At 38.1% G+C, this 132,846-nt stretch overlaps 3 protein-coding genes and 1 pseudogene across 7 annotated transcripts; 2 read left to right on the top strand and 2 right to left on the bottom strand.

Moving 5' to 3' along the window:
* Window positions 1-17,025: 17,025 nt before the first annotated feature.
* On the bottom strand, window positions 17,026-17,538 carry LOC110775219 (dolichyl-diphosphooligosaccharide--protein glycosyltransferase subunit 4C). Its single transcript, XM_021979816.2, has 2 exons — window positions 17,484-17,538; window positions 17,026-17,314 (listed from the first exon to the last, which is right to left on the bottom strand). The coding sequence occupies exon 2, from the start codon at window positions 17,312-17,314 to the stop codon at window positions 17,201-17,203; it is 114 nt and encodes a 37-aa protein (XP_021835508.1). The 5' UTR covers window positions 17,484-17,538; the 3' UTR covers window positions 17,026-17,200.
* Window positions 17,539-55,168: 37,630 nt separating this feature from the next.
* LOC110804592 (ARF guanine-nucleotide exchange factor GNOM-like) lies at window positions 55,169-62,877 on the top strand. Of its 2 annotated transcripts, none has more exons than XM_022010195.2 (3): window positions 55,169-55,571; window positions 56,559-57,346; window positions 59,021-62,877. In XM_022010195.2, the coding sequence occupies exons 2-3, from the start codon at window positions 56,615-56,617 to the stop codon at window positions 62,603-62,605; spliced, it is 4,317 nt and encodes a 1,438-aa protein (XP_021865887.1). In that variant the 5' UTR covers window positions 55,169-55,571; window positions 56,559-56,614; the 3' UTR covers window positions 62,606-62,877. The 2 variants fall into 2 exon arrangements, with proteins under 2 accessions (XP_021865887.1, XP_021865886.1); XM_022010194.2 differs by having other exon boundaries at window positions 55,169-55,576.
* Window positions 62,878-65,731: 2,854 nt separating this feature from the next.
* On the top strand, window positions 65,732-97,722 carry LOC110804599 (uncharacterized; annotated as a pseudogene).
* LOC110804602 (probable inactive heme oxygenase 2, chloroplastic) lies at window positions 97,644-104,343 on the bottom strand. 4 transcript variants are annotated; one of them, XR_002537774.2, is made up of 6 exons: window positions 103,714-104,343; window positions 100,330-100,553; window positions 99,123-99,230; window positions 98,918-99,014; window positions 98,528-98,642; window positions 97,941-98,450 (listed from the first exon to the last, which is right to left on the bottom strand). XR_002537774.2 is itself a non-coding variant. In XM_056830438.1 (5 exons), the coding sequence occupies exons 1-4, from the start codon at window positions 104,276-104,278 to the stop codon at window positions 98,919-98,921; spliced, it is 993 nt and encodes a 330-aa protein (XP_056686416.1). In that variant the 5' UTR covers window positions 104,279-104,343; the 3' UTR covers window positions 97,644-97,932; window position 98,918. The 4 variants fall into 4 exon arrangements, 3 of the variants coding, with proteins under 3 accessions (XP_056686416.1, XP_021865901.1, XP_056686415.1); XM_056830438.1 differs by lacking the exons at window positions 97,941-98,450; window positions 98,528-98,642 and adding an exon at window positions 97,644-97,932; XM_022010209.2 differs by lacking the exon at window positions 98,528-98,642.
* Window positions 104,344-132,846: the final 28,503 nt, after the last annotated feature.

Raw genomic sequence — 132,846 nt, 5'->3', positions numbered from 1 at the left:
CACTATTGGATGTTGGCGAGGACCATGATTTGACGGAGCGTAATATTAAGCAATGCAAGAGAAAGATTTCTGACGGTCACTACACTGCTGCAGTTAGAGTTCTTTCGTCCTCAGGTCTTGCCCCTTACAATGATGCTACTCTTGCAGATTTGCAAGCGAAGCACCCTTCAGCTCCGGTCCCTTCCTTACCGGATATCCCTGTTGATCATCACCTTACTGCTTCCTCCGCTGTTGTGTTGGAGCAGATTAGGGGCTTTCCGCGTGGTACTTCGTGCGGTAGAGATGGTTTGCGTGCTCAACACCTTTTGGATTGCTTGGGTGGCGCTGCTGTAGCTGTTCTGATGAGTTGGTGGACTCTATTACTCAGGTAGTCAATCTGTTTCTTGCTGGAAAGTGTCCTGCTGAGCTTGGGGGATATATTGCTAGTGCTCATCTTACGCCACTTGTTAAGCCTGGTGGTGATATTCGGCCTATTGCTGTGGGCACTATTTGGAGGCGCCTTGTTTCTAAGGTCGGGGCTGCTATGATTGGTCCGCGTTTAGGAACCTACTTAGGCGGGCTTCAGTTTGGAGTTGGGGTTCCGGCAGGTGGTGAGGTCATTCTCCATGCTGTCAATCGTTTGGTTGAGGCTCGTGGGGCCGATGTTGGCCTCTCTATGTTATTGGTGGATTTTCAGAATGCATTCAATTTAGTTGATCGATCGGCTTTGTTGCGTGAGGTTCGGCTACATTGTCCTGCTCTTTCGTGTTGGGTTGAATTCTGCTACTCTTCTCCAGCGCGGCTGTATTATGGGGAGCATACCTTGTGGTCTTGTCAAGGTGTGCAGCAAGGGGATCCTCTCGGCCCTTTGCTTTTTTCTTTGGTTCTACATCCATTGGTGTGTCGAATCAGAGACTCTTTTGATCTATCTCTTCAGGCTTGGTACTTGGACGATGGCACTATCGTTGGTGACACTGTGGTGGTTGGAAAGGTCTTGGAGTTGATTTTGGAGGAGGGTCCTCATTTAGGTCTCCATGTTAATGTTGAGAAGACAGAGGTTTTCTGGCCTTCGGAGGACCCACGCAGTCGTCTAGAGGGTGTCTTTCCTGCGGATATTGCTCGTCCTGTGCTTGGTGTTAAGTTGCTTGGTGGTCCAGTCAGTTCGGATTTCTCTTTTTGTAAGGAGTTGGTTTCGCGACGTGTGTCGAAGACTGTTGTGTTGATGGATGCTGTAGCTGAGCTTAATGATCCCCAGTGTGAGTTGTTGCTTCTTCGTGCGTGCACTGGAGTTTCTAAACTCTACTTTGCTATGCGCACTTGTCCGCCTCATCTTTTTGAAGCGGCTCAATTATCTTTTGATGTGGCTCTTCGGGCTTCTTTAGAGCGTATCGTGACTGCTTCGGGACCTGGGTTCGGTGACTGGCAATGGCGTCTTGCTACCTTGCCTTATTCTTATGGAGGATTGGGTGTTTATTCAGCTGGTGATGTTCGGCATTATGCTTTTCTTGCATCCCGTTTGCAGTCTTCTGGTTTGCAGGATTCGCTTCTTCGGCGTTCAGGTGTTGATGGTCCAGGGTCGTCTTTTGATGATGCTCTTGGTCTTTTCAATAGGACCGTGGAGACCGACCTTATGAGTAGCCCTAGTGAGATCGCTGCCCCCACTCTCATGAAGAAATTGGCAGACATATATTTCACGAAGGTTACTGCTGATGCGGAATCCGCCCACTCCTTATCTTCCCGTCATGTTGCCCTATGAAAATCACAGCAGGGGGATTCCTCCTCAGCTTGGTTGCGGGCAGTCCCCATCTCGGGTTTGGGCCAGACTATGAACGGTAAGACTTATCGTTCGGTTCTTTGCTATCGGTTGGGTATTCCGTTGTTCTCTGATTCGGCGCCTTGTTCTGCTTGCTCTCGGGTTTTCGATGGGGACATTTATGGGGATCATGCCGTGTCTTGTGCTGGAATTGTGGGTATTAAACATCGGCATAATGTTGTTCGTGATACCCTTTTGGATATTTGCTATCGGTCGGGGATTTCTGCTCGCAAGGAGGTTGATGTTGGGCTGACTAGTGAGAGTAATGGAGCTCTTCGTCCTGCAGATATATTGCTTTATTCTTGGGATGGCGGTGTCGATGTGTGTGTTGACTTGACTGGGTCTTCCCCCATGACGCAATCTGGGTTGTCAGACTTCGTTCCGGGTCGGGTTGTGGCGGTTGCAGCGCAGCGGAAGCAGGATAAGTATGCGGCACGTTGTAGGGCTTTGGGTTACGGTTTCTTTCCTTTTTCCTTCTCTTCTTTTGGGGAATTAGAGAAAGGTGCTGTTTCGTTACTGAAGCGGGTCCAGGCGTACTTTAGGGCTCAAGACATTGGGGCACGGGCAGCTGCCCACATTTTCAGCAGGATCGGGTTCGCCATAGCTAGAGGAGTGGGGGCCCAGATTGTATCTCGGCTCCCCTCCAACTTCTTGTAATTTACTTGATCTTTGTAGCTTGTTAAGCTTGTAACGTTTTGGTGGTTTCCCATAATCATGATAATAATAATAATAATAAAAAAAAATTATTATTATTATTATTATTATTATTATTATTTATATTATATTATTATATAAATGATTATTTATATTTATTATTACTTATTACTTATTATTTATATTCATATTATTATTATTATTATTATTATTATTATTATTATTTATAAGTAACTCTTTATTAAAAATTAATATAATTTATTATTATTTTTATTAATTAGTTACGGATTTTTAGTTATTAAATATTTAGTTATTAGTTATTAATTATGAATTATTATTTTATTATTAATATTTATCATTTATTGTAATTATTTAGTAATCAATTATAGATTATTATTACTTATTATATACTACCTCCGTTCCTAAAAGTTCTTTACGCTTTCCGTTTTAGTCCGTTCCCGAAAGTTCTTTACACTCTACTTTATTCTATTTTTGTTCTTATTTAGCCCACCCTAACTTAACCACTCACAATACTTTAATATTGATTTTCATCCACTCACATTGTTGGACAATTTGTAGCCTCTCATTTTCCCATTTGTTACCCCACCATCACATATTCACCAAATTCCTTAATTACCGTGCAAATAGTAAGCGTAAAGACCATTTAGGAACGGAGGTAGTAGTTGTTTAGTTATTAATTATTAATTATTCTTTAGTTATTAGTTAACATTTTTTATTATTAATTTTTTTATTATTATTTACTACTCCCTCTGTTCCATAATGTTTCTCATGTTTACTATTCATATGGTCAAAGTTTAAAAACTTTGACCGTAATTAATAGTATGATTAAGAGTGTAGATATTAACTTGTGGGATATCATTGGATTCTTTTCAATATAAATTTTCTAAATATCAATTTTTTATAATTTTTATTAATGCGAAATTAAAACTATTAACGGTCAAAGTAGTGCATTGGAGACCGCACATTATGGAAAAGTGAGAAACATTATGGAACGGAGGGAGTATTTATTAATTATTAATTATTAATTATTAATTATTAATTATTAATTATTAATTATTAATTATTAATTATTAATTATTAATTATTAATTATTAATTATTAATTATTAATTATTAATTATTAATTATTAATTATTAATTATTAATTATTAATTATTAATTATTAATTATTAATTATTAATTATTAATTATTAATTATTAATTATTAATTATTAATTATTAATTATTAATTATTAATTATTAATTATTAATTATTAATTATTAATTATTAATTATTAATTATTAATTATTAATTATTAATTATTAATTATTAATTATTAATTATTAATTATTAATTATTAATTATTAATTATTAATTATCAATTATCAATTATTAATTACTAATTATTAATTATTAATTATTAATTATTAATTATTAATTATTAATTATTAATTATTAATTATTAATTATTAATTATTAATTATTAATTATTAATTATTAATTATTACGGAGTATTTATTATTTATTATTTATTATTTATTATTTATTATTTATTATTTATTATTTATTATTTATTATTTATTATTTATTATTTATTATTTATTATTTATTATTTATTATTTATTATTTATTATTTATTATTTATTATTTATTATTTATTATTTATTATTTATTATTTATTATTTATTATTTATTATTTATTATTTATTATTTATTATTTATTATTTATTATTTATTATTTATTATTTATTATTTATTATTTATTATTTATTATTTATTATTTATTATTTATTATTTATTATTTATTATTTATTATTTATTATTTATTATTTATTATTTATTATTTATTATTTATTATTTATTATTTATTAAATATTTAATTTTTTTATTATTTACTACTCCCTCCATTCCTTTTTGTTGTACCCATAAGGAATGTTGGGGGTATTTTAAGAAAACTGAATCTTGGGTTGTTATTGGGATATGGGTAATGATTGGGTGTAAGAATAATGATTGTGTGTAAGAAAAAGAATAAAGTAAAGAGAGAGAAAGTATTAAATTAATTGGGGAAAAAGTAGATATTTATTAAAGTAAACAATAAAAGGAGTTACAATTTCTGTCACATGGGCTGGGGGACCCAAATGAAAATTTTTGGACCAATCACATTACAATGAGTCACGTATTTTTGGGTGGGAATTTTGCCCAAAATTCTGACTCCCATTTTTCCCTCCAAAAATCCCACCAAATTTTCAGAAACAATAACATATTGACTTTGTTTTTCCCTCCAAAATTTTGAGGGGTAGAAAAAGTGATATGCCTTTATAAATAGGCTGACTTTCCCCACAAAACACCAAAATTCTGATCCAACTCAAGTTCAATAAATACAAACACACACCAAAATTTATTCCTCAACTCAGCATTAAATAGCTAAAAAACAGGGGACTTAATGGCTTCAGATCAAGAGGATGACGATTTCCTCGGTTTTTCTGATGATGAAGGCGACGGCATTAACTCCGATTCTGACTCGGAGGAAGGTGATGATGCTGCTGATTTGGTACAAGCTTCTCAAAATACTGCTGCTGAATTTGGGGACATTGGGTTTAATGAAGATGTACCAAACAGCACTGAATATGTACAGCAAGTACCAGAAGTAGAAGGGGAAGGGCAGCAGCAAACTACCAACTTTCAAGAGGTACCCTTTCTTTTTGATTTGAACTTTCCACCACCATCAGAAAATGCATCACCTCATCATCATCAAACAGCAACACACACAACAGATCATCACAAGCCAAGGACTCCAAGAATAAATAATGAATTGAGGCTAGAAATATTGGTGTTCCTGCTCAATAGAAAGATTCCAGATTCAGAAACTTTGTTGTATGGGGCAATAAGGGATGCAGTCATAGAATATGATTACACCAGAAAAACCATAGGCAAAATATGGGACAAAGCAAAGAAACAGAAGGCAGCAATGAATTCATATATTGTGCAAAGCCAATATCACAGATGTGGAAGGAAAAAGGTTCAAGTCTCCTATGACTCAATTGCAAAAATAGGCATGGGGGACAGAACATGCATCGTAGATCTTGCAAGAATGCTGAATTTGGGACCAACAACAGTATGGAGGCTCATCAAGAGGAAAATTATAAAGCCACACTCAAGTCCCTTGCATCCAGGCATTTCAGAAGCATGCAAAATGGCAAGGATAAGGTGGGCAATCAGACTGATAATGGACTACACTATACCACAAGAACCAACATATTACAACATGTATGACTTCATTCATATTGATGAGAAGTGGTTTTATTTGACTCAAAAAAACCAGAGAGTTTATCTTGCAAACAATGAACCCTATCCACACAGAAGTGCAAGTTCAAGAACCAAGATACCAAAATTCATGTTCATGGCAGCAGTAGCCAGACCAAGGTGGGGTGAAAATGGGGAATGTGAATTTGATGGTAAAATAGGCATATTTCCATTCACAAATGCAATTGCAGCCAAGAGGACATCAAAAAACAGACTCAAGGGGACCATTGAAACAAAGCCAGTGAAGTCTGTAAATCAAATAGAGACAAGGGCAATGATGATCAACAACCTACTTCCAGCAATCAAGGCCAAGTGGCCACCACATGAAGGGGAAAAGGTCATCTATATCATTCAAGATAATGCAAAGGCACATATATTGCAAAGTGATCCTGAATGGCAACTACACTACAAACAAGATGGGTTCACTTTTGTGTTGACTCAACAGCCAGCAAACAGTCCAGATTGCAACATCTTGGACTTGGGATTTTTCAGGTCAATACAATCACTTATGCACAAGAAAATGCCTAAAACTGTGGAGGACTTAAGTGGAGCAGTGTATGATTCTTTTAATGAGTTGCATCCTAAGACATTGTCTAATGTGTGGATGACATTACAGTTTGTTTCTAATGAGATTCTAAAACACAAAGGCAACAATGATTACCAACTTCCACACAACAAGAAGAAGATTTTAGAAGATGAAGGCAGACTGCCAGAGCAAGTCAAAGCACCTATATGGGCAGTTAATGAATGCATGCAACTCTATGATGAATGGAAAGCAAACCAGTGAAGCAAAGTGAAAACAATTAGATAACTTTTTGTGTTTTGGGGACATGTTTTTAAATTGACAAGTAAAACCAATGTGTCACTTTTGTAAGCTTAAATGCAAGCATAACATGTAGGCAAAACATTTTGTAAGCATATCTTTTGGAAGCATCAATGAATGAATCTCATGTTTAAGTTTAGTAAAGTTTTTTTTCTTCATTCTTATTCACATCAATATAGAGTAATCAAGGCAAGGCAATAAACAAGGCAGCATTGGCAGAAAAAGTACAAGGCACAAGAGGTAAGGCAGCATTGGCAACACTATAAACAAGGCAGCATTGGGTTCTTAAGAACAAGGCAGCATTTGCAATATCACAACTCTAAACACATCGGCTTCAAAATGGAAATAAATAATAATATCACATCATTTTCAGATGGAAATTATTCCCATTCTGAAACCGATGCGTCAAAAGATGTAATTTTGACAAAAACAATCAATTCATCATTGATAACACATGGAATATGCCTCACATAAACAAAGAATCATAAATATCTCAGAATGTCCCCAAAAATCATTGAATCAAACCCTTTCCAATTAAACTTAGCTCCTGAAAAACATCATGGATGCTAATGGTGCATGAGTTTGATTGAAAAACAAAGGGTTTGACACTCATAAAATGAAGACTCATCACAGATCACAAGGCATAAGTACAAAAACTTTATCACATCACATCTCTAAACACATCGGCATCCAAATGGAAAGAATGCATATCACATCATTTTCAGATGGAAATTCTTCCCAATTGGATGCCGATGTGCCAAAAGATGTAATGGACAAGGAAACAAGAACAAAGCAGCAAAAACAAGGAAGCAATGAACAAGGCAACATCATTGACTCTCAGTTAAATTGTTTTACATCATTGACAGATTTGTTTCTAAATGATTTACAACCTCACCACCAATTCACCAAAGGGGATACTAGATCAATCAATGATGTGACATGATCTGTATTCCCTTTGGTGATTGGTGGTGAGGGACATGTTTAGAATCAAATATCTCAGGTTATCAACACATACATCACAGAATATCAACACTAACATCATTGAATATCAGAAACACATTATACATGTTTTGCAATACATGAATTGCCTCTCCTGTCTAACCTGACATAAGATCTCAGAATGTCCCCAAGCATCATTGACACAAACCCTATCCCCTAACACTTAGCTCCGGAAGAACATCAATGATGCTAATGGTGCACAAGTGTTATTGGAACATTGGGTTTGAGTCTCAGCAAATGAAAGACTCATCACAGATCAAGCATAACAATAACAATCAACAATGCATCAGATCACCATGAACTGATCAAAACATAGGGTTTGAACCTCATCAAATGAAAGACTCATCACAGACCTCCACTGATTCATGGGACATGAAGCATTAAACAGATCATTAACATGTAGGGTTTCATTTCTCAGACATATTGACACACATCATTGATCAAGTAGTTTCAATACTATCATATCTTTAACATTCTTCTGCCGAACGGAATGATTGATATTCACATTCCATTGTGTGAAATGACATTCACTCCGTTCGACAAAAGAAGTTAAAGGACAATTATCAAAACAAAGATCTCAGAATATCAACAATCACATCATTGAAGATCACAAACCTCCTAATATTGATCTCAGAATGTCCCCAAGCATCATTAAAACAACTCCAAACCACAAACACTTAGCGCCCGAGAAATATCATTACTGATACTAATGGCAGCACGAGCATTTGTGGTTAGTTGGACTTGTTCCTCAGCAAAAAAAAGACTCATCATCGATCACAACAAATAAAGGGACATTATTGTATCCTAAAGGGACATGCTTGGACATTAAGCATTCAACACCAGGCCACACTGAGAGGACTGAAATAACCCAAACCCTATCCCCAAATTATGATCATTTCATGCCCTTACTAATCCAAAACATAGTTATACTGATCAAATCTCATACTCACCAAAGCATCATATTTATCATACACAAAACATACCATAAAACAGGGGACATTAAGCCATCAAATCATGTTCATCACACAGACAACATTCCACAAAATTTCATAACCATATGGAAACACCATCATCCAATCATCATTATCAATATCAATTTCATAACATCATTATCTAACATCAACATCCATACAACTAATCACAACATCATCATCCAAACAACAACACCCCTGGCCAACAACAGATCACAGTTGTTGGCATCCACCTTATGACTCCACAGCTAGCCAGCATTCAATAAAATGAAAAAAGGGAGAAAGGAGACAGACTTATCTAAGCATCATCAGACGCTGAAGCCGATTTTTTTCCCTTCCCTCCTTTCTTTGAGGAGGGATAACCAGATGAAAGTTGTCCTGGAGACTCAACAGCATCACCATTCTCATTTTCACACTCTCCAACATACACCAGATCAAATGAATCAGACCCACTTGGTTCCTTGCAATCAACAGGGGACAAACAACATGATTAGTGCCCTCATAAAATAACAGGGGACCATGAATTAAAATCAGATTTAATCAAACAACTCAAAATAAAGTTCCAAATAATTTCAGATCACCATGGTTACCACATGCAATGAGATAAATGAGAGCAAATACATCCAGATCCCATTTTTAACCACATGCAATGGGAAATCAGATCAACAAAACACAGGAATATTCCGATTTTCTTCAAATAATTTCCAAATACCTCCAAATAAAATCAGAACTCAATTTTAACAACATGCAATGAAAAAACAGAGCACAAAATACCCATAGAACTCAATTTTAACAACATGCAATGAGAAAACAGAGCAAAGAATAACATAAAAAGCCCGAATGAATCCAACAGATCTCCAAAAAATTCTTTTAAATTTCGAAATAATACCAGATCTGCATTTTTAACACATGCAATGGGAAATCAGACCAACTTATCCAAAAAATAATCCGAGTTTAATGAACAATACTCCAAATAAATCCAACATTTATCAAATCCCACTTTTTTACACATGCAAACAATTATCAAACCATTTTTTTAAAACCGACATCAATAACCCTTAAAAAATCGCAAAAAATCAAAAGTAATACCTCATCGGAATCTCCTTCACCGAAAAAAACGCAGATCTGAGGGAGTGGGTTTCCGATCGTCATATTTTGACTCAACCTCCTCTCCTGGCTCCACTTCCCTCTTCCGAAACCATTCTTCCAAATAGTTTCGAGTACTCGTATTTTCTTTTTGGGCCAAATACAGATTGTTTTTATATTCGGCGGAGTAGGAATGCTCGTTATTGGGACAGTTGCACTTGGATCCCCAATCACAGTTGGAATCGGGGATTCTTTGACCAGTAGTTCCCACCCCAGAATCACCTCGAGTTCTAGAAAAAGAAGAACCCATAACGTACCAGAAAAACAAAGTTCAGCGACGATTAGGGACCAAAAAGGGGACAAATATAGAGGGGATCTGATCGGAAAATCAATCCGAGTAATTTGTATGAAAGTTTTTCGGCAAAAACGTTTCAGATTTGTGAGATTTGGAGAGGAAAACCCAGATCAGAGGCGGAAAACCTAGGGTTTTCTCAAGAACAGGGGAGGGATTTTAAGAGAGAGAGAGAGTGAAATAAGAGAGAGAGAGAGATCCGAAGAGGTGAGAGAGAGAAATCAGAATGAGAGAGAGAGAGATCAGAATGAGAGAGTGAAATCAGAGGGATGAAAGGGATGGGTAATAAAGGGAGGGGGGGTAGGGTTAGGTTAAATAATTAAATAAGGTGGGTGGGGTAAAAGTGGGTGGGAAAGGGTAGAATCTTAGGGTATTTTTTGTAAATATTGGGGAATCTTAGGGTAAATTGGTAAAAAAACTATGGCCAAAAATAGTAAAGATTCAGTAGGGGAACAACAAAAAGAAACGCCAAAAAAGGAAATGGGAACAACAAAAAGGAATGGAGGGAGTATTTATTAATTATTAAATTATTTATTATTAATTATTAATTATTAATTATTAATTATTAATTAGCTTTGGAATTTTCCACTATTCATATAATCTACTTTGACTATTCGTAGTGTTTTTTATATAAGATAAAATATAGTCATGTGGGATCTTGTTAGATTCGTTTAAATGTGTATTTTCAAAATATCAATTTTTTATAATTTTTGCATAAAGAGAATTTAAGATATAAATGGTCAAAGTTGTGCATTGACATGCGTGAAACTAACAAACGTTGCGAGTATTAAAAAACGGAGGTAGTAATAGGTAGCAGATTCAAAACTCCTCTAATACATTTATAATTTGTAGTTTGTAATATTTTCGTGGCTTAGTAGAAGAAAAATAAATTATAGTAGTACTTGGTAATATATTGGTGACTAATTCTTGCAATATTGCTCTATAAAAATAAAAATAAAAAAAATAAACAAAATCAATACTCCGTAGAAAGACAAAAAAAATACTCCCGTATTTGATAAGTTAGCCGTTTGGAGATGGGATGGTAGATTGATGAATAGAGAGAAGGAAAGTGACAGAAAATGGTGAGTTATTTTAAGGATTTCATGTCATGAGTTAAGTCCTTCACGTGCTAATGTGGTGATGATGCATGGCAGATATAAGATATTTATACCTGCAGCTTTGATTAGATTTATTCCACGGAGTAGATCTTTCGATTTCTAAAAATAATAATATTACGGCACCCTTCCCTCCTTTTTGTGCGCAAATAAAACCCTAATTTTCAGTAGCCACCCTTCTTTATTTTCGACCCCTTCTATTTTTGTTACCTTATTATTCTACTCCTTTTACTTAGGACTTTGCCGTTACTGAAGGATTTACTGCTCCTTTCTTTTATTATTTGTTTTCTTTGTCCTTTCTCTATCTCTTTCTTTTTCTTGGATTATTCATATGTGTGGGACTAATTCACAATAATATTAGTATGGATTCAAAATTAATATTTTTCTCCAGTATATGTTTTGCACTTACTATCTTTACCGTTTATATAGTAACTATAATAAATTAAACACCAAAATTCTTAAACATAGTAACCGTTTATTGAAGCATAGAAACCCTATGTTTTTAAAGGCGAATTGTGACTTAAAATCACATTATTCAATCACAAATTCACAATATGTATCAACAACACTAATTTGATATTTGTTTTCATAATAATCCTAATAAAATGCAAAAAATAAATTAGGAACAAGTTGTTGACTTTATTTCAAAGCATAGTCCACAATAAATTTAGTGTGGACCAAGTCCATTTAAGAATTAATGGATGTACTTCGTATTTTTTTTTTCCTTTAAAGTTTTTGATTGATTGTTCAATTTGTAAGAAGAAGCTTTTTGTGCAAAACTTATTTCTAAATATCGCCTTAGTTTTGAATTTAGGGTTGCCCTTATTTCCCAAATTACCCCCCTTTATTGACACAACCTAATGTCGTTATCCTTAGGGTTATTTACTTCCTCTGCTCTTACAATGTGTTTGAGAACTCTAATAAAATTAGAAAAAATGTGTAAAATTGTGGGAATATGAGAAATTGAGATTTCCTTAAGTTTATTTTGATTGACAATTTAAATGGAAAAGAGGAAAAATAAAATGTGTGAAAATCAATTAGCTAGTTATATTTTACATATTTTTTATTTTCCACCTTTTCCCCCCTCAAAAAGTGAAGGAAAAACGGTGGAAAACTTAAACAAATGACAATGTGTAGTGTTCCATATCAATTAACCAAACCAAATAAAATTTAGAGATTTCTACATATTCTCCAGATTTACTTTTCTATAAATTTCAATAATTTACTTTCCTCACATTTCCGCATTAATTTGTTTCCAAACACAGTGTTAGTGTGTGCTAGGTAATTTTTTTAAATGCTTTTAGATTTGTACAGGTAATTAATTATAGGGTAGTGATATAAGAAACCCTTTGGTATAAATAAGAATTTAATGCATTTGTCTAAATTGAAATAATTTACGAATGCTTAACAAAATCACGAGTCGGTCAGTGTAAGTAATGTTTCATACGGAGTATAAGTTTATGTTTCAATTTTTGTTACTAGGTTGTTGACTGGTTGGGTGCATTTAAAGCGAATGAGATACTTCCTCCGTTTCGGAAACATCGCACCATTTATTTTTTACCCTATTCACACCATGACTTTGACCAATTTTTGTGATTTGTACATAATGAAATTTTAGTCGTGTAGGGTTATCTTAGATTCGAATCGATATATATTTTCTAAATATTAAATTTTTATAATTTTTACTTGCACACGATTTGAGATAGTATGAGTCAAAGTAACGGTTAGAGGAGTAAAAGTAAACCTTGGTGCGATATTTCCAGAACGGAGGAAGTATAAAGGTTGGTTTGTTAAATACTCCCTCCGTATTTTAGAAAGAGATACATTTCGACCGGCACATAGTTTTAGGAGAGTGAGTTGAATTTATTAAAATAAGATGAAAGTAAGGTAGTTGGTGAATTATTTATTATAGTAAAAAGATGATGTGAGTTAGTGCTGGGACCACAAAAAAGAGAGAAATATTAGTAATATGATTGAAAATAGGGACCAAAACATGTCAAAAAAGGAAAGTGTATCTCTTTTATTAAAATACGATCGTTTAAAGAAATTAATAATATCCTTTTAAAATACGGAGGGAGTAATAATCGAAAGGTTAAATTATTAAAATAAATGACCCAAAGGTTGAATCATTAAAATAAAAGTATTCTATTTTATATAGTTTTCATCTTTTAAGGGAAGTAGAATGAATATAATGAAAACAGCCAATGACATGGCAATTAGTGCCATGGAAAAGTTGCATTCGGTAATTGATAAAAAAGTATTACTGTGACTACAACAAAGCCTTAGTCCCAAAATGATTTGGGGTCGAACTAACATGAATCATCGTAGGAAATCGTCATTAAAAAAGTATTACTGTGAGTGATGGAAAAAATTAGAGCTAGCGGCAATGTGGTTGAAGAAACAAGTTAAAGCAAGACATTAAGGCTCAGATTCAAAATTTACCCATTGGCTTCCAGAAACAAGTTAAGGAAGCGAAAAGATGAAACATCCAAAAACGGAAAGGCTTGTAAAGTTATAGTGAATAAAAAAGGTGAGGAATATGAATTACCAATTTGTGAGAAACAGAGCATCAGCAACACGTTAAAAGGCTCAGATTGAAAATATTAGCAACACGTTAAAACTTGAAATTTTAGAGGAATCAGCAGGCTGTATAATGTATTCATGCGCATAGGATGCAGAAGAAATAAACACTAGAGGAACATATATACAAGGTCTGAAAACAACTCATTCATAACTGTTTTTCAATCTCTATGTTCCCGTTAATTATGATGGTCACATTCAATCAACTTATTTCTTATTCTCACATAAATATGTCACAGTTTTTTAACTGGCGATGCTTATCAAGGATCGGTTTTGGTTGGGGTGTCCTAATGTTGTGGCTGAAACTGTTGCTAAAGGAGTAACATTAATTAGTAACCACACCCTCACTCTCTTTTAGAGTGTTGCACAAAGATATGGCATCAGAGTGAAAAGTGTGACAAAGAAAAATGTAGCCTGAATTCTACAGGAAAGAAATAGAGGGAACTAAAAACTGAATACGGGACATCCCAGAGAGGTATATGTAACTTACCACCAGACAAAGGATTAGCCGGTTCCATTCCCCCACCGCCCACTCGCCCAGCCTACACCCAAGACAAAAACCACCCACTAGACCCACCAAAATTACTCACCAATAAGGATGCAACTAAGACCTCATAAAACAATCATCTTTCATGTAACCCTTAATCCCACACCTTTTTCGTCTCTCTTAGACATGACAGAACCATTCTCCATCAATAGCGTTAAAAGCCTATATTTGCAGGAAGTCAAAGAAAAACATCCTTACAGTACAAGTTCCACTACCACAATACCTAGATGCAATTTAGGATAATTTCTCCAAAATAAATTGCTATGCTAATACTCAACTCAAGAAAATATTATGGTCCCTAAACATTACAGAGAGAACAGGATACCAGTCTGGAAACTCTCATCAGTCACGAAAATTCTCTGAATATTCAAGGCTGAGACCAAAACTTATATAGGAAATTTCCAGCAAGACAGAAAGTTCAATACCACTTCTTTTGCACAACAAAAACCCAAAACAAAGGCAATCAAAGATCCACATTTCTTCAGATGATAGAGACAAAAACACACCATCCAACTTAGAGAAAAGATTACCAGCTAAACATTTGAGATATAGAAGTCATCAGACACCAGTCTCCTTGAACTAGAACAAAACACTGACGGACACTTTTGTGTTTTGCAGTACTTGATTTTAGTTTCAGAACACCTAAATCTAAAAGAATTTTTCAATAAAAATAACCACCCACTATGACCGGTCTTTTCCCACCAAATAAGTAGTTAAAATGTACCATTCATTGCAAAGGGCACCCTAGAATATGGGCCACATACGGCAATTAGGAGGATTCCTTGCCAATGCTCATCAGTTTAGTCCAATGCATTAATTACTATGCACTAGAAAATACAGCCAGCTTTTCAGCTAGAATTTACAAAGGATGGACTTCAAAAAGTGCAAACAACATATACATCCATAACCTAGCAGAGATGAATAAAGCAGCCCCTAATTTTTCTTCCTTTCCACAATACCACATATGCCTAATTTGTTTGAACTTCCATGAAAACATTTGCCTAAACCACCATATAAGTCTTTAATTCAAATAACCATCTCTTAAGTGGAGTCTTTATTCACACTTACCACTCTTAAGTGGGTACTGGTGGTTTTCTGAAAAGAAAATAACAATCAAGGCTGGTCCTGATCAAATTTTTACTTACAGCATGCCTGGATCATAGGGATTGTGATGGGGGAAAGTGAAGGAGTACAAAGTCTAGTAATTTTGACCCTGAATTGGAAGGAGTGGAAGGAATTACAGGGATACTCTATTCCCCTAAATTTGGGGTTATTTATTTGTTACCCACCCACCCTCAGATAATGTATTCCCTCCTCAATCTCTCTATCCTTCTTCTTGCTCTAAGCCTCCATTTGGTTTAGGCTCCGTTTGGTTATGTGTAAAATATTTTCAGTGTAAAATAATTTTCATGGAAACAATTTACAACGAAAAACATAATTCCACAATTGGCTTTCTGTTGTTTGGTTCCATGTAAGAAAAATGATGAAATGAAAGGAAAAGTAAGCAGGTAGTGAGAGGAGTGTACAAAAGAGGTAAGGAAAAGGAAGGAAAATAATTTTCCTTCAATTTGAAGGGAAAATAAATGAAGGGAAAATGGTTTTCCATCACTGGGAGAGCAATTTTACTTCTAGGGTAAATGGTTTTACACTCCTTTGCAAACCAAACCATGTAAAATTGAAAATAGAGGAAAACTGTTTTCCATGAAAATGTTTCACACCCTACCAAACGGAGCCTTAGTGTAAAACGTTTTCAGTGAAAAATGATTTTCCAGGGATAACATTTTCCAAGGGAAAACACAATTTCAACCTAGTTTCATTTGTTTGGTTACTTAAAAGAAAATTAACAGAAAAAGAAAATGGGTGAACATTGAGGGAAAGAAGAAAGAAGAGGTATAGAGGAAATGTGGAAAAGTGATTTCCCTTCCTTTTAAATGGAAAAGATTTTTCCACCTTTGAAGGAGTCATGAAAATTGTTTTTCATCTTTTGTCAAACCAAATAACGAAAATGATTAAAAAGGAAAAAATCGTTTTCCTTGAAAACGTTTTACACCAAATCAAACGGAGCCTAAAGCCACAGTCTCCACTTTCCCAACCATTTCGCATAAGAACATCCAAATTAGAGGAATCAAAAGATCTAGATATAAATATTGGTGGTTCAACATTTAGTTTGAAGGAGGTATATTCGCTTGGAAATGAAGAAACTCAAGAAAGGATGTGCCCATGTGGATAATTTTCAGTTACTCTAGTAATGATACCAAACATAAGAGAAAGGAAAAACACCCTATACAGGAATCAGTACCCCTTGAAATAATACGTCCGTATTCCTATCCAATTCCAGGCGAGCCCTTATAGAGTTATAGTGGTTTTGGGATTTGGGAGAAGTCTGAATAAATTGTTCATTTTAAAAGTAGTTATGACTAATTTTAACAGTAGTTTATGATTAATTTTCCAAACTAGAAACTAATAATCTATAGCTAACTAACTCTAAAATTAGATATTGACAACATAAAGAATCGTTAGTAGCGTTAAAAATCTAAAGATTTCCCTGACTCTGCCTCACAAGCTTAATTAAATCAAAAAACTTAGTTCAACTCACAACCACAAGCTTGAATCAACCCATATCACTAAAACCCACAATTTATATTCTACATCAGAAATTTCTCTGTTACACAAGCCTGATTCTACCAACAATTGTAACATTTCGCTCCCCAGAAAAATCTCACGAGTCAATCAATTCCATATTAGACAAAATAAAACACAAACACACACAGATTACTTGAAATTTAAAACACAAATAGCAATCTCTTAAACAGTTGAAAAACATCTCTAAATCATTACTTAAATTAGTTCAAAGTACATGGATTAAGATGATGCATTGTCAAAATCAAAACAAAACTGTTGGCATCTTCAGAAACTATAAGAAACTAGTACTAGCTAGATGATAAACCACTGACATTGTAAATTGGGAAGAAATTTCCTTAATTTTCTCCGTATTTGGGATCAGCCATCACAAAATGGTACGCAATTACCAGTATAAAGATGAAGACGCCGAGAAAATTGGCAAAAAATCCCAGATCTTGATCGTCAATCATCTGCGATTCAAAATTGAAGTTGGGATCAGCAATTAAAATTCACAATATCATTCAAATTCAAATTCAAATTCAAATTCAAATTCATCACAATAATTCAACGAATTGGAAGATTTTCTAAAATTATATCACTTTGTTCCGGGGATAGAAAATAAGGGGAAGAAAGAATTACCTCGAGAGCGAAGAGAAATGAGTAGAGAGCCTCTAGAGAGTGCAATGAGAAAAGAAGGTTGTTTTAGAAAGGTGGGTAAGACTCCCGTATATCACGCGCAAATTGTTACTCCGTCCGTCCCCGGATCCACCGTATAATCCACAAACTTTTATTAATATTATATTTATTAATGGACTCACCTATATGTTAGCTAAATAAATAATTGGAACAAATTATCTGGATATTACGTATACACGAATTGAACAAATTGTCGCGTTGTGGCCGAACCACTGTTCTAAAAGACAATTCCGCGCTACTTCCGATGCAGTAGAACACTTGTGATATTTGCCTAGAAAGAACGGAAAGGTGTTAATTTAAGAGAGAATGTAGATAGTCGTTTTCTGTGAATGTGTTTTTGTGAAAAACGGAAGGGAGGTATTTATAGGAGAGCTGCAACAGCCATAAACGGCTAGTAGTGGAGTAGTGGGTGGTTACCACATTTATTGGGTAATTAAGGGGCAGTTAAAACAACATTTAGTGGGGTTAATGGGATAGTTACGGGATTAGTGGTTGATTAATTCTTTTTGCTCGTTAGAATTAATTAAACCCACTTCTGACCAAAACGAATAACCCGGCCCACAAAACCCATCCCACGCCCGCGAACCGCATTCGCCAAGGCCCAAGGCCCGGCCCGCTCGCGCGCGCGTGTGTTGTGTGTCCACCCATGCCACTCTCATGCTTTCTTAAACAAATGTTTCCCTCAAGCCCCCAAATATAAACATTGATGTGGTTTGTGTTTTTCCCATGTGGGACTTTTCATATTCCCACATTTTCCCATTTCCCACTCATTTTCTTTTGTATTCTCACTAGGATTTCCAACAATCCCCACAAGTTCGAAGATGAGAAGAAAAAAGAAAGAAATTAAAGAATTGAATTTCTGGGCAAAACAAACAATTGAATAAGTGTCAATGTCTTGCGACTTGAATTAACACTTAGTGACATTCAAGCTAGGATCTCTTTCCTACCAAGTGACTTACGTTTTGAACTTAATAGGAGGTTAGAAACTCGTTACTCAAAGCATACAATTGAACATGTATAATATTTTGAATCTCCGCCAATAAAAGTGACGCATTATATTGGCCATACGTCCATAACCTGGATGCTCATAGGTGCTCTAGAGAATAGCCCATGCAATTCTCATAGAAACGACCTCACTTCCACACCTAAGTAGGTGAATCCCATCAAATGTGAGCTACATCACACCACCAAAAATATGGATATGGGTTCATTAATAGCCGTATGCTCAACCTCGTTCAATAATAGCAAGCACATCATAAACATCTAAGGGATGGACACAAACAAAAAAATTGTGCTTCTGAATTATTACATAATGTTCCCCTTTGAACTCATAGTGAGTAGGTGACAGGCTAAATCGCACTACTATCAAAGATAAACCTAACGTTCACCAACTAAAAATATAGTAAGGGAAGCAGGGATCGTATCCACAGGGAAACAGTGTTCTTCTACTATTAATAGGCTAATCTAGACTACTGGTAACAAGAATTGGATTGGTTTGCATATTAAACTAAAGTAAATAATCAAATCGGAAAATAACAATATTAAAGGAATCTAGGGCAACGGTTCACCATAAATGCAGACCGGGATTGGACAACGGACAATAACAATCAATTAACAATCATAACTAGGAAAACATGCATCTCTCGAATCTTACGAATTCCTTAGGATAGAACAACTAGCGGGCTCTCGCTACGTACAAGAAATAATTCCTATCTAATAGCCATAGACCAAAAACATCAGATTTATACCTCTCGGCGCATAATCTAAGGTTAATCAAACTCAAATCAAAATAGTCCGGGCGAACAGAATTGACGAGCAATAATAATAAGCTATAGAAATTATAATCAATCAATTAATTAATCAAGTCCACATATAATCCCAATCATGCATTCATGGATCCCCTAAACCCTAGAAATTAAACTACTCACTCATGATAATAAATAACAAAGCAATTAACATAATAGAAAACATGATCAAAGCAATAAGATAAATTAAAGCAAGAAACAATACCGACTTGAAGAACGATGAAATAATAAAGCTTGAATCTTTGATTAAAATTAAAACTAAGTGTTTGGAGAAAATAGAGAGAACTAAAATAAACTAAGTAATTAGAAACTAGAATAAAAGATGTTTTCTCAAATAAAAGAGCTAAGCTTATAGAGTTTTCCTAAATTAATCCTAAAAAACGGAAATAAAACTCGCGAAGATTAGCTGCAGGTTTGCGTCGCCCGATCGGGCGATTTGCTCGACAGTCGGCCCGATCGGGCCAAATTCCGCCCGATCTGCTTCTCATGGGCGCCCGATCCGGACCGGGCGAACTGCGCCCGATCGGGCGCGTGTAGATGGCTCCAATTCCCTTTTAATTCCGCCCGATGGTCGCATTTCGCCATCAGCTCACAGGGCGATTTGCAATCCTCAATATCCTTCGCCCATATCACCGAGTCTAACTTTCGGGGCTCAACCATAAGCATCTAAGGCTTCCGAAAGTCGACGATAAAGGTCCCGAACTTCCTCGGGCTCGTGTAGTGGCCTAAATCATCACGAAACGGGTCTAAAAAGACCAATTTCTCATTATCAAACCTGAAACTCAAGGCACACTAAATAACACATATTAGTACTAAAAATGGCTCCTAAGAGCTCATTTGACACAAAAAAGTACTAAGGGACGGGGGTGAAACACTATATAAAACACACATATCAAACTCCCCCAAGCTAGATCCTTGCTTGTCCCTAAGAAAGGAAATCATCGATGAATACAAGACCAACTTCACCCCCAACATATTTCAAAATGAAAAACATAATTCAAGGCAAAATCCAACAAGCATGCATCAATGTCAACCAATCAAATCCATTCAACCACTAAACCACCCTAACAATCGTCACGCAAAGCGAACCACAAATGCACAATGGAATTCAAGACTAGTGCTCACACACTCGTCACTCATTTATGTGGCGGATAAAATGTGTACCCGTTCGCTTTCCTCCCAACATATAAGTGAACAATGCCCTCCCAAACTCACAACACTCGTGTGTCTAGAAAAACATACACTCAACCTAGTAGTCGACTCGAAATGCGTCATGTCATAACTTGCATTGATAAACAACTATTTTCACATAAGTACGACTCTATGCACAAAGGTCGGAAGGTCTTCAAAGCTTGTAATGTAGGCTTAGGTAAGGGTGCGGTAAATTTGGGTATAATGTGAGCTTTAAAGCCTTGGCTTTGGGGAGCATAAATCCTAAAAACAACCATGATCAACCAATATAATGACCATAATCTCCCACTCAACACATGACAAAGCAACAAATAGCCAACACCATACTTTCTTGCCTTTTTTCACAATTGCAACCAATCACTCATAAGGATATGAATTTGCAGAACTTGATTGAAACAATACTTTGAACTTTTTATGAGAGTAACAGATTTTTCTCTTTTTTTCTTTCTTTTTCAATCTCTCTTTTTTTTCTTTCTTTTTAGCAACCGTCACATTTGTTTTGTTCTTTCATCTCTTTTCATTTTCAACTCATTTTCAACAACAAACATGATAAGACCTCCATTTTCAATACCCACTTTGTGCTCAAAATGTAGCACACTACAACTCCCTCACCTCACTACTATTAGCTCCCCCAAGCTAGGCTTGGGACTAGTAACCAATGGGGTTTTTACAGGCTTGTAATATGGCTAGTCATCGAATAAAGGGCACAAGCAACAACATGGGTAGAAAAGGAGGGAACAAATGTATCTAGATTCATCTGAAGGCTACCTAATCAGAAAAATGCCTTCGTCCTCCATAATGTGCATGTATATGAGTCATAAAACACTACTAATAGTTGCAAATCAATACTCAAAATCAATGACACACCAGGAAGCTATCACACATCCTAACCAAATCAACTAGTCAAGCACCAAGTCCACAAATAGTTAGTCGGAGTTGACTCATGTTAAGGCATCAAAGCAATCGAAAATCAAATCATGGCTAACACATCCACATTGCCCATCATCAAATACCAAAAATCAAAACAATTTTCGTTCAAGGGGCACAGGGAAGCATGATATTGTATTCATCGGAACGTATTTTTTTTGTATTTTTTTTCTCAAAGCAATAAACTACTCTAGAAAACAGTAAACACACCAAAATAAACACACAAAAATAAGTAAATGCAAAAATAAAAGGAAAAACATACCTAATATGTACAAGTGAGTGTGTGAGGGGGTCGAAAAAGCACGAGGCTAATGCATGACCTCGTCCCTCGTGGGTGTGACGCTTCTTTTTGTCAAATCAAGTGTAATTGGATTTCCTGTGAGTTTACACCCAATTGACTAGTAATATAGGAGTCGCCATTCAGTTTTTAACGACAATGAGAAAAACTGATAAAACCCGGTTATCGTGACATAAAGGGAGTGCAATTATGTTTGACCACGACGGCCATAGGTTCCCTTGTGATCCCTGGTGGTGGGGATCGCTCAACGTACACCCGCAGGGTAGAGATTGAGGGTTCGGGGGACTGTAACTACCGAGAGGAGTACTCGCTCTTCGATAACTCCAGAGGCAGGATATCCTTACTAGCTCAGCATAAATAATTGAAGGGACATGCGTTAACTATTAAACTAATCTGGGTCGATTTTAACAATATGCAACATATAAGACTAGATTGAGCGCGATTATCTGATTTAGATGGTTTTAAGGGACCTAGCATGATAATCCAATTTCCCAAAAATATCATATTTATTAAGCGTGATCGAACAATCGGATTTAGTTAGTTTAACAGTTCATAAAAGGGCGAGGAAAGCAATTAAACCATGGAAAAGGGACACATTACGACACACCCTTGAGAGGTGCGTCACGGTTCTCAGAAAACTAACCACTTTGACTTTGCCATTTCTCCTTTTATTTAATGAATCTCAAATTATGGGACAGGATACGTTATGTTCGATTTATGGATCGATTGCGACAGAACGCGTGATCAGTTTTGTAGCGTGTGGCTTAGGCTTAGGGGTTTAGAGTCAATACTCAGAATAATAATTGTGTGTTGTGTCTTTCACGTCGAACTTAGGGCCCCATTTATAGAAAATAGTTCGTGGAAAGATAGAATTGTAGAACTCTAATCCACGAGGAATTAGGAAAGAACACGTCCCAAGTATTTTCAGCACCCAGGCCTGGGCGTCAAAGATATCGACGCCCAGCTGTGGGCGTTGAAAATAGGATCCAGGCAATTTCAGCGCCCAGGGCTGGGCGTTGAAATTGATGTTTGGGCCGTTTCTTTGTCAGATTCGGACTCTTAGAATCCGGAGTGTATGAGACTTAATCGAGTCTTTTAGTGCGTATCAATTTTATGACGGGATGCGTCTGGGCCCGTTACGAACTCTAGGCTCGTTAGGATTTTAATTAATACGTAACTCCTATTTTCGAATCGTATTAGGAACAGGATTCTTCTCGCAATTTCTATCTCATTTAGGATTTATGTTGGAGTGCAACACCTAATTCTGACAGGTTTCTATCTTTTATGACTTGCCAGTTTTAACAACTACCCATTACGGCAGTTACTATTTTTAGCAGGTTTCCATAAATGACAGGTTTCTATAAATAGCAGGTTTCGGGTGAAATGAAAACGGGAATTGAGATTCGCTATTTTATAGGAGATGCGTTGTCAAGTGGAGATTTACGTTCTCATCATCGAACCTTCCCTTCCGGGAATGGGGACAAAAGTAGGTGTCTACAGTTAGCCCCCACTTTGACTGAGTCTCGGGATGAGACGATGGTCAAAGTACTGGACGGAGTGCGTCACACAAGCCATGGTGTATGTGACCTGTTTTGCGAGGGTCTCACGAGCCCCCGAGTGATAACATTTGACTTAAGGGTCATCACTTGAAGTGTCGACATATCCCTCACGTGTCATTGGGATTTGTCAACTGATAGTATAAAAACTCCCTCACTTTGTCATTGGAAGTATCTAAAGATGCGTAGAAACTCCCTCACTTTGTCATTGGGAGTAGCTACGGATGTTTTCGAAATCAAAGCTATAAAGTGTAATTGGGCCTGGCCAAGCCCAATCACGGGGTAAAAATGTTTTTAAAGATTCTCATTTTCAGGGCTAGCAAAACGAGAAAACCCCCTTGTTTTTACAGGATATAAAACGAAGGAAAATCCAGCACATCGCTCTTTTTTGGAAAAAACGGAAAACCAATCCTTTTAATTTTTGGAAAAGGGAAAACCAGAAAAAGTTATCGCTGCAGCGACTAAGGACCTGCGCGCCTTGTGACGTAGACCCCGCCGACTAAAGATGGCGAGCCTGTCCGCTAAGGGTGGACGCCCCGTCCGAAAAAGTGGACGAATCTTGTTTTTGAAATTTGAAAATAAGGACCTACGCGGCTTGTGACGTAGACCCCGCCGGCTAAAGATGGCGAGCCTGTTTCATTTTGTTTTTTTTGAAGATTCTATTTTTCGAAAACTGAGGATCTGCGCGGCTAGTGACGCAGACCCCGCCTGCTGAGGGTGGGCGAACCCTGTCCGCTAAGGGTGGACATCCCTGAATTCGTTTTTTCTTGATTTGGAACTCGCGTGGTTCGTGGCGCGATCTTGCCTGATCGAGGTGGGCAAGTCTCTATTTTTGTTCATTGTGATTTCTTTTGAGATTTCCTCTTTATCCATTCTTCGTAGGAGCGAATTCTTCCGAGGGATGCTCGGATTTAGTTGTAACCTGAACGTGGGTTGACAACGGGTTTAGACGGACCTTTGTCTTGCGACCGTCTGCTTTCGTGGTTTTGAGCTAGTCTTTACGGCTCGATTTTTGCCACTACTTGGTCTTTGATCAGAGGACCATGTACAAGTGTCCGTGACGACCCTTTTCTGCGGTCGAACCTGTTCTTTTGAGATCATCCAAACATGGGACGGCGTATAGCGCAGTCCGGGAATGTGATTTCGATTGCGCGCTTTTGTTGGAGTATACTTTCCGCGAGCCCCCAAGCACTTGGGCTTTGTTAGTCATTTTTCGCATACTTCATAACGTCTTTTAATCATGTTTGGGGTCGTTCTCGTATGTGCGAGCGACCTTTCATAGTGGTGTGCTATTTTGGCGAAGTCGTGGGGTGCAACTTCAGTCTTTGGGCGACAAGGTTTAACATCATCTGGTTTATCTTGGCCCGGATTAATCTTTTGACAGACAAACATTTTTTATTTGAGAAACCAACGACTTAACAACATTTTTTTGGTGTTTCGAAGAATGACCTTGATATTTCACATTTGTTTTGAAAAGTGTACATGTATGTTTCTTGAGATAAGTCTAAGTTTCGACCAAGTTTTACCATTCATTTTTGCTATTTGGGAGCTTAAAGGTGCTTTTGGGCTTGATCTTAATTGCAATAGGGCCTCGTGTCTAGCAACGCGGTTTTAAGTCTTTTCCTGTTCCGCGTTATGTGAAATCTGGGCCTTGGGCTGCATTTTCTGCGCCCAAGGCTGGGCGTTAATTATTTCGGCGCCCAGATTCGGGCGCTGAAAGTCCTTTCCTGGCGAATTTTGACTTTCGGATTTCTTAACGCGTTTCCGAATGGGATCAGGATGTCACTTGATGCGTTCAGCTATATATAGGGGCTAGATACGTCCCTATTTTCCATCACTCTCAATTTCCTTCTTTCTTTGCTGTATTTTAGTTACTCCTTGCTTTCGTCATGTCGATTCCTACTTTCTCACTCCAACGGGCTGTTAGGCGTTGGCTACGGGCCCTTAATCCTACAGAAAAGGCTTTGTTGAAAGAATACCACTTAGAGGCACTTTTAGGCTTACAACAAATTAACATTGACTATAATTTTCTGCACGCAGCCCTAAGCTTTTGGGATTCCGATCATCATGTTTTTGTCTTTCGAGGCAACGAAATATGTCCTTTGCCAGATGAATTTGCTGCGATCCTTGGTTATCCTACTAATGCTACCCCTGCCACTCCTGGCACTATTGAAGAGAGTAAAACAACCATAGGGGCTTTCCTAGGACTAGATGCTAACATGCTTGCTGAAGTTGTTGTAGGTGATGAGGTTAATTTGGCAAAACTTGTAAAACATCACTTTAGGCCTAGTAAGAATATGACCGAACAGAAATTGAATATTCGAGCCCTTGTATTTTGCTTGTTGAATCATTATTTGCTGTCGAATAACAATGGTGAGTTCGGTGACATAAGGTTGATCCCCTTGATTAGCCAGATGGAAAGTTGCTATTCTATTATGCCGTTGGTGGTTGCCGAGACTTTGCTGAGTGCGGATGAGTTGAAGAAGGACGCCAAATCTGAATATTTTAAGGGAAGCCCCCTATTACTGCAGGTAATCGATTTTTTTTTGCACACGTATACGTTTTTTTTTGCATATATATTTTCCATTCGTCCTGCCTTGGGGCTGAGTTTCAGCGCCCAGGGCTGGGCGCTAGAATTAACAGCGCCTGGTCCTGGGCGTTGAAACTGCGCCCCAGGAACCGTTTTATTTTTGTTATTATTTTTTTGATCGTACCCGTTTTTTGCAGATTTGGCTCGTGGAACGGCTTAGGCTCTTGGAAGATCCTGCCGATCCTAAACATTATCGTCCTATAGCCTTGGGTAACCGAAAATATTTGCACCGAGGCCAGGACGAGGCCGAATGGGCCTCCTTTTTTACTCATGGCATCTGTTCTATTAAGTGGGTGGTACCATGGTGGGGTTTGACTACTATGACGGGGGGTTCTGATGTATCGGTTTATGTTTCTTTGTTGGGGCTATCTCGACCCACTTATATTTTCCCTTACCGAGTCATGCGTCAATACGGTTTAAGGCAGACTATCCCCTTTTCTGATACGGCACCACCTAAAGTAGCGACCTTTTCACAAGCACGGGTTCTAGCGTGGGCTAAGTATTATGATGGTCTCCCGCGTTGGGCCATAGCTACAAATGGCTTTGTGGGTCTTTCTGAAAACTACAAGTTGTGGATGAGCTCCGATGATAAAGCTGTGAGGACCGAGGCTCGAAATGGGGAGCCGGTTGAGCTTTTGATACCTCGTATTCGTGTTAAGTATGAGGGTCCTGATTCTGCCAGACCTCGTACCCATGGTATTAAGACTGTGAAAGCTCGTCCTGACCGAAAGCGAAAGGAAGTTCCTCCCCGTTCCAGTTTCAGGCCTAAAAAGATGCCTAACATGAAGGGGCCTGTTGTTGTTAAAAGAAATGCAAGCTCTCGCGGAGATCGTCGCCGGAACAATGTATGGGTTAGGAAGGCTCAGCCGCCTGTAGAAACCGTGGCTAGTCTAGTTGATGATAATAATTCTTCTCCCACCATTGTCTGTGCCCTTGAGGCTGAGCGGGCTATAACCGAGAATGTTTCTGAAGCCTTGGCATCTTTGGAAGTTAGTGTCCAGGAGCCGGTTCTTATGGAGATTGATATAGGGGCAGCGCAGAAGACTGTGGGGGTGGATCCTGCGAACATTGCCCTCTACAAGACTTTATTTGATGATCCTGAAGAACTAGAGTAGTGTAGTTCTTACTAGGGTGTAGGTGCCCTTTATTTATTTCAGTTGTGTTTGTTTTTTCATTTCTTAGCACTTTGTTTTCCTTCTTATTATCTTTCAATAAAGGCGTATTTTATTTTTCATTTTCATTTTTTGTTTCTCCTCTTTTTTATATTTTTATATGTCTAACACTTTTTGCACAGTTTATATATGTTTTTTTTATTGGACCGAATCCTTGGTATGGATTGCCTACGTATCTTGTCACAATCAGGTCGCGCGTAGTTCTAGATAGAATAAGTTCTAGGATGCCGGATTTTAATGGATATGCCCTGGGGTGGTAGCATATTACTTAATCGGTCAAATGAGTGAAGTATTATCATTATTTTCGCCTCGTCTACCGTTTTTTGCCATAAGTATTATGTAAAAACGAAATTTGACTTTTTTGTATGGCTATATTTTTTGGTAAGCCTGTTTGGATACGTGCTGTACCCCCCAAGTGTTCGTTATTTTTCCGTTATGTGCGGTAAAATGACGAGCACTTCTAAAAATTAGGCAGGCAGAGAGTGGCGTCAAAGATTTCGGCGCCCAGCCCTGGGCGCTGAAAATGATTTGGGCGGTCAATTTTGACGCTTTGCTTCACGTGTTCTTGCATTTCTTTCTTTTTTTTGTTTTTTTTTGTTTTAGTGCTTTGATTTTTTCTCGTATTTAAAATCAATTTTGAGGCTACTTCGGAGACTTTTTTGACTGTTAGCGTGAGATGCATTTTTGTCCGGATTATTTTTTTCTATTCGTGACTCGAAACAGTTTTGAGAATGGGGTTAGTGTGTGGAAGATATGAAGATTCTTGTATAGGCTTTTGGATGGGCTGAGGTGCGTGTTGATGCGGGGGGCGGTGTCTATTTTTTATGAGTTTTTTTCTTGAGCAAAATTTGTATTGTTTGAATTTGATTTCCTTTTGATTTCTTTGGGCTGCGTGGGTTAGACCCTCATGTTTTGGTAATATGATAATGTGGTTCTCTTTTGGGGTTTGATGAATTTCGATGTCACGATTCAAGACCGAGTGGGCCTTGTTTTATTGGGCCTAGAGTGGGCCGCCTCTTTGCAAGTACGTTTGGTGCTCTTTTAGTGTTAGAAATAAAGTTTTTTAGGAGGAATATTACGCCTTTATTAATTTGGAAAGTAAGGAAAACACACTGAAATAAACTTGACCTATATTCTAAGGGGTCTTAGGACCATCTAAAGTCTTTATTATTTTTCTACCAATCTAAAGAACTACTAGGCGCTTTTTATCAAGGTGCTCTATGTGGCTCAAGTCTTGGGTTTAGTCTTGTAAAACTTTGGTCCTTCACCGGTACTCATCTTGAATTCTATTCCTTTTACATTGACCCACTGATATGTCTTCACCCATCCGTTCTCGATCTCTCCTAGTGTTGATGCAGGAGCGATTAACCGGGTTGGATCAAAACCTTCATCTTGTAAAGCTAGGGTAGTCATCACAGTCTCGTCCTCCATAGGCCTCGATTCGTTAAACAATGTCCATAAAGCCTGGTTGTCCAATATTTCAGCTGTTTTGGTCTTGGTGAGGTGAGGTGCCTCATCCAAAGTATGACAATCATGGGAAATTTCAGATCTGGGCCAAGTTTCAGTAAAGAGGTCCTGGCCCGTTATTTGAGACAGGTAGACATCTTCAGCATCATCATCCCACACACTTCACACTTCTCTCTCGATTTGATCCATAGGGACCATGGCGAGTGGTGCACCTTGGGGCGTAATATACGCCGTAGGGTCAAAGTTCATATTTTCTGGTTGGTCAAGAGAGATGTGACAAGAATCGAGTGGGCTCTTGTTGTTGTTGGGTTTGCCAACGTTGGGGAGAGGTGTTATTTCATCCTCTATCATATCCTGGATTGTGTTTTTTAGATTCCAACAGTTTTCAGTATCATGCCCATTCCCTTGATGGAACTTGCAGCGAGCGCCCTCGACCCAGTACTTATTTTTGACTGGAGGGTCGAGTGTGGGGCCTATGGGCCTTAGTTTTCCCTGATTGGTTAGTCTTTGGAAAGCTTGTACTAGAGTCGACCCGAGTGGGGCAAACTTTCGACCTCGGGTCCACCTTCCCGGGCTCCTTCGGGTTGGGGTTTCTTCCACAGCATGGACCTCTTGGGCTTGGGATGTGTTGCCCCTGTTGTAGGCGTTGCTTTTGTATGCGGGTTTACTTTGTATTGTTTGTGTGGGATCATCCTCGATCTTTATTCCTACATCATAAACCCTCTTGAAGGTATCAAGGCCCAAGTATCTAAGATGTGGTTTGTAAATTGGGTCCAGGTTGTCAATGAATTTTTGGACTAATTCGGTTTCAGGAGACCAAATGACCAGTAATACGAAATGTTTGGCTTGCGCAGCCGCTAAGGATTCGTTTTCCATTTTCAGTTGGTTCATGAGTAGGGTCATTTGGGCCATTTGGTTCTGTAGCTCTTCTATAGACATGTTTGAGGGTGCGAATCGAGGTTGGGGAAGCGGAGATCCTTGAAATGAGGGATGATGGACGGAACCTGGAGTTACTAAACCTTGCGTCGGTGATGTAGCTTCGAGACGCACTAACGTTTGATTTTCAGATCGGCACCAAGTGGCAGGACCAGCCCTATGCATAAGATAAGCTAAAGTTTTAGGTCCCAAAGTTTCAAGTATTACTTAGTCTAGACTTCGACTCTCTCTATTGGTTTTTCACTCTTTCTTTTGTTGGTACACTTTTAGTTCTTTCTTTTGGTCATTCTTTGGATTTTCGAAACACTTGCCCGTGTGACATTCATAATTATTAGCATGTTCGGTTTTGGTGCCGAGCATTGTCGTCGTAGGAGGCCTAACAACGACGCAAAGAGTTATTAATTTTTTTATGAGTCGCTTTTCTTTGTGCTACGCCCTCGTAGCAATTCTTTTTACGAACGTTTTTCTTTGTGCTACGTATTTTCCTTTTGCGCGGGCACCGAGGCTGCTGCGCCTGATGATATATGTGTTTTGTATAGAGTTTTTACCCCCGTCCCTTAGTACTTTTTGATCTCAAATGAGCTCTTCGGAGCGATTTTTAGTACTAATGTGCTCCTTGTAGTGTGTTTGTAGTTTCAGGTTCATCATTGTAGGAATTAACATATTTTTGTGCATTTCCTACTTATTTGAATCAATAAAAGAGATTATATACTTTCGAGAGCACAAACATTGAGTTGGAAGAATTTTCATGCAAAGCGAATAGTGAAAGAAGTAGAAAACTGAATGTCGTCCACTCTTTTGATCATAAATCGAGTTATACAACTCCAAATGCAGCGATTCAAATTGGGTTGGATTCTAGACTTCAAGAGCTTTCCAACGAGTGGCACTCGCCTAATTCCGACTTATAACGAAGGAGATATGGTGTTTTTAAGATACGGGATCGTGCAGTTTGGCGAGCAGATCGCCCGATCGGGCGACCCATTGCCCGATCGGGCGACGACAACCCCTGGGCGCGGATTTTTGCTTTGTTTCCGGTTTTTTTCTTCTACTTTTGGGAAAGACTATAAATATAGCCCTTAGACATATTATTTGGGATCTTATTTTTCTAGGACCTTAGTTTATTGCTTAGTTTTTATTCTTTCTCTAAACTTTTGTTAATTACTTTTATTATTGCTTTCAAGTTTCAAACTTTAAATTTCATCCTTTGTTCTTCAATTTGGTATTTATTATTTCTTTCCTTCTTTATTCAATTTTAATTATGTTTTCATTAATCATGTTTGCTTTGTTTAAATAAAATATCTGTGAGTAGTTTATATTCTAGGGTTTTGGGAATCCATGAATTAATATGAAGGGATGATTAAATGTTGTTGATTGTTGGTATTGTGGTTAATTCCTATTGATGGATTTCATTTACTATGCGATTAGATTTGCGCAGGTCTAATTGTATTAGTCTAGCAATATCAAGTTAAGATTCGAGAGATGCAATTTGATGTTTAGGCTTGTGTCAATAGGTAGAACCTATACTATATATTAAAAGGCGCCTATAAAAAAGCATACGTGACACGTGGCACTCTTCTTATGGGTCGTTCGTTCCATGTAATCTTCATATACATTAAAAAAATGTCAAACATGGTTGGCATAAGGTTTGAACCCTTGACCTTGAGTATAAACAATAAAGCTTTTACCACCAAGCTATTAAATGTTTCATGTTATCATTGCAAAAAAAATTATATATAAGTAAATGTGAATCTTGTTAACGTAGTAACCCGGGGCATCGCCCGGGCCCAAAAACTAGTTAGGATTAATACGTAGCGAGAGCCCGTTAATTCTAAGTCTATGATTAGTATCGATTCGAGAGAGCATGCTAGTCTAATTAATTACTTTATTGATTATTGTCGATTGTCTATCATCCTGGATTGTTATTTGTTGGTGAACCTATGCCCTAGATTCTTTAATATCTGAATTCTTAATTGTTTAATTTATCGTCGTAGTTTTAGCATACAAACCAACTAACTCTTGTTTTCCAATAGTCTAGATTAGTTGATTAATAGTAGAAAGAACACTATTTCCCTGTGGATTCGATCCTGACTTCCTTTGCTACCTAGCTAGTGGACTTAGGTTTATTTTTTATAAGGTGATACGACTTTAGCATGTCAAATTTTGGCGTCGTTGCCGGGAAAACGGTTGAATTTTCTGCTATTAATTTTATGATCTAGATTATGTTTTTGAGTCTCATAGAACTTCCAGTTCCTTGAGACCATGTATAAATTTCATTTTCTTTAGTTTAATTTTTTTAATTTTTTTTTTAATTTTTTTTATTTTTTATTTTTTTCCCCTGAAAAAATGGATTATTATTCTTTCCCTCAATTCGTAAATGAGCCTTTTTGGGTGTATTTCGATAGGCTAAATGATTTTATTGGTTACCACAATCTAAATCTTTGGGATTCTTGTGGTTTTGCTTATGGTGGTTTAAACGAGTATACAAAGAATGTGATAGAAAGTAGATTTAATGGTGATTTTCGAGCCTTGTCTTTGGATGATATGTGGCCATTACTATATGTGGTTTGCAATGGATTCGTATGAGCATGAAATGGCCATTCATGTTCCATATATGTGCTAATCCAAATTATGAGAATAATCTACATGTTTCTACCCCCTCTCCCTTGAATGCTTGTTATAATGGGGTGCATTCTAATGTTTATGATAATCATGCCTATTCTAATGACTTATCTAACCCTTGCATGGATATCAATTTTTTGCCTCGTGATTCCACTGTTACTTTCTCCCGTGTATTATTGTAAACCCTTGCCCAATCCTGTTCAACCCGAATCAGAAAGCAGAGATTGCTTCTTAGAGGAATTAAGAAGATTAAACTCTAAGATTGAGATTCAGTGTACTAGATCTCAAGAGGCTACTAATAAGATTATTAAAGCTAGTAAGGATACTCTTGAGAGATTTAGAAAAGTTCAAGAAATTATTGAAAATAATGATTCGAGTTGTGTTGGAGATGGGGGTCAACTGAGTGAACCCATAGGCAACCAAGTATGGGAGGAACTTATAACAGAGGTTGAGGATGAGTTGGAGGATGATGACGTGACTGTTGGATCAATGGATGAAGGATTTGTTGAAACTGAAAAGCCATATGTTATAGAGCAAGTCCATGAGGAAGTTGAAGTTGATAAAACCCTTGTTATTGTGTCAACCCCTACCCCCTCATATTCCAAGTCCAAGAAGGGTTATTCTTAGCCCCGTTTACACCGTCTCACTCCCCTTCTCTTTCCCCATAAAACCTTTGCTTGAGGATCTTCCTCCTCCCCACGAAAATCAAAAGTCCAATGACCCAATAGAGTATGTTCCTCTTTGTGAATCTTTTGCATGTACTTACAGTACTTACAAAGAAGAGGTGGATGCTTTGCAGAGAGCTCTATATGTTGAAGAGCTTGTCCACCATGAATTCCAAAAAACATAGAGAGAGCTATTTCTTTGATCATTGAGGTTGAAGAATCAATAGTCTGCAAAAACAACTTCCATAAGGAGAGTATGCCTACTTTCTCTTTTCCTTCCTTTTCTTATTCTTCTTTTCTTATTGTTTTTTCTTTTTGTTCTTCTTCCTTTAGGCATCCTACTCCTTACTGGCATAGAGATCATTCGGACTTTATGCAAATGTTGTTGTTGATTATCGTGCATGCCTTGTTGCACGAAAGTTGTGCGAGTGCGCATGACAAGCTTCTGCGCTCGTTGGTTGGTTATTTATTAACCAATCTCTTTGCTGGAGGCACATAAGAGTTGGAGCCGGAGGGGCTTAATGAAGATTGAGACCCTCGATCTCCACTCCTTCAAGCACTGAGGACATTGCTGAGTTTGTCTTGGGGGAGGTATGTGTTATTTCTTTCTAGAGTAGTTTATCGCTTTTGGAAAAAAAAAAGAACAAAAATACGTTCCGATGAATACAAAATCATGCTTCCCTGTGCCCCTTGATTGAAAATTATTTTGATTCTTGGTTTTTGATGACGAGCATTGTTGATTTGTTGGCCATGATTTAATATCCGACTATTTTGGTGCCTTTGCATGAGTCAACTTTGACCAACTATTTGTGAACTTGGTGCTTGGCTAGTTGATTTGGTTAGGAATGTGTGATAGCTTCCTGGTGTGTCATTGATTTTGAGTATTGATTTGCAACTGTTAGTAATGTTTTATGACTCGTATACATGCACATTGAGGAGGACGAAGGCGTTTTTCTATTTAGGTAGCCTTCAGATGAAATTAGACACATTTGTTCCCTCTTTTCTGCCCATGTTGTTGCTTGTGCCCCTTTATTCGGTGACTAGCCATATTACAAGCCCATGAAATCCCCATTGGTTACTAGTATCAAGCCTAAAATGGGGGAGCTAATAGTAAGTGAGGCGAGGGAGTTATAGTGTGCTACATTTTGAGCACAAAGTGATTGTTGAAAAGGAAATAAGGGAGTTCTTCTTATCCTGTTTGTTGTTTGAAAAAGGAGAAAAAAAATAATGAAGAGTGAAAGAGATAAGAAGAGTAGAAAATGTGAAGGTTTCCAAAAGAAAAAAAATAAAAATTGAGCAAAAAGAAAAAAATCATTACTTTCAGAAATATTCAAAGCATTGTGTCATTCAACTATTGCAATTCCTTATTATTGTGAGTGATTAGTCTTATAGATGAAAAAAGGTGAAAAAGTGTAGTGTGGTTCATTTGTTGCTTCCTCATGTGTTGAGTATGAGTATTGTGGTCATCATTTATGTTTGATCATGGGTCTTATTAGAATTTATGCTCCCCAAAGCCAAGGCTTTAAGCTCACATTTTACCCAAATTTAGCGCACCCTTACCTAAGCCTAACATTACAAGCTTTGAAGACCTTCCAACATTTGTGCATAGAGTCATATTAATGTGAAATTAGTTGTTTATCAATGCAAGTTATGACATGACATATTCCGAGTCGACTATTAGGTTGAGTGCATGTTCTTTTAAACACACGAGTGTTGTGAGTTTGGGAGGGCATTGTTCACATACATTGTTGGGAGGGGAGCGAACGGGTACATCTTTTACCCGCCACATAAATGAGTGAAGAGTGTGTGAGCACTAGTCTTGAATTCCATTGTGCACTTGTGGTTCGCTCTGCGTAACGATTGTTAGGGAGGATTTGTGGTCGAATGGATTTGATTGGTTGGCATTGATGCATGCTTGTTGAATTTTACCTTGAATCGTATCCATTGTTTTGAGATGTGTTTGGGGTGAAGTTGATTTATGTATTCATCGATGATTTCTTTGCTTAGGGACAAGCAAAGATCTAGCTTGGGGGAGTTTGATATGTTCATATTTTATAGTGTTTTTACCCCCGTCCCTTAGTACTTTTTGATCTCAAATTAGCTCTTCGGAGCGATTTTTAGTACTAATGTGCTGCTTGTAGTGTGTTTGTTGTTTCAGGTTCATCATTGTAGGAATTAGCATATTTTTGTGCATTTCCTACTCATTTGAATCAATACAAGAGATTATGTACTTTCGAGAGCACAAACATTAAGTTGGAAGAGTTTTGAAGCAAAGCGAATAGCGAAAGAAGTAGAAAAATGACTGTAGTCCATTATTTTAATCATAACCCAAGTTCTACAACTCCAAATGAAGTCATTCTAATTGGGATGGATTCTAGACTTCAATATATTTCCAACGAGTGGTCACTCGCCTAATTCCGACGAATAACGAAGGAGATATGACGTTTTGAAGATAGAGAATCGTGCAGTTTCAACGCGCGCCCGATCGGGCTGCCATCTTGGAAGTTATATGGAGCTTTTCTCATCCGCCCGATCGGGCCGAATTCCGCCCGATCGGACGGAATTTCGCCCGATCGACCTGTTTGTCGAGCAGAATGCCCGATCGGGCGGCCTTTTGCCCGATCGGGCGACGTCAACCTGATGCGGTTTTTCGCGAGATTATTTTCGGTTTTTGAGTGTTATTTTGGGCAAACTATAAATACTAACGGCCCGTTTGGTAGCCGGTATTAAATGGTGGGAATGGGAATAAATTTAAGTGTTATTTGATAAGAAAAGAACATGATGATGTCCATGGTAATGAAATTTTGTCTCAAACTTGGTGTTTTTCTTTATAATTTTGTATTCCCACCTAATACCACTCCTCAAATAGTAATGGATGGTAATGGAAATTTATAAAGAAAAAGAGATTATTTTGAGTGAACTAGCATTACCATGGGAATGCAAGTTGATTTTCTTTACAAATTTACATACAAATTCATTCCCATGGACACCATTTATGGCCGGCTACCAAACGGGCCGTAAGCCCTATTATTTTAGTTGAGATCTTATTATTCTAGTATTAGGCCCTTAGTTTATTTCTCGTAGTCTAGTTTTTTCTCTCTTAATTAGTTCAAAACACTTAGTTTCAATTTCTATAAAAATTCAAGCTTTCAATTTCCATTGCTCTTCATTTAGGTATTATTTTCTCACTTTGATTTATTACTTTGTTTTAATTATGTTTTCAATTAATATGTTTGCTTTGTTTATTGGTAACATGTGTGAGTAGTCTAATTTCTAGGGTTTGGGGATCCATGAATAATTATGAAGGGATGATTTGATGTGGTTGATTGTTGGTATTGTAATTGATTCCTATTGATTGGTTTATTCTACTATGCGATTAGATTTGCGCAGGTTTGATTGTGATAGTCTAGCAATATCAAGTTAAGATTTGAGAGATGCAATTTGATGTTTAGGCTTGTGTCAATAGGTGGAATTAGGATTAATACGTAGCGAGAGCCCGTTAATTCTAAGTCTATGATTAGTATCGATTCGAGAGAGCATGCTAGTTTAATTAATTACTTTATTGATTATTGTTGATTGTCTATCATCCTGGATTGTTATTTGTTGGTGAACCTATGCCCTAGATTCTTTAATATCTGAATTCTTAATTGTTTAATTTATCTTCGTAGTCTTAGCATACAAACCAACTAACTCTTGTTTCCCAATAGTCTAGATTAATTGATTAATAGTAGAAAGAACACTGTTTCCCTGTGGATTCGATCCTGACTTCCCTTGCTACCTAGCTAGTGGACTTAGGTTTATTTTTGATAAGGTGATACGACTTTAGCATGTCACATTACCAGTCATTGTCTTGTCAAACTTGTCATGCCACTATTTAGGGGCTTGCTTAAGCCCATACAATGACTTGACCAGTTTACAAACTTTGTTTTCTTGACTTGGAACAACAAAACCTTCAGGTTGAACCATATAAATTTCTTCATCTAAATCACCATTCAAAAATGCAGTTTTCACATCCATTCACTAGTGGAAAAACAATCATTTGCATCACCACATTTGCCTCGCACATTTAAACATGTGACGCAATTGACAGTTCTAAGCATTAAAATTAGTCATTTGCGTCGCAGAATTATTAATCTGCGACGCAAATGACTCTAAAATGTTCTCAGAGTCATTTGCGTCGCAGATTAGTAATAATGCGACGCAAAATATTACCTCCTTTGCGTCGCAGAATTACTAATCTGCGACGCAGATGACTCTTTAAGTCACCTGCGTCGCAGATTAGTAATTCTGCGACGCAGAGGAGGTAAAAAAAATTCGGAAGTTTTTAATTATTCCTCACCCACGCGAATAAATTAAACAGACACGCGTACTGCACCCTAATTTGTCGAAGAACAAAACAAACAGGCGCAGCTACCTTCACGACTTCACCCTCATCCTCCATCGATCTTCGATCTTCGATCTTCTTCACCCTCATCCTCCATCGATCTTCTTCACCCTACACCAGGCGCAGCTACATTTAGAGAGAGTTTCGCTGGACCCGTAGGCCACCGCCGCCGCCGCCGCCTCCATTGGAGAATGCCCACTGAATAGGAATCGATCCCTGTCTCCATCAGGTACACTTACTTACCCTCAATTTCCATCTTCTTCACCCTAATTCTTCAATTGATTCCCTTATTTACTCAATCAGGTACAATTTCATTGAATTTTGTGGTTACTTTTTTGTTTAATTTGAAAGATTTAGGGTTTCTTTTTTTGGGTTTTGGATTTGGTGAGAAATTACGTGAATTAGGTCACTAATTTCCAATAAATTAGAACAATTAGGGGGTGAGTGTGCGTAATATTTTGTTAGGGATTATGAATTTGTTTTTGTTAATTTTGCGCAGATTTTTTTTGTTCTGACATTGTGTTCATTTGAATGTTCTGTTGCAGTGGTTTGGCTGAATTGAGTCTCGTGTGGGAGTAAGAAGATTTACTCCGATGGTAAGTTTCATTCCTCATGTTTCCAAAATGTATGAGACTATAGTAAGACTTTGAATTATTGTTGTTTGTTCTTGATTAAGCTATACATTTTGGCTTGCAAATGCTAATCAGCTTGAAGTTGTATGAATTCTGATAGAAGTTTGTATCTTTCTTCTTTACTTACTGACTTTGAATAACTCTCTTTGTTTCCTTTTTTTCTTCTTCTTAATTTTAGTTTTCATCCGAAATTTGCATTGTTTGTTTTAGAATGATTGATTGTTGTGATATATTGTGATTTCTTTGCTAGATTTTTTACTCTTTCCCCCCTTAATTTCCTGGTATATTTCTTGTTGATTTCATAGATGTTTTTATTGATTTGAATTGGTTAGTTAGTGTTATAGTTGAGAATAATGGTTGGTTATTGATCTGGTTAGCGCTTTTAGAGTTATGTTGGAAAGTTGAGAATTTTTGGTTTAATTTCTGAAGTAGACTAGAAATGTGTCATGAGGAAGGGGAATAAGGTGCAGTGATATACAATGTCCTCTTAATAGTATCAGTTAATGGCGACCAATTTGACCATAGACTTGTCGGTCCAGACTCCAGAACGAACTTGCTTAAAGTTATAGTAAAAAGGCTAGAACATCAGTTAGTACTGAGTAGAGTCCAGAACGAACTTGGTTAAGTCATAGCAATTGTTGGAAAGCTTGTTAAAGCCTTGAGAAAATCAGATGCAATATAGCTTCTAACAAAGGTTATCTAACATGGAAATTTAGAAAGCTATTACCTTATCACATTAAAAACAGACACATCTACGAAACTTCAACCCGAATCTTCTGAGGAATCCAAATACAAATAATCTCAAGTTTATAATTTTAATTTAATATAATTAAAGTGAAACAAATTGAGAGAAATTGTTGGCTAAATTTTAGCCATGATTGACTGCTCACTATATCTTCCTGTCAATCAAGGAGTTTATTCCCATATATGTATAGCAAACCTATGGCAAGCTGTTTTTTGTATTGTTGACCCCATAAGTGTTGATTTTGTCTTTTGGCCTTATTAGGTGGAGAACTTACTGAACGTGAAGCTGCTACAATTTGTCAATATTGACCTGTATGATGTCAAGGTAACTTACTCTACTATCATAGGGATAGCTAACTTGCTCCCAGGAGCACGCACATGTGTCACGACCCTGTTGCTCTTCTCTTTCTGCTCTGGGGTAAATATTTCAAATGCTTCAACAAGTTGGGTCACTCTTCTTTGCTGATCAGGATCCTGCCTAGAAATCACTTGTCTAAGCGCATTGTCGAGCATCCATTCTTCCGTATTTTTCCTTTCTTTCATTCTTAGATTCCTTATATATATGCTCTCGTTCTCTGAGGTTGGTACAGCAGATAAGTATTGTGGTTTGCGTGGGTTTATTTTCTTCAGTTTTTCCATCGCCTTGATGAATTTTGCAGGCACAAACAATTTTTTGAGCTTGCTGAAACTCTTGGACATTTGTTTTCATGAACTCTTCTGTTCATCTGGTTCTTTTTGTAGGATCTTTTACCTGTTTGCTGTTTCTTTTCTGCTGATCTACCAGTCACTTTTCCATCTATTTCACCACCTTAGCTGCAATTTTCTTCGATGGAGGTTGTAGGAGTTGAAATTCTCTCTTTGACAGAACTATTAGCCATTTCTTGGACTGGATTTGGCTGTTGATGAAATGACTCTGCATCATATTGTAGGATTGCATTAAGTGCTTCTTGTACTAACTTTATGGCTGCAGTCTGTTGCAGTCCAAGTTTCTCTGTCTTTGCAACTTGGTCATCAACTTCCTAGAGATTGTTGCTGTTTTTACTCAGCTCCAGATTCAAGTTACTCATCTCATGGCTAGTGTTTCCATCTCCACTTTCTTTTTCATCTGCTTGAATGATATCTTGGGCCTCATTCGTTTATGCTTCACTTAAACTTTTATGTTAAAAGTGTAGTTAGGTTATCAACATGTTGGTTGATCTATGGTGAATTTGCCTTTTATTGGGTTGTAAACTGTTTTGACTGGTATCTATTAATGTATTATAACATTCCCGGTATTGGGGAGGGTCAAATTACAAAGGAAATATTGCCGAAATTTTAACCTAGTTTACTTTTATTTTTATACTAGTACTGTAAGCTGCTTATTTTATTTAATCTATGGATTAAATAAAATCAGCAGCTCATTTTTATTAGAATATCCAAAAATCATTTGCGTCGCAGATTAGCAAAAACTGCGACGTAAATGACCTTTTTTTTAACATGATGAACAGTCATTTGTGTCGCACTTTAGCTAATCTGCGACGCAAATGACTTTTTTTTAACATATTGAAAAGTCATTTGTGTCGCTGTTTAGCTAATCTGCGACGCAAATGACTTTATTTTTTAACATATTGAAAAGTCATTTGCGTCGCTGTTTAGCTAAACCGCGACGCAAATGACTCTTATTTGCGTCGCCCGAATGTGCGACGCAAATGACTTTTTTCATTTGCGTCGCAGCCAGTTGCGTCGCACCAACGTGCGACGCAAATGAGCTTAAATGACCGACGCAAATGACTGTTTTTCCACTAGTGATTTGATGCACAACAAGATCATGAATGCATGCAAGAGCAATTAAGGTTCTTATGGTTGTAATTTTAGTTACAGGAGAGTATGTATCAAAGTAATCAATGCCATATTTTTGAGTAAAACCCCTTACCACAATCCTCCTTATATATATTTGTCAACGGATCCACATGATTTTATCTTTTTCCTAAAGATCCACTTACAAGTAATGGGCTTGCATCCTCTAGGCAGATCAACCAATTTCCAAGAATTATTACTTAGGATTGACCGAAGCTCGCTATCAATAGGCTCTTCAACTGACCTCATTGCCTCTCATAGGTTATAGGGTCGTCTTCTAAAATAAATACATACAAAAAATCATCAGTAATCAAGAAAGGTCCACTTAGAAAAGCAGTAACGAAATCATCACCATAACTTGTTTCCTTTCTTGCCCTTTTGCTTCTCCTTGGCTCTGAATCAGACTCATAATTAGTAGTGGAAGAAGGAGCAATGGGTAAAACATTAGAAGTGCTAGAAGATGGCACATCATTACTAATGCAAGAGATTTTTAAAGGAAAAGTGTTTTAAAAAAACTCAACATCTCTTGCTTCAATAATGTTACCACTTGCATAAGAGTTGTTAGCACCCTTAACCAGAAAATGATAAGTGTGAGGGGGTCGAAAAAGCACGAGGCTAATGCATGACCTCGTCCCTCGTGGGCGTGACATTGTCAGATCAAGTGTAGTTAGATTTCCTGTGAGTTTACACCCAATCGACTAGTAATATAGGAGTCGCCATTCAGTTTTTAACGACAATGAGAAAAACTGACAAAACCCGGTTATCGTGAAATAAAGGGAGTGCAATTATGTTCGACCACGACGGCCATAGGTTCCCTTGTGATCCCTGGTGTGGGGATCGCTCAACGTACACCTGCAGGGCAGAGATTGAGAGTTCGGGGGACTGTAACTACCGAGAGGAGTGCTCATCGATAACTCCAGAGGCAGGTTATCCTTACTAGCTCAGCATAAATAATTGAAGGGACATGCGTTAAACTATTAAACTATTCTGAATTGATTTTAGCAATATGCAACATATAACACTAAATCGATCGTGATTATCTTATTTAGATTGATTTAAGGTACCTAGCATGATAATTCAATTGTCCAAGGTATTATCTTATTAGGCGTGATAGATCAATCAAGTTAATAGTTTGACAATTTTATAAAAGGGTGATGAAAGCGATTAAATCATATGAGGGACACATTACGACGCACCCTTGAGAGGTGCGTCAAGGTTCTCAGAAAACTAACCACTTGGCTTTGCTATTTCTCATTTTATTTAACGAATCTCGGGTTTCTGAGCAGTGTTCCAGTATTTAGGCTTAATTCATCAGCTACAAGGGACAGGATACGTTCTGTTCGACTTTTGGGTCGATTGCGACAGAACGCGGGATCAATTTTGCAGCGTGAGGCTTAGGCTTAGAGTTGGAGTCAATACTCAGATTATAGAATTGTGTGTCCTGTTCTCGTCGGTTTTGAGGCTGTATTTATAGGGAAAGAGTTTGTGGAAAGATAGATCTTTAGAACACGAATCCAAAAAGACTTCGGAGACGACACGGCCCCAGGTATTTTCAGCGCCCAGGGCTGGGCGCCGAAGATTTCGGCGCCCAGATCCAGGCGTTGAAAATAGGATCTGAGCCGAGCCTTTTGTCAGATTTGGACTCTTAATCACGGAGCTTTTGAGACTTATCCGAGTTTCTTAGTGCGTATCAACTTATGACGGAATGCGTCTGGGCCCATTACGAACTCGAGGTTCGTTAGGAATTTAATCAATACGTAACTCTTATTTTCAAATTATAACAGGAATAGAATTCCTTTTGCCAATTCTATCTCTTTTAGGACTTATGTTGGAGTGCAACACCTAATTCTGACAGATTTCTATCTTTTATGACTTTTCCACTCTTAACAATTACTTCTTACGGCAGTTACTATTCTTAGCAGGTTTCTATAAATAGCAGTTTTGGCTGAAATGAAAGGGGGATTGAGATTCGTTATTTTACAGGAGATGCGTTGTCAAATGGAGATTTATGTTCTAATCATCGAACCTTCCCTTTCGGGAATGGGGACAAAAGTAGGTGTCTACAATAAGCAGCACTTTGATAAGCATAACCAATAAAGATAGAATCAACCGTTTTTGGATCAATCTTGTCCCTTTTGAAACTGGGTATGGAAACCTTTGCTAGGCACCCCCACACTTTCAGGTATTTCGATCAGGCTTGGTGCTCGACCTTTCCATTGCTCATATGGGGTCTTGTCCAGCTTCTTGTGAGGCACCCTGTTCAAAACATGACAAGCAGAAAGAATAGCTTTCCCCCACATATTATCAGGAAGCCCATAACTAATAAGCATTGAATTCATCATATTTTTTAAAAGTTCTATTTTTCCTTTCAACAATCCCGTTTTGTTCGGGTGTGTAAGGAGCCGTAGTTTCGTGAACTATATCATTCTGTTCACAAAACTCCTTAAGAGTGTTAGGGTCATACTCACTACCCCTATCACTCCTAAGTCTCTTGATTTTCCCGTCTAGCTGATTTTCAACTTCAGCCTTGTACTTGAGGAACATCTTGAAGGAAATAATGCCCTTGGTCCAAGTATGCATTCAATGTTAAGTCTAATAAATGCGGTTCAGTATTAATTAACAAGTTAATAATTCAGTGAGATCAAGTGAGCTGAATGCCTAGCTAGAGGCCGCTTCAGTTCAAGTGGAATTAATGATATTAATCCACAGCTTACTCTTGACTGAACCCGTAGGGTCACACAAATAGTACGTAAACGGATCAAGTATTTAATGGCATTAAATACTCCATCTATGGATATTCGGAACCGGCGGATCTTGGTTTCAGTGGGAGCTGAGATCGTCACAGGCAAGAAATGAATACTCCGGAAACGATGATATTGCCGGAAACGGAAATATGGATCGTATCGGAAATATAAATATTATCCAAGTCGTAGATGTTGCCGGAAACGGAAACATGGTACGTATCGGGAAATATTATCGGAAATAGAAATATTGCCGGAATCGGAAATATTGCCGGAAACGGAAATATTGTCTGAATCGGAAATATTATCGGAATCGGAAAATAATTCCGGAAACGGAAATATTAAATATTTGTTCGAAACGGAAATTAATTCCGGAATCGGAAATGTTAAATATTGTTCGTATCGGAAATGAATTCCGGAATCGGAAAATTAATCGGAAGCGCGTCGTACGAATTAGCATCGGACGAGCTTGCTAGACGAAGGCCCAGCACGAAGCCAGGCCCACGTCCAGCAAGGGAAACGCGCGCCACAACACGCCAGCCCAAGGCTGCGCCAGGCCCACCGCAAGGCAGGCCCAGCGCGCGCCCAAGGCTGCGGCAGCCGTGGGCTGCGATGCTCGGGCTGTGCGCGCGCGCACATGGCGCCCCTCGTGGGCTGCTGTGCGTGCGTGGGTGTTTGTGTTCACATACGAAACCTAAAACGTACAGGATTCGTTTAATGATTAAATTCCTAATTCTATTTGATAAATTAATTAAATAAGAGTTTCATTAGGATTCTAATTTAATTAATTCGTATCCTAATAGGATTCCAATTCTCTTTCCATACCCCTATAAATATGTGGCCTGGGTTCACAATTTATAACAAGTTTTCAAGTATTCAAAGTGAGTTTTTGAGAGAAAAATTCAGACACATTCCTTGCTCAAAAGTGCCGAAAATTTTAGTACCTTAAGGGCGATTCTAGTTGGTCAATCTTAAGGCGGATCCGGACGTGCTGTGGACTATCTACGGAGGGACGACACTTGGAGTCCTAAAGACTTGTTCTTGTTCGGTTCGGGCGCAGCTAGGGAAGGCACGCAACAAAGAGTATGCATCTAAACTATGCTATATGATTATGTGTAAATAATATGTATTCCTGGCTAAATGGTTTTTCCGCATGATTTATGAATTGTCATATGTATCATAACCTAACACATCTCCTCGGCCTTATCTTTTGACCTGAGAAGATAAACCATGGTAAATCTAGAACAGTCATCAACAAAAATAATGTAATATATTTTACCACCCCTACTCTCATAGTTTTTAAAGACCCCCAAGTCACTATGAACAAGTTCTAGTACTTCTGTCTGTCTATATATTCATTTAAAGGGTGGAGAGCTAATGCTTGTTGGGTATTTTGGTTTGACACTGGTCTCTTTGCAAATTTTGCTTCAACACATACTTCACATTTTGCAAAACCAGTTTTAGTATCTGCTTATTTGGGTGTTGGCTTTTAACGTGTATTCGAAACTAAAATTAAAGGAATCACGTCGCATGCAAATTGTTAACTTAAAATCATTAATTTTCTATCAATGTATAATTATAGTTATTCAGCCACATAACTTATTTTTTATGTGATATAGATATTTACATAACATAATTTTGTATTTTTATATATTTTCGCACGTATCGCGTGCATATAAGACTAGTTAAATAATATTTCAAGTCACTATTCCATACAAATAAAAACTGACCAATAAGATTTCTTTATTCCTCAACAACTTCCAATAGAATTACAGCTTTAAAAATACACAATTTACTCCTTAAATCAATATTCCTAAACGTGTGAACTAGGGTGGAATAAAAATCCGAACACATGGGTTGAATAAAAATCAAAAGGAACAATTTTCAAAGTAAATATTCTGACTTTTTAAGGACCATATTGACATTAAAATTTGTTTATGAGGGTATTATGAAAAAAAATAACGACTTAAAAATAAAAATAAACACTTCATAAGACTCTTCTAAAATTTTGACAAGAATAGGTTTTTTCTGCCGAACCCAGAATTCTCAAATTCGAAGCCTAACTAGGACTTTTCGAAGGTTTTAGTTTTTCGAATGCAAAATTTCGTAAATTTAAGATGTTAAATTAAATATTTGCGATTCTTGTTGATAAATCTTGAATTTTTGATTGACCTACTGTATATGTTTAACAAGTTTGAATGCCTAGCCTTGTTAATTATGCAATCTAATTTGTAATTATGATTAATTTGTTGAAAATTAGAATAATTTAGAATTAATTTGATTTTCATAATTAATTATAATTTAATTAGATACCTATGATTAAAAACCACCATAAAAATTGTAAATTTATGATAAATTTTGAATTTTTATGACCTAGACTTGAATCCATGTTAATCGGAAATCAATTGAATAATAAATTTTCGATTTTTCGCCATAAATTTATGAAATTAATATTAATTTATTAATTTGTCATTAATTTTAAATATAAATTTTTTAAATTTTATGCGATTCGTTCATATAACTTGCACGCACAAAGCAATGGACGCTACGTGTTACCCTTAAGGGGTGTTGTATAGTGCGGGCATGCGACGACGAGCAAGGGAGCTCGTCGCCCGTGCGGCACGAATGCAATGAGCAAGGGCATGGTGCACGAGCACAAGGCAGCAGCCCTGCCTTGTGTCGTGGGCTATGAGCAATGGACGAATGGGCATGGGCGAAGGCAAGGCACGGAAGTCGCGTGTGGGCAGCAAGCGAGCTGCGCCACAACGCGCACTGCCTCGCGCAAGCGCGCGCAGCCTCGCGCGCAGCGAGCGCAAGCTCGCGTGCCACCGGTTCTGCGCCCAGCGTTGATGCCTCGCGCAGCGAGCGCTGGCTCGCACAAGCGAGCGCTGGCGAGCGCGCGCAGCGAGCACTGGCTCGCATCAAGCGAGCGCTGGCGAGCGCGCACAGCGAGTGATGGCTCGCGTGCATCGAGCACTGGCGCGCGCGCATCGAGCACTGGCGCGCGCGCATCGAGCACTGGCGCGCGCGCAGCGAGCACCAACTCGTGCGATGGCTTGCGAAGGGTAGAAGCAGCAGCTATGCGACGCAGCGCATGGGCTGCGCGCACATGGCCAGCGATGGCTGTGTGCGTGTGGCCCATGGGCGTGCGATGCGTAGAGTGTTTGCGATGCGATTAGATCGTTTTGAATGTTTAATTTGAAATTTTCAGTTTGCGTAATTTTAATTAATTTTAAAATTAATAATTTAAATTATTTTCTTGGATTTTGATTTTGAATATTGTAATTATAATAAATTTTTATTTATTCTAATTATTTTACTAAAATTAAAATCATGAATTAATTTAAATACGACTAAAATTAAATTAAACTTTTTGGATTCAATTATAAATTTATATGAGCTTTAAATTTTAATTAAATTTGTATGTTTCCGGTTAGACTAGAAATACATTTTTATGTTTAAAATTAGTAAAGCATATGAATTTATTGGTTTGAGTGGGAACCCTTTTTAGTCATAAACTCTTGATTAGGTCTACAAATCCTTAAGGTTAAAACAACTTGATTAGAATTAATAAGGACTGAATAATTGGTAGATTATTGGTGCCCTTGATTAATTGCTGCAAATGTTTACGTGATGCATAATGTGTTTTACTAACCAGCTATGTGGGCCATTCATGATAATGAATGGGTGAATGGTATATATTGTATATGTACTGTTTTGCAGGTTATGAAGTGACTAGTATGGCCCAAATAGGATAGAAAATATGGTTTGTGTACCATTAATTTGAATGTAATTGGTCTAAAGTACCAAAGTAGTTTTTCAATTCAAATATGGTCTGCGTACCATCAAATAGTTGTAATTAGTTTTAATTATAGCTTATCCTATTTGAAGAAAATGGTGCCTCCCACGGAGATTTTCAAGACGGACTTTGAAGTCAAAGCTTCAAGATGAAGTCGGGCCATACTAGATCACATTTATCTTATGCATGTTTTAAGTTATTTATTGCTTTTAAATATGTCTTAAAATGCATGAGATCAAAAGCTTGATTATGTTGCATGCTTAAGGATTTTAGTTCACTTAAAATCTAACCAACATAGTAAGAGCCTTAAGTTCCAAACTTAAAAATTGAGTTAAAAGGTGCCATGCCAAAATATACACTTGCTTGGATATCCTTTACATCAATCTAGTAATAGTTTTCGCTCAGCGAGGTGTTACTTATTGGTCCTAAAGGGGCAAGGTACACAAATAATTGTGAGTACATGTTAGTTTTGGTGAAGCTCAACGATATAAGTAAGGAGTCCTTTTATGTCGTGGCAAAATCGATAGGTTTACCTAATAAGTTATTAGACGTACCTATCAACCAAGAATAGTTTCTAGACTATTAGCAAAAGGCTTTTGCTTACCTAAGATGTTTTAGGATTAAGTCGACAAACTGTGCTTAGTTCTTCAATGATTTTAGGGTCTTGGAATCATTTTATTCACACCTGCCGGAACAATAAAATCGAATAAAATGCGAATAACTTGTTTGAATTGCATGGTTGCTTTAATTTCAAGTTATTATTCATGATAAATGTTTAGACTTTGCATACTTCAATGTATGTTTTAATTATTGTTTATAATTAAATATCTTGCATTGCAATAAATCCTTTTAGAAAGGTAACAGTAAATTTCCTCGATTGGTAGTGAATCCAAGAACGATTCACGGAAAAGAGAGAAAGTGAGCAATTTAAAATGTACGTTTCTTATATCGACTTTTATGGTTGTTTTCGAATATCAAAATCGAATGGCAAACCAATTGGTGCTTGTGAATTCAAAATACAATGTAGTTTTGAGATCATAAAGCATTGAGTTTAAACGCTCAGCCTTACCAATGGTTAACAACCTAATATCTTTGTCCATTTATTTCTCGAATGAGTCTAGTCCCTAGACATTCGAATAGATCGATACTTAGAGAACTTTAGAAGCTTCTGGTAAGATCATCTAGTTGAAACAAAATATTCAACATAAATTAAAATGGTAAAAAACCTTGTTGGTGACATTGGACATGTCTAACAAAGTATAAAAGTCAACACTAAAGATTCAATTCTTAAGACTATAAGAAAGGGTACAAGAAATAGGAAAACAAAGGAACATATGAAAGGAATTTACGATTCCGTTTCTACCTATAAGTTTATGTTTAAAGAGAAGTGAGCTAGCAATCAAACTTCCTTGGTATCATATACCGCTTGAGGTTCTTACTTCGGTAATAACTCAAACAATGGAAGCTAGGATACACTAATGACCTACAAGTGGGAAATGAAGCATGGCAATGCTACATTAGTTGTAGGGTCATCTAGTTTGTTTTAAGTCCTTTCAAAGGCTGGAACTTAATGGCTATTTTGTTCCATAATCAACATACCTAAATTTCTGTTTTCAAACACAGAAAGACTCACATTCAGAAGAACAAAAACAATGTTTGTTTGTTTATTTGAAAGAAATGGTCATTTAAGGGTTGAGTCAATATGCTTGATTAAAACAAACAACTCTTTAAAGAACTTTACTAGGTTCAAATCAACCCCTTGATTTGAGTTCCACTAATCTTTGGCACTGTTGCTTAGACCATATCAACAAGTTAACATTCAAAAGCTCTATTTTGATAGACTTTTGAAAGTTGATTGATTTCTAGATCAATTTAAGACAACTAGTCTTACTTGTTGAAAGTAACAAAAGATATGAACTATTGTTAGAACGCCTAGACAATAGAGTTCAAAGCTAAAGAAAGATTTTATGACTTTATTATTTCACATGGATTTGAGTGAATATAGGTTTATTTACTCAAATATGATATAAGTTGAATCTGTTTGGCTAGTTCAAAGATTCAGAAGTGTAAAATCCACTTGGCAAGAAATCATAAAGATCTAGGTTAGATCATGTTGATGATTACTTGAGACCAAATATGATCATCAATGATTGTGTGTTGTAATTTCACAATCTAGGTCCATAAGATATGGCATATCTTAGTTGGAATAATCGAAGTCAATTAGTACTTGATTCGATCAATGATGAATCATAAAGACTTTTCCTATAATTTCTAAAACAAAATGCTCAACTACCACCAAACTAAACCAAATTCGTCAAAGCTATTGAAAAGTAATTTCAAAATATCTTTTCATAATATATCTAAAGAGTTCCTAAACTCAGTGGGAGCTTAGTGTTTGTTATTCAACAAACTAAGGCCCCAAGTATAGATATATGTTTCATTGTGATTTATTCAAATGAGACACAAGGGTATTGTTTCTACCACGAATTTTTGAGAACATAATGTTTGTTTGCTCGAAATGATGTCCTTTTGGAGATTCGTTTCCAAAATGACAAGTGGGAGAAAATAGACCTCGAAAGTCTTCGAGGCGAACAACAAACATAAACGGACATTCCGGAGGCTTTTCGAAGTGCTTCAGAAAATCCGAACTTATCCTTTAAAGACTTTAGAAGTGGCTTTAAAGAATAGACATCTCTTAGAAGACTTTACAAGTGCTTCAAGGAGAACAGAATATTCAAAGGACTTTCAAGTGGCTATTGATATTCTATTGTTTGATGTTCTATACCCAAGTAGGCATAGAGTTCAAGTCACTAAAACTATGAGATTCTTCTATTAAATAGTGAAGAATCATGGAGTTCAGGTCACTGAAGCTATGCGATTCTTCTATTAGATAGTGAAGAAACCTACAACTTGCAGTCAAACTATTATCATGTAGATTAATGAGTTTGTGACTTGTAAGAAAGCTATGACGAAACCCAGATTCCCTAAAATGGTTAGAGGCCATATATAGACTCAAATGTTTTAAATGGTTAGAGGCCATAAAACGTACTCAATGTTTTGATGACAAAATTGAAATTTTGTTGATTTGCAAGAATAGTTTCACACCTATTGGTTGCAAGTTTGTTTTAAGGATAAAAACCATCAAACATGAAATTGTGTTCACACACAAAGCGAGATTAGTTGCTAAAGGTTACAAGAAAATTCATGGTGTGAATCGTGTTGAAACCTCATGCATAATCGTAATGCTCAAGTCTATAATTCAAGCAATGATTGCATATTGGTACATATAGCAATTGGATGACAAAAACGTATTCCTCAATCAAATGTTGGAATAAATTATGTACATGGTATGTCATAGGATTTGTGGATCCAAATAAATGCTTGAAAGAGAAAGCTAGCTTATAAAATCTAAGTACAGATTTAAGCAAGCAATTGGGGATTGGAATTATATTTTAATGAAGCTAATAAGTATTTTAGTTTCATAAAATATACATGATTCTTATAGATGTATAAGAAGTTTAGTGGGAGTACATAAAAACTTAATTGGTCCTATGTGTATCACACACATATCTCTCCATTGTAAAATAACATTCAAATGCTAATGACTTAGATTTGAAATTATTCATCAATGACGGACCATGGCGAAACTTAGTACATACTGGGTATTAAGATCTATTTACAAAGATCTTATGATATTGTTTTGGATTAAGTAATGTCATTTACTAAATCAAACACGAAAGTCTCCATTGGAGATATTCGACCCATGTGAATAAATCTAAGTAAAGGATGTTTGAACTATGTATAAGCATTTACTAAGTTAAACATCAAAGAGTCTAAATGAGATTCTTAACCTATATTATATGTCAAAGAATTTAGCTGAATTTAGTATCTACTGAAACTAGATAAGCTAAAATTACATGAGTAGAATTCAATTGGGAATTATTCTGCAAAAGAATTTATCATGTATGATATAATATGAGGATCGCCAAAAACGTATCGTATGACTTTAGGCATGACGAACATATACCAATCTCTATTGATCTAAGTGAAGATCAACTAGATTGAGATCAAGAATACTTATGGTACTTGAAAAGGTACATAGGAATAGTTCTTGATTCAAGGAAATAAAGATATGCTAAATATTGATGCTACACGCATAAACACTGGCAAAGGATCAAGCAAGACCCTTTGGAGTTAACCATTGATAAGGACGAGCTATAGAGCATCGTGTTTTGAAATGGCAACATGGATTGGAGACCATGAGTTGTTGCGTGGGATATTAAAATATTAATTTCTATGTTCTAAGATACAGCTGGAAAGTCTTCCACATATCTGTGAACTGCTTGGATAAGCAAATCCAAACAAAGCATCACTAGCAACCTAAACAGTTGAAGTAAAAGTACTTATTGCCTAAGAAGCAATAAAACAGGGTTGTTTATGTTAAAAAGTTCTTCACTGAACTTGGGAAGATCACCTATCTGCTATCTTGATGGTTCTTCATTGAAAAATGCGTAGAACCACTCTTGAAGCAAGAAAAAGGTCTGCTAACTTGATGGTTCTTCATTGAGAAATGCGTAGAACCACCATTGTAGCGAGAAAGACTAGATCACAAAATAAACATACTCAAAAGATCTTATTATCTATCTCGAAGAACATTCGATGAAAAGGATATTAAGATTGGCAAAGCATGATAACTAAACCTATGCAACAAGTGAGTAGCAACACTTACATTGTAGCACTGGAAATCAAGCATAGCTTTGAATTCCGTGAAATGTTTTAAAGATGGGTTCGAGGCCCATGGTTGTAAAACATTGGGGTTGAACATTTATCATATATGAAATGAATTTTCATATTCCATTTAATCTTGGTTTAGTATTAAATGATGAGTCCCTTCAATTTGACGATATATTCAAGATAGACTGTCAGGACCAGTCCTGTGACTAAGAAATGTCTATCAAGAGAACTTGAATGTCAAAAGTTGAAAATGGTCCCTAGTCGGAGTTTTCTATAAAATTGGACGCATAGAAAACGTTAGACGACTAGAATGCAAGATGACTAGTAGTTCTGTTTCTTGAACTATGTGGACATGGCAATGTCATAATCATTTGCATAGATACTTACTTTGGGAAGACTAGTATCGGACAAGACCTATGAAACTTTACTGTAAGAGATGAAAATCTGTCATAAGTAAATTTCATTAAAATTATTAGACACTAAATCCTCAATACCTGAGTGATTTGAGATTACTTGTTTGAGAACTGGTTGCTTTGACGTTGACCAACCGTCGCACCGTAAAAGGAGGCTATAAAGGCAACGCTCAGGTAATCACCTATCAAACGAAGTCTAAACTCAAGATCGCAAGATTGGGATTGTCCTCCCATAAATCGGGATGAGATGCTTAAAAGTTGTACAAGGCCACTCGGAGAGCTAGAAACTGTGAAATGCATGGCCGTGCTCGGATGAATCATAGGCTATGATTATCTGTTTATTTGATCAGTTGAACTCTGAAACCGAGGAACACCTCTGGACATAATAAGGATGACAACTCTTACCTTATGTTCAAGAGCAAGCATCGAGCGACAAAGGAATTAGGAAATGCACACTTGTCCCTAAGGACAAGTGGGAGACTGAAGGAAATAATGCCCTTGGTCCAAGTATGCATTCAATGTTAAGTCTAATAAATGCGGTTCAGTATTAATTAACAAGTTAATAATTCAGTGAGATCAAGTGAGTTGAATGCCTAGCTAGAGGCCGCTTCAGTTCAAGTGGAATTAATGATATTAATCCACAGCTTACTCTTGACTGAACCCGTAGGGTCACACAAATAGTACGTAAACGGATCAAGTATTTAATGGCATTAAATACTCCATCTATGGATATTCGGAATCGGCGGATCTTGGTTTCAGTGGGAGCTGAGATCGTCACAGGCAAGAAATGAATACTCCGGAAACGATGATATTGCCGGAAACGGAAATATGGATCGTATCGGAAATATAAATATTATCCAAGTCGTAGATGTTGCCGGAAACGGAAACATGGTACGTATCGGGAAATATTATCGGAAATAGAAATATTGCCGGAATCGGAAATATTGCCGGAAACGGAAATATTGTCTGAATCGGAAATATTATCGGAATCGGAAAATAATTCCGGAAACGGAAATATTAAATATTTGTTCGAAACGGAAATTAATTCCGGAATCGGAAATGTTAAATATTGTTCGTATCGGAAATGAATTCCGGAATCGGAAAATTAATCGGAAGCGCGTCGTACGAATTAGCATCGGACGAGCTTGCTAGACGAAGGCCCAGCACGAAGCCAGGCCCACGTCCAGCAAGGGAAACGCGCGCCACAACACGCCAGCCCAAGGCTGCGCCAGGCCCACCGCAAGGCAGGCCCAGCGCGCGCCCAAGGCTGCGGCAGTCGTGGGCTGCGATGCTCGGGCTGTGCGCGCGCGCGCATGGCGCCCCTCGTGGGCTGCTGTGCGTGCGTGGGTGTTTGTGTTCACATACGAAACCTAAAACGTACAGGATTCGTTTAATGATTAAATTCCTAATTCTATTTGATAAATTAATTAAATAAGAGTTTCATTAGGATTCTAATTTAATTAATTCGTATCCTAATAGGATTCCAATTCTCTTTCCATACCCCTATAAATATGTGGCCTGGGTTCACAATTTATAACAAGTTTTCAAGTATTCAAAGTGAGTTTTTGAGAGAAAAATTCAGACACATTCCTTGCTCAAAAGTGCCGAAAATTTTAGTACCTTAAGGGCGATTCTAGTTGGTCAATCTTAAGGCGGATCCGGACGTGCTGTGGACTATCTACGGAGGGACGACACTTGGAGTCCTAAAGACTTGTTCTTGTTCGGTTCGGGCGCAGCTAGGGAAGGCACGCAACAAAGAGTATGCATCTAAACTATGCTATATGATTATGTGTAAATAATATGTATTCCTGGCTAAATGGTTTTTCCGCATGATTTATGAATTGTCATATGTATCATAACCTAACACATCTCCTCGGCCTTATCTTTTGACCTGAGAAGATAAACCATGGTAAATCTAGAACAGTCATCAACAAAAATAATGTAATATATTTTACCACCCCTACTCTCATAGTTTTTAAAGTCCCCCAAGTCACTATGAACAAGTTCTAGTACTTCTGTCTGTCTATATATTCATTTAAAGGGTGGAGAGCTAATGCTTGTTGGGTATTTTGGTTTGACACTGGTCTCTTTGCAAATTTTGCTTCAACACATACTTCACATTTTGCAAAACCAGTTTTAGTATCTGCTTATTTGGGTGTTGGCTTTTAACGTGTATTCGAAACTAAAATTAAAGGAATCACGTCGCATGCAAATTGTTAACTTAAAATCATTAATTTTCTATCAATGTATAATTATAGTTATTCAGCCACATAACTTATTTTTTATGTGATATAGATATTTACATAACATAATTTTGTATTTTTATATATTTTCGCACGTATCGCGTGCATATAAGACTAGTTAAATAATATTTCAAGTCACTATTCCATACAAATAAAAACTGACCAATAAGATTTCTTTATTCCTCAACAACTTCCAATAGAATTACAGCTTTAAAAATACACAATTTACTCCTTAAATCAATATTCCTAAACGTGTGAACTAGGGTGGAATAAAAATCCGAACACATGGGTTGAATAAAAATCAAAAGGAACAATTTTCAAAGTAAATATTCTGACTTTTTAAGGACCATATTGACATTAAAATTTGTTTATGAGGGTATTATGAAAAAAAATAACGACTTAAAAATAAAAATAAACACTTCATAAGACTCTAGATTAAGAAAACACAAATTCTTATTTACAATGGGTGTACAATAAATATTGTACACCGGAGTAAAAGTTAACTCAAAATGCTTAAAAGTTAAGCATATATATGTAAAAGTTATCTATTTTTAAGTGATAAATTTTTTCATTTTAGTAAAACTTATTTCTTCCAAATCACTAATAATGTATAAAATTAATAATTTAACCCTTTAAAATATTTATCTATCAATTTTTTTTTACTAATATAAAAGTTAATCAAAACTAAGTTAAAGTTACAAAAAAAGTTATCTTGGTGTACAATAAATTTATTGTGCACCTTGTGCGCGCAAGACCTTTTGTTAAGAAAATATGCACTATATTTTGAGACGGAGAAATATGTTATACTTTTCCGTAATTCCCGTGATTTTAGTCTGATGGACACTATATTTTGGGAAGTTGGGAGCAGTCGAAAAAAAGTTTCTTTCGGAAATAGTGCTTCACACTGCTTGTCGGAGTCTTGTTTCTGAAAATACTCAGCAACAAAATAAAAGAATGTCCTCTTGTGTCATTTCATAGTCACACTCAGTACACACTCCCAGGTCTCCAATATACTCACCTGAATCTCGCCGGTATTCTTCTCTAAGGTTGCCGGAGACTCGGCCAGGAACATTTCGCGCGCTTAGGATGCATCTCGCATTCCATACTGTGTCGGGTTCTTTCAAGAGGTGGTTAATTATTAACCCTTCGCTACTAGTGCTCACCACCGCTACCGGATGAACTGCTAAAGTACGGCTGCTTGTTGTGACCGCCGCCGCTTCCACCACCCGAGTTGACCGGTTTTTTCGCTCCTACTTTACTTTTCGACGCTAGCATCCAGGTGATGTAAGTGGTCAATTTAACCCAAATCCATTTTCTTTCATTTAAATCCATGTTTCATTCATTTTTGGAATAATGCACTAAGAAGGATGATAACGACTAACATATAAGTTTGGTGGCATACTCCGTCTATTACCAATTAGATTAACGATGTAACTCCGAGGCTTGTATGTTTTTTGGGACAATAATGTTCTTTTGGAAATGTTTTGATTGATTTATGGATTTAATCAGTTTTCCGCTTGGTATTTAAGTTGTTAAGTTAGGGTTAGAAATCTTAGAATCTGAATTCGAGTAATGGAGAAGGAGAGGAGAGGAAAGGGATTCCGAAAAAGAAATTCCAGTAATGGAGAATTGGCTTTGTTTAGTGTGAGCTAAAATGGAAATACTATCATCCTCATTGAATAGAGGGAGAGTACTGAATACATGTATTGTAAGTTTTTTGTTTTTGTATTTTTACCTAGAATCAAAAGCCATCGTACATGAATACACGTCAATTCTACCTTATAATGTTAATGTATGATTAGCTATGCTATAGTCATTCTCATGTTGCAATACGAATGCAGTTTAACTGAATTTAGCAGGATCCTTAGTACATTATTAAAGTTACTAAAAACAACTTATTTATGTTTGGATTAGGAGAATTTCGTTGGTTGGTGTAGACGTTTTTCTTCATACTAATTCCTCAATCTTTACAATTAAATTGCTTAAGGGACTTAAGCTTGTTGGATATCACTGCGAAATTTCAGTTGGTGGTTTGTGATTTCAAAAATTTATATTCTGAAACCACAATACTTGTATTTGAATCTAGCTGTGTTAATTTTGGAAACTGACTACCAATTTACTGAACTTTAGAAACTAACTTAAATTTCCAAAAAATAGTTCACAGTAAAAGTAAAACTGAAATTCAAAACTCGTTACAATAACGAACAAGTTCTTACCAGTCAGCTCCTAGTGATGTGACTTTTCTACCTTGTGGTGCTTATTTCAGATATTAGCTGTTTATTGCTGAGAGACTCTGGGTTTGCAAATAGTTTTTGTGTGAATATGGGTCGTCTTAAGCTGCAATCTTTTGTAAACACCATTGAAGAAGAACCTGAAGAATCTGAAGTTACTTCACCAAACAAAGCTGCTTTATCATGTATGATTAACTCAGAAATTGGTGCTGTATTGGCAATCATGAGAAGGAATGTGAGATGGGGTGGTCGATACATGTCAGGAGATGACCAATTAGAACATTCACTTATCCAGTCTATGAAAGCATTGCGTAAGCAAATCTTTATGTGGCAGCAGCAGTGGCATAATATTAATCCTGTTTTGTACCTTCAGCCATTTTTAGATGTTATTCGGTCTGATGAAACTGGTGCCCCCATAACTAGTGTTGCTTTGTCATCTGTTTATAAGATCTTTACACTTGATGTGCTTGATATAAACACCACAAATATTGAAGATGCGATGCATTTGGTTGTTGATGCTGTCACCAGTTGTCGGTTTGAGGTGACTGATCCGGCATCAGAAGAGGTGGTACTGACAAAGATTCTTCAAGTTCTACTGGCTTGTATGGAAAGTAAAGCATCTGTTGTATTGAGTAATCAGCATGTTTGCACTATAGTTAATACTTGCTTCCGGATAGTTCACCAAGCCACAACAAAAGGTGAATTGTTGCATAGAATGGCAGTGCACACAATGCGTGAACTTGTCAGGTGTATCTTCTCACATCTTCCAGAAGTCGAGAGTATGGAGCATTTTGTGGTCAACAGAGGCTCAATGAAATCAGAGGTATAGCCCATATTTTTTCCATGCCTTTGTAATCTAATTGCCTTTTATGAAGCAACATCTTTCAATTTTGCAATCAAATCTATTTTTTCCCCTAACCTTCTTGCTTACTATGCTTTTTTGTTCTCTTTCAGAACTTGGCTTGAAATTGCACTACAATTCTTTAGGAAAGCTTGTGGTTTACTTTATACCAACTATTATAAAAGGTCTAGAATTGTTAAACTTAGCCTGAACAGGCTTTCTATCTGTTTACTAGTCTGTAGGACAAACAGAATCTCACTTGAATGGTCATGTTTTTCTCGGTTTGAGTTACATGTATAAGTTTGTCTTTTGTAGTATGGTAATTTTAACATAATTTTTCTCTTAGGCCAGTAACATCCTCACCATGTAATTGGTAGTCATTGATCATGTGTGTCTTACTACTTGTTCTCTCACTCCTCTGACCATCTCCACCTTATATGCGAAGAGAACAACAAATGATCGAGCATAAGGCACTAAATTTACCGTCTTCCAATTTGAGAAAATATTTGGTTAATGCTGAAATGGTGTAACTTTCTTGGTTTGTCTTGTTTCTTGATGTTGTGGCAATACTTCCGTCCCTTGGTGGGAAGATTCATCTCACCCCTCTGTCAGTGTGCACCCAGAGAGCACGGATATGGGAATTGAAACCGAAGTTGAAAGAAGGAATTGATGAATTCCCAAGGACCAGGAAACGGGAAGCCATGCTTTGCCAAACAAGAGTGCCAAAAAAGTTAAAATGAGGCATGAAACAATTTCTATAGCCAGAAGTACAATAAACTATAAAATATGAAAAGAAAAAGTACAATAAGCTCCTCATTTCTTTGGCCTTGCCAGAATACATATAGCCAGCAAAGATATTAAGGCACCAAATAACAACTATAGTAAACAAAATATCACCAAATTAATTAACTATTAACCACTCGAGAGAATGAAAGATGCAGTTTGCAGGAAGATCAGATTATCAGAAGAGAGAAACATTGTCAGTGAATAACTGTTGTCTCTGGTTGCCAGCTGGAGAACCACGAGAGCAGAGTTGCAATGGACCTTCACTTTAGGAAGAGAGATAATCATGGAGATTTTGTTGAAGTCATTTAAACACTTGAGCTTCTCTTCAACCACCACAATACACCAAGATCTCAATTGAGGGCGCTGGAAGAGTTTTAGCTAGTGTTGAGAGCTGGTCCTGCTTATAATATATTTATTGTTTCTCTTTCTAGGCAGGAGTGTCAATGCATGTGTATGATCCTCTTGAGTCTTGACCCCTTGAAGTTATTGTAAGGTTATTAGGTTCTCTTAGAGAAACATGGTGTAATCTATGATGTAGTCTCTTTAACATCTGCACTTGTCCAGTTGTCCTGCTTAGGAAAAGGTGGCAAGCAACTTGTTGGTGGGAAATTTTCTTCTTACCTTTATTATTCTTGGATAAAGTTTTAGTCCAGCTGAAACATCATCGTGGTAGAGAATCAATAGTCGGGTGTTTAATCATAAGACTGATTGCTTTTAATACGAAAAGGTGTTTCTATTTATATTCCAATTAATTATTAAGGCTGGTGGCAGATGATATCACATTTTGTAAATTGAATCAACCTATATTGTAACTATTAGCACCTTTTACCAGGAAGTCATTGTAAACTGAACTCTTCTATCCTTGTGCAGATTGGTGGCCTTGATAACGAATTCAACTTCTCGGCGAAGCAGTTCAATAATGGAAACGGTAGTTCTGAATATGATGGTCATTTACCCTCAGCTAATTTTGGGTCCACTGCTACTGTGAGTAGGAGTGCTGGTGTGGTGGATGAAAATAGTGGTGGGAGCGAGATGGAGTCAAGGGCATATAATTTGGATGTGATGACGGAGCCATATGGAGTACCCTCCATGTTTGAGATCTTTCGTTTCCTGTGTTCATTGCTGAATGTTGTTGACCACATTGGAATCAGTTCTAGATCTAATGGCATGGAAATTGATGAGGATGCACCTCTTTTTGCTTTGGGTCTTATAAATTCAGCTATTGAATTGGGTGGGGCTTCTTTTCTTAGGCATCCCAGCTTATTGGATTTGATACAGGATGAGCTCTTCCACAATTTGATGCTTTTTGGTCTGTCACCAAGTCCTCTGATTCTCTCAATGGTATGTAGTATAGCTCTGAATCTATATCATCATTTACGAATGGACCTTAAACTACAACTTGAAGCTTTCTTTTCTTGCGTGATCTTAAGACTCGCTCAGAGCAGATATGGTGCTTCTTACCAACAGCAAGAGGCTGCAATGGAGGCCCTTGTAGACTTCTGCAGGCAAAAAACATTTATGGTAGAGATGTATGCTAACTTAGATTGTGACATAACATGCAGCAATGTGTTTGAAGATCTTGCTAACTTGTTGTCAAAGAGTGCCTTTCCTGTTAACTGTCCACTGTCTTCCATGCACATTCTTGCCCTTGATGGGCTAATAGCTGTTATTCAGGGGATGGCTGAAAGGATTGGCGATGGATCTCTTGACTTAGAGCAGGCGCCTGTCAGTCTTGAGGAGTATGCTCCATTCTGGATGGTTAAATGTAACAATTATAGTGATTCTAATCACTGGGTTCCATATGTCCGGCGTAGGAAATATATCAAGAGAAGATTGATGATTGGTGCTGATCACTTTAACCGGGATCCAAAAAAGGGGTTAGAGTTTCTTCAAGGGACACACTTGTTGCCTGAGAAACTTGATCCACAGAGTGTGGCTTGCTTCTTCAGATATACTGCTGGGTTAGATAAGAATCTTGTGGGGGACTTTCTAGGGAATCATGATGAATTTTGTGTTCAAGTTCTTCATGAGTTTGCTCAGACTTTTGATTTCCAAGATATGAATCTAGACATAGCACTGAGACTCTTTTTGGAGACTTTCAGACTTCCTGGAGAGTCACAAAAGATACAAAGGGTGCTTGAGGCATTCGCAGAAAGATACTATGAGCAATCTTCACATATTTTGGCCAACAAGGATGCTGCCTTTATACTGTCATACTCCCTTATAATGCTGAACACGGATTTGCACAATGTACAAGTTAAGAAAAAGATGACTGAAGACGACTTTATTCGCAATAATCGGCGCATAAATGGTGGCGAGGATCTCCCGGGTGAATATCTGTTGGAATTGTACCATTCTATCTGCAAAAGTGAGATACGCACAACACCTGAACAGGGTGCTGGTTTTGCGGAGATGAATCCCAGCAGGTGGATTGATCTAATGCACAAATGCAAGAAGACTGCACCATATATTGTACCAGATTCCAGGGCCTATCTTGATCATGATATGTTCTCCATAATGTCTGGTCCAATGATTGCTGCCATATCTGTTGTATTTGATCATGCAGAGCATGAAGAAGTCTACCGAACTTGCATTGATGGCTTCTTAGCCATCGCAAAGATATCAGCTTGCCACCATCTTGAAGATGTTCTTGATGATTTGGTTGTTTCTCTTTGCAAGTTCACTACTCTTTTGAATCCATCTTCAGTTGAAGAACCTGTTTTGGCATTTGGTGATGACATGAAAGCAAGGATGGCTACTGTTACGGTCTTCACCATTGCAAATCGCTATGGTAACTATATTCGCTCAGGATGGAGAAATATCCTGGACTGTATCTTAAGGTTGCACAAGCTTGGTCTTCTTCCTGCTCGTGTTGCCAGTGACGCTGCAGATGAGTCAGAGCTATCTTCCGATCCTGGGAAAGGGAAGCCCTTTATGAACTCATTATCTGCATCTCATTTGCCATCCATGGGTACTCCTAGAAGGTCTTCCGGACTGATGGGCCGGTTCAGCCAACTCTTATCTTTAGAGACAGAGGAACCAAGGTCACACCCCACTGATCAACAACTTGCTGCTCATCAGCGTACGCTTCAGACAATTCAGAAGTGTCACATTGACAGTATCTTTACCGAGAGCAAGTTTCTTCAAGCTGAATCTTTATTGCAGCTTGCTCGAGCACTCATATGGGCTGCTGGTAGACCTCAGAAAGGGGCTGGTACATTAGAGGATGAAGACACTGCAGTTTTCTGCCTTGAATTATTGATTGCAATTACATTAAACAATCGGGATCGGATTGTTCTTCTTTGGCAGGGTGTCTATGAGCATATTGCAAATATTGTACAGTCCACTGTCATGCCCTGTGCCTTGGTGGAGAAGGCTGTCTTTGGACTTCTTCGAATTTGTCAGCGGTTGCTTCCTTTAAAAGAAAACCTAGCTGATGAGCTGCTTAAATCTCTGCAGCTGGTGCTGAAGCTTGATGCTCGAGTCGCTGATGCATACTGTGAGCAAATCACCCAAGAGGTGACTCGCTTGGTCAAAGCAAATTCCACTCACATCAGATCACAAATGGGTTGGCGCACCATTACTTCTCTTCTTTCTGTCACTGCCCGACACCCAGAAGCTTCTGAACCAGGATTTGATGCTCTGGTTTATATGATGTCTGAAGGGGCTCATATGATGCCTTGTAATTTCATTCTATGTGTAGACACTGCTAGACAATTTGCGGAGTCTCGTGTTGGACAATCCGACAGATCAATTCGTGCTTTGGATCTTATGGCTGGTTCTGTGGGTTGTCTGGTGAAGTGGGTTTGTGAGACTAAGGATGCTTTGGAGATGTCTCAGGATATTGGGGAGATGTGGCTGAGACTTGTGCAGGCCCTGAGAAAAGTTTGTTTGGACCAGAGAGAAGAAGTCAGAAACCATGCTGTTTTATCTTTGCAAAAGTGCTTGACTGAAATGGATGAAGTCCATCTTGCACACAGTATCTGGTTGCAGTGTTTTGATATGGTTGTATTCACAATGCTGGATGATTTGCTTGAAATTTCTCAGGGGCATTCTCAGAAGGACTATCGTAATATGGAAGGAACACTTACCTTTGCAGTGAAGCTCCTATCGAAGTTATTTTTGCAATTACTCACCCAACTCTCTCAGTTGACAACGTTTTGCAAACTATGGCTTGGTGTTCTTAGTCGGATGGAAAAGTACATGAAGGTCAAAATAAGAGGAAAGAGGAGTGAGAAGCTCCAGAATATAGTGTTAGAACTCCTGAAGAACACACTAGTAGAGATGAAGAACAGGGGAATCCTTGCTCAGAGGAGTGCTTTAGGTGGTGATAGCTTATGGGAATTGACATGGTTACATGTAAACAATATCACTCCATCATTGCAGTCTGAAGTATTTCCATGTGCAGGAGCTGATGGAAGTAGTCCTGTTGAACCTGTCATCACAGAAAGTTGATAACAAACTGTTTTGAGAGAGCTCAAGTTCTGTCTAACTGCTCAAGTGTGTACTATGGCTGTAGGATGGTTTGATAACAAGTTATTGTGTCATGTGTATTCAAGATTGGATTTTCTTGACTAGGATTCTTGTATTTCTGCACTTCTGTAAGATATATCAGACTATCAGTAAGACAATAGTTAGTGTATCTATGTTATTTGGATCAACCAGTGATAGAGGATATCTATCTACTACTCCTCGTTCTTTATTATAAAGTGAGACTTGGAGCGTTATATTGCCGTGTAACTGATATACAGACAGATAATCCTGAAAGTATCTGTCCTTTAGATGTTAATAACTTGTGTTTGTAAAAAGATTTCATAGTTTAACTCCTGAGGTTATTAATGTAATGACATTTTGATGTTAATACTACTTACAAACTACATTAGTATTAATTGTAAAATACAAAAAGACATGAAACAACCGGCTAAAGGTCAACAATAAAATAGGAAAATCACAAACACATATCCTAATTACAACAAAATATAATTAAAAGCCGTATAATTGTAATTAAATCAAAATTTCCCTAATATCACAATCACGGGAAAATCTCAATCTAATAACCCTTAGAAATTAAATTGATTTATTAACACAATTGTTAAATCATGAACTCTATCCAAAAATGTATGCAGAAGGCAAAACAGAGTTAAGCTAAAGGATGGGGACTCAAGTTTTACATTTTTCACCACTTAGGACCTACACCTTTTTTTTTTCACCCTTTAGGACCTCAAACTAATTTTCCGGTAAGTTAACCCAAGGATAACTCGCCGTTAACCACGACAACCATGAGTAAATAAACATAAAACAATTAAATGCAATAATTCCAAACAAAAACATTAAATAAATGAAAATTATCCCAAAGCACATCAAATATGAGGCATACGACTGCTACACAATGCTTTAACCTTTAAAACCGTGCTTTCTTGCTCTGTTTTTCCATCAAACACCCACCAAAAATTCTTAGATGACTAACTTGATGAATTAATGTTAACGAATAACAACAGTATTCTTCGAAATAAATTAGCGATTTTTAGGGTTCAGTTAGACAACTAAAAGTAACAAAACCTCAATTTTTTTAGATTTCTCCAAACTTTTTTCATCAAATCATGTAAATCAAACCATTGTGTTAACACAACAAATCTTTGGAGCTCTGCTCCTCCCTTTCACAAAAAAAAAAACACAACAAATGATTTGAGATTCTAATTTACGAACGGAGGTAGGATTTCACCACAAAGTATCATAATAACAATTTCAAAAAAATCAATCAAACTAGCCAGAAATCATCATCATCGTCAACAACAACAACAAATGGACACATAATTTGAGAGAAGTTTGAAATGGAGATTGAATTTGATAAAATTGTCATTGAAAACCAAGAGACAACGATCCAAATCTCAATATAAATCCCCGAAATCAAACGGCCCAAAAGGAATTTTAGCCTTTTCCTGTGTGTAATTGATAATACCCTGTATATGAATTGGGTCGTATGAGTTTGGGAGGAAAAAGGTATGATGATCAGATGAACAGAGGAAATGGGGAAGAAAAATTAATTGTAAATGCTTAATTATCATTGGTCGATGGCTTACATTGTTTTATGCACAAACAAATCGATTGTTGCCATGTGTATTTAACCAAAAGGGATTAAACTTTTAACTAAAGGGACTAACCTTTTAATCAAGGGGACTAACCTTTTGCTTACTTTGGTTAGTTTTGGCCGGAAAGTGAATAGTAGATCCTAAACGGTGAAAATAGGTCCCAAACGATGAAAAAAGCAAAAGGTTAGTCCCCATCTTCGTGCTTAACTCAGGCAAAACATCCCAAATCAAATATGGCAAAAAAAAAGAATTAATTCAAGAATAATTTAAACAATCTTACTCCCAATCACTCCCGAAAATTTCTACAATCAAAATTATTGCCAAATATACGTGTATTAAAAACTAAATCAAGCAAATAATTATAATTGCCTTAAATGCAAAATAAAGAAACTTTATTACATGGGTAATTAATTACTCCAAAAATCAAACCATTTAAATATTTTTACAACCAAATCAACTCCATTTGTTGGATAATTGCTCCAACACTTTACGCTGCTACATTACAAAAATAATGATCGGTCACTCCAAAACATGTAAGTCTCTATGTTGACTTTAACCTAAAATAAATCTTTTTGTTTTCTCTCTGGTGGGTGACTGTAGACGCCTACTTTTGACGCTCGTCCTATGTTGGACGATTCAATTATGAAACTATAATCCACTTGTCAACAATGTACAAGAACGACTCTCGACTGACTGAAGAGGCCATCCGGAGCAGAACCCGTTAAATATAATAACTTCCATAAATAGAAAAGTTTCCCAAAATAGAGTCGACACGTACTTAGTCGCATTTGCATTCCGATACGTCTAAATATGTAGTTACATATCGTTAGAAAAATTGAATTTAATTGTCCGCATGCGGCAAACCTGCACGTGCCACAATGTTCTAGTGATTAACATAGCTTGAATGCCATTTTCCGAACGGGCATGCTTGGATTGAGGGTAATGTATTAAAGGGGTAATAAAAGTCAAACTAAGGTAATTGAAGGTGATGATGAGGGGATGAAGTGGTGGCAAAGGGAACAAGATAGTGTTGGCAAGAAGAAAATAAAAGGGAAGGGGGAACAAATACTCTCATCATGGGGGGAATAGTTACCCACCATCCCACTAGGGTGATTATTACCCTCATTTGAGGGTAATTACTTCCTCCCTTCCTCCCTTATTCTCACAACACCACCACTACCACAACTTCTCATCACAATACCACCACACCACCCTCCTTGCAACCACCTCAATTTACCTTCATTGTACTTTTATTGTGGTGGTTTGACTTTTATTACCCCATAATCCATTACACCCAATCCAGGCGTGTTTGTCATACGATATTTTTACCTAATTTAATTATCCCAATTAATGCTTATATGTGTGATCTCATATGAATTAAACTAAATTAGTTGGAGGTTTAATCCAATTATAACGTAATTATTTTCTTATCAAGTAATTATATTATATTTAGTAATTGCCCGAAATGGGCATTTCGGAGATAATTCCTTCAATAATAGCATTTGCGAAATATGCAAGATATTACATAAAATCTCACATGCAATCTAACTAGAACTAGAACTAGAACTTAGAACTATAATTTTTTTGTTTTTCAACTCTCTTCTCACATGAATATACGATTGTTTTGATTTTGGGATTTTGAGTAAAAACAGAATATGTCTTGTTTGTTGCATACATTCTCAGATACCAATTTGGTTTCTTTTCTTTGATTTATTCGAAAAGGGAAAGAAACCCACCGCCATTTTTATCTACTCTTTTTTTCTTCACCGATTTTCAACTGTTTCTCTCTTCATTCAGGTACTCATCTCACTAATAATCTTTGTAAATTTGAATTTTGTATGATTCTGGGTTATGAATTTGATCACTTAATCTTGGAATTTTGATAATATTTTTTTTTTTTTTTATTCTGGGTTATGAATTTGATCATTTGATAGGATAATTGCGTTGTATTCATGTATTTTTTGAGGTGTTTTTGTTGAATGATTCTGGTATTTGCTGTTATATTGGCGTGTATGAGAAATTTTGTTGGGTGCCCTTTTGTTTAATTTTAATTTCGGAGTAAGATTCCGTACCTGGGTAATTTAATTTTGATTTGGTTTGCGATATGTTACCCTAATTTAGGTTGAAATTAGGTTTTTTTTTTTTTTTTGGCAAATTAAGGATTATATTACCAAAAAGGAGGAGTTACAGTAGGCAGAACCTACAGACAATTTAACCAATAACAACTAACAACCAAAAGGCCTACAAGATTACAGGCAACAAAGGCCAAGAATTTGACCCCAAACACATTCAAAGAAAATATGTTGTGTACTTTTGCCATGAGTATCACACATGGAAAATATCAGAATTAATTAGACCCCATTTCAACAATCTGTCTCTGGTAGGAAGCTTAGCTTGAATAGCGAACCAAAGAATAAAGAGACTCTTTGGACTAGCAGGGTTGTTGCACAACACCCTCCTCCAGGAGACTTTCTCGTAATCACCACAAATAGCCTGATACATTCTCTTGATAGAGAACTCCTTATGGTTCTGAAAAATTTCCTTCCCCGGTCCATGAAGAAGAACTATTTCTCTACAACCCCTTATGGTTGAAATTAGGATTAATGAACTGATACGGACGATTGTGTATCTGGGTAATTTAATTTTGGATTGCCATTTGTTACCCTAATTAGGTTGAAATTAGGATTAATAGCGATACTAGAGCAATTTTGTTAAACTCAATCTTACTAGAAAAAACCAACCCTGAGAGTTCCCTCCAAAATACAAAAAGGGATAAGAAAATTGGCGTTAAACCCATTTCAGAATGCACACCTTGAAGCATGCTTACAAAACTCAAAATAAGGAGAATGATAAGAAGATATATATTTTATTAGTTTTTGAATAGATCATTCAAAATATTTATGAGTCGATGGCTTTTCTTTCTTGTCATCAAGTGGAGGAGCAGGAAGTATAGTCATCTATTTCTTTCTTCCTTTTCATCCTATATTTCCTTTGTCGTGGTGAGTGGTGTGTTTATTATATACGCCAGATGACAGAGATTAGTTTGTCTTGACCTCTCACAATTGAGTTTTGACATGATTTACAAAATTACCTTTACAATAGTTATGTTATATCTATCTCATTCTTGTCATTTAAGTTAAGGAGATGCATATTAGTAGATCCTAAATCATTTTTCGAAAGCCACTACCATTTTAGGAAAGGTGACAACTTTTTTGACCCTAAAGTGACTTCTAATCCCGCACGGAGAAAGTATATTTTCAGTTTTTGGGTATTGAACATGTGATTTTTCTTGCTCCTCGTTTTTTATAGTTAAACTAGTGGGCAACCTTTTTTTCTATTTTTTTTTGAAGAATTTGTGACCTTTGTGCGAGGATTGAAAGTAAAAGCTGAATAGAGTATTGCTGAATTAAGTGGGGGCAATTTGAAATATTGATTACGAGTACATCCTTGTTATCCCTCAATCTAAAGTTTTGTACTCCATATATTACTAGTTTCCGCTTAGTTAGTTTAGCTTAAGAAGTGTTAGGAGTGGAACTGCATTCACTTTGCTACTTTACTAAAGTAATGCATTCCTTTAACATGCCATTTTAGTATGAATTTGTTGGCCAAGTATGTTTATTATTTGCTCTGTTCCAATTAACTTAACTTCTACTGATCGCAAGGAGATTAAGCCGAGTGAATAAGCGGAGAGAAGAAATGGGTGGGTGGGTGTGGACCAACTTTTGAGAAAAAGTAAACATGAGAAGTTAAAAAAGGTTGATGTAAATTTATTAGTAGGGGATCCCAAATTGGAAGCTATTAAATTTATTGAGGGATAGAGAGTATTCTTATAAGGTCAAGCATGGTTTCTAGCTGCAGGTTTAAGCCGTCAGAAGTGCCAATTGTTGATGCAGTCATATGAGTCATGCTTTAGTGGTATCAATTCCAAATCATTTTCTAGGTTTAAGAGAAAAAGCATATCAAAACTCCATCTGATGGCCAAGCTTAAAGAAGACTCATTTCATACATACATAACGGAACCATGTTTAACTAATGAAGAGTAATGGTTAAAGTTGGCTAGTTTTGACTAATGAAGACTATAAGGTACTATGTAATGGTAACAATTTGTGGGCGCTTATGGAATTATACCAGGAATTACATTTCTTTGCATCCATAGGGTTGTTTTCTTTTAATGGCTTAAACCTCCATTCTTCTTATATTTGTTTTTCAGAATTTATTTTCTATAGGATATGGAAGCAAATATTTTGTGAAGATACTTCTTTGGTCATTGCCATTATCCTTTTATCTATGAAAACTTACAGAGTTCAATATATTAATTGGAATAGGTCATTCGAGAAGTTGGTTCAGCAACAAAGAACTGGATTTATTGTACTACAGGAGCTGGTTTCTTATTGCGGAATGGGTTCGAACAGGCCGGCTGTTGGTTTACTGGATACAATTAGAATGGATAGCTTCAGGAATATACTGCCTCATTGTTATCCTTATCCACATGAGCACTCTCGTCATGCTATCATAGCAGTTGCCCTGGGGTGCCTTTTTTTCATATCGTTCGATAGTATGAATACTTTCATACAAGGGTTTGACAGCAACATTAAGTGGTGGTTTATGTATATCTGTTTGTTTGGATTTTTCTATTTTTTCTCATCACCGTTCATTGGGAAGACAATTAAACCAAGTTATTCAAATTTTAGTAAATGGTGAGTACTGTATTCATGGTGAACTTATCCATTTAGTTTTTGATGTGGTTTTTCTTTTTCTTTTTTATGACTAATTTTTCGTTCACTGGGTGACTGTATATACAGGTATATTACCTGGATTTTTGTGGCAGCTGTATATCACCTCCCAAGTTTTCAATCAATGGGAATTGATTTGAGGATGAACCTTTCTTTATTCATAACAGTCTATATATCCTCCATTCTGTTTCTTCTGGTTTTCCACCTTATTTTCTATGGCCTTTGGTACCTTGGTCTTGTTGCCCGTGTGGCTGGCAAGAGGCCGGACATCTGGACCATCCTTCAAAATTGTGTAGTAAGTTTGATAACTCCTTGAGTACATTGTATGCCTTTGCTTCAAGTGGGCTTTTTTCCCCCCTAATTTGGTGCTTTGCAGGTAATTAGTGTTGCCTGCTGTGTATTCTATAGTCACTGCGGAAATCGAGCTATTGTGAAAGAGAAGCAGAGCTTCAGCTGGTTTCCCTTTTGGAAGAAGGAAGACAGGAACACCTGGCTTGCAAAGTTAATGCAAATGAATGAGTTGAAAGACCAAGTGTGCTCTTCTTGGTTTGCTCCTGTTGGATCTGCAAGTGACTACCCTTTATTGTCAAAGTGGGTAATTTACGGCGAGGTATGTGATCAAAATTTTAAAGAATTTTTCTTGGTAATTTTTTGGCGATTAAGCTCTTCGTAATTTATCGTATAACACTGCATGATTGTTGGTCTATTCTTTTGTTCCATGGCAGCTTGCATGCAGCAGCGGCACATGTGCAGAGTCGCCGGACGAAATTTCCCCTATATATTCCTTACGGGCCACCTTTATAGGCCTTTACATAGCTAATTATGTAGTTGCAAGGTCAACTGGGTGAGTTATTACTCTCTCTATTCCCATTTTGGCTGCCAAACCATACAATTTGCGTGTCCCATTTGTATTGTTCGTTGTAGGAAACAACGAAAATCAAGCATTTTTGGGTTGTACGTGTACCGTTATGCCCCTAACCAGGTGGAGCAGTTCACTTTTATTAAACAATCTTCAGTGAAATTCTTGATTGTACTCTTGTACTATTGACTTTTTTATTTTGTACAAAATTCTTTTCTTAATTACACATGATACCATTGTACTTGTGCTTCATGACTACCGTGAATATAAGGTGTTAAACTGACATTAAGTAAGCCGGGAATCCCTTTCTCTCTCTTATTATGATCCCCAAAACCTTAATCTTTATCTTCATGTGCAAAATTCCCTCTTTTCCTTCTCTTAAAATTCCCCGATTTCCAAATGGTTGCTCGATTTTGCTGTCCCTCGTCTTGTTCCAAACCTCCTCCCAATTTTTATAACGAGGAGAACTAAGTAGAAGAAGATAAGTGAAAAAGACGAAGACATTTGGTTAAGATACTTATGTAAATTCTTTCTTTCGTGCACGCCTATCCTTAAAATTTAAGTCACGCCTCCCTCGACATATGTCGCCTTCATTGGGGTCGGAATGCTGACCAGCTGACCTATTGTCAAAACCAAGGGGCTGAAGTGGCCTCCTTTAGCTATAAGTTATGGTGTTAATGGACTGAAATAAAGAAGTGAGTTTTGAATCTAATAATATTACGGAGTAATTAGCAAAAATTGGTGGGTGTCTTATTTTTATAATTATGGAGTCGGAGTTGCAGGGCATCAAGGGTATGCTAATTATGGAGGTTATGATGCTTTTGGAAGTTCAAGTGATTTATGGTAATGTTGGAGTTGAGAGCTTTGCTAGTTTGGATGAGAAGAGAAAAAGTAATCGGTCACTAGTTAATACTTTTGAGGTGAAGCATGATTAAAAAATCCATGATAACTGGTATAGAAGGGAAGGGAAACCCAACAATTTTTTTTCATTTTGATTAAAAATTCAACATAACGTTTGAATAACAGTATGTTCACATTAGCCGTGAAGCCCAAAGTATAGAATTGCCGTGTGTTATATATATAAAAAAAATTGTGTATCAAATGGAAATGTCAATAGTAGGAGGGTACTATTAAGAATATCTCAATACTTTATAAGGAGCCTGCTTAAGTGTCATCCACTATGGCATATAATGTTATAACATGCTAGCTTTCGTTCAAAACTGTGAATTTCCTTTGTATTATTTTGTGAATTTATTTATTAAATTAGGAAGTTCCTATTGTCATTTAGGATTTTTTTTTATAAGAACCTGAAAAGGCCTATTTTGAAATGGTTATTTGGTATCCAAGTTTTAGCAGATAGCATCAAGCACCTCTTACTTTATGGTGCGCTCTTAAAATTTGAGATCCATAGAAAACATCTGATATTAATTAGAAATAAGTTGTCAGTAGCTGGAAGTGGATAATGTTTTTGATACCTTTTTTTCTTTGTTAAAATTTGTTCATTGTTTGATAGTTACTCATTTTTGTATTCCTCATTTTCTGTTCTACTTCTTTGATTTGTGACTACCAACAGATGGGCTCTTACACACCCTTTGTCACTTAAAGAATACGAGAAATTGAAGAGGCAGATGAAGAAGCCTGAGTTCCTAGACATGGTTCCTTGGTATTCAGGGTATTAGTCACCACCTTGTTTTATATGTCACAGTTTGTTGATTAGTCTCTTTGGGGTGTTGAATATATTTACAGAAGAGGTGAACTCTTGTTTGACTACCCTCTTTTAATTTCAGGACATCAGCTGATTTGTTTAAAACCGTTTTTGACCTTCTGGTGTCTGTGACGGTGTTTTTTGGGCGTTTTGACATGCGTATGATGCAGGTATACATATTGCAGTCAAAACTTGGTTTATTCTGCTTTTTTCATATTGCAACTTAATAGTTTTATTGAAGCCGGGAAGTCTTTGCTTCCCTTTTTGTTCCTTATACCTTATTTGACCTACTTATTCTTGTTTAAACCAGCTTTTGACTTTCTACATTCTAGACTATTATTATTCATTGAAATGGTCATCTTGCATGATTTTAATAGTGTGTTTAGGTGACAATGGTGGAGAGAAGAGGGAGGGGGGGGGGGGGGGGGGGTGAACGAAGGAGTGAGCTTGCGTTTTCCTTTTTAAACCTTTTCAAGGCAAGAAGGATATGGTTTGTTGAAAGGAGAAGGAAAATGGATCCCTACATTTCCCATCCACCCATTCCCTACTTGTACTGTCATTTATAATTACTCAACTTTTAATCAATTGTTAATTTTGTGGATCCTTTTATACTATATTTATTCATTTATGTATTTATTAATTATTATTATATATTATTTATTTATTAATTACTATTATTATTACGCACACGTAGTTATCCACTTATCCAATCCTATTATTTATATTATTTATTATTTGTAATTCATTATTCATTTTTTTTATTATGTATTTTTTTTATTTTTATTTTTATTGTTTACGATGTACAACTTCGTATTTACTATTTACTATTTATTATTTTTTACTTATTACTTATTTCATTTCAGTAATATTCAGCTCAACTTAGCTCTAAAAACAGGGCCTTATTCTTTCGACATACCCCATTATCATCTAGAAGACCTACAATTTAAAATTCCCCATTAATCTGCTTACGATGACTAGCCTTCTAGTGAAAGTATTTAGTGTTTTTATCAACATCCCGAGTTTCATTAGCTCTAGCCCTTGCATGCCAATAAGGTTCTTCAAGTCTATGGAAGTCGTCAAGCTCAGTAGATAGTAGTACATATCGGCATCCGGAACTCTACCTTGTGCCTTCTAGAGTTGCACTACGTCTCTTTTATTTTTTTCTTCACACTCCGAAAACGGTGTGATGCCCATACGTTAAACTCTTCACGCACACAGATACGAGTTTGGGCCGCCTCCTGCCCGTACTACTCGCCGAAGCCTCCACAACCACCTTACCGCAGTCATCGTTTGAAAGCCATAGAGCTTCAAACTTAAAGCACTTTTTCCTTCCTGCCGTGTTCATAGTAGTTACAAGCAGTCAGCACAATCAGAGCATGGCCAAATATGTAAATAGGAAATTGACGAACTTGGAAATAAAGGAAAGCACTACACCAATCTCCATCTGCCAAAAGCAAGTCGCTCACGTTTAAAAGTAATCGTTGTTGTTCCCCTTTTCCACGTAAATATGCTCCCTCTAAAGCCAAGGTCTTTAAATCCACAATCATTAATCACAACTCGGAACACATCCATCAACCTCTCGCTGCGTGGTATCCCTCGCTTCTTTTCCTCCATACGAACAATTTCATTAAAATCCCCTAACATCCCACAAGGTAATGGCCTGCTCGATTTAATGTGTGTCATCATCTTCCACGTGAGATTCTTATTTTTCTGCTGTGGCCAACCATACACCCCCACCGATCTCCACACCGGAATGTTAGTGTGGTCACAAATGTCGGTCGAAAGCGTAGCATTGGAACAACTATGTAGGCTTTTGTTTACCAAGGGTTTGAATCCCTCTTTTTCCGTACATAACTTTCACATAATTTAATTCGCCAACTTTCTAACTTAAACAAATCAAACAGTTATGAATAGAATAGGAGCAAACCTCCACATTATTATCCTTCCACCAAAAACCCATACCTCCCAAATTTCCATTACTACTCATACATATACCATTAACAAAGCCACATATATTCCGAACCCTCTCTAGATTGACCATGTCAATCATCGTATCCATGAGAAGAAACACAATGTTCGGCCTGTCTCTTCAACACCAATCACGGAGAGTACTCGCTGTCCAAGGGTTGCCAAGCCCTTAGGCAGTTTCAACTTAAGATTTTCATTGTTGTTAGCACCAACCTTTGCTACTTTGATGAGCCCATTATGACTTGCCTGTTTTGAACGTTTACCGCCCTCCTCCTCACCATCTATATCCATCTTGTCCTTCCTTTTGCACATTTAAACTCCTCCACCCCAACTACATCACACATTGCACCTTACCATCACATTACCCTCTCTTCTCACCCTCCTGACTAAGAGGAGCGGTGCCCTATCTTTCGAGGGAGATTATATATTTATAATCTCTCTCACCTTAATTTACTATATATAGTGTTTTTCCTCTAATAAACTACCTATCCTATTCTTCAAGCTACTAACAAGTTAGGCTATGTTCTGTTCACCTTATTTCAACTTATTTCAGGAAAATAAGTTCAGCTAAGATAAGATAAGTTCAAGAAAAAATAAGGGTTACCCAAGTATAATTAATAACTAAAATAGGTTTTTGATAAGTTATAATAACTTCAGGTAAGTTCTGATAAGATAAGTTTAGGAAAAGTAAGTAAAAATCAAGTGAATAGAACACACCTTAACCGTAATTCTACTACCTAAAGTGCCCCTCCCCCTAGATATTGATGCTTAGCAGAATATAAGAGGCATGATAGTAGATAAATACCCATCAAGTCATGACGGGAACTCTGGAGCAAGAATGTTGGTTTGAGTGATGCAAATTTAATATTGGTTAGATTAAAGTTTGTCCACGGATGGTCGGAATTTGTCTTTGAACTTTGCATACTAGAAAAAGTAATAGGTTCCTTGCTCCTTGTTGATGTTTTTCTAAAAGAACTCCGATATTGGAGAGGGTTGTGAACGTTTTGTAAATACTTCCAGTTTTAAACAATGTGGGAAGTTGGTGAGCTTGGAATAATATGTATGTTTGTTAGAAACGAGGGCATTATGCCTTCATTTAGTTCTCAAATAGATAGGATGGATTTTGTTAGGGAACCCATACAACCTCTCTTCATGTTTTTCTATATTCGCTTCACTGATTGAATTCCCCACTTCTTGTTTCTCTCTTTCCTTTTGCTACCTTGATTTAGAAATTTGAAGTCCCAAAGAAGTTAAAAGCTTTGTGTGGACAATATGTTTAGGGAGGTTTAGCACTAATAATTATTCATGAGTTGCACGCTTGCACTATGGTAAGAGTATTTTGGGCTTATCTTCAAAGTTGTGACTTGTGGGGTTATTTGTTTTTGCATTGAGATGACTATGTCATTTATATGTATGTGGAATAGTGTTTGGAATCATGGAGAAAGAGTGGGTTTTCTAGCCTTCTGTTTTCTATATTGTACAAATATTGTGTTTTAGTTTATGGAAGATATGAAGGTTGGCATGCTTCGATGTAATTGGGACTAAGGCTATGTTGCATGTAAATCAAAATGGGAACCTGAATCTAGATTTAAGGAAGCACAATTTTATCATGTAACATAGAAACACAATATATGATCAACAATTCGAATGTTTAGCCTAGAAATCTAAAGTTATTTTATTGTTATTGGCCAGAAATATAAAGATAAAGAAGGTATTGGAGATAAGAATTAGATTTATATAAAGAGATTATTAAGAAACAAAAATAATTTTGCGAGTTGTGACTACAGATCTATAAGTGGGAGAACTTATTCATCACTCAATGATTGTGCCTTTGTTAAGTTTCCACAAGTTTTCCAGAATCATAAATGGGATGATCTTCCTTGAGAGATTTTGTGCGTTAAAGGAAGCTTGATTAGTGCGAACTATTCTTTTTTCCTACAAAAGTTTTCTAGATTTTTTTTGTCCTCGTTTCTTAATAAGATATTAATGCAAACTTTTGTTTCTAAGTAAAGGAAAATTTGTCAAAAATTATTTCATTTAGGACTCAATTTATGAAGTGCCCTGGTACCTTATTTGATATTTTGGTTCAATACTCAAGTGTAACTTAAGTTTGACCTGATAGTATAAAAACCAACAGCACCTTGTTACTGATTTCCGGCAAAAAAGTCAAATATTTGGCGAGACTTTTTATCACAATCATTTTTTCTTGTGCGTTACAATCTTTTTTCTTTGTTGCCGTTTCCTCGCTCTCCCCGCTCCTGTCTTTTATTTTCACGTTCAACCTCCCTTCTATCCTTGCTGCTTCTAGTCTTCTTACTTCGTCTTCTCTTCTCATGGTTCACTCTTTGATCCCCACCTCACCCTACCTCATCCCAGCCCCCCTTCCCCGCAACAAAAGCAAGGGACATAAAGACGTGTGCACAAAGAAGGAGAAAAGAAGAAACGGAAGAAGATGGGTCATTTTTTCGGTATTCTGGAAATTTCTAACATGAAGTATCAAAATGCCCTAATTATAATCCTAAAGATATCAATCCTTTTTGAAAAATACAATTTAGGATCGAACACCTTCCATTGGAGAATTCACCTTTGCTTAAAATTTTTGATTGTATTTTTTTTCCTTTTTTGGGTTGGTTTATTGTTTTGCGGGGTTACATTGAACCTTATTTTTTTTCTTCTCTTCGATATTATTGATATCAGTTTTCTTTGCTAGAAAATTGAAATTCAATCAACTAAAGTGTTTTTTATTAAAAAAACTTTGGGGTTAATTTCATCTTCAATTAAATGGGAATTGATTTTGTATGACTAATTTACTGCGTTTTGGAGGTTTCTTAATTTGTTTATCTTTTGATTTTCTGAATTCTTTTGGAGAGCAATGAATCAAAAAGAACGAGAAGGGGGTGTGGAAGTTATGCGTTAGTAACAACAGTGTTGATTCCTGGGTTTTGATGATGACAAGCTTACACTCTACTGATTGTTAAATTAAGGATTGACAGGAGCAAGTCACTATAAGCTAGGACAAGTACACAACAAGGCAAGAAGTGAAGCAGCGTGGAAATTAAGTCCAACCTCATGGAGAATACAAGTCTAAAGAGTATGGACGGATTGAATCATGGGCCAAGAAGAATGAAGCCCAGCAAGTCAATTAGAGTCCAGAAAGGTATAAGATCAGTAGAAGCAAATACAACTTAGTATGGGAACAGAGTATTTCAAAGAGTCCTAGTTAAATCTTGAATCTAAAGAAAATCGGTTTTTGTTTTTCAAAAGATAAACATCAAGGATTAAAACTGATTTTACTATCCTACTTAAAGATATACTCTTAAGGTTTTTAAGTTGATTTACAACTCTCAGATTAGTAAAGATAGGATTTGTCTAAAACGCGCTTTTAGAGAAACTGTTTGCGAAAATCTATCTTTCGAAAAGAGTCCTAACTAGTGTAGGATTAGAATCTAGGGTAAAAGCTTGGATTCTTATAAATAGACCTTAAGATCTTCACAAAACTTTTATCAGACTTATTTACATCAACCGGAAGCTTTCAGGTATCACCCTTAAAGTCTTAATCTTTAAAAGAAGTCTGTTCCTGTTCCCATATAGAGCAGTATTTGTTACGTGGTCTTGTATCTAGTATTTAGTGTTAAGTTTAATATTCTTTGATTTCAGTTTAAGTGTTTAGATTTTGTATGTTAAGCCTGAGTCAGGCTTACTTGAGCAAGAGAGAAGATCTCACAAGAGATATGTGAGGAGAAGCAGTTGAGGGACTGTTTCTGTAAGGGAAGGAACAACGAGGGGTTGTTCCTGGTCATCTGTAGTCAGAGGCGACTAACAGATTGTGGCCCGAGTAGATTAGGCTTGTAAAGAAACTGAGTTGTTTTGCCTAATTAGTGAATGTGTTTAAGTCCCCAAAAGGGGCCGTGGTTTTTTCCTCTCTATTGGGCCTAGAGAGTTTTCCACGCTAAATCTCGCTTGCATATTTTATTGTTTCTGTTCCTAGTAGTTTAATTTTTGTAAAACCATAAAATATCAATTCACCCCCCCTCTTGAGGAACTCTGTGAAACTAACAATTGGTATCAGAGCCAGAACCCTTTAACTGCAGGTAATTCTGTCGGGAAAAACGATTCTGAAGCTATGAACACAACTGAGAAACTCGAAGAGGGATACTCAACACAACGACCTCCAATGTTTAGTGGCAAATACTATTCATACTGGAGAAACAGGATGGAGATCTTTATCAAAGCTGAGAACTATCAAGTATGGAGAGTCATTGAAGTTGGAGACTTCCAAGTCACTAAGCTAAACACCTCTAGTGAAACCGTTCCTAAACCGGTTGCTGAATTTGACAAAGCCGACTATGAAAAGCTCGAGCTTAATGCCATGGCTGTCAAAATTCTTCACTGTGGACTAGGTCCTAATGAGCACAATAGAGTAATGGGATGCAAGAATGCGAAGCAAATATGGGATCTGCTCCAAGTCACTCATGAAGGAACAAATGAAGTCAAAAGATCAAAGATTGATCTTTTAATGCACCAATATGAATTGTTCACCATGAAACCTTCTGAAACAATTCAAGACATGATCACCCGCTTCACTAACATCATCAATGAATTGAACTCTCTTGGCAAAATCATAACCCCTGAGGAACAAGTTAGAAAAGTTCTAAGAAGTCTTCCACAAGATCCCTGGATGGCCAAGGTAACTGCCCTTCAGGAAACTAAAGAATTCACCAAGTTTAACCTGGAACAACTAGCTGGATCCCTCCTGACTCATGAACTGCAACTAAATGCACGACCTTCAGAGAATAACAAAAATAGGGCTCTTGCTCTAAAAACTGAAAATGATGAAAACTCTGAAGAGGATGAGGAAACAGCTCTATTTGCTAGGAGATTCAGAAGAATGTTCAGGAACTATAAAGATGGAGATCACCGAGGGAAACCTAACCGGAAATTCTCCAAAACTGATACTGGATGCCATAAGTGTGGAAACTTGGAACATCGCATTAGGGAATGCCCCCTCTGGGATCAAGAACGAGGAAAAGGAAAGGAAACAACCAGAGACAGATTCAAAGATAACAGGAACTCATTCTCCAAAACTGACGTAAGAAAGGCCATGATTGCTGCATGGGGAGACACTTCTTCGGATGAGGAACAGGAACAACCCAACGAAGAAACAGCTCACCTATGCCTTGTAGCTGAACATGAAGAAGATGGATCTGACTCAGAATCTGAAAAATTCCAGGCAAGTCTCACTCAAATTAAAAATAAACTTGAATCTCTTTCCAAATTAGAATTGTTTGATCTACTTTCCTGTCTCACTAGTGATTATGAGGATCTACTGAAAGAAAAGTTAGACTCTGATAAAGAACACCAGACCACCATAAAAGAACTTAGTAATGAGCTAGAATGGACAAAAAATACTAACATAGATATAGACAAACGGTTCTTTAACCTCTTTGATCAGAACCTCCACATAAAAGAAATCTGTGAAGCCTTACGAAGTGAAAACATCTGGCTAAAACAAGAACTAATTGATCTAGAAGTGGCCAAGACTAAAAGCCTTTACAAAGATGAACTAGAAAGAACTCAACTGGAACTAGTTAAGATTCACCAAGAAAGACCAAACTAGAAGATGAACTAGCTAGAAAGACTAGACACAAAATAGAAGGAACACCTAAATGGATAGAAGAAGCTAGAACCAAACGCACAGAAGGACTAGGTTTCAACCATAAGAAACGTCAACCTAGAAAGACTAGAGTAGATCTCTATAGTGACATAATATGCTCCTTCTGTGGCCTAATTGGTCACTACAGAATCTCTTGTCCCAAAAACCAACGAAGCTTGGAAAAGAACATAGAACACACCAGAACTAAATGGGTAAAGAAAAGCGATTTGATTCCAAGCAAGGAACCCAAGCTATGCTGGGTTCCTAAAAACTCTAACTAAAAATCTTATGCAGGTCGAAGTGAGGGGGAACAACACATGGTACCTAGACAGCGGTTGTTCCAAGCACATGACAGGAGACAGAAACAGATTTCTCTCACTCACGACCTATGAAGGTGGAACTGTGACTTTTGGCGATAACAACAAAGGTAACATCATTGGGATTGGTAAGGTCGGTAAGTCAAAGTCTCACTCCATCGATAATGTATTTTTAGTTGAAGGTCTAGGACATAGCTTATTAAGCATTTCTCAATTCTGTGACAAAGGAAATTATGCTAAATTCTTCTCGAATAAATGTCTGATTATCAACAGTAACACTAATACAGTGATCTTAGAGGGACAGAGGAAAGGGAACACCTATGTGGTTAACCTTAACTCCGTTCCTCACTCCAATCTGACCTGTCTCAGTGTTATTGAAGATGATCCATTATTGTGGCATAAAAGATTTGGTCATGCTAGTTTCTCTCTAATGAACAAGTTGAATTCAAAAAATTTAGTCACAGGTCTTCCGAATACCAAGTTCGCAAAAGTATCAGTATGTGATGCCTGTATCAAAGGAAAACAAGTGAGAACTTCTTTCAAGTCAAAGGGAATGATCAGTACAACAAGACCACTGGAGCTGATCCACATGGACTTATGTGGACCAATGAGAACTCAAAGTAGAAGTGGAAAAAGATATGTGCTTGTTATTGTAGATGACTTCTCAAGATACACATGGGTAATCTTCCTAGCCAGCAAGGAAGAAACATTTGAAGAATTCGTGGCATTTGCTTCTAGAGTCCAACGACAAAGCAATCACAAACTGGTCCACATCAGATCAGATCATGGTACTGAATTCCAAAACAAAAAATTTGATGACCTATGCAAAGAATCAGGAATAAGTCATAACTTCTCTGCACCTAGAACTCCTCAACAGAATGGTGTGGTAGAAAGAAAGAATCGAACTCTTGAAGACATGACAAGAACAATGCTGATTGCTAGTGGACTTCCAAAAAGTTTCTGGGCCGAAGCTCTAAACACAGCATGCTATGTGCTAAATCGAGTGTTGGTTAGAGCAATCAAAAACAAAACCCCATATGAATTATATAGAGGAAGAAAACCCTCCATAACTCATCTAAGAATCTTTGGATGCAAGTGTTTCGTCCACAACAATGGAAAAGACCAACTGGGAAAATTTGATGCACGAAGTGATGAAGCTATATTCTTGGGATACGCTTCGAACAGCAAAGCATATCGAGTATTCAACAAAAGGACCATGTGCATGGAAGAAAGCATACATATTATATTTGATGAAACTGACTCCCAAAACTCTGTTACAGGTACAACTCCTGAAGGAAATTTCGAACTAGGACTCACAAGAAAAACTGAAGACGAAGAAGTAAAAAGGACTTCTCAAATAGAAGAACAGACACAGGATGTTGAAACACCAGAAGGAGGAACAGTTGAAGTAGAACAAACGCAAAATGAGGATCATACAGAACAAAATGCTCAAACAGAACAGCGTGCCGAAGAAGCCTCTACACCATTCCAACCCAGACCTTGGAAACATCAAAGCTCGCATCCACTTGACCAAATAATTAGTGATCTTGGACGAGGAACAACAACGAGATCACAACTTAAAAACTTTTGTGCTTTTTATGCTTATTTATCAATGATTGAACCTAAAAATTATAAAGAGGCACTAACTGACTCTGATTGGATCATTGCCATGCAGGAGGAACTCAATGAATTCGAAAGAAATAAGGTATGGCATCTTGAGCCCACACCTTTAGCCAACAGAGTAATAGGTCTAAAGTGGGTATTCAGAAACAAACAAGACGAGCATGCAACCATCACTAGGAACAAAGCCAGATTGGTGGTCAAAGGATACAATCAGCAAGAAGGGATAGATTTTGAAGAGACATTTGCTCCAGTTGCCAGAATGGAAGCAATACGTATACTTATAGCGTTCGCTTCATACATGGGATTCAAACTCTATCAAATGGATGTAAAATGTGCGTTCCTAAACGGACATCTCAAAGAAGAAGTCTACGTGGAACAACCACCAGGGTTTGAAGATCCAGAATATCCCTCACATGTGTACAAGCTGGACAAAGCACTATATGGATTAAAACAAGCTCCAAGAGCATGGTATGAACGACTTTCTCACTTCCTACTAGACAATAAATTCAATCGAGGTAAGGTTGATAGAACCCTGTTCCTTAAGTCAAGAAATACAGATATACTAATAGTTCAAATTTATGTTGATGATATTATATTTGGTGCTACTAACGAAGATCTTTGCAAGGAATTCTCTGACTTAATGCAGCAAGAATTTCAAATGAGCATGATGGGAGAACTTAACTTCTTCCTAGGTCTTCAAATCAAACAAACGGAACAAGGCATCATGATACATCAACAGAAATACATAAAGGACCTCATCAAGAAATATGGAATGGAGTCGGCTAAAAGCAACCACACACCAATGGGAACAACTACAAGACTAGATGAGGATCAAGAAGGTAAGAGTGTTGATCAAACAAGATACAAAGGTATGATAGGCTCTTTACTTTATCTTACAGCAAGCAGACCAGACATTGCATTCAGTGTAGGTGTCTGTGCCCGCTTCCAATCTAATCCAAAGGAATCCCATCTCACAACAGTAAAAAGAATTCTAAGATACCTAAAAGGAACAGATGACTTATGCCTATGGTACCCTAACTATGATCATTTTGATCTCAAAGGATATACAGATGCTGACTATGCAGGTGATTTAGTAAACAGAAAGAGCACATCAGGGATGGTGCAGTTCCTAGGAGCATGTGCAGTCTCCTGGGCTTCCAAGAAACAAAACACCGTGGCATTATCCACAACAGAAGCTGAATATGTAGCTGCTGCTTCATGTTGTTCCCAAATGCTATGGATCAAGCAACAACTTAGAGACTTTGGTATGAAATTAAAATGTGTTCCTATCCTGTGTGACAACACTAGTGCTATCTGCATATCAAAAGATCCAGTCCACCACTCAAGAGTCAAACACATTCACATTCGTCATCACTTTCTAAAAGACTATGTGGAAAAGGAACTGGTCAAACTTGAATTCTGTCCCACAGAAGATCAGATAGCTGACATCTTGACCAAACCGCTTAACAGGGACAGACACGACAAGCTAAGGTTAGAACTTGGTATGATACGAATACAATGATTACTGTTGCCCTTACTTACTTTCTAACTTCACTGGATATCACAAAAAAAAAAAAAAAAAAAAAAATTATTATTATTTATATTTTAGTTACGTTTTTCCTTGTTTTTATTTATAAAACTTCTCTTCATGAATGGACTAACCATCAGACTCAGATTGCAAAATCCAGCTGTGTGCATTACCACAGCCACGTCTGCACACTATTAAGGTAATCGCACTTGTTTCCAATACCTGCTTTCAATTCGAGGTCTAAGTGGGAATACTAAAAATGAATGGAAAGCATTTAATTTGATTCATCGAATCTTACAAAAACTGGTGCATGCATTACTATTCCATTTTTATTCACTCCAACACGCTTCCCACACTCCGATTCCCAACACCAAAACTCTTCCCATTCTAATCATTCCGCCTATAAAAATCTTGGAACATCCCCTCCTTCTTATCAAATCCCCAATTTTAAAATTCAAAATTCACTTATCTCTCCTAGTAAATCGCAACAGCCTTCCCTATAAAATCATGACCCTCTACAAACTTCAATTCCCAAACCCTACAAATTCATGTTCCCCTTCTACACCCATCATCACCGTCATACCTCTTCAAACCATTCATCCCGAAACAATGCCTCCCAAACAACCAACTCCCAAACCACCAGCCACAAAATCAACTACAAAACTCACCACCAAACGAAAGTTGGTCTTGAAGAAGGAAGTCGCTGCTTTGACTCAGGGGGAACCTCATGTTCCAGCTGAGAAGAAGGTAAAACTCGAACCCACAAAATTCTTCTATTTTCCCCCCGATCGCATGCTCCCTGGTCTTAGCATAGATTTTGGTTGGTGTCGGGAAATAGGGTTTGTAGAGTTGTTGGAGACGATCGAGTCTCAAGGTTGGACTTATCTTTTTGAGGTTTGTTCTAAAGCTTGCATGTATCCAGAAGCAATGGGGGAATTTTGCTCAAACTTTGTCAATCAAAAGGGGGTTTGTAGTTCTGAAGTTAATGGGAAGCAATTTAGCTTTGATGCTGAGAAATTGGGGTCTTGGTTCAAAGTCCCTGTGTTAGGAGAGGAAGTCTATCACAAGGGTAAGGGTCCAATTGAGCTCGGGGGTGCAACAATGAAGGAAGTTTACTCATATTTTGGTGGTCAAGGGAAGCACCCAAAAGCTCTCAACCAGTCTGTCCTCACTCCTTTTCAAAAGGTCCTTTTCAATGTGGTCCGACGAGGTATTGTTCCGCGTCATGACAAGCGTGCTTTGGCAAGCAGGTTAGATCTGATCTACATCTTTCTCCTAGAATCTCAGCGCCAAATAAACTTTCCTGTCGTTTTTATCTCCCATCTCACTCACTCCGTCTCCCAGAACAATATGATTGGGTATGGTTCTCTTCTTACCTTCATCATGAGAAAGGTTGGGGTTGACCTTACTCGTTACTCAGCTGAACCTCTTACTCCTGCCCATATCCTTAACAAAGCTTGCTTGAATGGGATTAGCCTGAGTGTAGTGGATGGAGTCGTCTGTGTTGGTAAGACAAATGTGGGAGATACTACACCTCAGGAAGAAGAGGGAGAAGAAGATGTCGATGAGGAGGAGGACTTCTCTGAGGAAGAGGGAGAGGTAGCCGTTCCGTGTCAAGACGAAGAGGGTCATTCTGAGGATGTGTCTCACAATGCGGGACCAACACAACAAAGTCCAAAACCATCTGCCTCACCTGTTCAGCAACCTCATCTCTCCCCTGTGTCCACTCAGCCTATTCGTCGTAGCAGCCGTCTCGCCAGTTCCTCCAAGGGCGCACCTCCGGTGTACCGGGTTGAGGAGTCTGACTCGGACAAGGAAGGGGAAACTCAGTCTGCTGCTCCCTCACCAGATGGCTCAATTCAGCTCCTCATGACCAAGGTAGATCAACTGCAGCTAGACAATATTGTTCTGATGTCTGCTGTCACATCTTTACAGGAGCTGATACACAAGATGCAGCAGGACCAGGCTGAGTTCTTCAATGACATGACGGAGCGCCTAGCTGACATGGTGATAGAAGAGGTGGCTCCTGCTGATGACGATGCACCCCAACCCTGACCCTGCTACAACCAGATCTTACCCCACCCCCTATAAATCTGCTATCTCAAAAACAATTTCATCTCTGATTGCTCTCTAAACAATTTTTTTTGGTTGGTTTTGATGCGCCAAGTTTATGACTAATGATCATTAGTGCGCTTTTCCTACGTTCTGATAGTTGACCCACATTGACTTGTAGAATTGGTTGCTTGTATTGTGCTCTTTGTTGCGTTTTCCTTGTTTTGCTTGCAGGGGTGCGGTCAAACTCGTTGACCGACTTGAGCTGCATGATGTCACTCTGCTTGGAAGGGTAATATAATTCACATATGTTCTTTCCTCTTCGTCGAGGAATCGTTTTTCCTAGCACCCTTTTTGATAATTCCAAAGGGGGAAGATATTAAGAGGGGCAACATGTGTTCAAAACTGTTGGTGTCTATACATAGGTTCGACACCTTAGTAACTCTTCTGTACCTGGCTAAGATTGATCTTGGTACTCGACTGTCAGGTTACATGTTCCATTCCTCAGTCATTCTTATATATTTTAATGTTATTAATCTGTAAGGTTGTCATCATCAAAAAGGGGGAAATTGTTGATTCCTGGGTTTTGATGATGACAAGCTTACACTCTACTGATTGTTAAATTAAGGATTGACAGGAGCAAGTCACTCTAAGCTAGGACAAGTACACAACAAGGCAAGAAGTGAAGCAGCGTGGAAATTAAGTCCAACCTCATGGAGAATACAAGTCTAAAGAGTATGGACGGATTGAATCATGGGCCAAGAAGAATGAAGCCCAGCAAGTCAATTAGAGTCCAGAAAGGTATAAGATCAGTAGAAGCAAATACAGCTTAGTATGGGAACAGAGTATTTCAAAGAGTCCTAGTTAAATCTTGAATCTAAAGAAAATCGGTTTTTGTTTTTCAAAAGATAAACATCAAGGATTAAAACTGATTTTACTATCCTACTTAAAGATATACTCTTAAGGTTTTTAAGTTGATTTACAACTCTCAGATTAGTAAAGATAGGATTTGTCTAAAACGCGCTTTTAGAGAAACTGTTTGCGAAAATCTATCTTTCGAAAAGAGTCCTAACTAGTGTAGGATTAGAATCTAGGGTAAAAGCTTGGATTCTTATAAATAGACCTTAAGATCTTCACAAAACTTTTATCAGACTTATTTACATCAACCGGAAGCTTTCAGGTATCACCCTTAAAGTCTTAATCTTTAAAAGAAGTCTGTTCCTGTTCCCATTTAGAGCAGTATTTGTTACGTGGTCTTGTATCTAGTATTTAGTGTTAAGTTTAATATTCTTTGATTTCAGTTTAAGTGTTTAGATTTTGTATGTTAAGCCTGAGTCAGGCTTACTTGAGCAAGAGAGAAGATCTCACAAGAGATATGTGAGGAGAAGCAGTTGAGGGACTGTTTCTGTAAGGGAAGGAACAACGAGGGGTTGTTCCTGGTCATCTGTAGTCAGAGGCGACTAACAGATTGTGGCCCGAGTAGATTAGGCTTGTAAAGAAACTGAGTTGTTTTGCCTAATTAGTGAATCTGTTTAAGTCCCCAAAAGGGGCCGTGGTTTTTTCCTCTCTATTGGGCCTAGAGAGTTTTCCACGCTAAATCTCGCTTGCATATTTTATTGTTTCTGTTCCTAGTAGTTTAATTTTTGTAAAACCATAAAATATCAATTCACCCCCCTCTTGAGGAACTCTGTGAAACTAACAAACAGGAATTAAAGGGAATGGGGTAGTGAAAGCGCCGGATATTTGCTTTATTTCTGGTAAACCTGTCATAGGATGCTGTTTTGAATATTAGGTCAAGTTAAGGTTCTCTTTTACCCAAAAAACAAAAAAGAATAAGGTTCCTTTTTGATAACATTTCCCTTAATCAACGTAATCATACCAAGTTACAGATTTGTCAATTTCAAAAAGGAACATTAACTATTGTGGAAGCTTAATCCTGGTAAATTGCAATAGAGTTTTCTATTTGGTTATTTTGAATACGCTGTTAAAGCCAAGTATATAATCTCAGTACAAGTTAGGTATGCTATCCTTCTTTTTGGTAAATTGAGTGGTTGTACCTAATTTGACTAAAATTAGACTTAACTCGACTTATTTTTGTTGAAAAGAACTTATCCATGTGTTAAATTGTTGAAATTTTTTGCTGAACTTATTTGAACTAAACTTATTGAACTTATTTGAACTAAACTTATTGAAGTTATTTGAACTAAACTTATTGAACTTATAGGAACATATCTGAACTTACTTTTGCTGAAATAAGTGAAAATTAGTTAAAACAAATAGACCCTTGATGTTTCCTCCCATCTTAAACATTTCATTGTGATTATAAGACTTATGCAATTGAGTAAGATAGTTCCTCCATCCGTAACTTCCGAGAAGAATGTAGTATTAGTCCTCTTACAACGCTATACCAGACTGAGACACATCCTTTGTTCCTTAAAGAATTTCACGCTCGGATTTCGAATTGATAAGTGATAGACTATATGTATTCTAGGATATAGTCAAAGCATATATTAGCATATTTAGCAAGTAAATAAATTAGAATAATAATCCCTAATTTACAGCAATTTAGTTCCTGTAATTAAGCCTTAGAATATGCTAACCGTTATTGTAACTCTTGTATATATTGATTAATGATTATCAATAATACTCACGGATGATTTCATCTTACATGGTATCAGACTAGGCATCCTCTTTAACCTAGCCGTCGTCCACCTTCTTCCTTCTTCTCTCAACCTCTTCCCATCTTCTCCCATGGCTGAGAAAAACACCTTTCACTCTGCCCTGGCTGTCACGAATGTGAAATCGTTGATCTCCATCCCCTTGGACCTTGAAACAGGTCAATATCATGAGTGGGCAACTCTATTTAAAGTCCAGGCAAGGATACACAATGTTCTCAACCACATCATACCCCCCACCGACGCCGATGAGCTCGCTGCATACACCGCCTCTAAGGCTGCTGATCCAAGTCTCTGGGACAGACTTGACGCTGCTGTATTGTAGTGGATTTATGCCACTGTGTCTCACGAGATCCTCACATTCGTTCTCGTTGTTGATGACGTAGCCGAACAAGCTTGGAACCGGGTTGCACAAATCTTTCAAGATAACAAGAATACGAGGGCGACGTATCTTGAAACCGAATTCACCACAACAAAACTGGTGAATTTCTCATCTGTCATTGCATATTACAACCGCCTACAATCCCTTGCAACTCAATTGGCGAATGTGGGGTCACCGGTTTCTGATCAACGCCTTGTGATGCGCCTGCTTGCTGGTTTGCCAGAGGAGTACTCGACCTTCGTCACCAACATTCAACAAAGGGATGTCCTCCCTAAATTTGCAGAAGCTTGTTCCCGTCTCAAGCTTCAGGACACCACCGCAAAGGAGAGGGCTCGCGATACTGGCTCCACCGCTCTCCTAGTGCATGATGATCCACCACCACCACCGCAGCCTGCCAATCATCACCATGGAGGTAACTCTAATAACAATGGTAGATATTACAATCATAACCGTGACAATCGTGGCAGGAACTCTAAGAATCGGGGTCGTGGTAACAATTCAAACAACAACCGTGGCAAAGGCAACCACGGCGGTGGCGCTGGTGGTGGCCAGCCGAACTCCCAGCAGCCGGCGGTGGTCCCGCAACAGCCTGCTCCATGGCCGTACGCACCATGGCAGTATGCACCTTGGGCAATGCCCCCTTGTCCTTACCCTACTACTGCATGGCAGCCACGCCCAACACGGCCCAACACTACTGGGATTCTAGGCCCAGCCCCACGTCCAACTCATGCACATCATGCATACTCCATGCAAGCCCCTCCATCGTCTGGATATGCACCAACTGATATTGAGGCCGCAATGCACACTTTCTCTCTTCACCAACCGGATGAAAATTGGTACATGGATACGGGGGCTACTTCTCACATGACTGCCAATACAGGTACTCTCACGTCTTATTTTAATTTGAGCAAAAATACTGGTATTGTTGTTGGTAATGGTCACACTATTCCAATTCGTGGTTATGGTCACACTTCCCTCACCCCGCCTAATCCCCCTTTACACCTCAAAAATGTCTTACATGCTCCTAAACTTATCAAAAACCTTATTTCCGTTCGTAAATTCACTAACGATAATAATGTTTCTGTTGAGTTTGATCCTCTTGGGTTTTCTGTGAAGGATTTACAGACGGGGAACCGCCTAATGAGATGTGAGAGCACCGGGGAATTATATCCTATTACTGCCACGAATAGGATATCATCACCATCCACTTTTCTTGCTGCTTCACCCAATTTATGGCACTCTCGTTTAGGGCATCCGGGCCATGCCATTCTTAATTCATTGCGTAGTGATGCATTGATTAAATGTAATAAAGCCGGACTTTCTTTTTGTACTTCTTGTCCTTTGGGAAAACACATTAAATTGCCATTTCATGATTTTATGTCATTTACTACAATGCCTTTTGATATTATTCACAGTGACTTATGGACGTCCCCCGTTTTAAGTTCAAACGGACACCGCTATTATGTCTTTTTCCTTGATGATTATAGTAATTTTCTATGGACCTTTCCCATTGCAAACAAGTCCCAAGCCTATACTATTTTCCTCTCATTTAAGGCATTAATCCGAACCCAATTTGAACGGGAAATTAAAAATATTCAATGTGATAACGGGCGGGAATTCGATAATGGACCATTTCATTCCTTTTGCACGGCCAATGGTTTGCAATTCAGGTTTTCATGCCCACATACCTCCTCTCAAAATGGTAAAGCGGAAAGAAAAATCAAGTCCATTAACAATATCGTGCGCACTCTTCTTGCTCATGCATCCATGCCCCCTTCCTTTTGGCATCATGCTCTACAAATGGCTACATATCTTCTTAATGTCCTCCCTACAAAAACTTTGAAGTACATATCCCAACCCAAGTTCTCTTCCAACGAACACCATCCTATTCACATTTACGGGTTTTTGGGTGTCTTTGCTATCCCCTTTTCCCATCCGCAACTATCAATAAGTTGCAAGCTCGTTCCACACCGTGTGTTTTCTTGGGTTATCCGCAAAATCATCGAGGGTACAAGTGTTATGATTTATCAAGTAAGAAAATAATTATTTCAAGGCATGTCATTTTTGATGAAAATCAATTCCCATTTTCTAACTTGAATAAACCACCGAACACTTCCTATGATTTCTTGGACCATTACCTGCCTCCTTACCTTGTGCATCACCTGACCTCTTCCAGTCAGCCCACAACAGAACCGCGGGCCCAAACAATGCCCCACCAAAATACCCAAACACCCCCCCCACACACAGACCAGGTCGCGGCCCAGTCAGCACCTAGAACTACTGCTGTGCAGCCGGTCCAATCCACTACAAACATCAATGCCCCTCCAGCAACCCGCCAACCCCCTTCTCCCACTGGCCCACCTACTGCCGGCCCATTACCACACACCCATACTCAGCAGCCCACCAGAATGGCCACAAGAAGCCAACATGGGATATACAAACCCAAAAGGCCATTCAATTTGAGCACTTTCACTAGCACATCTATTTCGCCAATTCCGCGAAATCCCGTTAGTGCTCTTAATGACCCGAATTGGAAAGCTGCCATGGTTGATGAATATGATGCTCTAATTAAAAATAAGACGTGGGAATTAGTACCTCGTCCTAATAATGTGAATCTTATTCGTTCTATGTGGATTTTTCGGCATAAAAAGAAATCTGATGGTTCTTTTGAGCGGCATAAAGCCCGTCTTGTAGGTGATGGCAGGTCTCAACAGGTTGGAGTGGATTGTGACGAAACTTTTAGCCCGGTAGTCAAACCGGCAACTATTCGGGCCGCATTGAGTATAGCACTGTCACATTCGTGGCCCATACATCAGTTGGATGTCAAGAATGCCTTCCTTCATGGCAATCTTAATGAGACAGTTTATATGCATCAACCCATGGGTTTTCGGGATCCGAATTACCCAAATCATGAGTGCCTATTGAGGAAATCGTTGTATGGACTCAAGCAAGCCCCACGTGCCTGGTATCAACGGTTTGGTGACTATGTTTTCACCATTGGCTTCACCCATAGCCGAGCTGATCACTCACTTTTTATATATTCTCGTGGTTCTGACATTGCTTATATTCTGCTATATGTTGATGATATCATTCTCACAGCTTCTTCAGATGCTCTCAGAAAATCCATCATGTCTCTTCTCAGTGCAGAATTTGCAATGAAGGACTTAGGTCCTGCTACTTCTTGGGTATTGCTGTTACCCGCACTTCAGGTGACTTGTTTCTCTCTCAGAAGAACTATGCAGCAGATATTATTGAGCGTGCCGGCATGACTTCCTGCAAACCCAGTCACACTCCCGTAGACACCAAGGCCAAGCTTGGTGCCTCGGCTGGGCCATCTTATGGGGATCCTACACACTACAGGCAACTAGCAGGTGCATTGCAGTATCTCACATTTACCAGGCCGGACATCTCTTATGCTGTTCAACAGGTGTGTTTGCACATGCACGATCCGAGAGTCGAGCATATGAATGCTCTCAAGCGCATATTCCGCTACATTCAAGGTACTATTGATCTTGGCCTTCATCTGTACAAGTCTTCTATTGCATCCCTAGTCTCTTATACAGATGCAGATTGGGGTGGGTGTCCAGACACTCGTCGTTCCACATCAGGTTACTGTGTTTTTCTTGGTGATAATCTGTTGTCATGGTCCTCCAAAAGGCAACCTACATTGTCTAAATCAAGTGCCGAAGCAGAATATCGTGGTGTGGCAAATGTCGTCTCTGAATCTTGTTGGCTTCGAAACTTACTTTTGGAGCTCCATTGTCCCATCCGGAAAGCAACATTAGTTTATTGTGATAATGTTAGTGCCATCTATCTCTCCGGTAACCCAGTTCAACACCAACGCACTAAACATATTGAGATGGACATACACTTCGTACGTGAAAAAGTAGCTCGTGGAGAAGTTCGTGTTCTTCACGTACCGTCCCGTTACCAAATTGCAGACATACTTACCAAAGGCCTTCCGCGCGTACTTTTTGATGATTTCCGGGACAGTCTAAGCGTACGAAAACCTCCCGCTTTGACTGCGGGGGAGTGATAGACTATATGTATTCTAGGATATAGTCAAAGCATATATTAGCATATTTAGCAAGTAAATAAATTAGAATAATAATCCCTAATTTACAGCAATTTAGTTCCTGTAATTAAGCCTTAGAATATGCTAACCGTTATTGTAACTCTTGTATATATTGATTGATGATTATCAATAATACTCACGGATGATTTCATCTTACAATAAGTACTCCATTAGGAGTCTTTGTGACAGTAAATTTACGTGTCCAAAGGTTTGAGTTACAAACTTTTTCGATGTGACGATGTGTTAGCCGTCCAAAGGTTCGATTTACCAACTCTTTTGATGTGGTTTAAAATCAGTTTAGGGACGGACAACTGATAGCCTGATACCTAATCCGATTGAATAGCTAATAGAAACGAATTTAGTTGCTAGTGTGTACCAGCATAAGGAGGTAGCATTGTTTTGATAGTTCTCATTGAGTCATGCCTCCTATTTTCTGCACCATGTAATAGTAGCCCAGGTTAGATCACTACGCTCCATTATTAATATGTGCAAAGTCTGAGTTATCCGTAAGGTACGTTTTTTTTAGTTGCAACCTTTCTATTTTTGATAACTTTACCTACTTGACTTTACCAAACTACCCTCATCCATATTCAGTAATCCACCTTTTCCTCTAATTTTTTTGAATATGAGGGTATGAATGTAATTTACTATTTATCCACTTGCATTGCAAAAATTGGATTCAATAGTAAAGATCAACAAGTGTTAATTACTTGTATGTATTTCTTTTGGTCTATGAGTGATTGAGTGTTTTCCCAAAACCTAAGCAAACTTTGAAGAGGGTGTCGGAGAGTGATATGAGTTTATAAGTAAACTTGTGGATTAAGAAAGGTATAGCGTTGGATAGGGTGAAGTGGAGGGAGAGAATGTATGCCGATGACTATATAAGACTTTCGTGGCAAAGTTCAGAGAAATAGAAAATAAAATATATTAGATTTTGCTTTCCTCCATTCTTTGGAAAACAAACAAACAACAACAACAAAGTCTTAGCCCAAAAATGATTTGGGGTCGGCTAGCATGAACCATCATAGGGAACCGCCCGTGAATACGAATCAAGAAAAATAAAGGTTATGGTAAAGAAAGTAAACAAACAAAAAATAAAAAAATAGAGAAAGTGAAGATGAGGTAGTGAAATAAGAAAAACAAGGGACACGAAAACAGTGTTGGTTCAAAGAAGAAACACAATTTGAAAACACAACTTGAAAACATTTAAATATATAAATAAAAAAAACAAGCAATGAAAAAGGAGAACAACAAATGTAAAAGTTTGACAAAACCTTAAGAAAAGTTTGTTGTTGTTTTATTTTTGCAAACCTTAATATGTATTTTCACCCCACCCTGCCCCTTTTTCAATCTGACTAGTTGTCGGACCGCGCATTACCTAAGATATTGAAATCAATCAGCAAATAAGTAGAGCGATGAGGGAAAAAGACCGACAAAAGAAACTTAACCAAAAAAAATATAACAATTAGACAACGATTACATGATTCAACAATAGTTATGTAAATATGTTAGGGTTGAATGGTGTATAGCTTAGAAGCTAGCATGCTATAATATGCTATATATGTATAAGAAAAAGAGAAAGAAAAGCAAAGTAAAAGAAATAGGCAAAAAAAAGCAAGTATTACTTATGATTAGTGAATATCATGGATTCCCTCCTTATGAATAGTGAATGTCAAGAATTCTCACCCATATCACTATTGATAAGCATAGTACTCTAAACACATGTATTTTAAAGGTTTGGGGTTACCATTAATGTTGCATGCATTGTTTTTTTTTCTGTGTAAATCTCACTTGTTATTGGGAAGAATTCAAAGTTTCTCTTTTTATAACGTCTAAACATAGCAATGTGATTTACCATTTGAAACAAAGTTATTATAATTATTGTTGTTGATAGACTTTGGTTTTTAATAATAAGGCAGCAATGAGCACTGTTCAAGAAGCAGAGCAAGGAGATCCTCTATATGATCATTTTAAGGAAAAGGGTGAGTTTTGGTTTGACTTCATGGTGGATACTGGTGATGGGGGGAACTCAACATATTCTGTTGCACGACTACTTGCTCAACCTGAACTTTATCTTAATGACGGCGACTCTGTCCACGTGGAAATTTACTCCTTATTGGAGGGGATCTTGCGTAAGTTCATCAATTATTTTCATCATATGTTTTTAATACCTGTGCGTATAGCTATACTAATCACTTAGGCTTAAACTCATCATAAATTTTCTCTTGTACTCCCCAATATTACATGGGAATAACTATGAACTCTATTGGTGGTAACACATGTTTCCTCGAAGCTTCATTTAAACTAAGGGACTCTCCATGTTTTTTTGATACGAATGAGCCATAAGGGCAATATAAATTACAAATGGGGGTGGGGGATTCGAACCTGAGACCTATCGTAAACAAGCCCTCAGTCTTAACCATGAGCCATAAGGGACTCTCCATGTGAGAACAATGTAATGAGAGTACAAAGTGGGGAGTGATGAGAAAAATAATGCAAGTGAACTCAAAGAGGATTATGTTGCTGCTATTTGTTGTAACAAACTTTGTCCCAAATTATTCACTTATCATAGTACATAATTTCAGGAGATAAGTTAATTACTTTAATAAAAAAAGGTTGATGTGAATCATGTGATTGTTGGTGGGGGTATCTTTTGTATTTAATGAGAGGGAGTGTGAGATCTTAACTAAAGTAGTGCGGAAAAGAGAAGTAATAAAAAAAATAGTGGACCATTTCCATTTTTATAAATGGCCAAACTAATTTGGGACAAATAAACATTGATAGCGAGCAAACTAATTTGAGGCTGGGGAAATACACCTTCTATTTTTGAGTAATGTGGTGAAATTTTGGATCTAACTTGTTTTTGTTACAGATACCCCAATCCATCCGAATACAACTACGAGAAGCGCTTCTTTGGCCCCTTCAAATATGCATTCCCGCCTCCTTCCTGGTTTAGTGAAAAGCATATAGCTGTAAAGAAGCCAGAATTACCATGTGGTGTATCTGATTTAGAACATTATGATGGTCCTCAATGTTTCTTAATCCCTGGAAATCATGGTTTGTGCTGACTCTTCTTAAGATTATGTACTCCCTCTGCATTTTAATATGAGTTATACTTTGACTGGCACAATGTTTTAGGAGGTTTGTGTTGAATTTAATAGACTAATTGCAAGCGGGGTAGTGAGTTAATTATTTTTTAAGAAATTAATAGTGGATGAATTATTTTTTGTGGGAAAAAGAGGATGTGAGTAAGTGTAGGGACCATGGGAGGGAAAGAAAGATTAATATAATTGGGAGCTGAGTGGGGATCATAAACTAGGAGAAAAGCATACCAAAAACAGAAAGTGTAACTCATATTAAAATACGACCGCTTTTAGAAAGTGTAACTCATATTAAAATACGGTGGCTTTTAGAAACTGTAAATCATATTAAAATACGGAGGTAGTATAAGATAACTTGGAATTATCCCTAGATTTCATGGGATCATGGTACAATATTATTCATAGTCTTCTTTGCATCTTAATTTATTAAACTTGTTCGTTTTAGGTAAGTAAGATAATGTTTCTTTCACAGATTGGTTTGATGGCCTACACACTTTCATGAGATACATATGCCATAAGAGCTGGTTTGGTGGATGGCTTAGTGGGATACATTCATCTAGATGCAACAGACCAAAGACTTAGGAGCAGAAGAAACAAAGACTGAATCCTTTGTTTGAAGCCACTGTTGAATAGACTGAATAGAAACAAACAAAAATATTTACATTTGGGCTATATTGGGGTATCTAATTGTTCTATTACCTTGATGGTTGGACCTTTAAAATGTTTAATGTAGTCTGTTTGTCATTTGTCATTTGTCAAATTAATTGGTACAAGACTTGAATTCCTCCCTTAAACACGGACATTTTGAATAGAGATGCTTACCATCATCTCAACTCTACATCTTTTTGTTGAATTTGATGGTAACTCGTCCTTTAATTTTGATTTTGATTTTGATTTTGATTTTGATTTTGATTTTGATTTTGATTTTGATTTTGATTTTGATTTGTTGGAAGTTTGGTACTCCATTCTGGAGTTTCTGTACTTAATTGTTACTAAATGTCCTCTACACCTTGCAATTGATTAGGTTGAAGAAAATGACAATGTAATTATTATGACACATGAACCAAATTGGCTTCTGGATTGGTATTGGAGTCATTCTTCTGGAATCAACGTGGAACACTTAATCCGTGACCATCTAAAAGGAAGGTGCAAGCTCCGTATGGCTGGTGATTTGCATCATTATATGCGTCATACCTATGTCCCATCTGATAAACCTGTTTATGTGCACAACCTTCTTGTAAATGGTTTTGCATCCCACCCACACCTTGAGTGGTTTTAGAAAATTTTACGATACCCAATAGGAGATGAAGGCTGCATATCCTTCATATATAATTTTCTTTTGTCCTTTTTGTGACTCGTATAACTACTCTTACGTTATCTGATTGTAACATTTTCATTTTGGCAGATAGCTTTAGGAAATATATTGATACCTCTACCACTTTGTATAGATTATGTCTGATAAATTTATCCAGTCTTGGTTCTGACATTTTATATCATTCTTATTTAGTGTCAGCTTAATCATATCTTGCGTGAAGATTCATTGTCTGGTCATCTGAGAAGTTTCTTTACCACTGTATTGGATTCTTTATCGTATGTGCTGGAGCCTGGAGCCTGGAGCCTGGAGCCTGGAGCCTGGAGCCTGGAGCCTGGAGCCTGGAGCCTGAGCACTCTTACGTGTCTTTCATAGGGACTCTGCTGTTGTTGATAACGGCTATATCTTTTGTCCCAACGAAATTCTCACGTAAGAGCTAGGCGGATAGTCATAGGAACTCTTCATTTTTTTTTATTAATGTTAACTGCAGGGTATCACACATTATATGAGTGGTACAGACAAATGGAGAGAGAGCATTTTCCTGACCCAACTGGCCTTCGAGAACGTATTGAACAATGGACTTATGGTCTTTATCCAGCATGCATTAAGTATTTGATGTTTGCCTTTGATGTTCCGGAGGCGGAGGTACAATTCTCTGAATACTTGAAAAAGAATGTAACTTTTATATATTGCCTAGGCTGAAGCTATTATAAAAATAAAAAAACAGGTGATGGCTGTGACAAGGAGCAACATCTGCAAGATTGGGATACAGTCTCTGTCGAGAGGTTACTCCGTTGCCCTGGTCCACGCTAAGTTTATATTAGTGTAAATACTGTTTTTGTGTATTACTGGGTGTTCTCAACCCCTGTCGTATCTTTGGTATTTGGAAGTTACTTGTACATTTGCATCAATTGGCTTCACATACATTTTGATGAAGCCTTCTCCTCCCTGCGTATTGCAATTTGCAAACTACAAGTCATTTACTCGCTTTCACATTCACTGTAATGGTGACTTGGAAGTCTTTACCTTAGCTGTTGATAAGGTATATAGCTTATTGCAAGGACGTCGTTGAATTTCTTTGTAATTTTGTTTAAGGAGGATTTCCTTAAAATGATCTTCTGGTTACACTATACAGGTTCCAAAGAAATGGAAATTGGATCCGAAATGGGATGGAGAGCCACAAGCATCGCAGGAATTCAACTACAATGGAAAGAACCCAAGCAAATGGACTGCCACTATTAAACACCAGGATCCATTATCTACAGTAAAGATTGTAGACAAATTTGTTATCAGGAGGACTGAATAATGGACCAGTAGGACGGACATTGTTAACATATTAGGTTTAATATAAGTAACAGGTAAATAGCTTTGTGTATATAATGTTGTATGGTTTAATTTGAAAGTTTCCTGCATATCAGCTGTTGTATTTACTTGAATATCATATATAGGTTTGAGAGAAATGAAATCATTGGCTTGTTTGAAATGTATTAAGAATGTATACACACTGCTCTCTCTCAATGTAAACAACATGTGTTTGGCAAATACTATCTATAATCAGCATGGAGGAACCTGCCACTGCCATATGATGGTTTTCTTCAATTCATCCCAGTTCTCAACTTGGTTTGCCAACGGCCCTCTATGTATTTTAACTTAAGTCCAACAGCATAAGAATTCTCAATTCAGAAAACACCGAAAATAGCCACAAATGCACTGGAGCATCAGTTTTTAGGATCCCATGTAAAATGAACCAACAGTTTTGTATGAGAAACAAATTTAAAAGATTTAACAGACATAAGTTACAGTCTTTTCTTATAGTTCCACCTTTCACTAAAATATTTATCTGATTTACAATGAGCTTCTCATGAATTTACATCAAGTAGTGAACATGGTTTATCCTAGGGCAATCATATCATTCTTCAAAGTCACTGGTGACAATAGCTCGGTGTCTGCTTGACTGGATCTCAGTAAAGCAGGCCTTTCACAGGTCTAATGGAATCTTTTTCAACAAAATAAGCAAAGTCTATTCTGGCAAAGAGAGAGGCAAAGCTATGTCAAGTTTGTGAATCATATTCGACTTTCTAGAAGCTTTTGTACACAAATTTCCTGCAAGTACCAACAGCAAGCTCACTTTCCCATCCTTAATTTGTAGAAGAAACTGCTTTCCATGAGAAGCATCAAGGAATCAGGGACGGGGTAGGTTGGAATAAGGAAATGTTGGGACATTTTACCTGTTTAACATTAACAAAATTTATTCTTCATCTTCCTATATGTGACAGTAAGCTAGATAAGGAGAATATTAACACACATTACTGGAGATCATCTATACTACAAGCAGAATGCTACACGCCTTCGCTGAAAGGTTCTAATCCACATCAAGCTGCTATTCACACTCTTTACTCTAATTTTGGCTTCTAATCACACTGTATGAGATGAAAATGTAAAAATTAAAAATTAAAAAAAACGCAGTTCGACAAGTAAGAAGTACACACATTCAACATGGGACAGGAATTGGTACAAGATATGCTAATTATCTGTTTCAGGAAAACACTGTAGTCCAGGTACTTCCAACAGAATGGACTCACTAAAACAAGCCTGCCCTAAAACCAATGTCCTTCAATAAGAAACGGAAATGACAATTAAAAATTTAAAACCAATGTTAGCTTACAATAGAAAAATGAAGGTCATTTCAGCTTACCTTATATGAGGATGATTAAGCGCACAATCTGTCCTAGGTACCTAAATGATTTAGTTGCCTCTTTTAAGCATTTGTTTTTGTCATCACGAGACCAATGCTGCAAAATATATGCATAACGATCCTCCTCAAGTGAGTTCAAACTGGCAAAACACAATAGCACAAAGCAATTGAAGGACACCAAATGTGATATATCTCAGGTACCCACCTCACCAAGCCTGTTAAGCTTATCTCTAACTTCTTTCAGGGACTCTTGCTTATCTCCATCCCAGTTAAAGAACTCCAATTGTCTTCCCTTTAAAATTGTATCAGCAACCTGATGAAGATTAAAACGTGAGGAAGTTCCAAGTTTGTAATTAACATAAGTTCCTGCTTGGGTAGTTTTGATGGCTTTGGGTGACAGCCAAGTAGAAAGCACACTATGAAGATGAGTAAACAAAAGACGTGTCACAAAATGGTCAAATTATTTGACAAAACACAAGTAAAGATAGGTCAAACAACAATAAAAATCCAGATCAAGAAGCTACTTCATAGAAGTTTGTTGCACTTGCGTGCCATTAGCAGTAGGAAGTGGACATGCTTCTCCAACACTAATTCTTGTCCCACCCCAATTCTAGTCTACTATTTAAGGCACAAGAACTTGACCAGAACAGAAGCACATCAGCATGGAACCTGCTGTTGACAGGACCGGAGAGTTTACAGATATACACAAACTTTTGTTTTACTGGTGTTGGAATTGAAATCTACAAAAAGCCTCAAGTAGTCAAACAATTTTATACTTCCTTCGATCTTTACTCGCAATGTTTGTCACTTTCACGCATGTCAATGCACAACTTTGATCATTAATATCATTAATTCTCTTTAAGCAAAAATTATAAAAAGTTAATATTTTGAAAATACACATTAAGACGAATCTAACCAGATCAGACATGACTATGTTTTATCTTACGTATAAATCACCAACAATGGTTAAAGTATAATATGTGAATAGTGTAGAAATCACAAACGTTGCGAGTATTAAAAATCGGAGGAAGTATCAAGTATTAAAAGCATTTTAATTTACCGATGCATACAAAAGAAAATAGCACAGTAAGTACATATTGCATGAAGCTTGCCTTTTGTCCGGGAGTGAATAGAAATAGCCAGTATCAATGAGACGATATACAGCTCCTATAGTATCTCATTGACAATGGCATTGGAACACTACTATGTAAAGTGCAAAGATGCAATAAGTCAGGATTCATGAATAAATCAACTCTACCAATCTAACACTCACAAACACTACATATACTTTTCATTACAGACCACCAGGTCCACCAATATGTAAAGTTTCACAGGACGATATAGACAGCCTATTCAGCTTGCATACAATCCATGAGTCTTTTGCACGGTAATAAACAAAGAAAGCAACCCACCTTCTTCGCTATCACTTGCCCACCAGCAATGTGTGAAAAGTAGACATTGTAAAAATGGGAGAGAAATAATGGGGCACTCGATTCTGCAAGCTCCTTCAAATATGAAACATAAGAAACTCCGGGATTGCTGGGCTCCGGAATCACCATACCTTGTTGGCTGAACCATTCCAGGTCCCTAGCCAAACTCTCTGATCTTTCTAATCCTGTTCTCCTGAAGTATGCATCTGTTCACCAATAGCCATGAAATCCATATTAAAGACTAGAAAAATAGACTAGGAGCACAATAATTTTAGCTCATAGTCATTCCATATTGTCATATAGTCTTCAAATATAACAGGTTGATTATTACAAAGCAGCTAAAACATGGAAACCTAGCTTCTCTCTGGTACAATTATTCCTAGTACAATGCAATGCAACAGCACTTCAGCCACACCTTGTTTTTACATACCACTTGTTGGATCTACTTACAGGGAGCATTTTGGAGGTTATTTGGCATGAAACAGGCTAGACTATTACTGAACTACAAAAGCACTGAACCACTCCACAGAATATAGACGGCCCATGGGGGGGGGGGGGGGGGGAGAAAAAAAGGACTTTGGTCCTCCTAGGACATTCACTTGAAAAAGACTGGTGTTGCTGAGATAAGAATTGCTTACAAGAAAAAAATGCAAGTATAGATGAAAGATTTTGAACAAAAGAGGCAGAATATAGACAACTATATTACAGTGGCTAATAAGATAAAAAAAAAAAAAGGACAAACGTGCAATGAAAGAAGGATATCATAAAATTATTAGGGAGACCTACTAACAGTTGTAACCAATGGTCAAGAAAACAGTAACTGTGAGTCATATGCAATCTATGCATGGGTCTGTTTTGCTTTTCCCCTGTGAACTACAATTCAAAAACCCTGTAGATAGGTATAGTGATACACTGTTGAACTAGTCTACAAAAACTAGTTAGCATATTTTCACACCTTTCGTGTAGGCATGTACTAAAACAAACCATCAATACTATAATACCATGAATCAGGTAACATCACAGGTGTTAATAACTGAAACAGACAATCTATCTAATTTATCTCAGCATCCTAGTACTTTACAATGTCAGTTCTAGTATTCCCTGATTTCCCTCTTCCCCTCCTAACAAGGGTAAGGGTTTAAGGACCACCTGTTAATCCCATTAGTGCAAACCTTGTTTATTCTAGTTGTCTCAAGTCTTCCAATCCACACATAAAGGGTAAAAAGCTGCAGGTTTCATGACGACTATGACGTGTAAATTATTACATAGACGGATCAGATGACTTTTGACCTTCCCCTCCAAAAGATAGGTAAAAGTGACCATGACTATTCTACTAGATGCCAATTTCTTGACAAGATTGACAACCCTTATGATGTCACCAAGAAAATTAAGGTTCACGTTTCTAATTTCAGTAGAAAACATGACCCTACTGCTCTTGTTGATGAAGTTGAACACAATGATGGAAAATTTTGAAATTTATAGCACGACATATATTCATAGTGTACTGTGATGGAATGAAACTAGCTAGTTTTTCCAAGCAGTAGAAAGAAAGCATCCAAAGAAATTGAACAAAGAGGTTTGCCCAAAACTTTATGGAAAAAGTAAACATAAAACAATAGTAAATATTGGCCTTCTTTCTATAAGAGAGAATGAGGGGTATTGTGAATGATATGTTCAACTTGACAGAATCCACTTGACAATGACATGATGCGAAAATGATTTTCAGAGCAGAGGTGACATTCTTCTTTTACATTCTTCCATAAAGTTCTTGAACTTGCGATCTCTCACATGCAAGTTAATGACCTTACCACCAAAACGAATAAGGATTTTCAACTAACTAGATGATGGCATCTTATATTATTTACAAGGTGTAAAAACTGGAGAATACCTACAGTAATCACTACCATTAAGCAATTGTCATTAGGTCAACCGCAAACCTTATCCCCTTCCAGGTTCCCACCTCCCATTCCCCCTCACAACCACAAATACCACTTAGTCTCCACAAAACAAATCGCCACACCCCACCACGGCCACCAGCCACCTGTATCCCAACTGTATCTTGATGGCTATTCCGGCTGATCACCATTACTACTATTTTGTTAGCCTCTAACCTCGAGAACACATTATTCTCCACCATGACTATACACTATTTAACTCATGGTTAAACACTTGTTCTCTAATATTTTGTGTTGTGTCATAATTATGCTGAGAAGGGTCATTGAACTTCTCAATGCTCACCTTATTCCCGCTTCATAGGATTAGAAGCCGAAGAATCAAAACCATTTATTGACTAGACTGTAGAACCTGTAATTGGTGACAGAGCCAAGGTGATCAAACAGATATGGGTAACGTGAATGTCACGACATGTATTCTGAACACTATCATCCTCAAGAGTCAAGACTAACATACAATAAATTCTTTGCTGGATCATAAATAACGGCAGTTCCACAAGGACCATAACTGTTAATTGTAAGTCTGCTGTTAAAGTATTAGACTTCTGAACATGAAGCCTAAATCTAATCCTTTTTTTTTTTTATCAAAGTAACTAGCAAGTTGGTAAGACATGTCTAGAAAAATCTAGAGATGTGAAGTTCCTCTTCAATTAGAAGATCACTCCTGAAATATATGATGCAATGTTTTGCCTATGGGTGCAGCTCATATCTTACACAAGTGTCCTTGAGTTCCAATTTAACAGGAATTCAATTTATCACATTAAGGACAATCCTAAATTTTCCATTTCTAAGGCTCCAACTTTGCATCTTTTATCAACCAACGAAGTGGGAGTTTAGTCTGACACACAAACATGTTGCTAGCAAGGGCATCCTACTTCATACGAGATACCCTCAAACCTTACTAAGCTTCTTGATGAGCTTCAAAAGATTTAACAATAGGGTTGGCATGAATGAGAGATGTCCAGTCAAGCATACCAAAGAGTACATCACACGATATCCAATTGACATCAGCAAATTCCAGACAAATTCAGATAAGTTCATATAAGTCAAAATAAGTTGAATACAACACACCATCAAATTACAAATAATAGGCAGCCATACTGATAAACTTTACCAAGTAATCTACCCAGTGAATCATATTCATAATAGTATCCATAGAGTCTTAGTTCAAATTCAAAATACAAACAAGAGTAAGTAGCAAATCCAATAAACTTCACCAAGTAGCAGCCAATTAAATCCAATATCCTCAGTCTTAACTAAAATTACAAATAGTGTAGGCAATCACTCCACAAAATCTTAACACAACCTACAAGCAAAGTTAGGTATCCAATTTAATCCAACATGAACTCACACTACAAACAAGAGTAAGTAGCTATATAATTGCATGTTGTTAAATAAAAGTTCGAAAACTCACACGACACGTCGTTTGAATCCTCGACAACAGTTTCTATCGTTTCGAACACTAGCTTACTATCAACCAAATACTTGAGAAAACCTTCAACACTAGGCTCCCAACACTCATCAGACTCCTCCCCATCATCTGAGTCCTCCTCATTTGACGTCGAAGAAGATGACTTAAAAGACCCTTTATCATTGCGAAGCTTCATGGCAACAAACCTCATTTCTTCAGTAATCCCTTTACTCTCACCAGGATACTCTTTCCTGTACCTCTTCCTCTTCTTCAGCACTGGTGGAGGTAACCCTCCATTCGAACACGATGTCGTTGCGAGAAATGGGTTTGATTCTTTGTCCTCAATTTGTTCTTCTTCTTCTTCAGTATCTGATTCTGAAGATGATGTTGTGAATGTGGGAATGGATGTTTCGGAGTAGGAGCAACTTAGTTTAACGGATAATTTATTAAATTTTATTGGGGTTTTGAGAAATCGGGACTGGGTGAGAGTATTGAGGGGGTTTCGGTTTAGTGTTGATAATGGGGGAGTGATATGGTTTGAGGAGAGAGAAACTGACATTGTCGCCATTGTTTAGTGTGTTAATGGCGGTGAAGTTTCTTTATTTTTAGATTGCTCTCTTTTTTCGTGGTTTATTCCAAATAAAAATAAATACTTTCTCCCTACGCAAATTTTGTATTAGACCGCCTAATAAAAAGGACTGATTTATTAGCTCCACTGAGGAAATCTTGTCATAACGGCTTACGTTCAAATTGGATACAAGTACCATTTTAATAATATAAACAGGTTAAATATAAAGGAAAAGTGTAAAAGAAATTATGGAAAGGTACTTTTTCACCCTAATGGGGAACGGGGTGTGGGGAAATTTGTGGGCGGAAAACTTGGTGGGAAATTTTCGTCAAATCGCTGAAGAAAATACACAGAAAAGTTGGAGGAAATTTTTTACACAGAAATCCTTCGATTCAAACCTAAGGGTTCTTCCTTCCACAAGAGAGAGAAATAAACAAGAACATGTTCTTCCTTCCACAAGAGAGAGAAAGAAACAAGAACAAGTTCTTCCACATGAGAGAGAAAGAAAAGGGATGGTACGAACTTCCCATGAACTGTTTGAATTCGTTGGTAGTAGTCCCGAATTTCTTTACGACGATTGAAACAAGTGCAAAATTGTATAAATGTTGTTTATACTAAATTTCAGATAGTTTGACAAATTTATTTGCAGTTACTGGGCTGATGTTGCATTGTAGAACATTAATAAAAAGGAAATTGGGAGGTAGATACTTCATAGAAATTTATGTCGAAATTCAAAGAGTATTAATTCGAAGATAATAATTTATTCATAATTGAAAATGTATTGATTTATCTGATACAAAAATATATTATATTGGCACTTAACAAGTACTAGTGGTTTAACTAAAACAAAATAGAAGATAATGTATGTGTACCAATCTAGAAATTGGTATTATAACTATACCATAATATCTATGTGTAACACCCTAATAATTCCTTGCTTTTATAAAACCATTTTCCAACTTAAAATAAAGGAATTACTAAAGCATTACCGCCACCGTGATAACGGTTAAGGCTATCACCAGAATTACGCAGCGAAATTAAATGTCAACTAACCTTTAAAAACATAATTAATGAAATATTGAGGCCTCCTACAATTTGGAACCATAATGGCCCAAAACCCAAAGTATAAATAATTCAAACGTTTCAAACATAATTAAAGTAAAATTAAATAGTTCAAAATACGAAAACATGCAACTCTCTCGATCATCCCAAGCCACATGATTCCGATCTACCAACCTGCTATTTTATTCTACTCCCCATCAATGCAAGTGCAAATAATAGATCATCATAGGGTCATTAAGGCAAAGGCCATGACCAAAACACACAAAGCACGTAGTCAGCAAAAGCTGAGTACTTGCAAGCATAGAGTGAATGAAACTAAAACATGCATCACTAACTAAGTGCTAATCAATATGCAAAAGCCATATAATAATTAACAATCAATCATGAATACAAGACTCGACTCTTGACTCGACTCTTGACTCACAATTTAATTAGAATAAGCTTCGAACGGGCCAAAAGAATATCCACAAAGGGAAAAGGTGATGGGAGCCAACCATACACCAAATAATAAATAATAAAATCGGGCCATACCGAGTGTCGGGCCATACCGATGGAATTCCTGCGCATAATATAAATTAAACAACGTCTTGTATCATTAGTAGGAGTACGAGCTTTCCGGCAAGACTCCCCCCATTGTTGTTCATACTCAAGTTATATACGTTCCAAGAGTTTTGAAGCTTGTTCTGGTTGCACTTTACGTTTATTAATATTTTATCAAAGGCGAACTCAAGATTCACCAACATGCACACATACAGTTAATAAACAACAACCAAAACAATCTTATTTTAAATGCTTTAGGACTTGTGATCAACAAGGCAAGACAATTTGTGATATTACTACCATGTTCCTCCTCACCAAAGTGAGACTCCACATCATGCACATTAACATGAGGGTTGTGCCCTTGCACGACAAATCCTAATTCATTTCATACATAATATTCCCCACTGAACCCTACATGTGCGGTGGCTTACATGGGCTAACCCTTCACATGTGGTAAAATAAATAGTACAACGAGGTACGAATAATTGGCTCAAAGTAAGCTAGACATCCCGTACAATAGCATACAAATAAATAATCCATCTCTTGCATGTGAAATAAACCATACATGCATAAATATTGAACAACATGAATGACAATGAAATCCATACTCATAATAATTCCAACATGCTTGTTCAACAATTAATCCAATAAATCCAACATCACAAATCACATGCTCGTTCACCAAAATAAACATGATTCCACATAATGTAATTCACATCATCAACAATCATGTAATGTCATTGACAAAAAGGTGTGGTCGCACTAGACTTGTACGTAACTTGAATACCTAAGCGTACGGGCCACTTTGCAATAACGAGCACTCAACTAGAAATCACCTCCTATCATCAAAATAATGAAACTTAAATTATTTCCATGTTTATTAAATTTCCAGCAACTTTATAAAATTTAAAACCTCCTTTAGACTTTAGAATTCAATCGTTTTTCAATAATAAAAACGTCTCAATTTGCAAAATAAATCCCTAGTACGAAAACATACTTTTTCCGCCTTTAAAATCAATAAAAATCGACACTTTAAACCTTTATTCAAATCTGAAAATATAATTGATTATCATAATTAAAATCATCACCTAATTATGCTAATCAATTGACTCATTAGGTCTAGGTTAAAACCCTAACTTGAAAATCCCAATAATACTAGTTTATTATCATAAAAATCAATGCTTTATTCAATAAGCAAATCTGAAAATTCGTCCTTTAATAATTAAAACAAACCTAATGAATCACAACACACAAATCCTCAAACCACGGTATTCATAATCGGTTCCCAGCATTTTAATTACTCAAAACAATATTAATATAATAATTTAAAATACAGAATTTAAATAGAATAGGTAAGGAAGAAGAGAATTATACCAATCCGGCCTATATCACGGAACAACCACGAATTAAAGTGATTGGGCGAAAAAGGAATTGCATTACGAGCACGAACAACACACACACACACGCGTGTGTGCGCGCAAGGACGAAGGGACGCAGCAGCGCTTGCGCGCGGGACAGGGCACACGGCACGCTGGGGCGCGCACGCGAGAGGAGGGGAAAGAGGGCGAGGGCGTGTGCTGAGCACGCGAGCAACAACAAGGCACAGCAGCATCGCAGGCACGAGGGCACGCTGCAGCTGCGGGCGAGAGACGAGAGGGACAGCGCGCGCTGGCGCGAGAGAGCGAGCGAGGGAGTGCGGGCGCTGGCGCGCGAGGGGCGAGAGAGAGAGTGTGGGCGCTGGCGCGCGGGGCACACGAGGGCACAAGGGAGCAGCAGCGACGCAACAGCATGAGGCTCGTGCTTGCGGGCCGAGTGAGCCGGTCGAACAAAAAGGGAGAGAGAAAGAGGAGTGTTGGGCAAGAAAGAGAGAAAAGGGTTTATGACAAAATAGGGGGGTCATTTAATGATGAGGAGTCCTATTTATAGGCTCCTTATTGTTAATGGGCTAGGCTTAAGAAATTAGAATTGGGCTTAGGGAATTAAATGATTGGGCTAGCTTAGGACTTGAATTAAATGCTTTTGATTGGGCTCGTTTAATAAAACGAATTGGAATTTTCATTTAAAACCCGAAGCCTTTAAAAATCATTTGCAACTCATTTAATTTCCCGACTCAAGAATTAAATTCGTTTCGTAATTAATTAAAATAATAAATATTCTAATTAATTAAAATACATTAAATAAAATGCATTTAAATATTATTTAAATGTTAATAAATTGTAAAATGCTTTATAAATATAATAAAATATATTTATAAATATTATAAAAATACGAGGTATTACAGTCTACCCTCCTTAAAAGAAGTTTCGTCCCGAAACTTGGTTTCGGAAATCAAAATTCAACTCAAAACTTGAGACTTTCTGAGACTTTCAATAGGTTCATTTACAGAAATTTTAAGTTGTTGTACTCTTTACATGATTAAACAGGACAATAATAAGTGAAAATTCAATAGAAAGCACTAAATTGAGCATAAAATAGGGGAAAACAAGGTAAAAAGCGCGAAATTCTACCGCACTCTACCCCCCTTAAAAGACACGAGTTACAACCCCGTAACTCAACTAACCTCGGGAAAAAGCTCGGGATATTTCTTTCTCATTTCGTCCTCCGCTTCCCAAGTGGCTTCCTCAGATTCTTGATTAGACCACAACACTTTGACAATTTTCACATCTTTAGTACGCGTACTACGCACTTTGCTATCAAGGATTTTGACAGGTCTTTCCTCAAAGGTTAGACTTTGGTCTAATTCTATGGTCTCCGGTTGCAACACATGCGATTTATCCGGGATATATTTCCTTAACTGAGATATGTGGAACACATTATGCACTCTATGCAAGTCCATAGGCAAGGCTAGTCTATAGGCTACCTTTCCGATTCTTTCTAAGATCTCATATGGGCCTATGTACTTAGGGCTTAACTTCCCTTTCTTTCCAAATCATGACACCTTTCATTAGTGACACTTTGAGCAACACTTTATCACCTATGTTGAACTCTTCATCCCTACGTTTCAAGTCTGCATAACTCTTTTGGCGATCTTCGCCGCTTGAATCTTTGATTGGATGGTTCGGATTTGGTTCATGGTGTCCTCTATCATTTGAGGTCCCAACACTACGGTTTCACTAATATCGTTCCAACAAAGTGGACTTCTACACTTTCGTCCATACAAAGCCTCAAATTGTGCCATTCCAATGCTAGCATGATAGCTATTGTTATAGGAAAACTTAATCAAATCTAGGCTATCTTCCCAACTTCCTTGGAAATCAATAACGCATGCCCGAAGCATGTCTTCCAGGGTTTGGATAGTCCTTTCAGTTTGTCCATCCGTGGCTGGGTGGAAGGCTGTACTCATTTTCAATGTCGTACCAAAGCTCTTCTGCACACTCTTCCAGAAATTCGAAAGAAACCTTGAATCCCTATCTGATACGATATCCTTAGGAACTCCATGTAACCTCACAACATTCTTAATGTAGGCTTTAGCAAGTTGTTCCATCTTCCAGGTTTCCTTTATTGGTATAAACACTGCTGACTTAGTCAACCTATCTACCACAACCCAAATTGTATCGTTCTCAGTCTTTGACTTAGGTAAACAAGTGACGAAGTCCATAGAAATACAGTCCCATTTCCAGCTTGGAATCTCTAAAGGTTGGACCTTCCCTTGAGGTCTCCTATGCTCAATCTTAACCTTCTGACAAGTCAGACATCTAGCCGCAAATTCAGCCACTTCGTTCTTCATCCTTGGCCACCAATAGACCTTTTTCAAGTCCTTATACAACTTGTCACCCCCTGGGTGCACAGAACATGGCGTATTATGCCCTTCTTTCATCAATTTCTCTTTCAATTCTCCACACTTTTGAGGCACGCACCACCTGCCTTTACACCTCAAACTTCCATCTTCATGGATTTGGAAATCTAACTCCTTACCTTGCGAAATCTTTTCCTTGATTCGCTCCAACTTTACATCACCTGCCTTATTCTCCCTAATCTCATCAAATATCGACGGTTGGATGGTTAAGGCATTCATTATTCCCACAAGGCTTTCACCACTTACCATTTCAAGGTTCAAACGCTGCAAGCTCGTTAGCAACGACTAACGCATTAACACTATGACTTGATTTCCTACTCAAGGCATCCGCAACTACATTGGCTTTTCCCTCATGGTACTCGATATCCAAATCATAGTCCTTAATTAACTCCAACCACCTTCGTTGGCGCATATTCAGATCCTTCTGTGTGAAGATGTACTTCAAACTCTTGTGGTCCGTAAATATCCTACACTTCACACCGTACAGATAGTGTCTCCATATCTTCAATGCAAACACTATAGCAGCCAACTCTAAATCATGGGTAGGGTAATTGGATTCATATGGCTTCAATTGCCTTGACGCATACGCAATAACCTTCCCGTTCTGCATCAATACATACCCTAAACCATTCTTAGAGGCATCACTATACACATCGTATGCACCACTCTCATCCGGTAAGGTTAATACTGGCGCGGTTGTCAATCGCGTCTTTAAGGCTTGGAATGCTTCCCCACACTGGTCACTCCATTCAAACTTGGTTTCCTTCTTCATCAAGGTAGTCATGGGCTTGGCTATCCTAGAAAAGTCTTGCACAAAGCGCCTATAGTAGCCAGCTAATCCCAGAAAACTACGAATGTCAGTCACACTCTTGGGTGTAGGCCATTCACTAACAGCTTTGATCTTAGCAGGGTCAACTGCCACTCCTTCTTTTGACACAAAATGTCCCAAAAATGCAACTCTTTCCAACCAAAACTCACACTTTGAGAACTTGGCATAAAACTGGTTATCTCTCAAGGTACTCAACACCGATCTCAAGTGTTCCGCGTGATCTTCTTCACTCTTTGAATACACTAGGATGTCATCTATGAAAACCACTACAAACTTGTCCAAATAGGCATGGAATACACGGTTCATTAAGTCCATAAATATTGCAGGGGCATTGGTTAACCCAAAAAGCATAACAGTGAACTCATAATGTCCGTATCTAGTCCTGAATGCGGTCTTTGGTATGTCGTGATCAGCGATTCTCAATTGATGATAACCCGAACGCAAATCGATCTTTGAAAAGATTCCTGCTCCTTTTAGTTGGTCAAATAGGTCTTCTATCCTATTTAATGGATACTTGTTCTTGATTGTGACCTTATTGAGCTCCCTGTAGTCTATACAGAGCCTCATACTTCCATCCTTTTTCTTCATAAACAACACTGGTGCTCCCCAAGGCGATGCACTTGGCCTAATGTAACCTTTCTCCAATAGATCCTCTAGTTGGCCTTTTAATTCATTCATTTCTGCTGGAGCCATTCGATAAGGTGCTTTTGAAATAGGGGCGGTTCCAGGCACTAAATCTATGGTAAAGTCGATAGGTCGATTGGGAGGCATCCCCGGGATCTCTTCTGGAAATACATCAAGGAATTCATTGACTACTGCAATATCCTCAGGCTGATCCTTGATCACATGCTCTAGGTTTCTCACATTACATAAGAAGACCGGGTTCCCTTTACCGACTAGCTTCACGAGTTCCATTGCCGTGATGATTCCTATGTTCTTAGGCTTACCAAAACGACGATATGACACTACTTTGCCTAGGCTAGACCTCAAGTGAACCTTCTGCTTCTCACAATCTATTTTGGCTTTGAACTTGGCCAACCAATCCATTCCTAGAATTACATCTAGCTCTCCTAACTCAAACTCGATTAGGTTAGATAAGAACACGGTCTTGGCTATGGTCAAAGGCACATCTCTATGAATTTTGGTACACTTCACTATACTACCAGTAGGTATAACTATAGGTACCTCAATTGGTTCAGGCTCTTTCAACCCTAGTTTCCCCAAAGCATCTACTGATATAAAAGAATAAGTCGCACCAGAATCAAATAGAACTTTAACTAAAACGGAATTAATAGAAAGAGTACCCGCTATGACGTCAGATGAAGTCTCGGCTTCTTGCCTAGATATCACATTCAACTTTCCTTGGGCAACTCCTTTGTTATAGCCACCTCCATTAGTGTTCCCATTGTTGTTTCGGTTCCCATTCTGCTGTTGGTTCCCTCCGGGCTTTCCATGGTTCTGGTGATTGCCATTGCTATTGCCATTGTTACCACCTTGGTAGTTCCTTTGGTTTCCACCTCCATTTCCCCCATTCCGGTTCTGATTGTTCCGGTTATTGCCTTGGTGGTTACCTTGGTTAGGCTTTCCATTCTTAGAATAACATTCCTACTCCCTATGGCCTAACTTCTGACAGAACCTACAAGTCACCAAATTTCCATCACAATCCTTTCTAGGGTGATTCATGTTACAGCGCCTACATTCGTAGGTCCGTATTCCATTCCTTCCAGACTGATTTCCACCACCTTGGTTGTTGTGATTACCACCATGGTTAGCCCTAACCTGGAAATTCCCATTTCCTTTGTGCTTCTTAAAATTCCCCTGATTCTGATGGTTATTCCCTTGATTCGAGCTTCCACCATGCTTTCTCTTTTCAGCACTACCATTCTTCCTTTGCTGTAACCCATACAGGTGAGCAGCTTTTCCGTACAGGGTGTCTAATGAGGTAAAGGTCTCTCCAGACAACAACAGCTGTAAGTCCATGGTCAAACCATTCTCAAATCTTTGAGCCCTGAGCTCTTCCGTTGCCACCACTTCAGGTGCAAACCTAGACAGCTCTATAAACTTAGAATAGTATTCCGTCACAGACAGACCTCCCATTTTCAGTTCAATGAACTCTTGCGCCTTTTGCTTTTTCAGATAAGGTGGGTAAAACTTGTTCCTTAGTGCAGTTTCGAATGCTTCCCATCAAAAGTTAGGTGTGTCTCTAAGGGTATTTTCACATCGTTGCCACCATAAATCAGCTTCACCTCTCAGGTAGTACACAACACTATTCACCCTAAGGTTTTCGGGGCAATTCACAGCTACAATGAGCTTATCAAACTCTCTCAACCAGTTCTCAAGCACACTGGGTTCGATCTCTCCGCTATAGAGTGGAGGCTTGCTTTGAGCTACTTTCTTAAAAATTTCCCCAGCCGGATCATGCACTGGGTTGGCTCTGGTTTGAGCTAGGTTTCGAACTACCTCAGCTAGTTGTCTAACCACTTCAGAAATCTCTTGGTTAGCCATATCCCTTCTCCTGAATTAATAAAAAGGCTAACTTTAATATTGGTTGGACATGACATTACTAAGGCACTAGTTCAACAACGAACCTACTCACAACAAGAACACATTTAGGCGCAACCTAGGGGAAGAGTTGGCGCCATTCTTGGGCCTTCTCACCCCACTATTCGATGCAAGTAAATTTAGATGGTTGCTACTAGACCACCTTGCACATAAAATTTCATTGAAGAAATAACAAGTAATCCCTTTGCGATACCCACAAGACTTAGAATTGAAAATTGAACTTAAAGGATAACGAAAAAGGAAATTCTATTCTTTTATTAAAACTCCAATGAATAAGTCTTACATCCACTAATGCCATAGCATTTATTCTCCAACTATGATAAAACTAAAACCATAAATAGTAGCTTTGCCACTTTATTAATCAACGAAAAATAAAAACTAAGGATTACATTTCTCTAGAGACTAACGTCATCACGACGATCATTTCTTTCCTTGTATTGCTCTGGAGTAAAGTCTTGATCATTAGGATCATCCAAGTCTTCTTCCGGATCCGAGTCTTCATCCATAGCCTCATCATTTTGTTGTGGCTCACTATCCACCACATTATTCTCTTCAAACTTATCTTCAGATCCACTGGATATTTCAATAGTGGGTTCAGGAACTATAGGGTTAGGATTTTCAATCTCTACCACATCATCATCACTATCCTCCTCAACCTCACTAGTTTGCTCATCATGGATCATGCCATCCTCACCATCACTTTCTATTCCTCCATAGCCCATACCAAAACCCGCAGAATACTTCCCATCCTCATAGATATTTTCCGCAACCTCTAAGATAGTAGCAAGAACCTCAGAATCATACTTCCACCTACCATCACTAGTCCCATATTTGTACCAATTAGGGGTACCATCACCAAAATGCATGTCACTGAACTTGTTCTTGAGGTCTATGTAAGGGTTCTTATGGGGTAAACAATGTATAACCATACTAGCCATCATATCTTTGTGCCTAAGATGGGGCATATTCTTGGTCGAAGCCAAATAGTCACAAGCAAACACGATCTTCTGAACATACGTGCGAGGAGTCTCATTATCCATCTTCTCTAAGTATCCTAGACTGGTGAACTTAGAAGGTAGCATCCTTAATTCCTGAAAATTCACAACTCAAAAGTCTTACTAACGCGTTTCCATAGAAATTCCAACCCCAAAAGGATACAATAAATAGTTCGTGGAGCCATACAATTTCAATGCACAAATATATGCTCAACATGAAATATGATGCAATTAATCACATAAAGCAAGATAAAACATGGTTAGAACATATACATGGCACTTAATAAATCACATTGTCACATAATATGCATTCTTAGACTAATATGCCCTTCTTAGTCTACCCATTTCTCACTTGAAAATAATATTAATCTTCGAAATTAATTAAGAAATAACTCCTAACTTTGTTGAAATTATTTAAATTAAAATCGAAAATTAATAAGAATTATTGATTAATTAAATAAAAAAATAAATAAATTTCGGATAAAAAAAAAAAAAAGAAATCCGAAAAATTTAAACGTAAATTCGAAATAATATTCGAATAAAAATAATAAATAAATAAATAATTAAAATAATTCGGATAATTAAATAAAATAGTTTCCGAAATTAATAAAATTAATTCGAAATTAATTCGAAAATTCCGAAAAAATAAAAAAAATTCGAAAAGTTTAATAAATATTAAATAATAATCCGACTTTTCAACTAATTTCAAACGACCCAAAATAATTGATATTTGGCCTTTAAAATATTGAGTACTCAAAATAATACGTTTTGACTTTAGGAAATTAATTTTCGAAAATCCTAAAATTCCGCAATCGTAGTTTAAGGATTTACCACTTTGCACTATTAGTTAATGCGAAGCAGCTCTCAAACTAGAGCTCTGCAAATACCACTTTGTAACACCCTAATAATTCCTTGCTTTTATAAAACCATTTTCCAACTTAAAATAAAGGAATTACTAAAGCATTACCGCCACCGTGATAACGGTTAAGGCTATTACCAGAATTACGCAGCGGAGTTAAATGTCAACTAACCTTTAAAAACATAATTAATGAAATATTGATGCCTCCTACAATTTGGAACCATAATGGCCCAAAACCCAAAGTATAAATAATTCAAACGTTTCAAACATAATTAAAGTATAATTAAATAGTTCAAAATACGAAAACATGCAACTCTCTCGATCATCCCAAGCCACATGATTCCGATCTACCAACCTGCTATTTTATTCTACTCCCCATCAATGCAAGTGCAAATGATAGATCATCATAGGGTCATTAAGGCAAAGGCAATGACCAAAACACACAAAGCACGTAGTCAGCAAAAGCTGAGTACTTACAAGCATAGAGTGAATGAAACTAAAACATGCATCACTCACTAAGTGCTAATCAACATGCAAAAGCCATATAATAATTAATAATCAATCATGAATACAAGACTCGACTCTTGACTCGACTCTTTATTGGGTTATGATTCATATGACAAAACATAAATCATGCGGAAAAACCATAAAGCCAGGAAAGCATATTATTTACACATAATCATTTAGCATAGTTTAGATGCATACACTTTGTTGCGTGCCCTCCCTAGCTGCGCCCGAACCGAACAAGAACAAGTCTTTAGGACTCCAAGTGTCGTCCCTCCGTAGATAGTCCACAGCACGTCCGGATCTGCCTTAAGCTTGACCAACTAGGATCGCCCTTAAGGTAGTTAGAATTTTCTGCTATTGTAGGCAATTATGTGACTGAATTTTTGCTCTCAAAAATCACTTTTAATACTTGAATACTCGATATAAATTATGAGCCCTTAACTCATATTTATAGACCATGGAATAAATAATCGAATCCTACTAGGATACGAATTAATTAAATTAGAATCCTAGTAGAATTCTTATTTAATTAATTTATCTTTTAGGATTAGGAATCTTAATCATTAAACAAATCCTGTACTCTTTAGGTTTCGTATGTGAACAAAAACTCTACACGAGCATGACCCGCAAGCGTGCAGGCCATGCCCGCGCACAGCCCACACGGCCGCTCGGCCCACGCGAGCTGCAGCAATGCTCGCAGCCCACTGCTCGCAGCTGCGCGCGCTGTGCGCGCTGCCATGGCCTGCTGGGCCTGGCGTGGCCTTGGCTGTTCGTGTGGCGCGCTTGGCTTGCTGGGCGATGGCCTGGCTTCGTGCTGGGCCCTCGTCCGGCAGGCCTCGTCCGATGCTTATTCGTACGATACGCTTCCGATTAAATTCCCGGAACAATATTTAATATTTCCGATTCCGGAATTAATTTCCGTTTCGAACAAATATTTAATATTTCCGTTTCCGGAATTATTTTCCGATTCCGATAATATTTCCGATTCTGACAATATTTCCGTTTCCGGCAATATTTCCGATTCCGGCAATATTTCCATTTCCGATAATATTTTCCGATACGTACCATGTTTCCGTTTCCGGCAACATCTACGACTTGGATAATATTTATATTTCCGATACGATCCATATTTCCGTTTCCGGCAATATCATCGTTTCCGGAGTATTCATTTCTTGCCTGTGACGATCTCAGCTCCCACTGAAACCAAGATCCGTCGATTCCGAATATCCATAGATGGAGTATTTAATTCCATTAAATACTTGATCCGTTTACGTACTATTTGTGTGACCCTACGGGTTCAGTCAAGAGTAAGCTGTGGATTAATATCATTAATTCCACTTGAACTGAAGCGGCCTCTAGCTAGGCATTCAGCTCACTTGATCTCACTGAATTATTAACTTGTTAATTAATACTGAACCGCACTTATTAGACTTAACATAGAATGCATACTTGGACCAAGGGCATTATTTCCTTCACTCTTGACTCACAATTTAATTAGAATAAGCTTCGAACGGGCCAAAAGAATATCCACAAAGGGAAAAGGTGATGGGAGCCAACCATACACCAAATAATAAATAATAAAATCGGGTCATACCGAGTGTCGGGCCATACCGACGGAATTCCTGCGCATAATATAAATGAAACAACGTCTTGTATCATTAGTAGGAGTACGAGCTTTCCGGCAAGACTCCCCCCATTGTTCATACTCAAGGTATATACGTTCCAAGAGTTTTGAAGCTTGTTCTGGTTGCACTTTACGTTTATTAATATTTTATTAAAGGCGAACTCAAGACTCACCAACATGCACACATACAGTTAATAAACAACAACCAAAACAATCTTATTTTAAATGCTTTAGGACTTGTGATCAACAAAGCAAGACACTTGTGATATTACTACCATGTTCCTCCTCACCAAAGTGAGACTCCACATCATGCACATTAACATGAGGGTTGTGCCCTTGCACGACAAATCCTAATTCATTTCATACATAATATTCCCCACTGAACCCTACATGTGCGGTGGCTTACATGAGCTAACCCTTCACATGTTGTAAAATAAATAGTACAACGAGGTACGAATAATTGGTTCAAAGTATGCTAGACATCCCGTACAATAGCATACAAATAAATAATCCATCCCTTGTATGTGAAATAAACCATACATGCATAAATATTGAACAACATGAATGACAATGAAATCCATACTCATAATAATTCCAACATGCTTGTTCAACAATTAATCCAATAAATCCAACATCACAAATCACATGCTCGTTCACCAAAATAAACGTGATTCCACATAATGTAATTCACATCATCAACAATGTAATGTCATTGACAAAAAGGTGTGGTCGCCCTAGACTTGTACGTACCTTGAATACCTAAGCGTAGGGGCCACTTTGCAATAACGAGCACTCAACTAGAAATCACCTCCTATCATCAAAATAATGAAACTTAAATTATTTCCATGTTCATTAAATTTCCAGTAACTTTATAAAATTTAAAACCTCCTTTAGACTTTAGAATTCAATCGTTTTTCAATAATAAAAACGTCTCAATTTGCAAAATCAATCCCTAGTACGAAAACATACTTTTTCCGCCTTTAAAATCAATAAAAATCGACACTTTAAACCTTTATTCAAATCTGAAAATATAATTGATTATCATAATTAAAATCATCACCTAATTATTCTAATCAATTGACTCATTAGGTCTAGGTTAAAACCCTAACTTGAAAATCCCAATAATACTAGTTTATTATCATAAAAATCAATGCTTTATTCAATAAGCAAATCCGAAAATTCGTCCTTTAATAATTAAAACAAACCTAATGAATCACAACACACAAATCCTCAAACCACGGTATTCATAACCGGTTCCCAGCATTTTAATTACTCAAAACAATATTAATATAATAATTTAAAATACGGAATTTAAATAGAATAGGTAAGGAAGAAGAGAATTATACCAATCCGGCCTATAGCACGGAACAACCACGAATTAAAGTGATTGGGAAAAAAAGGAAGTGAATTACGAGCACGAACAACACACACACACACACACGCGTGTCTGCGCGCAAGGACGAAGGGACGCAACAGCGTTTGCGCGCGGGACAGGGCACACGGCACGCTGGGGCGCGCGCGCGAGAGGAGGGGAAAGAGGGCGAGGGCGTGGGCTGAGCACGCGAGCAACAACAAGGCACAACAGCACCGCAGGCACGAGGGCACGCTGCAGCTGCGGGCGAGAGACGAGAGGGATAGCGCGCGCTGGCGCGAGAGATCGAGCGAGGGAGTGCGGGCGTTGGCGCGCGAGGGGCAAGAGAGGGAGTGTGGGCGCTGGCCCGCGGGGCACACGAGGGCACAAGGGAGCAGCATCGACGCAATAGCACGAGGCTCGTGCTTGCGGGCCGAGTGAGCCGGTCGAACAAAAAGGGAAAGAGAAAGAGGAGTGTTGGGCAAGAAAGAGAGAAAAGGGTTTATGACAAAATAGGGGGTCATTTAATGATGAGGAGTCCTATTTATAGGCTCCTTATTGTTAATGGGCTAGGCTTAGTGTGAGGGGGTCGAAAAAGCACGAGGCTAATGCATGACCTCGTCCCTCGTGGGCGTGACGTCGTCAGATCAAGTGTAGTTAGATTTCCTGTGAGTTTACCCCCAATCGACTAGTAATATAGGAGTCGCCATTCAGTTTTTAATGACAATGAGAAAAACTGACAAAACCCGATTATCGTGACATAAAGGGAGTGCAATTATGTTCGACCACGACGGCCATAGGTTCCCTTGTGATTCCTGGTGTGGGGATCGCTCAACGTACACCCGCAGGGCAGAGATTGAGAGTTCGGGGGACTGTAACTACCGAGAGGAGTGCTCATCGATAACTCCAGAGGCAGGTTATCCTTACTAGCTCAGCATAAATAATTGAAGGGACATGCGTTAACTATTAAACTATTCTGAATTGATTTTAGCAATATGCAACACATAATACTAAATCGATCGTGATTATCTTGTTTAGATTGATTTAAGGTACCTAGCATGATAGTTCAATTGTCCAAGATATTATCTTTATTAGGCGTGATAGATCAATCAAATTAATAGTTTAACAATTTTATAAAGGGTGATGAAAGCGATTAAATCATGCGAAGGGACACATTACGACGCACCCTTGAGAGGTGCGTCACGGTTCTCAGAAAACTAACCACTTGGCTTTGCTATTTCTCCTTTTATCTAACGAATCTCGGGTTTCTGAGCAGTGTTCCATTATTTAGGCTTAATTCTTCATCTACAAGGGACAGGATACGTTCTGTTCGACTTTTGGGTCGATTGCGACAGAACGCGGGATCAATTTCGCAGCGTGAGGCTTAGGCTTAGGGTTGGAGTCAATACTCAGATTATGAATTGTGTGTCCTTTTTTCGTCGATTATGAGGCTGTATTTATAGGGAAAGAGTTGGTGGAAGGATAGATCTTTAGAATCCGAACCCAAAGAGAATTCGGAGACAACACGTCCCAGGTATTTTCAGCGCTCAGGGCAGGGCGCCGAAGATTTCGGTGCCCAGACCCAGGCGTTGAAAATAGGGTCTGAGCCGAGCCTTTTGTCAGATTTGGACTCTTAACCACGGAGCTTTTGAGACTTATCCGAGTTTCTTAGTGCGTTTCAGCTTATGACGGAATGCGTCTGGGCCCGTTACGAACTCTGGGTTCGTTAGGAATTTAATTAATACGTAACTCTTATTTTCGAATTATAACAGGAATAGAATTCCTTTGCCAATTCTATCTCTTTTAGGACTTTATGTTGGAGTGCAACACCTAATTCTGACAGACTTCTATCTTTTATATCTTGCCACTTTTAACAACTACTTCTTACGGCAGTTACCATTTTTAGAAGGTTTCTACAAATAGCAGTTTTGGCTGAAATGAAAAGGGTGATCGAGATTCGTTATTTTATAGGAGATGCGTTGCCAAGTGGAGATTTATGTTCTCATCATCGAACCTTCCCTTTCGGGAATGGGGACAAAAGTAGGTGTCTACAGTTAGCCCCCACTTTGACTGAGTCCTGGAGTAAGACGATGGTCAAAGTATCAGACGGAGTGCGTCATACAAGCCATGGTGTATGTGACCTGTTTTGCGAGGGTCTCACGAGCCCTCGAGTGATAACATTTGACTTAAGGGTCATCACTTGAAGTGTTTAACATATTCCTCACGTGTCATTGGAATTTGTTAAGTATAGGAACTCCCTCACTTTGTCATTGGAAGTACCTACAAATGTATAGAAACTCCCTCACTTTGTCATTGGAAGTATCTAAAGGACGTTTTCGAAATCAAAGCTATAAAGTGTAACCAGGCCTGGCCAAGCCTGATCACGAGGTAAAAATGTTTTTCAAGATTCTCATTTTCAGGGTTAGCTAAACGAGAAAACCCCCTTTGTTTTTATAGGACGTAAAACGAAGGAAAATCCAGCACATCGCTCTTTTTTGGGAAAGCGGAAAACCAATCCTTTGATTTTTGGAAAAGGGAAACCATCTTTTTGATTTTTGGAAAAAAGATAAACCACCTTTTGATTTTTGGAAAAAGATAAACCAAGAAAAGTTATCGCTGCAGCGACTAAGGACCTGCGCGGTTAGTGACGCAGACCTCGCCCGCTGAAGGTGGGCGAGCCTGTCCTGCTGAGGGTGGATGCCCCGTCCGATAGAAGTGGACGAATCTATTTTGATGTTTTGAAAATAAGGACCTACGCGGTTTGTGACGTAGACCCCGCCGGCTGAAGATGGCGAGTCTGTTTTTTTGAAGATTTCATTTTGTTATTATTTTTGTTTTCGAAAACTGAGGACCTGCGCGTTTTAGTGACACAGACCCCGCCCGCTGAAGGTGGCGAACCTGAATTTGTTGTTGTTTATTTTTTTGTTGATTTGGGACTCGCATGGTTCTGACGCGATCCTGCCTGATCGAGGTGGGCCAGAACCTACTTCATTTATTTTTGGGATTTCTTTTGGGAATTTTTTATTCTTGTAAGAGCGAGTTCTCTCGAGAAATGCTCGGGTTTAGTTGTAACCTGAATGTGGGTTGGCAACGTGTCTAAATGAACCATCGTTTAATGGCCGTTTTCCTTTCATGGTTTCGAACAGGTCTTTACGGCCCATAGGATGTATGTCACCGTTGAGAACTGGCCTAGTTATGCCACTACTTAGGTCCTTGCGAAATGACTCGTGGGACCATATGCAAATGTTAGCGGAGACCTTTGCTTTAAGGTTCCGACGCCCAGCCCTGGGCGCTGAAATTGATTTTGTCCAAGCACGGGACGCGGCCTGGAAGCGTTGTTCCAACTTGCATCGTGTATTTTCTTTCTTTCGAGCTCCCAAGCATTCGTACTTGATGGTTTCTCTTTACCAAGAAGAGTGCGTATTTTATAACGTCCTTGATCGTGTTTGGGATCGTGCTCGTAAGTGCGAGCGACCTTGGTAGTGGTATGCTACTTTGATGAAATCGTGGAGTGCGACTTCATTTTCCGGGCGACAAAGTTCACTTCATTTTTTCAATGATTAATACATCGAGCTTACTTCGGCCCGGATTAACCTTTTTTTTTGACAAATAAACGCTTTTAACTCGAGAAACCAACGACATAATGATTTTTTTTTTGTTCCGAAGAATGACCTTGATTAATATATTTTTTATTGCTTTGAAAAATGTACACATATTTTGGAGATGAGTCTAAGTTTCGACACTTGCTTTCACCATTTGGGCTCTAAAAATGTTTTGGGCTTGATCTTGGTTACAACAGGGCCCCGTGTCTACTAACACGGTTTTCGGCGTTTTCCTGGTTCGCGTTTTGGAAGAGTCGGGCCTTGGGCTGCATTTTCAACGCCCCGTGCCAGGCGTTAGATATTTCGGCGCCCAGCCTCGGGCGCTGAAAATGCTGCCTTAGCAGCCCCTTTTTTATTTACCGAGATTTCTCAACGCGTTTCCGAATGGGATCAGGATGATTTCGTGTATATATAGGGGGTTAAGTACGTTTTTCTTTTCCACCACTGCCAACTTCTCCTCTCAATTATCTAGCTTTATTCTTTACTCTTGCCATGTCGATTCCTCCTTTCTCCCTCCAACGAGTTGTTAGGCGCTGGCTTAGAGCCCTTAATCCCACAGAAAAGGTTTTGTTGAAAGGATACCACTTAGAGGCACTTTTAGGCTTACAACAAATTAACATTGATTATATTTTTCTGTATGTCGCCCTAACCTTTTGGGATTCTGATCACCATGTTTTTGTTTTTCGGGGCAATGAGGTATGCCCTTTGCCAGATGAATTTGCCGCAATCCTGGGTTATCCTACCAATGCTACTCCTGCTACCCCTGGCACTGTTGAAGAGGGTAAAACAACTATAGGGGCTTTCCTAGGACTAGATGATGAAATGCTTGCTGAGATCATTGTGGATGATAAGGTTAATTTGGCGAAACTTGCAAAACCTCACTTTAGGCCTAGTAAAAATATGACTGAACAGAAATTGAATATCCGGGCACTTGTGTTCTGCTTGTTGGACCACTATTTACTGTCGAATAACAATGGTGAGTTTGGCGATATAAGGTTGATTCCCCTGATCAGTCAGATGGAGAGTTGCTATTCTATCATGCCGTTGAGTGTTGCTGAGACCTTGTTGGGTGCGGATGAGTTAAAGAAGGATGCCAAGTCTGAAAATTTTAAGGGGAGCCCCCTATTGCTGCAGGTAATTGATCGTTTATTTGCGCGCATATAATTATTTTTTCTTTTCGTTTGCCTCTGCCTGGAGCTGATTTTCAGCGCCCAGGGCTGGGCGTCGGAATTTCTGGCGCCTGGTCCTGGGCGTTGAAAATGCGTCCCAGACCTTATTATTTTTCTGATCGCACCCGTTTTTTGCAGACTTGGCTCATGGAATGACTTAGGCTTCTAGAAGCTCCTGCCGATCCTAAACATTATCGCCCTATAGCTTTAGGCAACCGAAAGTATTTGCACCAAGGCCAGGACGAGGCCGAATGGGCCTCCTATTTTGCTCATGGCATATGCTCTATCAAGTGGGTGGTACCGTGGTGGGGCTTGACTAATATGACGGGGGGTTCCGAGACGGTAGTTCATGTTTCTTTGTTGGGGTTATCTCGGCCTGTTTACATTTTTCCTTACCGAGTCATGCGACAATACGGCTTAAGGCAGACTATCCCATTTGCTGATACGGTACCACCTAAAGTAGCGGTTTTTTCACGAGCACGGGTTCAAGCGTGGGCTAAGTATTATGGTGGCCTCCCGCGTTGGAGCGTGACTACAGATGGTTTTGTGGGTCTTTCCGAGAATTATAAGCTGTGGATGAGTTCCGATGATAAGGCTGTGAGAACTAAGGCTCGAAATGAAGAGTCGGATGAACTTTTGATACCTCGAGGTAGGACTAAGTATGAAAACCGTAATCCTGCTAACTCTCGTGAAAATGGCATTAAGACTGTGAAAGCTCGTCCTGATCGAAAGCGAAAGGAAATTCCTCCCCGTTGCAGTTCTAGGCCTAAAAAGGTACCTAACATGAAGGGGTCTGCTGTTCCCAAAAGAAATGGAAGCTCTCGTGGAGATCGTCGCCGGAATAATGTATGGGTTAGGAAAGTTCAGCCCCCAGTAGAACCAATGGCTAATCCAACTGATGTTGATAATCCTTCCCCTCCCATTATTTGTGCCCTTGAGGCTGAGCGGGCTATAGCTGTTCAAACTAAAAATGTTTCTGAGGCCTTGGCATCCCTGGAAGTTAGTGTCAAGGAGCCTGTTCTTATGGAGATCGACATAGGGGTAGCGCAGAAGCCTGTGGGGGTGGACCCTGCGAACATTGCCCTCTACAACACTCTATTTGATGATCCGGAAGAACTCGAGTAGTGTAGTTCTTGCTAGGGTGTAGATGCCCTTTATTTATTTCAGTTGTGTTTGTTTTTCATTTCTTAGCACTTTTGTTTTCCTTCTTATTATTTTTAAATATTAATAAAGGCGTGATTTTATTTTTCTGGTTTCTTTGCTTTCTTGTTCTCGCTTTGCTTCTCCTTTTTTATTTGCTCATTTCCAACACTTATGCACATTATATATTTTTTGATTGGACCGAATCCATAAATGGGATTGCCTACGTATCCTTGTTAAATAACTTTAACTTAGAATCAGGTCGCGCGTAGTTCTAGCTAGAATGAATTTCAAGATGCCGGATTCGATAAGTTTGTTCTGGGATGGAAACATATTATTTGAAACGGTAGAATAGGCGATGTTTATTTTGATCTGCTGCTTTGCCATAAGTCGAATTTTTTTTTTTGAGTACATGTGTTTTGCGCATTATTTGAGTACATCTATAAATAGGCTATATTTTTTAGTTATGTATTTTGTTCATCGTTTTTTTTTTTTGGCATGTATATCTGAATACGTGAACACGTGCTGTACCCCCCAAGTGTTTGTTATTTTTCCGTGTATGTGCGGATAAAATGACGAGCACTTCTGGGTAAACTTTGGCAAGCAGAGAGTTTCAACGTCCAGACTGGGGCGCTAATGATTTCGGCGCCCAGCCCTGGGCGCTGAAAATGATTTCTGGGGTGGTTTTTGGTCGTGTTGCTTCTTTTCTTTCACATGTGTCTTGCTTTTATTTCTTTTTTGTTCTTACTTTTTCATTCGTCAGAAATCAATTTTGACACTATTTCGGAAGCTTTTTGGACTGTTAGCGTGAGATGCATTTTCGCCCGGATTAATTTTATCTATTCGTGACTCAAAACGGTTTTGAAAACGGAGTTAGGGTGTGAAAGATGTGAAGATCTTTGTGTAGGATTTTTGGGTGGGTTGAGGTGCGTGTTGTTAATGGTGGGAATGATGGGTTCATGTATTATGAATTTTTTTTTTTTGTTGAGCAACATTTTGCATTGTTTGATTTTTTTTCTTTTTGGATGATTTTTTTTTTGGGTTTCATGGGTTGACTTTTATGATTGCACGGATTTGACTTTCATGTCTTGGAGGTACGGTTTATTTTGCGGATTTCGAGAATTGGTTTTGATGTCACGATTCAAGACCGAATGGGCCTTGCTATTGGGCCTAAAATGGGCTGCTTCCTTCTTATTTTTCGATTTTGTTTTTGCGAATATGATTAGTGCTTGTTCAGTGTTAGAGCAATTTTTAGGAGAAATCTTACGCCTTTATTAATTTGGAAAGTAAGGAAAACACACTGAAAATAAATTAACCTATATTCTAAGGGGTCCTAGGACCATCTCTAGAGTTTTATTATTTCTATCATCTAAAGAACTACTAGGCGTTTTGCTAAAGTGCTATCTACGGCTAAAGCCTTGGGTTTAGTCTCGTAGAACTTTGGTCCTTCGCCTGTACTCATCTTGAATTCTATTCCCTTTGCATTGACCCACTGATATGTCTTCACCCATCCGTTCTCGGTCTCTTCTGGTGTTGATATAGGAGTGATTGACCGGGTTGGATTGAAACCTTCATCTTGTAGGGCCAGGGTGGTTATTACAGTCTCGTCCTCCATAGGCCTCGATTCGTTAAACAATGTCCACAGAGCTTGGTTGTCTAATATTTCGGTTGTTTCAGTCTTGGGGAGGTGGGGTGCCTCATCCATAGTATGACAGTCATGGAAAATTTCAAATCCGGGTTTTAGCAGGCCATTCTGAACAAAGGGTTCAAGGAAGTCGCAGCATGGGTGTTCTTCTCCTTCTCGGACAAACATACCGTTAAGGGTTCTTTGGTATGGGGAAAGAAGGGTTGTTTGTTTTGTCTTGGTTGGCTTAAGGCGTAGCCTAGACAAGTGGTCAGCAATATCTTCCTCCGTTGGTGTATAGCCTAGACCGAAGGGCGTAGTTTTGTTGGGTAGGGGATGGAACATGTTGTTCTTCTTCCTTATGCCCAATGGAGTTCCCGGGAAATAGCCTTGACCTAGCAACATCTTAGGGATGACCCGGGACGCTCGCGGATCTAGAAATGCTAAATTGTAATCCTCAATGACTTGGATGACTTCATCCACTTGAAAACCGTAAAGGTCTTCCGCAGCATCGGTCGTTCCGACCATAGTACAACTGACGTCGAGAGGAGGGGTGCGTATTTCTAGAATTACCCCGTTATGGTTAAGTTTAACCATCTGGTGCAAGGTAGAAGCCACACCTCCTAAGTCATGGAGCCAAGGGCGCCCTAAGAGGAGGTTGAAAGTGGGCTTGATGTCAATTATCTGAAAATCCGTGGTGCGTGCCACAGGCCCGGTTTGTATTGTGAGGTTGATTTTTCCCAACACAGGCCTTCGAGAGTTATCATAGGCTCGTACCCCTTGCGTGGAGGTTTGGAAGTCATCGTTTCCTAGCCCCAAGCAATGGACGGTTCGCAATGGGCAAACATTTACCGCCGAACCGTTATCTACGAGCGCTAGGGGGATGTTTTGTCCTTTGCATCCAACCACTAGATAGAGAGCCTTATTGTGGGCGCCTCCTTCTTTAGGTAAGTCTTTGTCAGTAAAAACTATTGCTTTTTCCTCAACATCTCTGGTGACGTGACTAACCAACAAGTCAGGTGTGATGTCTGTAGGGACTGAGATGAGGTCAAGTGAGCGAATAAGTTTTTCACGATGTTCCTTTGAAGTGCACATGAGATCCCAGATGGTAATCTCGGCTTTGGTTCTTTTTAGTTGCTTCAAGAGAGGATTTTCGATGACTTCTGCGACGGTGGTGTGCCGCACGTTTTCAGGAGTCTGTCTGACTGGGATGTCGTCCGCGGGAGGTGGGCGAATATCCTGCTGGTATACTCTTCCGGACCGAGTGAGATTGTCAACTTCGGGCTCTTGAGGGGTGGTGTCAATGGGAGAGTGTCCGGGCCAAGTTTCAGTAAAGAGGTCCTGGCCCGATACTTGGGACAGGTAGATATCTTCAGCATCATCATCCCATACACCGCACACTTCTTTCTCGATTTGATCCATAGGGACCATGGCGAGTGGTGCACCTTGGGGCGTAATATACACCGTAGGGTCAAAGTTCATATTTTCTGGTTGATCGAGAGAGATGTGACAAGAGCCGAGTGGGCTCTTGTTGTTATTGGGTTTGCCAACGTTGGGGAGGGGTATTATTTCATCCTCTATCATATCCTGGATCGTGTTTTTTAGATTCGAGCAGTTTTCAGTATCATGCCCATTTCCTTGATGGAACTCGCAGCGGGCGCCCTCGACCCAGTATTTATTTTTGAATGGAGGGTCGGGTGTGGGGCCTATGGGCCTTAGTTTTCCTTGTTTGGTTAGTCTTTGGAAGGCTTGTACTAGAGTCGACCCGAGTGGGGCAAACTTTCGATCTCGGGTCCACCTCCCGGGGCTCCTTAGGGTTGGGGTTTCTTCTACGGCGTGGACCTCTTGGGCTTGAGGCGTGTGGCCCCTGTTGTAGGTATTACTTTTGTATGCAGGCTTGCTTTGTACTGTTTTTGTGAGGTTATCCTCGATCTTTATTCCTACATCGTAAACCCTTTTGAAGGTATCAAGGCCCAGGTATCTAAGATGTTGTTTATAAGCTGGGTCTAGGTTGTCAATGAATTTTTGGACCAATTCAGTTTCGGGAGGCCTATTGATTAGTTGGGCCTCTTGGTCCCTCCATCTAGCAAAGTAGGTTGTGAAACCTTCATTTTTCTTTTGGAAGAGGACTTCCAGCTCGCGCATGGTTACTTGAAAATCCATGTTCGACGAGTATGGCTTGATGAAGACATTGACAAAGTCCTCCCAAGTGGGGAAGAGCTTAGGGTCCTGGTCGTAGTACCATTTGAGTGGCACAGGTTCCAAGGACAAAGGAAAGGCAGGCAGATACATGGACTTGTCCACGCCTTTCAAGTTCATGGCATTCACAAAGCTCAAGAGATGATCACGGGGATTGTCCGTGGCTTTGAACTTCGGTAAGTCAGATGAACTAAACGTTTCCGGTAGTTTTCTGGGAAAAGGTTCAGGATCGAGGGAGAAATACTTGCTCCCCATAGTTTGCTGCAGAACCATTTTTTCGATCTTCTTCTCGTTATCGAGGTCATGTTTGGCTTGCGCAGCCGCTAAGGATTCGTTTTCCATTTTCAGTTGATTCATAAGTATGGTCATTTGGGCCATTTGGTCCCGCAGCTCTTCCATGGACATGTTTGAGGGTGCGAATCGAGGCTGGGCAATCAGAGATCCTTGAAAGGGGGAGTGACGGATGGAGCTTGGAGTTGCTAAAACTTGCGTTGGTGATGTATCTTCGAGACGTACTAACCTTTGATTTTCTTATCGGCGCCAAGTGGCAGAACCAGCCCTATGCATAAGACAAGCTAAAGTTTAGGCCCAAAGTTAAGCATTACTTAGTCTAGACTTTTGACTCTTCCTATCGGTTTTCTATTCTCACTCTTGTTGGTATATTTTGGCTTTTCTTTTGGTCATTCTTTAGATTTTTGGAACACTTGCCCGTGTGACGTTCAAAGTTATTTTAATTAGCTTGCTCGGTTTTGGTGCCGAACATCGCCGTCATAGGAGGCCTAATGACGACATAAAGAGTCGTTTATTTTATAAGTCGTTCTTAGAATCGAGTGCTTTTTCATACGTCCTCGTAGCAAATTTGTTACGAATTTTTTATTGCTACGTATATTTTGCGCGTGGGCACCGAGGTTGCGGCGCCTGGCCAAAAGGCCAAGCCGCAACTTTAGCGCCCAGCGCAGGGCGTGAAAATATTTGGCGCCCAGCCAAGGGCGCTGAAAATGCGTCCCTGACTGGTACTCGTATTCTGTTCGCGTATTATTTATTTGTACATGCGACTTAATTTTGCGTGCTTGCCTAATAACGTCCTTTACGCGTTGTGCAGCGTTGTGGGATCCGTCACAGGCCATCCTAGGCTTCGCCTTTTTTTTGTGGCGATAGCCCGGGGTTGCGGAACACGTATCTTGGTATAGCTCTTTGGCCAATCGGTGTTTTATGAATGTTTGGGCAATTTTTAGGGTCGATTTTCTAGCGTTATTTGTCATACACAATCACAATATAATCACGTAATTCGCTACACATAACTAACATTACAACATGAAGCAGAAATAGTATGTCACGTAGTTTATGATAGGCTTTTATGGGTAATATTTACGTCTGGCTTGGTACCGCTTCTATCGTGGATCCAACACATGCCCTGGTCGAGGTAGTGGATTCAACAGATGAATTTCGTCCCAAGAGGCCAATCACGATGTAAGCCAAGGGGGCATGAACCAATGAGAGGGACCTTAGTGGGCGAGCGATTGGGTTTGGGACGGGTGTACTACTAGCGACAAGTGCCGAGTGGACAATATTCGAAGCGTATGCACCCCCCGGTAGGCGATGGGTATCCTTAGTCCCAACTCCCGAGATGAAACATGCCAAGGGAGCCGAGATTCGTTATGCGGTTCTGTCCGTTCACATTAATATGCTGATTTTCAGGTCGTCCCAACTTGATAAGGAAATAAACGCGGAGTAGGATCGTTTCACCCTTTGGCTATTTTGATTACCTACGAGCACGAGTATTTCATTAACGTTCCCCAGCGGAGTCGCCAGTGTGAGGGGGTCGAAAAAGCACGAGGCTAATGCATGACCTCGTCCCTCGTGGGCGTGACGTCGTCAGATCAAGTGTAGTTAGATTTCCTGTGAGTTTACACCCAATCGACTAGTAATATAGGAGTCGCCATTCAGTTTTTAACGACAATGAGAAAAACTGACAAAACCCGGTTATCGTGACATAAAGGGAGTGCAATTATGTTCGACCACGACGGCCATAGGTTCCCTTGTGATCCCTGGTGTGGGGATCGCTCAACGTACACCCGCAGGGCAGAGATTGAGAGTTCGGGGGACTGTAACTACCGAGAGGAGTGCTCATCGATAACTCCAGAGGCAGGTTATCCTTATTAGCTCAGCATAAATAATTGAAGGGACATGCGTTAGCTATTAAACTATTCTGGATTGATTTTAGCAATATGCAACACATAATACTAAATCGATCGTGATTATCTTGTTTAGATTGATTTAAGGTACCTAGCATGATAGTTCGATTGTCCAAGATATTATCTTTATTAGGTGTGATAGATCAATCAAATTAATAGTTTAACAATTTTATAAAGGGTGATTAAAGCGATTAAATCATGCGAAGGGACATATTACGACGCACCCTTGAGAGGTGCGTCACGGTTCTCAGAAAACTAACCACTTGGCTTTGCTATTTCTCCTTTTATCTAACGAATCTCGGGTTTCTAAGCAGTGTTCCAGTATTTAGGCTTAATTCTTCAGCTACAAGGGACAGGATACGTTCTGTTCGACTTTTGGGTCGATTGCGACAGAACGCGGGATCAATTTCGCAGCGTGAGGCTTAGGCTTAGGGTTGGAGTCAATACTCAGATTATGAATTGTGTGTCCTTTTTTCGTCGATTATGAGGCTGTATTTATAGGGAAAGAGTTGGTGGAAGGATAGATCTTTAGAATCCGAACCCAAAGAGAATTCGGAGACAACACGTCCCAGGTATTTTCAGCGCCCAGGGCGCCGAAGATTTCGGCGCCCAGACCCAGGCTTTGAAAATAGGGTCTGAGCCGAGCCTTTTGTCTGATTTGGACTCTTAATCACGGAGCTTTTGAGACTTATCCGAGTTTCTTAGTGCGTATCAGCTTATGACGGAATGCGTCTGGGCCCGTTACGAACTCTGGGTTCGTTAGGAATTTAATTAATACGTAACTCTTATTTTCGAATTATAACAGGAATTGAATTCCTTTGCCAATTCTATCTCTTTCAGGACTTTATGTTGGAGTGCAACACCTAATTCTGACAGATTTCTATCTTTTATATCTTGCCACTTTTAACAACTACTTCTTACGGCAGTTACCATTTTTAGCAGATTTCTATAAATAGAAGTTTTGGCTGAAATGAAAAGGGTGATCGAGATTCGTTATTTTATAGGAGATGCGTTGCCAAGTGGAGATTTATGTTCTCATCATCGAACCTTCCCTTTCGGGAATGGGGACAAAAGTAGGTGTCTACACTTAGGAAATTAGAATTGGGCTTAGGGAATTAAATGATTGGGCTAGCTTAGGACTTGAATTAAATACTTTTGATTGGGCCCATTTAATAAAACGAATTGGACTTTTCATTTAAAACCCGAAGCCTTTAAAAATCATTTGCAACTCATTTAATTTCCCGACTCAAGAATTAAGGTCGTTTCGTAATTAATTAAAATAATAAATATTCTAATTAATTAAAATACATTAAATAAAATGCATTTAAATATTATTTAAATGTTAATAAATCGTAAAATGCTTTATAAATATAATAAAATATATTTATAAATATTATAAAAATACGAGGTATTACACTATGAGTTAACAAGAAGTTAACATATGATACTATTTTTGTAATTTAGTACAGTAGAAATGCGTTTACACTTAGGTGGGTACTTCATTATTACCATTCCTTTAATTAATAGTAAAATTTTATTCCATGTGTAACACGATGCAAATTTGGTATAAAAAAAAGCCATGTTTAACGTTTGGTATTTATTTTGTACCGTTACATAACAGTTTTGTGGAATTGTATGATCTTTGTACCAAATTTAGTACCGGACATAAAATCTGGTATTTTATTTATACCATATGTTGATTTAATCAAAATCGGTATTAAAATAATACCATATGTAAAAAAAAGTTAATATTTAGTACGTATTATGTACCAGTATCAAAAATTTACGAAAAAATGTGTTAAAATAGTACCAAATTTTATTGTACATTAAAAGTTTAAGGTTTAGAGATAAGAGTTTAGGGTTTAGGGTATAACATTTGTGCCATTTGTATCTTATATATAGTGAAAGTTATAAGGTTAATTTAGGGTTTAGGATTAATGTGAGTTAGTGTGTATGTGTTTTACAAATTTAGGGTGTATGTATGTACACACAATTTTGTAAACACAATTTAGGATGTATGCATGTATTTAACTTAAAAGTAGTATGTATGTGTTTTATAAATGTGAGTGGTTCGAGCCCCGTCAGTCCCGACCAAGGCGCTGATCATCTTACGATGAAAAGCAGGTATATTCCAGATTTAAATAAAAAAATGGACGAAGTAGAAAGATTAGTTAGAGCTATGGGGTGTGTATGTGTTTTATAAATTTGTGCCATTTGTATCTTATATATAAATTTAGGGTTTAGGGTTAATGTGAGTTAGTGTAATATAATATATGTACACACAATTTTGTAAACACATAATTGAAAATTGTTTATTTTTAGGTTAAATATAGTGAAATTTATTATCCTCTTTAGATCAACGAACACGAACAAGAACTCCAAATGTCGTTTCACTACTTGGTTCAACGACACATTTAGATCCATCTTGAGATTGATAGCGTGGATCTCCTTGTAGATTGTTTAGCTAAATTTATTTATTTAATCAATTTTGTGTGTGTGTTTTATAAAAAAAAA

This window comes from Spinacia oleracea, chromosome 5 (assembly GCF_020520425.1).
Source record: "Spinacia oleracea cultivar Varoflay chromosome 5, BTI_SOV_V1, whole genome shotgun sequence".
NCBI lineage: Eukaryota > Viridiplantae > Streptophyta > Magnoliopsida > Caryophyllales > Amaranthaceae > Spinacia > Spinacia oleracea.
Note: the sequence above shows the minus strand (reverse complement) of the source record. Positions and strands in the feature narration are given on the sequence as shown.

What these genes read in the sequence shown, in the direction of transcription:
- LOC110775219 (XM_021979816.2), bottom strand. Translation starts at nt 17,314, where the DNA reads ATGATTGACGATCAAGATCTGGGATTTTTTGCCAATTTTCTCGGCGTC.
- LOC110804592 (XM_022010195.2), top strand. Translation starts at nt 56,615, where the DNA reads ATGGGTCGTCTTAAGCTGCAATCTTTTGTAAACACCATTGAAGAAGAA. An exon ending in GAGGCTCAATGAAATCAGAG is followed by an intron (nt 57,347 to 59,020) that starts GTATAGCCCATA and finishes ATCCTTGTGCAG; the next exon opens with ATTGGTGGCCTTGATAACGA.
- LOC110804602 (XM_056830438.1), bottom strand. Translation starts at nt 104,278, where the DNA reads ATGGCGACAATGTCAGTTTCTCTCTCCTCAAACCATATCACTCCCCCA. An exon ending in GGATTCAAACGACGTGTCGT is followed by an intron (nt 100,554 to 103,713) that starts GTGAGTTTTCGA and finishes ATTGGTGAACAG; the next exon opens with ATGCATACTTCAGGAGAACA. An exon ending in GGCAAGTGATAGCGAAGAAG is followed by an intron (nt 99,231 to 100,329) that starts GTGGGTTGCTTT and finishes AATCTTCATCAG; the next exon opens with GTTGCTGATACAATTTTAAA.